Below are 144,179 nucleotides of genomic sequence, written 5' to 3'. Positions count from 1 at the left end.
TTCTCAAATTGTCCCAGGGAAAGTTCCTTCAAATTTTTCACTTTGTTCTTGTGACAAGTCTTTGTCACTTTTGAGGCAACATTTCCTTAATCTTTCATGTAAAGAGAAAACTTGTATCTTGAATTTCCCTTGCCCAGCCCAGTAAACAATCATTTCTCTGAGATCCCTGATTCCTTTGCATGGAGGTGGTATCAGAAGTCAGGTTCTAGCTGGGAAATGTGATCATTTTGCTACTGGGAGTGTCATTGCTCCCAAGGTTCTTTCAGCAGATAGAACCAGGAAATGTGTGTATTTGTCCAAATCCATGCATGCATACAATACATACATATATTCAAACATGAACACATTTTAGAAATCACAAGTTCACATCAAAATCTCCAGATATCTATTTTCTCAAGGTCTCTCCTGCCTTTAGCAGGGTAATAATAAGAGGTCAAAATATCTTTGTATGTTTCTGCAGACAACTCCATAGACTATCCTCCAGGGCAAGTGTGGAAGCAGGGAGACCAATTAGGAGCCATTGTAGCAGTTCAGGGGACGAATGATGGCGATTTGGACTAGGTTTAGGGAGGAGTAGTCAAACATATTTTTAAAAATTATTTATTTATTTATGTTTGGCTGTGCTGGGTCTTCATTGCTGTGCAGGTTTTCTCTAGTTGTCGCAAGCAGTAGCTACTCTTCGTTGCAGTACGCAGTCTTCTCAATGTGGTGGTTTCCCTTGTTGCAGAGCATGGACACACGGACTTCAGTAGTTGTGGCTCCCGGGCTTCAGATCACAGGCTCAGTAGTTGGGACATGGGCTTAGTTGTTCCACAGCATGTGGGATCTTCCCGGATCAAGGATCAAGCCTGTGTCTCCTGCATTGGCAGGAGGATTCTTTACCACTGAGCCACCAGAGAAACCCCAGACTTATTCCAAAGGTATAGGTTGTGCTGTAAGGACACACTGTAGCAGCAGAGAAATGGAAAGAAACCATGCATTACTCTGAGAGATTTAATCTCAGCTGTGGATATGATTTAATTGGCTCAGCAGCATTGATTTGACACTTAAAGAGTAGAAAAATAGCCTTTATTAGTATATCCATACAGGATGCGGAAGTGAGAACACATCTCTATGACCAAAGAAGGCCCCTCAAACCTTGAGTCTATCAGTGGGAAAATATTTTTAAAAAGCTAACATTTAAATACCTCCTTTACCCACTTCAGGGAAGTGTTTGTGATACAGGAATCCTGGAGCGGGGCGCTGTGTGGCTGAGGGAAATATGCTGATATTCCCAATATGAACAAGTTCCAGAAGCAAAGCAAGAAAACCAGCCTGCTTCCCAGGTATTCCTTCAATTTATTTTTTTTTTTTAATTAATTTTATGTGGTAGTGGTAAAGAACCCATCTGCCAGTGCAGGAGATGTAAGAGGTGGGGGTTTGATCCCTGGATTGGGAAGATCCCCTGAAGGAGGCATGGCAACCCACTCCAGTATTTTTGCTTGGAGAACCCCATGGACAGAGGACAGCACTTAACATGAGATTTACCATCTTCAGAAATTTAAGTGAACAACAACACAGTATTGTTGTGTCTTGGTATAATGTTGTACAGCAGATTGCTAAATGATTCCATAACATCAGAACACACTCAGTGTACAATCCAAAGAGATTGCAAAGAAAGCAGAAGTTGCATCGTCCACTGTTTCAACAGTTGTGTCTCCTGAGTATGACAGTCCTGTGGGACCCACTATCCTCCAAGAATATAGCTACTTTCATTTCTTGTGTTTCCCTTCAAGCCACATTGACAAACATACAGTTTCTAAAGTGAACTCATCATTGCATGCTTTATGATATGTTTAACCCCCATTTTCTGCTTTTATATTTATTGAACATTGTTATAGAGGCAGTTTAACTTTCTGAATATCCCATTTGAGACGTTTCGTGTCATCTTCTCATAATGTAGGTATTCAGTCCTGTCCCCACCCATCCTCCCAGCCCTGCCCCCACAATAACTCTCCAAAAAAAAAAAAGGTTCCCAGAATGCAGTCATTCCAACTCTTATCATCATGCTTTACCTTATTGCTTATATCCTTCCTCGCTTCAGGGTGGGAATGTGTTTCAAGTCACAGAAAGAAAAATGATTAATAATTTATCTACTGATTCATTTGATCCTCTAACTAGACGCTGAGCTGTCAAATCTAAGCCTGCTTTCTTATCTGCAGAATAAACCAAACACAGTTTGATCTGCTTCATTTAGTGTGGGCATTGCTCCCATGAATGAAATTCCACAGCAATGGCCAGATAGGCACATCCATGTCAGTTATCTATACAAACACACCACAAGCCCGGGGAGGAATCCCAGCTATCCATGTTTCCCAAGTCCTGATAGGGAGTTCCAGTGGGTGATGACATCTGAAGAACGACTTCTTGTCTGGTAGGTTTAGGACCGCCTACTCCTCTTCTCGTGCAAAATTCCAATGGTCTTTCTAAAATCCTGAGTAGTGCGGAACCTGCCTTATCTCTGAGTGCACAGGGGCCTGTGGAACCAGTACTTCCTGCACTACGGGAACAGGAAACTCAGTGCAGATGATTTATTAAAGATGCTTCATGCACAGCCTGTGCATCATTATGCCCCCTGATGTTCTGTGTGGCTGCTGATCTCCTCTGCTTCCGGAAACACTAAGGTCCAGGATGGACTCACCACAAAAACATCAAGAGAGATTCTTTGGGTGTCAAATAGATGCTGACATGTTGACCTTCCATCACTTGAGAACCCTGATTCGGGTTTACTGATATGAGGAGGAAGTTAAGGCAAAGGAAACAACACAAAACTTAAAGCCAATTGTTTTAAAACTGCAAAGTCTGTGGGAATGTGAGTTCATACTTGTTTTCCCATTATAGCCTGTTCCTTGCATGCTCCCCTCAATGCCCTTGCTCAGGAGGTGATATGTTTATATACGAGGCAAAGGATTTTAACATTTATTCTGAGAGAATTCTACCAAACAGATCAAAAATTGAACCTCTAAATCCAAGATAGCACACACGTATGGGAATAAAAAATAAATTTCTTACATTGGAAGGAAAGAGACTGCAACTTGCAACTCACAGCCACTTTTTCTTGGCATTTTGTTAAGCAATTTCCTGGTAGCAGTTCTCAGTGAGGTGTTACCTGGAATTCTGCCAAATCAGTCTTATGCAATTTGTTACAATGACTGTAGGTCACAATCTTTAACTGTTGGCAGGTGTTCTGGGCTTGCCCTCACTTGAGGAGCCCCAGTTAATCCAGTTTGGTACAATTCTTTTCTGCTTAGTTCTCAAAGATCCTCTTATATACTCTCTGAACCAGAAAAATTAGTGAGCATGAGCTCACCCAAACCAGTCCTCACAGTGCTTAGAGCATTGATTTCTAAGAGCTGAGGGAATCTTTCGAGAGCTCTTCACATATCTCTTTCTAGTCTCAAAAGAATTTTCAATGGATCTGTGAAAATAAAAGGAATGTAACAGATACCAACATATTGTCAAGAGTTACCTGACCTACTTCTGTAACTGTATATATTAGTCCATTTGTACTTGTGTGCTCAGTCGCTTCAGTCGTATCTGACTCTTTGACACCCCATGGACTGTAGCCCCCCAGGCTTCTTTGTCCCTGGGATTCTCCAAGCAAGAATACTGGAGCGGGTTGCCATTTCCTGCTCCAGGCGATCTTTCCGACCCAGGGATCAAACCTAAGTGTCCTGCTGCTCCTGCATTGCAGGTGGAAGTTTTACTGCTGAGCCACCGGGGAAGCCGTTAGTCTGCTTGGGGCGCTATAATTGAATATCATAGACTGAGTAGCTCAAACCAAAGATACTTATTTCTCATACTTCTGGAGGCTAGGAAGTCCAAGATCAAGGTTCCAACTGATTCTGTTCCTGGTGAGAACCCTCTCCTTGGCTTGCAGAGGCTGTCTTCTCACTGTGTATTTACAATACACGGTAGACAAAGATCTCTGGTGTCTCCTCCTCTTCTTACAGAAGTCACTAATCCCATCATGAGAGCCCTACCCTCATGACTTCATCTAAACCTAATTATCTCCTAAAGGATCCATTTGCACATACCATCACATTGGAGTTAGTGTTTTGTCACATGAACTTTAAGGAAAACACAAACATTCAGCCCATAACACTGTGTGAGTAGAGAAAATAAATCCTGGAAGGAGCCTGGTTGAAAGCTGGATAAAATAACTTGACAAAAGAGGACCTGTCATCTGGGAAGGTAACCACCCCATGCACTTAGGGTTTCAAGAAGTTCAAGAGCAGTGGAACATTTTGTTGCTCTTGGCTGAGAAGGTGTTGGGAGTTTCCCTGACATCCAGGATATTCCAAGACCCAGTGACAAAATACAGCTTCAACTGCAGAAGCTGTACTTGTGATTTAATGCCCTGGGGAAGCTCGGCCCATGAGGCACCTTTTAGAGCTGTGTCTGCCCATGTTTCAGGAGTGGAGGGCCAGGAGAACAGGATCCTTGTCCTCGTCATCTGGGGCTTCTGGCTCTCTCTTCTGTTCAATGGACCTGTCCACTGACATGAGTTGTTGATCAGTTGCTCAGTTGTGTCTGACTCTTTGCAACCCCATGGACTGCAGCAGGTCAGGCTTCCCTGTCCTTCACCATGTCCTAGAGTTTACTCAAACTCATGTCCTGTGATACCATCCAACCATCTCATCAGGATTCCTATAGTCTCCCTTTGCCTCACACTTTAGGGATGAGCTCAGTCTTCTGGCTGTAATGGTGCCTTTCCCTCCTGCCTCCTGAGAGGATGGCCTTCAAGCTCCAACTAGTTTCATAGTCATTACCCAGACTATAAGTGGAGATTAAGAACAGCAGGAAAAAAATTCCATTCATGAAGATTCTGCCTTTCTGATTTAAGTGAAAGTGAAAGTGTTTGTCACTCAGTCATGTCCAACTCTTTGTGACCCCATAGATTATAGCCCTCCAAGCTCCTCTGTCCATGAAATTCTCCAGCCAAGGATTCTAGAGTGGGTGCCATCTCCTTCTCCAGGGGATCTTCCCAACCCAGGGATTGAACTCTAGTCTCCTGAGTTGCATGCAGATTCTTTACTGTCTGAGCCACCAGGGAAGTTAGACGATGGTATGGTTGCACCCCAGGGAAGCTAAAGGGTGGTATGGTCATGCTGGGAAGATCAGTAGGTGGCAGGGGCAGAGAAAGAAGAAAGGCTTTCCTGACTGGGAATCAAACCTGGGCCATAGCCGTGAGAGCACTGAATTCAAACCAGTAGACCACCAGGGAGAGATTCCTGACCTAATCACCTCCCAAAGGCCTCTCCTCCAAATTCCAACACATTAGTGCTAGTTTTGAAACAGGAGGGAAAGGGGCAGGGCACAAGTTTTGAGAGAAGAACATAGCCCAAGGACACAACATAAACTGATTAGGATCAAATGGGTCCAAGATGGCAGACAAGTTGACCAGGGTCAACTAGACCCTGGTCCTCAATCAGCAAACTAAATGACACACTCAAAGGCCCCATGACAGTTAAGGCACCATCAAAAGACCAAAAAGTGAGCAGTGGCCCAACTCCTGGAAATCTCCACCCCTTCTCCCAAATAATTGGAATAATCCTCCTACTCATTAGCCTATGAAATTTCAGTTCAGTTCAGTTGCTCAGTCATGTCTGACTCTTTGTGACCCCATGGACTGTAGCTTCCCTGTCCATCACCAATCACAGAGCCCATAAAAGCTAACCAAGCCACATTTTCAAGGTTACCAGACTTGCCCTCTGCAATGGACCACACTGTCTGTGGAGTGTGCTTCTCTCAGAATCTGAATAAATCCACCTCTTATCATTTTATCTCTGAATTCTTTCTGTGATGAGACATCAAGAACCTTTGCTCCATTAGGTCCTGAAACCAGGTATGGTGGGTTTTGTCTGAGTCCGAGTCCCAGCCTGAGGTAAAAGATTTCAGTTTATGAACTTGGGAGGGGGTCGGGGACACAAACATTCAGTCTATAGCGGTGATGATGGTGATGAATATACTTATTTGGGGAATTTATGGCCTGAATTTGTCCTTCTGAGGCCATGAGCTCTGTGCAGTGCAGAAAAGGTCAGAGGTGGTCATAGAATAAGTTTCTTCCTGCCATGGCCAAGTCATCATCTGTTCTCCTTATGGAAGAGCCAGATAAAGATTTCTGAGAGCCTTGAATTACCCCAACTCATCTGGCACTCCTGGGAAGCTGAACTGTTCATATTTCCAACAGATTCCTTCTCCTCTGGGAAAAAAAGAAGAAGAAAAAAAAAAAAAAAAACCTAGTTTTCCTGCTAAAAATGAGTTTGGAGGTCCTTTTTCTACCATTATAGAACTCAATATGTTCAGTCTCTGCAGCTACAAACAGTTTATTCTGAAATCTGTTGTAGGATTATTCTCTGCAGCAAAACTCACTCCAGCCTTTGGTTTCTCTTCACTTCCAGGCTTTCACAAAGAGAGAGAGAGAGAAAAAAAAAAAAAAAAAACTACCTACCTTTAAATAGCCATATTATTGTTGCTCTTTTTGTTAATAGAAATAACAAGAACATCATGCAACAAGCAAAATATTTTTCACATTCACCTACATTGATATTCATGACAACCCTGGGAAGAAAGTAAAACAAATCCATCAGAAAACTCACTTTGTTTTCTCAGCATCTTCAAGTATTAAATCTTCGTTTCAGGTTCTTTTCAATAATGTGACATGTGGGACCATCAATGACATTTTGCTAAATCTTTCTGCTTTAGGACATTTGACCTTTGAATCTTTTTGTCTTCCCCATTCCCACTGAAATTGCCTTAATTAAAGCTGTCATGTCTTCCAAGAGTCTCCAATAGGTCTTTTTAGCTTAAATCAAAACCAATTGTCAAAAAAAAAACCAAAAAAAATAAAGAAAACCAATTGTCACTCATGGCTTTCAAAATCCAGCTCAGCCTTCAGTCGTATTCCCTCTTAGAGGTCTATCAAATTCCACCATCAGAATCAATGTCTCTGTTACTAACTCCCATTGTCCTTTACTTAAGGCTATTCTCATAATAATTTAAAACACAACTTAGTTGTCTACTTAACGGTTGGCAAGCTCTTTCAGGGCAAAGAGTTGATTTATTCAAGGGTGCAGTGCTCACCCTCTAGCCTAGACCTTCCATTTGGTAGTACTACACTGTTGAAAGAATGAAAAGATGATGGCACTAAAGTGCTTTAAGACAGTCTATGAAATTTATTAACATCAGCTACTCTTATTGTATAGTGCCCGGAACATTTTTTCAATGCTGGTTCTTCAGCAAACAGTTTTTTGTTTGTTTTGCACTAAGATAACTTTAACAGATCAAGTGACAAAAACTCTTTCTTGCTCATAATTTCACATTGGCTCCTACAGAAATCTGCTTGTAAAGTAAATATAGAATTCAAAAGTCCCTGAACTTGAAAGAGATGTTTAGAAAGAAACAAGGAAGTTGAATCTGAATTGTGGACAATTTCATTCATGAACGTCCTCAAATTAAGCAAGCTATGGTTAACTTGGAAAGTTCTCAAAGGTCATACTTAAGAATCAAGATTTGGAAACTCGAGTTAATAAGAGGATAATGTAATTCCAATTAGTCAGGATAAAGAGAAATCTGTCTTTAAAACTACACATTAGAGAGCATAGGTTATTGTTTTAAAGTTGTGTAGATGAAATTTTAAGAGGTGTTGACTTTAAAAAAGTCAGATGAAGTATTACTTGATAATTGGCAAGATATTACTTTACACTTGGTAGAGAAACTTATCAGGAAGACATCGTTAGGCTCTAATCTGTCCTCCTTATGATTGTATGTACAATTTACCTACTTGATACCTACAAGTGAATGCTTGAGAGACATCTTATATGTAGCAGGTGAAAGTGAAAGTCCCTCAGTCGTGCCCAACTCTTTGTGACCTCATGGACTATACAATCCATGGAATTCTCTAGGCCAGGATACTGGAGTGGGTAGCCTTTCCCTTCCAGGGGATCTTCCCAACCCAGGGATTGAACCCAGGTCTCCCTCATTGCAGGCTGATTCTTTACCAGCTGAGCCACAAGGGAAGCCCTATATGTAGCAAGCTCATTGCTAAATGCAAAAAAAACCACCTAAAAAAGGAGCATACACAGTGTTTTTCCTTTTGTATATGAAATAAGAGGAAAGAGTAAATCAAATAAGAATATATGAATTCTTTTATATATGCATACTTGCTCATGTTTTCAAAAAGAAAGGAAAAAATAAATCAGCAATTTAAATGGTTAACTCTAGAAGTTCAGGAGAATGAAGTAGAAGGGACTGGGATAGGAGTGAAATTTCTCTGATGATTTTGATTTTTGCACCATATAAATATTATATATTATCAAAATAAAACTGAATTAAGCATGGTGAAATAAGAGTAAACATTTAATATTACATTTTAAAAACTTACCTATATATCAAATTTTTAATGAAGTCACATAGAAAAAATTAATCCAAATAATTTTGAACACAATGCTCTGGCTGTACATCTTACTGGTAATGGTTTAAAGAAAAAAATAATTGTAAAAGAATCTCAAGTTTTATTAGTTTTGTTGTGGCAATGGTTTTGATGGAATAATTATAAAGTTTTCTTTGTGTATGCTGAGCTATTGAGTAAGTATATTAACGTTTTATGAACTGGGGTTCTGACTGTGGTAAAAGACAGATATATACATGAAGATGATATGTTCAGAGAATGCTGTTGGATTTGAATTCATGGTATCAGTATGAAGTAATAATTTTTAAAGTTATACAGATCCAAATATTATTATTCATTAATTACAAAGAAAAGGGGGGCTTCCCAGGTGGTTCAGAGGGTAAAGTGTCTGCCTGCAGTGCAGGAGACCCGGGTTTGATCCCTGGGTCGGGAAGATCCCCTGGAGAAGGAAATGGCAAGCCACTCCAGTACTCTTGCCTGGAGAATCCCATGGATGGAGGAACCTAGTAGGGTATAGGCCATGGGGTCGCAAAGAGTCAGGCATGACTGAGCGAGTACACAGATAGATAGATACAGAGAAAAGAAGTTCCTTTTAATAGAGGATTCTGGCAGAAACTACCTTAAATAAGTAATCAAATTTAGTATCGAATCCACTTGATGCTTTGCAATAAGAAGTATGCACCAACTTTGTAGTATTCTTGTCAAAAATTTTTTAATATGAACCTAATCATGAGGAAATCATGGGACAAATGCAGAATGAGGGACATTCTCCAAAATAATTGCCTTGATTTAAAAAAATGTCCATATCAGGGGAGAATGGGGAAAGGGATAGCTAGGGAGTTTGGGATGAACATGTACACACTGCTATATTTAAAATGGATAACCAATAAGGCCCTACTGTATAGCACAGGGAACTTTGCTCAGTGTTGCGTGGGAGCCTGGACGGGAGGGGAATCTGGGGGACAGTGGATACCTGTGTATGTGTAGCTGAGTCCCTTTGCTGTCCACTTGAAACTATCATGACATTGTTAATTGGTTATACCCCAATAGGAACTGTAAAGTTTTTTTTTTTTAAAGAAAGACAAGAATAAATACCATTTAAAAAAATACAGGGGAATTGTTGTATATTAAGAGACCAAAGAAATATGACAATCAAAGGCAACGTGGGAACTTTGATTGGGAAATTGAGGCTACGCAAGTATAAAAAACTTGGTCAAAGTCACAATGTAGTAAGAGGCAAAAAGAGTAGACCAAGCTGATTGTGTTCACCTCCAAAGCCTGGACACTCAACTTTCTGTCAATATTTATGGGTTTTCACAAGACCCCGACATTTAGCTTGTTCAAAGCTGGAGATGAAATAAACATCACTTTTTCAGAAGCTCCATTTTCACAATTCATCCTTCCATCTCATCAACTGGTCACAAAACAACAGGTGTCTCAAATTTCAAAAAGCATGTTTGTCTTCGACCACAGAAGTGACAGCTGATTTACTCCATCCTAATGGGAAATTACAGATCAATAGAGGCACTCTTTATACCTAAAGATAGATCTGCAATATAGAGTCTTGCTCTTGACCTCCAGGGCTCCAATCATAGGCTCCTACCTTTTAGAGGCTGGGAAGGAAGCGAGTTAAAGTGAAGCAGAGAAGATAATAGCACAAGAAGTAGAACATTTAACAGGAACAAAATGTGTCTGTAACCCCTGTCTCCACATTTAGCTCAGCTACCAACCATCATTTGCCAAGGAAAGCATGAAAAGCATCATGTTTGTGTTGAAAGGAGGAAAATGTGAGTGGCATACTTGGTAGCAAGGCTTGGAAGTGGGAGGCAGTGAGGAGCTATATATTATACCTGGAACTCAGGCATACTGGTGCCAGCTTCAAAAATGGATTTGAGAATAAGAAAGAGCTAAAATTTTAACAGAATCTGGAGCCTTTTGAAGTGTGAATGAATGAAATGAGATGTGTGAACATGCACAGACCCGTCCTTCTGTTCATCCTAGGAAGCTCCCAGTCTGCAAATCCTCAGATACCCGCAGAGGAAGAGCCCTTCCGGATGAGGACACACTGCGGGGTTCCCTGTGAGATCAGTGCGGGGCACTTAAGGGTGTGTGTCAGCTTGCTCTCTGGCCAGTTTTGGGTCTCTTAAGTGATGGGGCTTCCTTGGGTCCATGATGGAACAGCTTGTGCTGTCAGGGACATCTTTAGACCCTCACTGGCACATTCACAGAGTGGATGTATCTGTGAAACGCATTTGGCTCTCTGTCTCTTCTTGATGTTTGCCTGTCGTTCTCAGCATTACTGAGGGAGCTCTGAAAAGCTGGGCTGGCATCCTGTAAGCTTTTCCTGGGGGGGGGGGGGGGCTTAGTTTGGACTAAATTTCCCTTCAGAATTTCATTTCCCAGGGGATGCAAATTGCAAGCCAAGTTGTTAGATGCAAAATCATCCCAGTTCTCCAAGATCTAGGCATTTTGAGTACTTCTGATGAGAACAAGTGCATGGAGTAAAAGTACAGCATATGGAGAACAAAGGCTCTGTGTATTCAGGAAATGGGAACATTCAATTCTTACATATGCAGCGAGTGATCAAGATATTAATAATTGTGTTTCTTCATGAAATGCAGTATCCTCAATTCTTGTTTCACATACCTCTCCTTGAATATGACATTCATTTCTTAAGGCACTGAAGACAGTACTTTGAAATTTTGAATATGTTGTCCGGGAATTTCTCTCAAATAATTTCCTTTGTGCTCCAATTGTTTTCCTATTCAGATTTCTAACTACAGAAACACCGAGCCTTCCATTCCCATTGTGCTTTCCTTACAGCTCATTGTGGAAATGGACCTTTGCCCTTAGTCCCAAGCATGTGAGCAATGAAGCTACGACCAGACTTCCTAACTGTTGACTATTGGAAGTATTATCACACTGCCCCTTCTGCCTCAGAAGAGCTTTAATTCCCCTACTTCTCACATACACAGTACAGAGGAGGCTTTCAGGAAGCTCCTGCCAGCTAAATGAAAACAGAAGTATCCAGGAGGTTGGACAAATTTCTAGTTCTCCTACCTCGGAACTCCAGTCTCCCTCCCTAGGACAGAACTTCAGGCTGTCAGGAATCTCCTGGGGGAGTCGGACAGGAGAGGCTTACCAGAAGGCTGAGCAGTCCCAGTCTGAACTGAGTCAAGCAGCCAGGACACATTATAGAATGGGCCATTCCACTCCCACATATTTCGTTGGCTACTTAAACTCTAGATGATCATCAAGACATATCCTAGCCATTAACACATGCGACAGGCACATAAATATCGTTGCTTTCCCCTTTCTCCTTACAGTGAGATGAATGGAAAATGCATAGTTGGGTAATCAAGCAACTTCAGTAGTTCTAGTTCCAACTCCAGCTCAATAGCCCTGTGACTATGGGAGAAACTTTTCTTCTTTTTTTTTCATTATTTATTTTTAGTTGAAGGATAATTTCTTTACAGTATTATGTTGGTTTCTGCCAGACATCAATATGAATCAGTCCCTTCTTGATTTATTCATTTGTAAAACAAAGGGGGTTGAACTAAATATTTGGTTTTCAGAGCAGATATTTTTTGTAGAGTGAGAGCAACTTTTCTTCAAAAGCATGCTTACTACAAATGTCTGTATATACATCTGGCGCTGAGAAAGCTGCACCGACTATGGGGCTTTGGGGTCCTGAGGCATTTCCTCATCTCCTCCACTAACCTTGAAGGGATTTTACAAAATCCCTGGGACATAAAGAAGAAAGTCTAAAGTGTATGTACTGTGACTTCCCTAGTGGTCCAGTGGTTAAGCCTTTGTTTTTCAATGCAAGGGGTGCAGGTTCAGTCCCCGGTTGGGGAGCTAAGATCGCACAGGGCTCACAGCCAAAAGGTGTGGTCACTCAGTGGTGTCTGAGTGACTCTTTGCAACCCCGTGGACTGTAGCCAGCCAGACTCTTCTGTCCATGGGATTCTCCAGGCAAAAATACTGGAGTAGGTAGCAATTTCCTTCTCCAGAGGATCTTCCTGACCCAGGGATCAAACCAGGGTCTCCTGCATTGCAGGCAGATTCTTTACTATCTGAGCCACCAGGGAAGCCCATATGTACTAATTAGCTAAGGACTTTTCTACTGTGTCATTCTCTGAGTAATATGCACATACACGTGAACATGTACACTGTACATGTGCTCGTATATAACATGCACACAGAGTTTGATGGGTCAGACATAAGAGGCAGTAGATAGAGGTTTACAGTCAGTCTAGGAGTGATTAGGGCTTGGACATGAGACACATTCATGGGGGTGGTGGTGTCCAAGGGGGGACCCAGGCCTTGGGAGTTCACTTTGCATGCTTCTGGAGACAGCCAGGCAGTGAACTGTCTGTAGAATTTGGTTACTGTCAGGAGCTCATTGGTCTGGAGTCCCATCATGTGTGGCAGGTGGCATCCCCGTGGTGGAGACTTCATGAGTGAGAGTCTGGGAACAAGACTAGACTTGGTGGAGAAATTGATGGAGAAATTGATGAGGAAACAGGCTGAACACAGCTGGGGTTATTTAGGAGGCCCATGGTCATTCAGCTCAGTTCAGTTGCTCAGTCGTGTCCAACTCTTTGTGACCCCATGAACCTTCAGCACGCCAGGCCTCCCTGTCCATCACCAACTCCCGGAGTTCACTCAGACTCACGTCCGTCGAGTCAGTGATGCCATCCAGCCATCTCATCCTCTGTCATCCCCTTCTCCTCCTGCCCCCAATCCCTCCCAGCATCAGAGTCTTTTCCAATGAGTCAACTCTTCGCATGAGGTGGCCAAAGTACTGGAGTTTCAGCTTTGCATCAGTCCTTCCAAAGAACACCCAGGACTGAGCTCCTTCAGAATGGACTGGTTGGATCTCCTTGCAGTCCAAGGGACTCTCAAGAGTCTTCTCCAACACCACAGTTCAAAAGCATCAGTTCTTCAGTGCTCAGCTTTCTTCACAGTCCAACTCTCACACCCATATATGACCACTGGAAAAACCATAGCCTTGACTAGACAGACCTTTGTTGGCAAAGTAATGTCTCTGCTTTTGAATATGCTATCTAGGTTGGTCATAACTTTCCTTCCAAGGAGTAAGCGTCTTTTAATTTCATGGCTGCAGTCACCACCTGCAGTGATTTGGGAGCCCCAAAAAATAAAGTCTGACACTGTTTCCACTGTTTCCCCATCTATTTCCCATGAAGTGATGGGACCAGATACCATGATCTTAGTTTTCTGAATGTTGAACTTTAAGCCAACTTTTTCACTCTCCTCTTTCACTTTCATCAAGAGGCTTTTTAGTTCCTCTTCACTTTCTGCCATAAGGGTGGTGTTATCTGCATATCTAAGGTTATTGATATTTCTCCTGGCAATCTCAATTCCAGTTTGTGGTTCTTCCAGCCCAGCATTTCTCATGATGTACTCTGCATATAAGTTAAATAAGCAGAATGACAATATACAGCCTTGACGTACTCCTTTTCCTATTTGGAATGGTCATTAGATGTATTCAGTGTCCACTGAAACTACCCTAGGTCTCCTATATCCCAGATACATGCGCAATTTCCAAATAAGTGATACTGTTTTTCACTATTAGAAATGAAAAGCAGCACATCTCTTCATTTCCTTTGGTTCTCCTGGATATCTCCATAACTGACTGCTTACCTGACAGACAGCCGCTCAGCTCTCAACTGGTATATTTTTCTCAAGATTTCATAGGACTTTCTTTGCCCTAAAGAATGTGTAGTCTTAATTCAGAGGTGGTTTCTAAAAAAATAAAGACAGTATTTGGGGTTAGACGTCTATTTCCTGAAAGCAAACATACTTAACTCTAAGAAGGAAAGCTTGCTGGATCTTAGACATTAGTATTTCTGGGGACTTCCTACCTCTACATGGAGAGGTCCATAATCTCCCTTCTCCTGCCAAGAAAAGGAGAGGATTCAACTTTCCTCCTATTTCTTAACTAAAATCCAAAGTCGTCTCAGGATTATTTCTCTCAGGACCTAGATACTAATCATGCTTTGTAGTCTGCAGATGGACCATGGCATTCCTCTGATGAAACATTGATCATTGGTATCACTCAGATAAGTGAGATATTAGTCATCAGTGTCTAACATAGTGCCTGGCACCCATAAAAACAACAACTAAACAAACCAACTGGCTTCAAGCCAATGACAGTCTTGGTGGTTTGCGTCATTTAGGCCCCAGGTGAGTGAGTCGAAGTCGGTTGCCTGCCAGGGACCAACTAGGTGGTGACTTACCAGTGTAATTTGAATGGCTCTGACCTTTCAACAGCAATGCTGCCTGATTTGCCTGCTGTAGCCAGGGGTTTGGAGTGTCTGCACTGGCATAGGGGTAACAGGGTGTGTACCATTACTTTGGTATACTCTCTCTGAATCCTTGTGAAGGTAGGAGGTTCATGAATGACCTCCTACTGGGATACTGTAGCACTAGGCTTCCATCAGTCACTGTAGAAGTACTGAGTGGGATGGTATGAGTCAAGTGGGTTGAGTTGTGGAGGGGTGATGAATAAGATACATGGGCGAGTGCTGAATAAGGCAGAGGGCAAACTTAGATTATCTCCTTGCTAATTCCTGGCAATTGCTTTGGCTCTTAGTCTTCATACTACATGGAAGGAGAAGGCTGTGCTTGAAGTGTGTGTGTGTGTGTGTGTGCGCGCGCACACGCGTCCCTCAGTGGGGGAAGATACAAAAGAAAGGGCAGAGGTGACACCTAGCCTCAAATGGGGTGTTATTTAGGTGAGGAGACAGAACACACAGGAAACAGCTGGTGCATTTCTAAGCTTGCAGCCTGCACTGGTTGATCTCTTGCCTGGTGTCAATTTTGGTTTGACCGTGGTACCGGCAGAATTTTTGGTGATAGAGGGTCATAATTTTATTTTGCACTGTGAGGATTCCCTTTTGAGAGATGGGTATATGGATGTAGGTAATGAGGAAAGTCTTATTTTCTTCATGGAAAAGAAAGAATGTCGTATCCACGTGCTATTTCTTTTTAGAACAATAATGTGATGCCTTACCCGATGGCAAAACACAGGCCAGTGTGCTCCTTCACCTCACCTTTCACATAAACTCCTGAAAAAGAGAAAGGTTAGTTCTCTGTCACAGCCTCTGGGAATCTACAGATATCATCATGCAGATAATAGCTGCATAAAATGGAGTTTTAAAGTCCCTCAGCATCAGAATGACCTTGGAACTGGGAGCTGGGAGTTCACAGAAATGCAAATCATCTTCCCAATCGTCCTGTATTTGAAGGATGTTGCCCAGGAATCTGTGTTTTAAGAAAATCTTCAAAAGCCTCTTCTACAAGATGAAGGCAGAAGAAACTGTTCTAAAACAGAGACAGCTGACCAAGAATAGAACTGCCTCATTTTGTTGATCATTTCCTGCTATATAATTTTTAATCAAACCAATACTGTAAAGCAATCATCAATCAATTAAAAATAAATATAAAAAATCTAATTGCAGTTAACGGGAATATTTGTCTCTTAAAGGGAATATTTAATCCTTTTGCATTTAATATAGTAACTGATATATTTGTGTTTATATTAACTAATACCCTACTATTACTGATTTTCTATTATATATACCTACATTCCTTTTTTTCCCCTTATAATTCTTAATTTTTGGATGAATCAACTATGCTAAATAGTCCATTTTTCCTCTTCACAACATTTTTAGTTACACATTCTTTGACTCTTCATTTAGTCTTTATCCTAGAGATTACAATTTGTATCCTTGACATATCAATGTCTAACAAAAATTAATAAATTTATCACTTCTCCTATATATAAAGTTTTATAACATTGAAACTCCAGTTGCTTCCTCCTGCTGTTCTTGCTGTTATTTAGTCTCTCAGTCATGTCTGACTCTTTTGAGACACCATGTTCTGTAGCCTGCCAGGCTTCTCTCTGTTCATGGGATTTTCCAGGCAAGAATACTGGAGTAGGTTGCCATTTCCTCCTTCAGGGGATTTTCCCAACCCTGGGATCAAACTCGCATCTCTGAGTCTCTGAGTCTCCTGCATTGCAAGCAGATTCTTTACCACTGAGCCACTAGGGAAGCCCTTATTTCCTCTGACCTTTTGATTAGTGTCTGCATGTGCTTTAATTTTACGCATATTTAAAACTTTACAAGACATATTATTGTTTGTACAGCTAACATTTATTTATATTTGGCCAAATATTTGTCCTTTCCTTTGCTCATTATCCTTATTGCATTTCCTTACATCAAAGTTGCAATGTTTTCCTTCTGTGTGAGCAATTCTTTAATATTTCCGTTATACAGAACTATTGTGACAAACTTTCTTGGTTTTTGTTTTTTTCTAGAAGCTTACTTTTATTTATTTTGCATTTACTTCAGAAGTGTATCTCCACTGGTTATAGAATTTAAAATAATCACTATTTTATACTAGTACTTTGAAGTTATCAGTACATTATATTCTGATTTCATGCTTCTGTTGAGAAGTCAGCTGTTGGTCTCATTGATACTCCTTTAAAAATAATATGTTTTATCTAGCTACTTTTAAGATATGCTATTTTTTCTTTTTCTTTTGTTATGGTGACATAGGCTTTCCAGGTGGCTCAACAGTAAAGAATCCACCTGCAATGCAGGTGACCTGGGTTCTATCCTTGGGTCAGGAAGATCCTCTGGAGAAGGAAATAGCAACCCACTTCAGTCAGTATTCTTGCCTGGGAAATCCCATGGAGATATATTTGCCATTTAAGCCATATTTTTGGCCTTGCCACTGTGGGATCTTAATTCCCTGACCAGGGATAGAACCCGTGCCCTCAGCAGTGAAAGTGTAGAATCCTAACCACTGAACTGCCAGAGAATTCCCCATTTTAACCATTTTATACAATTCAGTGATATTAATTGCATTCATAATGTTGTACAGCTATCTAGTTTGAAAACTTCTCTATTACCATTGTTATAGACTGAATATTTGTTGAAAATTTGTAAGCTGAAACTCTTCTACACAATGTGATGGGATTAGAAGGTGAGGTCTTCAGAAGGTAATTTTAATCAGATGCAGGCATAAGGGTAGAATTCTCAGGGGTGGGACTAATGCCTGTGTAACCGTCTTGAGAGAGCTTGCTTCCTCTTTCGCTCTCTCCCACCTGAGGAGACAATGAGAAGCCGACAGGATGCAACCTGGAAGAAGCCTCCCACCAGAATATGCTGACGGCTCAGACAGTAAAGAATCTGCCTGCAACTGGGAGACCTGGGTTCGATCCCTGTGTTGGGAAGATCCCCTGGAGGAAAGCATGGCAACCCACTCCAGTATTCTCGCCTGGAGAATCCCAGGGACAGAGGAACCTGGCTGGCTACAATCCATCGGGTCACAAAGAGTCGGACATGACTGAGCAACTAAGCGCAGCACAGCACCAATCATAAACTACTTGCCTCCAAAACTGAGAAATCAATTTCTATTTAAAAAATTACTTTATATTGGAATATGTCCTGACCTCCGCGTGTATGCTCAGTTGTGTCGATGCTCACCTCTTGTGTCTCCTGCATTGACAGGTGGATTCTTTACCAGCAGAGCCACCAGGAAAGCCCATTTTGGAGTATAATTGATTTATAATGTTTTGGTGACATTCTGCTTTCTATAAGCCAGCAAGTCTATGATATGTTTGTTTTAGCAGCCTAAGCTGACCAAGATAACCACAAACAAAGCTCTGTACCCATCAAACAATAACTTTCCATTACACCCTCCCCCTCAGTCTCTGGTAACCTCTATGCTACTTTCTGTCTCTATGCTTTTGCCCATTCTAGATAATTCATATAGGTAGGGTCATACATTATTTATCCTTATAAGTACTTTAGTCATATAATAGCTATCCTTTCACATAGCATAATGCTTTCAAAGTTTATACATGTTGTAGCACGTGTTAGAACTTGATTTCTTTTTATGACTGAATAATACTCCATTGGATGGGTAGACCACATTTTATTGGTCTAATTATCTGCTGATGAACATGGGTTGTTTTCATTCTTTAGCTATTGTGAATAATGTTGCAATAAATATTGGTGTACATGTTTGAGTCCTGTTTTTCATTATTTTGTGTACATACCTAACAGGGAAATGGTTAAGTCATATGGTATTCTATGTTTAACTTCTTGAGAAACTGCCCGACTATTTTCCAAAATGGGTGCACTACTTTATACTCTCAGCCAGCAATATACAAGGGTTGCTGGTCTGAATTATGAGGTCATTGGTGTTTCTGTTCCTTAGCTTGTGTTCAGAAAGTGTTTTGATGGGATTTCCTTGTTTGCCAGGAGTGGTTTTTTTTTTTTTAACATTGCCTTTTTCTTAATTAAGCATTTGTTCCATTGCTGTATAACTTAAGTATTTTTCAGTTTTGAAACAGTTGGTTCTGACATTTCTGCTTGTTTTGATGTTTTTTTCAGGAATATGGGAGCTTGGAGCTACCTAATCCACTCTTTTGCTGACATCACTCCCAAGTAATACTTTTGTTTTTAACAGTGTTGCTATAATGTGTCTTGGTATGGCTTTGTATGTATTTATTCTCTTTGGTATTAAAAAAAATTATTTATGTAGTTGGCTGCACCAGGTAGTCATTGCAGTATGTGGGATCTTTGATCTTGGTTGCAGCATGTGAGATCTTCAGTTGCAACAGGCAAACTCTTAGTTACAGCATGTGGGATCTAGATCCCTGAACAGGGATTAAACCTCAGCCCTTTGCATTGGGAGCATGTAGTCTTAGCCACTGGACCAACAGGGAAGTCTCAATTCTCTTTGGTACTTATAATGTTTCTTGAATCTGTTGTCAATTCTTTTCATCAAGTTTTGAAAATACCACTTGTATTGTTGTCGTTTAGTTCCTAAGTCGTATCTGACTCTTGTGTGACCACATGGACTATAGCCCTCCAGGCTCCTCTGCTCACGGGAATTCCCGGGCAAGAATACTGGATTGGATTGCCATTTCCTTCTCCAGGGGTCTTCCTGACCCAGGGATAGAACCCATGTCTTCTGCATCACCGGTGGATTCTTTACCACTGAGCCACCAGGGAAGCCCAAGAAGCCAGTATATCTTCAAGTATTGTTTCTTTCTCATTATCACTCTCTCCTTGTCTTCTACATTTCATTAAGCTATATATTAAGCCATTTTTCCTGTGCCCACATGTCTCTCATGGTCTGTATTAGTCCAGATTCTACAGAGTGACAGAACCAATGGAATATGTATATGTACAGCGAGATACAGAGAATTGGTTAATGTGAATATGGAGCCTGGGAAGTCCAAAAGCTGCAGGGTAGGCCTGCAGGCTCAAGACTCCCAGAAAAGAGCACTGATGATACAGTTCATGTCCAAGGACCATCCACAGGCAGAATGCATTCTTGCTCAGGGGAAGGTCAATCTTTGTTGTACTGAGGCCTTCATCTGATTGAGTAATGCCCTCCCACGTTATGAGGGCAAATTGCTTTACTCAAAGTCCTCTGATTTAGATATTAATCACACACACATACACCCTCACAAAAACATCCAGGGTACTGCTTAGCCAAATATCTTGGCCTACCATAAAATTAACCATCACGTTTTCCTTTTAACATTTTCCATCCTATTTGCTCCTGTTAGCCTACGTGGATTTCCTGCTGGCCTATTTTCCATCACTAATCCACTAGCTGCTGAGTCCCAACTGCTGTTAAATCCAGCCATTTATCTACTATTTAATTTAAAATATTATATTTTTTCTGCTCTATAATTTTCACTCGATTCTTTCTAAAATGCCAATAGAGAGCCAGAGATGTAAAAAATTTTCCATCTCTGAATTATTTTTATTGACATATTTACATTTGACTTTTTCTTTCTTAATTTTGTCACATTTAATTACATCTTTCAAAATCCAAGTATTATAACTTTGATAGTTAAAATATTTGTGGGTCTGATTATATTACCTATTGTTTTTTATCTTGGTTCTTTCCTTTAATATGACCATAATTTTTGGTTGACTGATGGGTATATGGAAAATTGTGGAGGCAGCCTCTTCCTTTGAGAGGGTTACGCTATCCTTTGGTATGTGGTCAGAAAGGAGGCAGATCACTTTGATTCAATTAGTAACTAAAATGACTGGAGGCCAGATTGAAGTTTCAAAAGCCACATCTACTTCTGGTTTGTTCCTCATCGCTGATATAGTTCCCAGGAGCTCCAACCGAAAGCCTTGAGTGTTGGCTGGGGCCTCTCTTCCAAGTTAGGTTCTGAATTCCAATTTTTGTCTTTCAAACTCTGTGAGGCTCAAAATTCTGCTCCCATTTTTCTGTGACTTCCTGTTTAGCTTCTTGTCTTCTGCAGCTTAAGAATTTGGCACATACTTCTAGGAGAAAATGAGGTATCTCATTTACTGCCCTATGCTTCTCTTTTCTCCAGAATTCTGCTCCCTCAAGTCTTCGATGCTTTGGCAAACCAACCTCTCCTTCTTTCCCAATCTTTTTTTTTTCCCCTTTCCAGTCTGCAGCCTTGCAATATTTTCACAAACTTTGTTTCTCTGCTTATTAGCCAAGATCGCTAGGTGTATTCTTAGCCTCTGATTTCAGGCCCCAAACTAGCTATTACCCCAAGTGGAAATTTTGTGTTTTTCGCTTGCAGAACATCAGCTCGGAGCGCTATGGTCACTTTTTCTCTTCTTTCCCGGGTCTTGGCCCCTCAAATCCTAGTTGCCTCAGACACTTTCCAATGCTTTCAACCAGAGGGCTGTTGGGTTTTTACATTTCAGCTGATTTTTCGATTTGTTCTTACCAGAACAATTGGTTTGGTGCAAGCTACTTCACCTTATCCAGAAGTAAAGATCTAACACAGGGGTTTGAAAATATCACTCAACATATCTTTGCTTGTCTTTTGGCCTGCTACTTGAAAAAAAATACCAGCATCTTGCCTTTCTATTCTTATGGAATAATTCACTCAAGGAAATTTGTAATGTGCTTGGTAAACATTAAAAATGATGTAAAAAAAATCATTACCTTGAGATGTGCATTAGAAACACTGAGATTTGGGGAAAACAATATCACAAATAAGATTATATATGTGATTAGTGCAGGTATCAGTTATCTTTGCAATAAAGACAATGTCTATTCTGCTCTTATTTTAATACACTAAGCTTTCCTCAGATTCCCTTGGGGAAACATTTTGCATCTAGACACTTGATATTGAGTCTGGATGTGTTTCAGGTCTGACTGCACCTAGACCAGCACCTGCAAATTCAAAATTTATTTTTCATCACTCTTGTTTATAATTCCTACATTTCACTTCAGTAATTATTAAGGCAAATTATAGGTAGCTAATTTTTTTCTAATGTTGAGCTGTCATTAAACTTTTTTATTTTTGCTTGCTGGCATCATTTTCCCTGAATTTCACTCTGTGTGAGTCGGCACATTGTCCCGACATTGTCTGGTATTTTAGAAGAAAGTTTACTTCTTCTTACTTAGACCCCTGCCTGTTTCATTACTTGTATCCCCAAGAAACCCTGGGAGTACCAAATACAGAAGCAGAATGCAGGTTTTCCAACTTTTAGACCTGAACTCAAAATCAGAAAACCAAAAGGCCAGATCCCAGGTGGATTGCTTTCTCTTTTATTCCTAGCATTAGGATAACCTCAGCAAGAAGTGACCTACTTTCTTATAAGCCATTACTCTTATATTTTGACCTATCTACAAATACATTGCCCTCAGTCTCTGTGATTATTCTAAGCCTATAAATATGATCTTCCTAAAATCACCTCTCCTTTTTCTTTTACCTACTGACACAACATATGAAGAACAATTATATTATATTGATTATGTACCTGTGTAAGTGGTAAAAGCACTAAGTGCTCAGCTGTGTTGGACTCTTGGTGGCCCCATGGCTTGTAGCCCACCAGGCTCCTCTGCCCATGGAATTCTCCAGGCAAGAATACTGGAGTGGGTTGCCATATCTTCCTCCAGGGGGATATTCCAGGTAAGTGGTAAAATGTTATAGGTGTTTATCATCATACAAATGAGACAAAGTTGGCTGTTTGGTGAACGGAAATTGAAGGTAATTAATTCACTTCATTTTATGCTTGGTCATTTCTATAGCAGCCAATGAGGTCATACTGTTATTGCTAATTCTTTGCTTAATATACTTTACCCACCTGAAGGGGGCCCCAGGCGTTGTAATGTGATTTACAAGGATATCATAACATCAGGGCAACAACACGGCTAATTGGGTGAAATAAGTCTGGCCTCTGAAATCACAAAAAGGAACAGAAATAAAGCAGCTAAAGGAAACAAAGAAAGGAGAAATAGTTTAGGGATTTTTCTCCAGCAGTTAAAGCTGTAGAAAATGTCCATGAAGTGACCATTTTGATGTAAACAGTGGAGGTTGAGTTGTGAGCTGTAGATGAAGGAATAATTGAGGTCTTGTTACCTTGGGGCTTCTCTGGTGGTTCAGATGGTAAAGAATCTGCCTGCATTGCAGGAAACCTGGGTTCGATCCTTGGGCTGGGAAGATCCCCTGGAAAAGGGAATGGCAACCCACTCCTGCATTCTTGCCTGGAGAATTTCATAGATACAGGAGCCTGGCCAGCTACAATCCATGCTACCCCATGACTGGGGGTAAAAACACTAAATACTCAGTCACCTCTAGCTCTTGGTGGACATGACTGAGCAACCAATACATTACCTTGACTGAATAAGTGGATTTTGCATGTCACCAGAATACCAAATATTTCTTTGAAGAAAAGGTTTTGTGGAAGCAGCAATAAAATTAAAACAATAGAGAAAAAAGAATGGGGGCGCTGGCTTAGCAAAAACAACATTATTTTCTTACCTGATAGAAATGTTGAGTTAACTGTAACTCTCAGTTGTGACATGTAAGTTCAGGTCATGAGTTCCTACTCTTTCAAGGTTCTCAGGATGCCTCATTATAAAAGGAATTAATTACTGGCTGATGGAAGCCACACTAAAATCAAGGAGAATTTTGTCAGTTTCCTCTTTGCTCATCCTAGAGAGGGAAACCAGTGGCCCTCTCTATGTGTGTTCTGGGGAGACCCATACTTGGGATGGGGAAATCTACTGATGATCTAAAACTGGACCCACCAGTTACAAATCCATTTTATTTAACTCTTAATGTTGTCTTTGAACGTATTTCACACTCAAGAAACATGGGTAATAATGAAAGAAATCATTGAAGTCCCTGATTAAGGAGTAGGAAAGGTGCTCTGGCTTTCACCATCTCTCACCTCCGTAAGTCTGGGCAACTTATTTGAACTTCCTTAGATTTATCATCCAATGAAGAAAAATAATAATCCCTTTAAGGGATTAAATGGGATAGTGAATGTCAGATGCTTGACACATAGTAGTTGCTCACTAAATGATAGGATTTTTATTAATGTAGTTTTTTACAATTTCATAAATAAGTGTAAATACTGAGTTGGCCTGGTGGCTCAAATGGTAAACAATCTGCCCACAATGCAGGAGACCTGAGTTTGATCCCTAGGTTGGGAAGATCCCCTGGAGAAGGAAATGGCAACCCACTCTAGTATTCTTGCTTGGAAAATCCCAAAGATAGAGGAGTCTGGCAGGCCACAGTCCATGGGGTTGCAAAGAGCCAGACATGACTGAGCAACTAACACATACATACTGAGTTGGCCAAAAATTTAATTAAGGTTTTTCTGTAAGATGTTATGAGAAAACCCAAACAAACTTTTTTGCCAACCCAATAGAAAGAGGAAACATAAAATTGCTTTTCAAGATTATATTCAAGGGTAGATGGGGAGAGGAAAGAAAAATCACTTTTTCAGTATTTGAGAGGGGACATGAAATGAAACACTGATGGAAAGCATCAGTTACCATGTCACTTGCTGAAAGGCTCTTGGCCAAATCTGGCAAAGCTTCTTTTTGTATTGGAAGGGTACTAAGTCATGTTTTCTCTACTCAAAGGGTTTGGTGATTAGACTTTTCACAGTTGTCAAATGCCATGATATAGGATGCTTAAGGGTCTACAGGCAAGTTCTTTAGACTCTATAGTGAGCTGAGATAATAAAAGATGCTCTGATGCTAGACGATCTCACACATTCTCAGTATCCCCTTATGTCTTTCAGACTTTAGGAAACAAAACATATAACTCTGCAAATTACTTTATAATCAAAGAAGACATTACTTCTTTATATTTATGTTAAAGGCTAACAGTTTGCATTGAAAATGATCTCAAGGGTTATTGTAGATCAGTCTATGTCTTACTTCATTGGTAGCAATATATATCCCTACCTAGCCTGAATAAGGTTGATCCTTTACAATTTTTCTTTCTTTCTCAAAATTTCTCTTGTCCAATTTGGAGAAGACTTTGACAGTGATGTTAATTATTTTTTTATAGGTGCTTTAAGAGTTGCTTATTGATAGGTGACTGTCAGTTGAGTCATTTGCTACTATTTAGTCCAACAAAACTCTGAGAAGACAAGGACTTTGAGCCACCTGGCTCTTTTTTTCAGCCCCTGTATATTTTCTGTGACTGCCATAACAAATTACCGCAAACTATGGTTTTAAGCAGGCTTCTTAAGTAGAGATATGCAGATGACACCACCCTTATGGCAGAAAGCGAAGAAGAACTAAAGAGCCTCTTGATAAAAGTGAAAGAGGAGAGTGAAAAAGTTGGCTTAAAGCTCAACATTCAGAAAACTAACATCATGGCATTGAGTTCTGTCACTTCATGGCAAATAGATGGGGAAACAGTGGAAACAGTGTCAGACTACTTTTTGGGCTCCAAAATCACTGCAGATGGTGACTGCAGCCATGAAATTAAAAGATGCTTACTCCTTGGAAGAAAAGTTATGACCAACCTAGACAGCATATTAAAAAGCAGAGACATTATTTTGCCAACAAATGTCTGTCTAGTCAAGGCTATGGTTTTTCCATTAGTCATGTATGGATGTGAGAGTTGGACTCTAAAGAAAGCTGAGCGCCAAAGAATTGATGCTTTTGAACTGTGGTGTTGGAGAAGACTCTTGAGAGTCCCTTGGACTGCAAGGAGATCCAACCAGTCCATCCTAAAGGAGATCAGTCTTGAGTGTTCATTGGAAGGACTGATGTTGAAGCTGAAACTCCTATACTTTGGCCACCTGATGCAAAGAGCTGACTCATTTGAAAAGACCCTGATGCTGGGAAAGATTGAAGGCAGGAGGAGAAGGGGACAACATAGAATGAGATGTTTGGATGGCGTCACTGACTCGATGGACATGAGCTTGGGTAAACTCTGGGAGTTGGTGATGGACAGGGAGGCCTGGCATGCTGCGGTCCATGGGGTCACAAAGAGTCAGACACAACTGAGCAACTAAAGTGAACTGAACTGAAAGAACCCACCCTCCAATGCAGGAGACACAGGACAAGCCGGTTAAATCCCTGGATCAGGAAGATTCCTTGGAGTGGGAAGCGGCAACTTATTTCAGTATTCTTGCCTGGAAAATTCTACGAATAGAAGAACCTGGAGTGCTACAGTCCATGGGATCACAAAGAGTCTGACATGACTGAGCACTCAGGCTTGTGTTCTGAGACAGCAACCAATTAACTTTCTTACAGTTGTAAAGGTCAGAAGTCCAAAACACATCTTCCTGAGGTGAAAGTGATGTATCTTCAGGGCCACGTTTCTTCTGGAGGCTTTAGAGGAGAAGCCATTGCCTTGCCTTTTCCAGCTTGTGCAGATGGCCCAAATTCCTTGGCTAGTAGCTGCTTTCTCTGTCTTCAAAGCCAGCAATGTGTCATCTCTGTTACCCTCTCTCTGCTCACGACTGGGGAAGGTTCTCTGACTTTAAGGACCCATGTGAATAAATCAAACACGCTTGCATAATTCAGGATAACTCTCTCCACCTCAAGATCCATACCTTAATCACAACTGCAAAGTTCTCCAAGCCAGGTAAGGGCACATATTCACAGGTTTCAGGGACTAGAATGTGAACATCTGAGCAGGGAGGCAATTATTATTCTGTCTACATTGAAACAAAAAAAAATACAATTGCTATTTTGACAAAAACTGTACATGAAACTTCTAAATGTTGTCTGATCCTAGGTCCCATGTAGATCAGTCTTCCACTGGAGGAGAGTTTGGAGGTGGCCTGTTAGAATCCTATGGTAAGCAGGTCCTTGATGGAATACTGTGGGCAGAGAGAGCTTACCTTTGTGTTTCATACCTTCCTATTACCTGGCATGAAATGGGCTCTCCTTCACACTCAGGACATTATCAAGGACATAAAATCGCTCCTAACTTTCTCCTTTCCTTGGGCAAGGTCTGGAGAATGGAGTTTTACCTAGGAAGTCCCTGGACAGTCTGGGTAGGCAAGGGAGTTCAAGCTACCTCAGAAAGGACTCTCTTGAGAGACATGAATTTGCCAGAATGGATGAATATCTTGTGTCTGGCAATTGGAGCATGATGATACCAGAAACAGGACACTGTAGCTCTAATTGGATTAAAGGACTTGTAGGCAGCTGCGGAAGCTCCAGAGAGGGTTAGCGACAGAAAACACCCCCTGCCAGGCAGTGTGGCCCTGGATGGTGGTGCCAGGGTGGCTGCAGCTGTCTAGCAGAGGATGGCATCATTGATCCTTCTCCTCTGAGCTGGAGAGACCGACAGTGATCTTCTGGGCCCAGAGGTGATTGCTCTCTTCACAGAAAGTAAAATGTATGGTGTATTTTAGGATTTGTCCTGTATTTGTTTCTCCCCTCTCCCAACACACACACACACACCCCTTCTCAGGCTGCAGATGAGGAAGCAGAAGAGCAGAGACAGAGTTTGGAGTAAAGAAAGGGGATCTTGAAGGGTGATGGGCTTTCTGGAGTGGTTTAGGGCAAGTTCATGGCCCTTCTCTCTCCAGCCACTTTCTGTAACAGAGAACATTTCCAGGAGCTCGTGGAGTTCAGACAGAGCTTTGCGGGAGGGAGCAGAACCGTAATGACAATGATGAAGATGCTATGATTGAAAACAGAGCATAGTGGGGAGGGAGGGAGAACCAAGAGAGAAGGGGATGTATGGAGACTTGTAGCTGATTCACGTTGTTGTACAGCAGAAACTAGCACAACAGTGTAAAGCAACTATACTCCAATTGAAAAAAAACAACAACAAACAGAGCACGGAAAAGTGAAGCAGAAATTGCAAGCTCTCGTCTTGGAAAGTAGAGAAAGCTCCATCATCAGAGAGGGTCTTCACCGGTTGTTATTTTCTATGTTTACTGAAATTACAGGGGCTAATCATATGAAAGGAGATACGAGGAAGCTGTAGATAGGCTGTAATATGAAGAGCTGTGACTGTTAAATGAACATTTGTTAGGAACAACCCTAAGGTGTTGGATGGTGTCTGAGCCATGGGGGTCACAAAAGACCACAAGGGAATTGAAATAGAGAAGTTCATTATTTACAGATCCTGGAGGAGGTATGTGGCATGCCTCCAGGGGCCACAGAGAGACTTCAAGGCCAGGTGTGGGCAGGACCTGAGGCATATGCCTTTATTAGGGCCTAAGTGTTTTGAGGCTCCCAGGCTAAGGCCAGATTGGTCAATTCAATCTAAAAAGAACAGGGTTTTTGTTAGCATCTTGGGGCTCTTAGCTAAGAAGAAGGCCCTGGAGATGCAGGAGATGGTTTCTCACAAGGATGGTTGGGGAAGTCATGTCAGAAAGTTTCATTTATGTGTGACCCTGAAGGCTATTGTCTAGGGCATACCAGGGGGAGGGGCTATTGTCAGTTCAAGACCCCTGCAGGCCACTTGACCATACGAAATGATGCCAAGGCAGCAATACTATGAAGTAGTTTAATTAAACTCTCAACATGAAGGCTACTGAAAGGGGATTGGATCAGAAAGACCGCATCTTATGTTCTTGGGGAGATGAGTAATCACAGACATTCATTTATCATTGTCGTTGTTGCTGTCTTTACAGCAGCCACAATTCATGGAGTAGCTGCAGCACTCCAGGCCCTGTGGTGAAATCCATAGTCTTTGAATTCAAACAGCCTGGACTGAAAGTCCAGTACTGCCGCTTATTAATAGTATGATGTTTAACACTACAGATCTCACATTCCTCAACTGAGAAATGGGAATAACATAAGGTCTATCTTGTAGAATTGTTTGTCATACTTAAATGAGACCATGTGTTTAAAATGGTTGGTGCAATGTCTGGCTCTTCATACTCAAAACATTGGTCTCTATTTTTTGGTGCTATTTTGTCAGAAAATATTTTACAGATTCACTTTTATTAAGATGTTTTCAGGACTTTCTTAGTGGGTCAGTGGTTAAAACTTCGCCTTCTAATGAAGAGGCTGTGGGTTTGATACCTGGTTGGGGAATTAAGATCCCACATGCCTTAGGGCCAAAAAACAAAAAAGCATAAAACAGAAGCAATGTTATAATTCGCTTCAGTCATGTCTGACTCTTTGTGACCTTATGGACTGTAGCCCGCCAGAACCCTGTCCCTGGAATTCTCCAAACAAGAATACTGGAGTGGGTTGCCATGCCCTCCTCCAGGGGATCTTCCCAACCCAAGGATTGAACCTGCTTCTCTTATGTTTCCTGCATTGCAGCAAGGTTCTTTACCACTAGTGCCACCTGGGAAGCCCCCAGAAATTCAATAAAAACTTAAAAAATGGTCCACATCAAAAAAGAAAAGATTTATCATATCATATGTGAACATCTTGGGTAAATGGGTTTATCAGACCAGTTCTCACCCATCAGAGCTCTGATAACAAGGAATATAATAGGGAAATTTGATGAAAGGTAAGAGAATGAAGAATGAAGAAACAATGGAAGAAAGATGGAAGGAACAATGGAAACAGTGGAACAATGGAAACAATGGAAACAAATGAAGAAACTATGGAAACAGTGAGAGATTTTATTTTATTTTTGGCTCCAAAATCACTGAAGATGGTGACTGCAGCCATGAAATTAAAAGATGCTTGCTCCTTGGAAGAAAAGCTATGACAAACCTAGACAGCATATTAAAAAGCAGAGACAGAGGTCTGTCCAGTCAAAGCTGTGGTTTTTCCAGTAGTCACGTATGGATGTGAGAGTTGGACTCTAAAGACAGCTGAGCACAGAAGAATTGATGCTTTTGAACTGTGGTGTTGGAGAAGACTCTTGAGAGTCCCTTGGACTGTACGGAGATCAAACCAGTCAATCCTAAAGGAAATCAGTCCTGAATATTCATTGGAAGGACTGATGATGAAACTCCAATACTTTGGCCACCTGATGCGAAGAACTGACTCACTGGCAAAGACACTGATGCTGGAAAAGACTGAAGGCAGGAGAAGGGGACGACAGAGGATGAGATGGTTAGATGGCATCACTGACTTGACGGACATGAGTTTGAGCAAGTTTCGGGAGTTGGTGATGGACAGAGAAACCTGGCGTGCTGCAGCCCATGGGGTCACAAAGAGTCGGACATGACTGAGCAACTGAACTGAACTGAAGGGAATGAAGACACTGATCCCAAGTAGGGAGCGCTGATCAGGAGTGCCCCATGATGGGCCCTGAGCATGATGGGGGCTGTATTATGAAGTACGATACTTTGGGGTGCAGAACACAGTCCATTTTGTTTTTCTGCCTCGGTTAAGCATATTACTCATACAACAGAGACTACAGTCTATAATTTGGCAATATAACAAAGCTGTTGAATCTAATTATGTTTGCTTATGAAATTTAAAAGACAAATATCCCAATTGAGGACTTCCATTAAATAGCTCTGCAATGTCCGTCACTCCTCATCTAAATTTAAAGCACAGGTAAGAAATTTCTAACATCCCTTTTGTGTCGAACATTCCATGAGTCAAAGTGAGGACCAATGTTACCTAATTCTTTTTATAGGAATTTGCTTTGCCTTGGGAGAGCAGAACCATATGCCCCAAACAATGTGTAAGTCAGGTCAATTAAGAAGGGTGGCTCCTTCAGCCCTGAGTTTGCTTCAGCAAATCTTTAGAGTTGGCTCTTTATTTATAACTCTGTAGAGGACCAAAACAAGCCTACATCTGACTAGGGCATGGAGAAGCAAAACACAGTTCAGATGCATTCCTAAATCATGAATTTTTCTCATTGACATACATGGCATCACAGACAGTGCAGCTGCATGGCATAGATTTTCAGGGCTTGATTACAAGCAACCTCTGACAGACATCCCTGGGAGCATGATGAGCAAAGTTGTTTCTGTGACACGGTTGATCCTTCTCCTCTGCAGAACTGAGTCCAGTGATCTTAAAGGCAAATATCAGCACCAGTCTTGGCACCTAAGGAATAATATAGGTTCTTTAGAGATGGGTTGAAAATTAGGAGCATTAACCATCAATTCTCCCATATTTTGGCTCTAGTAATTTTTTCTTAAAGGCGATCCTGAGCATGCCTCATTTCTATTTGTCAAGAAATGGTAAGACTTGAGGCCAGAACTTCCGTAGCATTTTAGGCATCATTGTTTGTGTGTGTTAGTCGCTCAATCATGTCCAACTCTTTGCAACCCCATGGACTGGGGAAGCATAGACCACCATGCTCCTCTGTCTATGGAATTCTCCAGGCAAGAATACTGAAGTTGGTAGCCATTCCCTTCTGGGATCCCTGGGATCTTCCCAGGCTGGGGATCGAACCTGGGTCTCCTGCACTGCAGGCAGATTCTTTACCATCTGAGCCACTAGGCATCATTAGATCCTGTTTGTTTGAATGCTTGATGTAAGGCTGTCCCCTAACCTGGTGCTCCAATGCCCTCAGACTCTGTTCTTTCACTTCTGGAACCTTAAAAAATGGGCTCTATTCTCGGTGGGTCATATACTAACAGGTCTTAAAATTCATTCTCCTATCTTCCCACAACTCTCTCCAAATTGTAGTTGTAAAGTTCTTTGTACCCTGAGGACTAGGATATATGCTTCTAGATGGGCCTATAGTCATCTGTGCTTTTACCTTAGGAACTACTCCAGTGTGTTAGTTTCTCCCTTTATAGAATAAGCTCCTTGAGGAAAAGAATGGAAGCTGACTCTAACTGTAGAGAAACAAAATATGTTTGTGAAATGATTGAGTGATCACGTCTCATCTCCAATATCAAATAAAGCACATGGAGGGATTTCCCTGGTGGTTCAGTGCTTTCCAATGCTGTGGACGTGGGTTCTGTCCTTGGTTGGGGAACTAAGTTCCCACATGCCATGGGACAACTTAGCCTGTGAATTGCAACTAGAGAAGCCCATACATGGCAACTGAGACCTGACACAGCAAAATAAATAAATAAATAAATATTTTAAAAATGAAAAATAACTAAAAATAAAACACATGGAAATGTTCAAGCAATGGCGTGGCCCATAGTGACTCTTACACTTATCCTTATCCAGCTACTCAGTCATGGTGGCCAACATTACCATCTCCTTCAATCCTCACAAAAAATCCTCAGAGCAATCATAATTCATTGCTCTGCTTTGTATACATACTTCATGCAGCTGGTTTTTCTTTTTTAACTTCTTGCATATTATGTGCAGAATAACACATATATTTAGAAAGTCTGTAACATTCATTTACATCCTTTTGTCAAGTGGAAATGTAGAAGTAAATGATTGCAATTACTCCTCCGTAACCAAGTCATTTACCTGTTTAATGGGTGCTTAATTGTTGGTCCTTTATATTATGGTAGCCACATGATTTATATTCCAAACTGTGACTGCTTCGAGAGTGAACGAGAGCACTATTAATAATTGCACAGGTCGACAGGGGTAAGCTTGGACTCTACAGGACATAGTGGGACATATGGTCACACTATTTATAGATGAAGATGCTGCTGAACTAGCACCAACAAAGCATGCCCCTGGGACCGTCCTTCCCTAATTGTGACGTGTTCATGATGAGCCAGTTACATCTGTTTACCACGATAGCCTTGTAGCTAATAGGATAGATGTGGGCAAGGTTGATTTGTGCCTGGATTTTAATTTATAAAGGTGAATGTGTGATGATGCAGAGAGGCTAATGCTATTGAAAGAAAAGTAACTTACAGTTACTTACAGGAAGGGGCTTACAGTTTCCCAGAGAGAGTATGCCATGCCCTATAGGGCCACAGGGGGAAGCACCAGATTTTCTCAGGGGATAGATGCAAGATCCAGGGAAAAACATTTATTGCGTTTTCCATGGGAAAGGAAAGGTGGGCAGGGGCAGTGGCTTAAGACTGGCTAATTTGAATGCTGTTGGTGGGCTCTGGGTTATATGGGTGGGCTCTCTAGTTGCTTGGGTGATTTGGGGCGGGAGAAATATTGGCTTGGTGTGTCAGTTAGAAGAGGTAGTTGGGAGCTTCCCTGGTGGTCACGTGGTTAAGCATCTGCCTGCCCATGCTGGGGACAGGTTTGATCCCTGGTCCAAGAAGATTCCACATGTCTTGGGGAAACTTCTGAAGCCTGTGTGACTAGAGCCCATTCTCTGCAACAAGTAACCACATTGAGAAGCCTGTGCACCCCAACTAGAGTAGCTCTCACTCACCACAACTAGAGAAAGTTCACACACAGCAATGAAGACCCAACACAGACAAACATAAAGACATCATTTACTTTTTAAAATAGAGGTAGTTGGGGATTTGGACCCAGAATTGATTGGAGGGTTTGTGATATGACTTTTGTGCTCTTATAAAATCTGCATCACAAGGGGAGATGTACGGAACTCTGGCCATTAGTTTGGCCCTGTGATGAATGAACGCCAAATAACTAATGAATGCCTCTGAGAAACTCACTGCCCCAGTGGAGATTGAAACCTCAAACTTCATGTCATTAGTCTGAAGCTCTAATGCACACAATGCGCTGGCCCATTCTCAGTTTAGGAATAACGGCCCCGAGGTGCCTGGTTGGGTGACACAGAACAAAGGGGGCTGCATTGAGGGTAGGTTGAAGGTCTGTCTTCAAAACCAATGGTTTGAAGAGGACTTCTCTCCAGGTTTTGCATGAAGATGTAAAAATTAAACACATTCTACTGCATTTCAAGGAAAACCATAGCAGACTGGCTTTATCTGAGGAATGATGTGAAGTCCTCTTTTTTGATATCAGGGAGGGATTCACAGCTGAGGAAAGGTGACCCAGACTCAGTGTGTCCAATGGTGTGGCAAGAAAGTGGGAGTCATTCAGGGAGGCCATGAAGCCGTCACTTCTTGAGCTCTCCTGTGACCCCAACCCAGAGGTCACAGGGAAGTTCACATGTTATTGTACAGCTGAAGGCACTGAGAGGGGTTGAGGAAGTGTCCTGAGTCCTTCTGCTTAGATGCAGAACTGATAAGAGAAGGCAGGTTTGTCTGACTTCCCCAGACTCAACTGGGAACTCCCCTCTGTGGGAGAAACAGCAATACTTTGCATACAAGCCTGCTCTCTCCTGGTTTAAACCAGGGTTTAAAACCTGTGCCCTTGGAAGGGGTGGCCCTTCCTCCTGGAGATCCAGCCAGGAGCAGGATTTTGCTTATCTCCCGGTGTGTCGCCATTTATGGATTTGGGCAAAATAACAGAATTGCAAAGCTTTAGACTCCCAGACTTCTTCCCCCCACCCCTTTCCTTCCACACTGAGCTTCCTGTTTCTATGGCAATGAATAGGATGTTTTGCACCAAGAAACACTTTAAATGCCACTGGGGGAAGGTAAGAACCCCACACAGCTCTCTGCAGAGCAGAAAGGTGAAATGAGATGCTAAGAAGAGCTGAGAAGCGGAAAAGCTGGAATAGAGGTGGGAGGAGGGAGGAGGGAACTAGAGAAGCATCTGCTGGTAAAGAAAAATAAAACCAAGGCAGCAGCGTGGCAGGCAAATCGGGTCCCTCAGAGCCGCAGCCATTGGTACCCGAGCATCCATGAGTGCTCGGAAATCCATGTGGAAACTTCCTAAGAACCACAGGGGTGGGTGGGGGTGGTGGTCAGGCAGTCTTCGCTCGGAAGCAGTTGGGTGGCTGGAGCCAGGATCCAGGAGACATCCCTAGACAAGCTCATTACAAAGGACCCTCTGAAAGGTGACTTCCTGTGTAAACTGTAAGGTGTGTGTATGCACGCTCAGTTGTGTCCTACTCTTTGTAACCCCATGGACTGTAGCCCACCAGGCTCCTCTGTCCATGGAATTTTCCAGGCAAAAATACTGGAGCAGGTTGCCATTTCCTCCTCCAGGGGCTCTTCCCCACCCAGGGATTGAACCCGCATCTCCTCTGTCTCCTGCATTGGCAGGTGGATTTTTTACCACTGAGCCACCTGGGAAGCCCAGCCTGTAAGATAAAGAGGCTCAAGTATTCTACCCTGTGAATGCTCACTGGGCACACATAGGCTGACACGAGGCCACTGGAATCAAGCTCTTCCACCTACAAGGTTAGACCCAAGATTTTGGTTCTAATCAGATGCCCCAGGATGGACTCTAGAAGCTTCTGTCATCTCCTTTCTTTTATTGCCTGGAGAACGCAATGGCACCCCACTCCAGTACTCTTGCCTGGAAAATCCCATGGATGGAGGAGCCTGGTAGGCTGCAGTCCATGGGGTCGCTAAGAGTTGGGCACGACTGAGCGACTTCACTTTCACTTTTCACTTTCCACTTTCATGCATTGGAGAAGGAATGGCAACCCACTCCAGTGTTCTTGCCTGGAGAATCCCAAGGACGGGGGAGCCTGGTGGGCTGCCATCTATGGGGTCGCACAGAGTCGGACATGACTGAAGCAACTTAGCAGCAGCTGATTGTTTAATTGTTTGGGTAGGGTTGTCCCACATATGCTTATACGAAGGCAGTTATTTATAACAACACAAAATAAAAGGGATACAAAAGAGATCCTGGAAAATTAAAACAGCGGTAGGGAAAAGTTTCTTTCCCTCTTCCGCTGTTTGACTTTCCCCAATCCATACACAAAAATATATGACCAAAGCAGCATTCTAAGAAACGCTTTAGAACAATTAAAATGTTCACCTGGTAGAGCTCTAAGTGGCATATCAAGTGGTTCTCACTTTTGGTTTTACTAATTCCTCCACTTGAGCCAAGCCAAATCCAATCAAACTCCATCCAACTTGAGGTTCCTGTTATATAAGGTTTTAAGAGCTATAAGCTGGAATTAAAGGCACAGTAACAGCAAGAGCCAATCAGAGGGAGCCTCAAAATAGCCTGGTCCCCGTGGAAGGCCAAGGCAGATGTATTTGTCCAGCTGCTTGATGGAGAAGGCCCCCAGGCCTCCCACTCACTCACCAGAGGCCCGTAAAAGGCTCACCTACAGCTGCTTGTGAAATTGGTTCCTTGTAAATGAAAGTCGACCAGGAGTCATAGGAGCCTATGGCAGCTGGACAGGGAGGGCCGGGGTGCCAAACAGAGCAGGAAATGGCCAGGGGCCAGGGTAAACAACCGGGGGTGGGAACTGAGGTGAGTATCTGTCCCAGGATAGCTCAGCGAGGTCCTGCTTTCCAAGGGTTTGGCCAGAGCCACCTGGTTTATTTTCAGTGCATCCGGGTATACCCTCATTGACTATGGGAGCCTCACATTTGCATGTCTGCTTTAAGAGAGACCCTAAGAAGTACGCATAATAAAATGTTAATTTATGCCTTCTGCTAGGGTTGGGATTGAGTGTGGCTTGATGCAAACTGCAAAACAGAACAAATCTGGAAATTCTGGCAGGCAGCAGAGGAGGGTGGAGAGAGAGCGCGCTCCTCCGAGTTTGGAGGGGAGGCCGAGAGGAAGCTTCCTGGCCTCAAGCCCCCTGCAGACCCCAGCCGGGTCTTTCTCCAGCAGCTGGGCCCAGTTTCCCCAGCACAGCTGGGGACACACAGCGACAGCCTTTCTGTCTCGAGAGCCCCGGGACCCCGCAATGCGATAGTGACCAGCACTGGGCACGAGCAGGGCCTTCATAAATCCTGGGGGAATTGATGAATAACACTGGGAAAGCCCTGAAGATGAACGCTCCCTCCCATATTTTGAAAAATATCAGGTCTCACTTAGCTCTTTAAGAACTCCACACCCATCTCCACCTTAGAGGAGAAAGCCAGCACACAGAGATGTTCTGAGTTATCCTTAAAAGCAGTCCCCGGTGGATCTCCAAATGCTTCTGATCCTAGACCAGTGCCCGCTGCTTCTGGCCATCTTGTATGAACAACTCTTGCCATTCATCTGTGCCCAGACCTCCCTATCCTGGTCCCAACCCCATAGCCGACACAAATATATGTCCTAAATTGGCCCTGCCCCTAGGAATAAGACAGAAATTTCTTCTATTTATCCCTTTCCCCCATGCTTATTAACATCAAGCTGATACCGTGCTCGGTCACTCAGTCATGTCTCTTTGCAACCCTTTGGACTGTAGTCTGCCAGGCTCCTCTGTCCATGGGATTATCCAGACAAGAATACTGGAGTGGGTTGCCATTTCCTCCTCCAGGGGATCTTCCCCACCCAGGGATTGAACCCGTGTCTCCTGTGTCTCCTGCTGCCTTTCAGGCAAATTCTTTACCCGCTGAGCTATTTGGGAAACCCAAGCTGATATCAGTGCAGGATTAAAATACACCAGCAGAATTCTGGCCAATCACTGTAAACACCTTTGGAGTTCCCTCCCAGGCCTGTGACACTATGTTTCCCTGGGAAACACCCTCCTCTCCACAAAAGAGACCCTCAAGTGACTGTTCTCCAGGAGCCCTCAACTTCCATCAGAGATTGCATCAGAGTTTCAAGCTGGACAATCATATTCTTACTTTAAGTGATTTGGAATTAAAGAAAGCTAGTTAGCATGTAAGTCTGGCTCATATTTTGGAGCAACGGTGGTCATCTGTGGGGAGACTAGGAACAAGTCAGTCTTGGGAGAGGGGAAGAAAATGCAAATATACAAAGTAAAGCAGAGTCATAAGAAGCCTGCTGACATGTCCTTCTGTTGGGTCCTAAAGGTGACATTGCATCTTTATAATAAATTCCTGTTGATTGATCAGTCTAACCCTATTGCTTTCTGATATATGTTACCAAAAGACTTTAAAGACAGTGACAAGTTTCACCACAGACCTCTGTAACTCTAATTCACAGTATGTTTTAACCACATAATCTTACCCTTTTCCATCAGGTCTTGACTCTACGAATTTGACCTACTCAAAGCCATGGTGCAATTCCCATTTGCCTATGTTACCATGACAACAAAGCTTTATCTAGCTCTCCATGAACCCTCTGCCCTCCCATCCCAAATGATTTCCTCTGCCTCTGCTAGGTGTGGCTTGGCTTGAGTCTCATCATTTTTTCACACCTCTCTGAACCCACTCCTCTGGTTTCTTTCCTATTTCCACTGGGATTGCTCACTAGACTTAGAATGGGTCTCACTCTCCCCGTGGCCATACAAATGCATCTAGACTGGATACTAGATGCCTTTGTTGTTGTTTTTGTTCTTGGCAAATGCAATGGTTTCTATGTGTTGATCTATGTTATGGAAACAGAAATTATCGTGATAAAAAAATTAACTATAAATGGGGCACAGCACCTATAGGCACTTGGCTTTCATGTGCCTGGCATAGTATCTGGTCCCTGCTAATATTTGTATCTATGGTAATAAAAGAATTACCTAATTTAAAAATAGATCTAAACTCCTGAGGAAATGAATAAGCTAGATGGAATTGTTGCTTGTGTCCTGGGCTCACCCAGGGAGCCAGATTCTCCTCCAGCAGAGGAAGCCTTGAGGGGTCTCTGGCCTCAGGGAAGTTAACTGGGCAATTTCAGTGTTCTCTTAGGGGTAAATGGGAGAAGAGATTTGGGGATGAACACACAGTATATACATCATCTAACTTCTTTTTCTGTTTGATGTCAATAAAATACATCATGAAATGAAAGCCCATGTGATGGGAGGAAAGACCCATGCTGCTTAACTATCTAAAGAAAATATAACCAAGGAGCTGCTAAAGATGCCCTGTTCATTTGTTCACGGACCCATCAGCTGAGTGGAAATGCTCTCTTCACACAGAGCAAAGCTGAAGACAGAGTGTTTCAGGACCCAAGGGACTATGCCATGAGTGTGGCTCATACAATATTGCACGAGAAATTGATGATGAGGAAGCTAGTTCTGAATTTCTAAATGTATGGAAAAGAAGTGTACTCTGTGTGACAGGCATGCCTCCAGTCTACTCTTGGTGATCCATCTGCATTTACTGTGTGTCTATTGAGTGCACTGTTTAGCCTTGGGTCTTTTTTTCTTTTTATGTTTCTTGCTTCATTATACTCTTTTTCCTCTATAAGAAATGCTGCTTGGTAATATCTGCAGGAATTGGCAAAAAAAAAAAAAAAGCCCATTTTTATTGTGAGATAGAGTTGTCTCCTGCACATGCAACATAAGGGATGGGAATAATTTTTTTAATGGCCACACATATGGAAAAGGTCTCTCATCACTTTACACTCTCTACTGGATTTCTCCTCTATTCCTTCTGGCTTCCTGTTGTTCCTGCCAAAAAGATGTTTTCCTGTCATTCTTTGAAGCCATTTTAATTTTACTTTGGAGTGGGCTCTCATTTGTCAACGTGTGGGGTTGCACATGGACACAAATCATCCCAATGTTTTATGTTTGATATAGAACTCTATTAGGAGTAAATACAGTTAAATAATTGTTTCAAGGATCCCACTAGGATGAAAACTTCGAGGAGGTGGAAAACCCATGACAGTGAAAGTGCGAGTCAGTCGGTTGTGTCCAGTTGTTTGCAGCCCCATGGACTGTAGCCTCTGTCCATGGAATTCTCCAGGCCAAAATACTGGAGTGGGTAGCCATTTCCTTCTCCAGGGGATCTTCCCAATCCAGGGATCGAACCTGGTTCTCCCACAGTGCAGGCAGATTCTTTACCATCTGAGCCACAGGAGAAGCCGGGAAAACCCATATCACATTGATTATTTACAATCATTTCCAAAATGCATCTGTGAGTCTCTGGCTGCCAACATGCTGAAGGCATGGAGATTTTAAACACTGTGGCCTCAATAAATGAGCTCAACCAGAGATCTTCTAAAAGACTCCTCCAGAGAGTAATGGGTTCCACTGGAGAAAAGGGAAGGCCTCTGAAAAGAATGAAACATTAAATTTTCTAATTAGGTTTCAGGTCAAAGGTTGAGTGAGTAGAGTAGCTTAGCGGGGAACCCAGAGTCGTCCCTGGGATTCTCATCCTCACACCACTTAGATGCTTTCTCTCTGGAAGTCTCTAACATAGCTAAATAAAAGAACAGAGTAGAGCAGGAGTTTTTAAAAGATTGTGATCTTCTGAAACATTTGAAACCTGGGACTCTGAGGAGAGGAAGATGTGTGTCAGAAACCCTCAAGACTGCATAACCATATAAAACAAGAAACTCAGAAAAGAACGTAGCAGTATGTGCTATAGTCTTCTGACCTGTCCTGTGTTTAAAGCAGTGCTTCTCTTTTCTTCTGTGGGTCCCCAGCTCTGGGCAGGATGCCCCAGAAGTGCTGCACCCTGTGGGTAGGTCACGGTGTGCCTGATCTGTGGTGAGGAGGACAGAGCAACCCGGTGGAGGACACGCCTGCTTTGTGAAGTAGGGGAGGTTCCCGGTAATTCTTTTCCTTCTTCCAAGTCATGACACTGGAAAACCAGTTCTGAAGAAAGGGGGCAGTAGCTGACACAAATCACTGTGGAGAAGATGGCCGAGAAGATTCTGAATCTTAGTCTTCATGCACCCCCTAGTGTAAGAGGAAGGGTAGTTCCTTGATTATTGAGTTGAAGCTGAAAATCCATCAAGCCATTACCTCCTTTGATGAACAGGAGACGTTGAGGAGAAATAAATGAGAAATAGATTAAAGATTAGTAATGAATTAAATTCACAACTGTGACAATTGCAGGCTAAAAATTAACAACCTGTTAAAAAATTAAGTAGCTTTGATATACTCAGGACTCAATGTGAAGAAAGTAGGCAGAGTCTCCATTGTTTAGATCAGCTTCTCAAATGTGTGTGTGTATATGTTAGTCATTCAGTCATGTCTGACTCTTTGTGATCCCATGGATTGTAGCCCACCAGGCTCCTCTGTCCATGGAATTTTCCAGGCAGGGATACTGGAGTGGGTTGCCATTCCCTTCTCCAGGGGATCTTCCCAACCCAGGGATTGAACCTGGATCTGTTACATTGCAGGCAGTTTCTTTACTGTCTGAGCCACCAGGGAAGCCCTCTCACACGTTAATGTGCACACAGATCAGCCAAGGATCTTGTTAAAATACACAGTTTTGATTCAGTAGCTCTGAATGGAGCTCTCAATTCTGCATCTTTAACGAGCTTCAAGTGGTGCAGAGGATGCTGGTCCACAGACCACACTTTGATAGCACTTCAAGAAGCAGGCAGGGCTGGTTTGTGCCCTGGGATTGGCTTGTTTGTTGTACAGTATTCTGAAGTTCCTAAAGCTTCCATCTCTACCAACCCTGTGATCAAACCTGTTGGAACATGGCAATGATTCCCTCATTCATTTGCTGGCACTGTAAATTTGTCAGTTCAGTGATAATTATTTTTTATTTTCTGAAATTAAAAGAGTATTTAACAGACAGATTTTATTTTGGGGGCTCCAAAATCACTGTGGACAGTGAATGCAGTCATGAAATTAAAAGATGTTTGCTCCTTGGAAGGAAGGAAGGAAGTTCAGGTGCTCAGTCATGCCCGACTCTTTGCAACCCCTTGGACTGAAGCACACCAGACTTCCCTGTCCATCACCGCTCCCAGAGCTTGTTCAAACTCATGTCCATCAAGTCAGTGATGCCATCCAACCAACCCATGCTCAGCTGTCCCCTTCTCCTCCTGCCTTCAGTCTTTCCCAGCATCAGTCTTTTCTAGTGAGTCAATTCTTCACATCAGGTGGCCAAAGTATTGAGCTTCAGCTTCAGCATCAGTTCAGTTCAGTTCAGTTCATTCTCTCAGTCATGTCCGACTCTTTGCGACCCCATGAATTGCATCATGCCAGGCCTCCCTGTCCATCACCAACTCCCAGAGTTTACTCAAACTCATGTTGATCGAGTTGGTGATGCCATCCAGCCATATCATCCTCTGTCATCCCCTTCTCCTCCTGCCCCCAATCCCTCCCAGCATCAGGGTCTTTTCCAATGAGTCAACTCTTCGCATGAGGTGGCCAAAGTACTGGAGTTTCAGCTTTAGCATCAGTCCTTCCAATGAATACCCAGGACTGATCTCCTTTAGAATGGACTGGTTGGAACTCCTTGCAGTCCAAGGGACTCTCAAGAGTCTTCTCCAACACCACACTTCAAAAGCATCTATTCTTTGGCGCTCAGCCTTCTTCACAGTCTAACTCTCACATCCATACATGACCACTGGAAAAACCATAGCCTTGACTAGACAGACCTTTGTTGGCAAAGTAATGTCTCTGCTTTTGAATATGCTATTGAAAGGTTGTTGTTGAATCACGTGAAGACACCGGGATTCTTGGCCCCCAGAGGAGAAGAATTCAATCTGGGGCCAGAGACGAGGCTTGATCGCTCAAAGCTTTTGTGTAACAAAGTTTTATTAAAGTATAAAGGAGATAGAGAAAGCTTCTGACATAGGCATCAGAAGGGGGCAGAAAGAGTACCCGCTTGCTAGTGTTAGCAATGAAGTTATATACTCCAAAGAATGGAGGTTGTAAAGACCTCATCAGACCTACTCCCATAATTTACATTTTAAGATAACAGAATTAGCCAGAAGGTTTAATCCAAAGACTGTCCTCAGGCAGGATACATTTTTGTTATATAATCCTAAGGAATGTGGAGAAAGAAAAAAAGTTTGTCCTTTCTTCCTCCTTGAGAATTCCAGACCCCTCTCTCCTTGGGGACCCCTAGACTCCCTATCAACCTGCCTAGGAAATTACTCTCTCACTATCTAGGTTGGTTATAACTTTCCTTCCAAGGAGTAAGCATCTTTTAATTTCATGGCTGCAATCACCATCTGCAGTGATTTTGGAGCCCCCCAAAGATAAAGTCTGACACTGTTTCCACTGTTTCCCCATCTATTTCCCATGAAGTGATGGGACCGGAGGCCATGATCTTAATTTTCTGAATGTTGAGCTTTAAGTCAACTTTTCACACTCCTCTTTCACTTTCATCAAGAGGCTTTTTAGTTCCTCTTCACTTTCTGCCATAAGGGTGGTGTCATCTGCATATCTGAGGTTATTGATATTTCTCCCAGCAATCTTGGTTCCAGCTTTTGCTTCTTCCAGCCCAGCGTTTCTCATGATGTACTCTGCATGTAAGTTAAATAAGCAGGGTGACAATATACAGCCTTGACGTACTCCCTTTCCTATTTGGAACCAGTCTGTTGTCCCATGTCCAGTTTTAACTGTTGCTTCCTGACCTGCATATAGGTTTCTCAAGAGCATCAGTCTCCCAGTGAATATTCAGGACTGATTTCCTTTAGGATTTGCTGGTTTGATAATTGTTGATATTCAAGGGACTCTCAAGAGTCTTCTCTAACATCACAGTTCAAAAGCATCAATTCTTTGGTGCTCAGCCTTCTTTATGGTCCAGTTCTCACATCCACACATGACTACTGGAAAAACCACAACTCTGACTTTGTGGACCTTTGTCAGCAATGAAATGTCTCTGCTTTTTAATATGCTGTCTAGGTTTGTCATAGCTTTTCTTCCAAGAAGCAAGCATCTTTTAATTTCATGGCTTCAGTCACCATCTACAGTGATTTTGGAGCCCCCCAAACATAAAGTCTCTCACCGTTTCCATTTTTCTCCATCTATCTGCCATGAAGTGATGGGATCAGATGCTATGGTCTTAGTTTTCTGAATGTTGAGTTTTAAGCCAGCTTTTTCACTCTGCTCTTTCACTTTCATCAATATGCTCCTTGGAAGGAAAGTTATGACAAATCTAGACAGAGTATAGTGAAAGACAGGGAAGCCTAGCTTTCTGCAGTCCATGGGGTCACAAACAGACATGACTTAGCAACTGAACAACAACAAATCTGCATTTAACAATTTGTGATGCTGGATTGTTAATGACATATTACCTTGTGATCTCCTGATTCATGAGTTTTCCCCAAGTAAGTTGTCTGCTCCTAGGAATAAGAACTGTCTTATATCGTTTTGTTTCTTCCATGCATAGTGACAAACTAGAAGAGACAATGACAAAATTAGTGGATGTCTACTGTTATCTTTGATTTGAAAAGATTTCAGATCTCTTTCCTAAGAGTGGATTTTGATTCTGAGGTCCAGAGAGAGAAAGGGTTGAAAAGATATTAGGTCCCTGTAAGAAGTGAACAGAAGATGCTAGGGAAAATTTGGACCTCTTCTTGCAATCAGATAAATATATACTAGTCCTCAAAACTTTACCTACGGCTTTCCTTAGAGTTAGATGTCTTGTTTTGATTTCTATTTAGGTTTGTACTTAAGATGACTCTATATAAAAATGTTCAGACATCCTGAGCAGAGGAAATAAAAAGTAGATTTGATAATAGTACACATGACATGATTAAGGAAAAATATATGTGCTTTGAAGAAATATAGGATGAAATTTTCAAGACAGGAAGAAGATAATGTATGAACAAGGTAAGTACTCTTTTCTAGTTTCATTGTGAAAGATCACAGAAAGTTTATAATACTGCAGGCTTGAGTGCAAGCCATATTCTCATGCTTGAGAAATGAATAGATTAGGTGACTTCATACACCTTTGGACTGAATGTTGTCAAGACAGAAATGTCTCACACCTTCTAGAGTAGACCATGCTGAAATGGACAACAAGAAAAGATGTGAGTTCCTGCCGATCACTTACCTGCACTTTTTGCCTGGAAGTTTTTTAATACCTCCTGGATGGGCTAGAAAAGATGACTTTTGAGTTCTCTGACAAACTGAGAGTTTGTGATTTTTAAAAATAATTAATACCTATTACTGATAACTCTATAGTATATATTAATAATTATAATAATTATTTATAAACATTTTGTATAATAGACTTTCAGAATGCAAAGGCACTCTAGAAGTTGATAGAGACAATAGATATCTTCTTTTTTTATCAGAGGAGCTCTGCTTCCACACCCTGGAGACTTACAACATTTATAGGTTCTGCTCAAACACTTCCAGCTAAAACAAACTGTGTGTGAAGACAACCATTTTTGTGGGATAGTATTTTTCTGTCACTAGAAAAATAGCTCATCTTTACCATAATAATTTTATAAAACAGCAAAAAGCACAAAATAAAAATTAAAAATATCTATAATATTCAATACTAACACTCAGAGATAACCACTATTAACCTTTTGATGTATATGCCCAGGTGTGTGTGTGTGTATGTGTGTGTGTGTGTGTGTGCATATGTATAGTTTTATTTTGAAAAAAAAATCAGACTACCCATATTTTAGAACCAGCTTTAACCATCCTTTGTCATTAGTATTTTTCCATAACATCACTTTCAAAGGCTGAATAACCACATTAAGGGTTTTAAAATAGCTATAATTACTAAAGTTTTTTTCTTCTATCAAGTCAAAACATACCTTTATAATTTACATGCACTTGTCCTTTCTCTGCCCTCCAGACCTACGTGCAATAAATAGTGTCATTCTACTCTTTCAGGCCAACACTTGATATATGTGAAGACTGCCTGCAGATCACCCTGAGTCTTATTTTTGGGTTTTAATCAGCCTCAGGTTTTCAAGCCTCTTTCATGGCTCTCAGGTTCCACTATCATGAAAGCTTTCCTCTGGGTTCATTTCAGTTTGTCATTTTCCCCCCAAAATTGGATAAAATATTTCAGGGAAGTTTAGAAGAGAACCATCACCTCTTTTGTGGTGGAATTTGGAATTTATTTATGTAGCCAGTATCCTGTATAATTTCTGCAGTCTTGCCTCACTGTTGACCTGCTGAGACTTCCATGTCTTGCTCTTACACCTGCTGTTCTTGAGTTCCCACCATCTCCACCACCACCCTGCTACATCTCCTAATCCTGCACTCAGATGGCTGTGAACCTGAATGCATGACCTTTTGTATATTCTTTCATTAATCCAGCACATATTCACTGAACACTTGCTATGTGCCAGGAACGGCTGGGGGCACCAGGGATATGACGGTGTTCTTTGCTTGTCAACAGACTTAACAATCTGTGATAAAGAAAGGGACAGAGCAAGATGCTATGGAAGCTCACAGCAATCCTTATGTGGTTAAGGCTTGGGTAAGACCTTGCTGAAGAAATGTGATTTAGGTGAAGACCTGAAGGAATTCTTGTGAGAGTCGGTCCATTGTCCCAGCCCCCTGAAATAATTCTGGGTCTCTATTTTTTTTCTTTCAGTGAATGATAGAAATGGCACCTACACTATCATGTGAATTGTCAAGAAATGGTGAACACAACAGAGCCCAGGACAGGTCTTTGTCACACTATATACCTTTCCCCAAACTTTTCCAAATCCACCTAGTTGTGTTTTGCATAAAGAAATGTTTTCCTATATGGGAAAAGAATGTAAAAATAAAAAAGAGTGGATATCTGTACATGTAAAACTGATTCACTTGGCTGTACCTGAAACTAACACAACACTGTGAACCAACTATACTTCAACAAAGATTTTAAAAATATAATATATGGAATCTAGAAAAATGGTATCAGTTCAGTTCAGTTCAGTTGCTCATTCGTGTCCGACTCTTTGCGACCCCAAGAATCGCAGCACGCCAGGCCTCCCTGTCCATCACTAACACCCGGAGTTCACCCAAACTCATGTCCATCGAGTCAGTGATGCCATCCAGCCATCTCATCCTCTGTCGTCCCCTTCTCCTCCTGCCCCCAATCCCTCCCAGCATCAGAGTCTTTTCCAATGAGTCAACTCTTTGCATGAGGTGGCCAAAGTATTGGAGTTTCAGCCTTAGCATCATTCCTTCCAAAGAAATCCCAGGGCTGATCTCCTTCAGAATGGACTGGTTGGATCTCCTTGCAGTCCAAGGGACTCTCAAGAGTCTTCTCCAACACCACAGTTCAAAACCATCAATTCTTCGGCGCTCAGCCTTCTTCACAGTCCAACTCTCACATCCATACATGACCACAGGAAAAACCATAGCCTTGACTAGATGGACCTTTGTTGGCAAAGTAATGTCTCTGCTTTTCAATATGCTATCTAGGTTGGTCATAACTTTTCTTCCAAGGAGTAGGCATCTTTTAATTTCATGGCTGCAATCACCATCTGCAGTGATTTTGGAGCCCCCCAAAAATAAAGTCTGACACTGTTTCCACTGTTTCCCCATCTATTTCCCATGAAGTGATGGGACCAGATGCCATGATCTTAGTTTTCTGAATGTTGAGCTTTAAGCCAACTTGTTCACTCTCCACTTTCATTTTCATCAACAGTCTTTTTAGTTCCTCTTCACTTTCTGCCATAAGGGTGGTGTCATCTGCATATCTGAGGTTATTGATATTTCTCCTGGCAATCTTGATTCCAGCTTGTGCTTCTTCCAACCCAGCCTTTCTCATGATGTACTCTGCATGTAAGTTAAATAAGCAGGGTGACAATATACAGCCTTGACGTACTCCTTTTCCTATTTAGATATACTTATTTGCAAAGCAGAAAGAGAGACACAAACAGAGAGAGCAGGAAGATAGCAAGGTGAAAGGGAGGGTGTAATGAATTGGGATATTGGGATTGACATACATACACTATGCTGGGCTGTGCTTAATCTCTCAGTTGTGTCTGACTCTTTGCAAAATCATGGGCCACAGCATGCCAGGCTCCTCTGTCCATGGGGAGTCTCCAGGCAAGAATGCTGGAGTGGGTTGCCATGCTCTCCTCCAGGGGATCTTCCCAACCCAGAGATCAAACCAGGTCTCCTGCTTTGCAGGCTGATTCTTTACCAACTGAACCACCAGGGAAGTCCAAGAATATGGAAGTGGGTAGCCTGTCCCTTCTCCAGGGGATCTTCCTGACCCAGGAATTGAACTGGAGTCTCCTGCATTGCAGGCAGATTTTTCACCAGCTGAGCTATCAGGGAAGCCCTATGTATAAAATGGGCTTCTCAGGTGGTGGTAGTGGTTAAAGAATCCACCTGCCAATGCAGGAGACATCAGAGGAGCCTGGCGGCTACAGTCCATGAGGTTGCAAGGATTTAGACATGACTGAGAGACTGAGCACACCTGTATAAAATAAACTAATGAGACCCTACCGTATGGCACAGGGAATTACTACTTAAAGCTCTGCGATGACCTAAACAGGAGGGAAATCCAAAAGAGAAGAAGGATATAAAAAGAGGATATATAAAAAAAGAAGGGATATTTCTAAACATCTGATAGAGCTGATTTCCTTTGCTATACAGCAGAAACTAACACAATATTGCAAAGCAATAAAATAAAATAAAGATCAATTAAAAAAATAAAATTTTCTCCATAAATCTATTTGCAGTGGATAAAGAATATGGTTAATATGAATTTACTCTTCATGTTAGAATTCCTTGCTTTAATCGATTATGTGCTTAAAGCCTCCAAAGTCTTGTCCTGGATGGAGTGTGGGCATGACACTTCACACCAGCTCCTGATGCTCTGGAAGTGGGCTATTGATCATGTGCTCTGGCTTGTGAAGCTAATGTGTGCCATTAAAGTGTCTTGGCTCTCTGGGTGGCGTTCTTAGAAATTGCTCTTTGTTGGATGATGAGTGTGTTAAAGCATGTTTTCCTTCACATACTGAAGCTTCTTTCCATGATTCTTGTCCACGTTTCCCTGCTCCCTTTTACTCTTTTAAATGATCATGGACTCATCATTCTTTCAAGTCCTACTCTGGCTCTGTAATATCCAAAGGGACCCATTTGTTTTCCAAAGAGCCAAGTTTTGTTTACACCCCACATCAAACTGAGGTCTTCTGCATTGCAGGCAGATTCTTTACCAACTGAGGTATGAAGGAAGCTGTTTACACCCCACATACAAACAACTGAAAAACAATCTTTCATTTGCCAACCTATTTTGACATTGCAGAGACACATATTAATCTTCCTTATTTTCACCCACCTTGAACAACTACCTGGATGGAAAAAAAGTAAAGCATTGTTTTCTAATAGCAACATAGATATTTCTCTTCCTGAATTGTTGCCTCATTTTATCATGTTGATGTGCGTCTGACACATTGATGGGAAGCTCCCAGAAAGAGGGAGTGGCTTGCTGTAAAATGTAGTGAGTGTCTGGGTACCAAGTGCAACCCAGGGGCTGTGGTGACTATTAGCAACCATCTCAACCCCTGTGGTGGGCCAGGGACACAAGAAGGACTCTCGTCTTGTGTGCAAAGTAAACTGCTGTTGAAAAGTATATGGCTGACACATTTCTTTATGTGGAACAATAATTCTTTTTGAAATTACTTCCAAGCTTGGTTTAAGTACAGCCTTGCTAAAAAATGCCAGACCGTCCTTCTCTGTTCATAACTCTGTGACTTCATTCAGTTAAAGAAGGCATTTTTCAGGGACCATCTCCTCTGTTTTGCTGGAGATGTTATTTGATATTATCTAATGTTCTTCCATGAACTTACTGGAAAATCAGGCCATTTTCTTTTTGGATTTATGTTGTAATGCCATCATTTATACAAATTCATTGCAGGCCTGTTTTGAGAGTTTTTTATTCTTAATTTTAGCAATAATATGTTAACTGAATTTCTGGGCAGAGAATACTTTTTTTTTTTTTTTCTGTCTGGCAATGAGTCACAGTTTTAATACCTTGAAAGGCTTGCCACAGGCTCCTTTCTCACATGTGGGTTGCACTTTGAAATAACAGTGGGTTGAACTGGCTGATGTGATTTTTAGGTTAGCTCGTTGGCAGAGAGCTTAGAGAGCAGAGGTACAAGGGTATTATGTTGGAGGTCTCAGGCAAGGTGAAAGTCCACCTCGATCTCCCCTGCCGACTTTGATGATATATAGAAAGTGTTTCTCCCAGATACCAGGCATGAGGCAGACCCTCAGTGTGAGACAGGGCAGACTGTCAGGTTTTCACATTTAGCAAGAAATTTTTTTTTATGATACTTTGATGTCATTCTTGGAGCTATCAGACACGCAGGGATCACTGAATATTTCTGCACTTCTCTAAGCCTGTGATGTATAAACTAGCAACTATTTTCAGGTCACATTTCTTAGCATAGGGTGCTACATTTAATTTGCATCTTAGCAATGACTGAGTTCCTCTTGCACATTATTGAATGTTTTACTCATTTAGGTACATAACTCTGGCCAGTCAAAAATATAAGATTCATTCAACTGTTCAAGTGTGCTATTTATTGATTCTCTAATATTTAACAAGTGCTCGGTTAAGACATGAAAGCATTATGAGCAATTAATAAATTCTTGATAAAGTTTATTTATCCTTACATTATAAATCAGATGATCATTGAAAAGTTGTTCTGTACCATACATCAAAGCTGTAACGATGAATAAGACATTGATTTGCCTTCAGTGAGTTCACAGTCCACTGGCACATCCAGGAATGTCAGGAGAAAATTACATTCAGCGTGAAAACTATCCTTCTAGAGGGGCGAAGAGGGTGATAGGGGATCACAGAAAGGGTTCATTTTAGTGTTTTAGGGAGGAGACAGAAGACCAGGTAAGACTCCAAGAACTAGCTACAGGTACACAGACTTGAGGAAAATGCCCATGTAATTGGTGAGACTACAGCACCCCAAACAGAGCAGCAGGCATCAATTTGACACTAGATCTGATTAAGCACTAACCTTGGGACACAGGGCATCGGTCTGTGGGACGGCAGAGAAGGTGGTGATAAGTGAAGTGGGAGTCACGAAAGCGTCCACACAGGAGCTTGTGTTGAGCATGAAAGATGGTTAGTGCTTTGACAGGCCTTTCGCTTGTATATCTTAGGTAAGGCAATCCAGGACAAGAATCTGACTTACTGTAGGAGATGAAGGCTGCCACATATGTTTCCTGGAGATTATCGAGTCTGTGGCACAAAGCTGTTTTTTCTTAGGTGATAAACCCTCAGGTAAGGTTGGGGGGGGGCTTCCCAGGTAGCTCAGTGGCAAAGAATCCTCTTGCCAATGCAGGAGATGCGGGCTTAGTCCCTGGGAGGAGAAGGGGGGACACCGGGAGGAGGAAATGGCAATCCACTCCAGTATTGGTGCACCTGTCTGTGCACGCACCCCACCCTGCTACGCCCCAACCACAACTCACCCAGGTGTCCATATCTGGCTCCAAGGGGAACTGCAGTGGCAGAGGGGAAAGAGAGAACCAAGGCCTTCCCCCTCCTAACCAGCTGCCAGGCAGAGCCCTGGCCAAACACCAGGACAGGAGTTTCTGGAGGAGGAAATGGCGACCCACTCCAGTATTCTTGCCTGGGAAATCCCATGGACACAGGAGCCTGGTGGGCTACAGTCTATGGGGTCACAAAGAATCAGATACGACTGAGTGACTGAGCACACACATGCAAAATTAGGGGGAGTCTATATGCCGCACAAACAGATGCCTCCTGAGGTTGAAACGGAACAGTGAATGTACCAGAAATGGTAAGAATAATGAACTACAGTCACATATTTTGAAGGGAATGAACACGGAATTGCAAGTTGTGAGGAAGTGCTGAGAATGGATCAGTTTCTCAACGGAAATAAGAAGTAGCCTTTCACAGTTGCACAATCATTTATATATTTTTGTTGATCACATGCAAAGCACAGATGGAAATTCAGGAATGCTGAGATGATATATAACTTTCCAAAAAGGGAATTTAAGGATCTCTAGTGCATGGAAGGGGTCAAGGGATATGGTAAAAGAGAAAGGGAACACGGACTGCAGTACTCACAGACGGTACATCTGCGCCACAGGTAGTGAACAGATGAAACGAATTAAAATCATCTGTTTCTACTACTCATTTCAACCCACTTGCATCATGCTGGGCCAACTTTTGAAAGCCAACTTAGCTGAGCTTCCTCTTCTGTAATTCCCGATAAATGGCAATACATCGGATACATACAGGTAACAATGAGTTCTGAAGACATGAGCCAAGGAAGACAAACTCCTGACAACCAAAATGGTATCCTGTGGAATAAGTCAGGTTTAAGCAATTAAACAAGAAAACCCCTGTGACCAGAAAGTTCATGGCTTTACTCACAGCTGTTATCTTTTGGGGGCCATTGGCTGGTGGGATTCAGGAAGTACCTTGGGGTAGTGGCTTCTGCTTAGTGGGGAAGAATTCTTTAGGCAGCACTCACTCGTTCAGATGTTGTTTTCTCTCCAAAAGTCAGGGTGGTCTGTCCAAGTCCTTCCATGGCTGGGGGACAAAGAAGAGAAGGTATTCTGGAGCAGGCAATTGACAGCCCCTCCCAAGTTGTAGAGTGGGCCCTGGAGACAAGCCAGGCTTTCCACAGTTCTCGCATTTGCGTGAGTCTGTGCATTCACAAGTAGGAATCGAAATAGCTAGAGTTATATAAAGACAACTGATGCAGATTCTGAACTTTAATGTGTGAATGTTGTGAAATCATAGAAGATACTAAGAATTCTCCAAATCAGTCTATAAAGAAGGTCACGTACAGGCTGGTATAGAATACAGAAGGACCTGTTCTGAACAAGGCTTACAAAAAGAAGGCAAGGACAGGGTGATGATAGAAATACTTGCCTTCCTTGTATCTGTCTAAAGGGTTTTATCGATACTTTAGGGAGAAAAGATTGGGGGTATTACAACAAACTACATTGAAGCTGTATATTAGTTGTTATAACTCTGGATTTTTAAGTGTAGTATTAATAAATGATACATTTTATGTTTATAACATCAGTTCAGGATCTGTCAGTCATCTATCTAATCTAATCTAAATAAAAAGTAATGCTATCTGACTTGCTACAGATGACATCCTAACTACATGGGTCCAGTTGGTAGTGGCAAAGACAATAAGCTAAACTTCACTAAATGGTGCCTGAACAAGGCAAATTCCTCTTTGGGTGTGCCAGATGAACATCCACAAGCTCATGCTTGTTACATAGATCGGTGGAATGCTGGAGAGCCAGAACAGACGTCAAGTGCTTTGCCCTTCATCACACAGGGCAATAATGAAGATGCTGCAGGCCAAGGGGACTTCTTGAGGAATGGACTTTCACCCCTAGAACTTGAACTCTGGGCCTTAGCTCCCAGTTGGATACTTTTTCAAGTACACCCAACAGTCTTGGGGGGAAAAGGGATGTGGATGTCCAGTAGGAGGATGTATCATATAAGCACTTCAATCTTCCTCAAGGAATTACATTTCTCGGTTTGATGAACATATCGTGAATATTGGGTTTCTCTGGAGGCTCAGACATTAAAGAATCTGCCTGCAGTACAACCATGACAGAGAAGCCAGCAGAGACTCATTTAGAAGTTCTTGCTCCTTGGTTTTATTTTTTATTTTTTACTCTGGCTGCCAGAGAGTGTATATCTCTTCGATCACTCCTCTTTTCTTTCCTAAGCATGGCTGTTCATGCTACATGCATGCTAAATCGGTTCAGTCGTGTCTGACTCTTTGTAACCCCATGGTCTGTAGCCGGCCAGGCTCCTCTGTCCCTGGGGATTCCCCAGGCAAGAATGCTGGAGTGGGTTGCCATGCCCTCCTCCAGGGGATCTTTCTAATGCAGGGATCAAACCTGCATCTCTTGTATCTCCTGCATTGGCAGGCAGGTTCTTTACCACTAGTGCCACCTGGGAAACAACAAATTTGAGATGGCTGATGGTGAGAGAGCTGGGGGAAGTGGGTGGTGGCAGTGATGTGTCCCATGGTACAGATGGGCACAGCTGTGGCCTGACCGAGATCAGCTCTCGGGAGCAGTTGGAGGGCCTCCTGCCTGTCTTTCTAGTCAGAAGCGAATCCTACTAGACTGTACAAGGTCTCATCATTAAACAGGGGGAAGTCTGCTTTATTTATTATGAGAAGAAAAATACCACTTTTCTTCTGAGCAAATATGAGCATTTCTGAAGACACATCGACAACTCCTTTTAGAAGAGTTTTGAGCTTTTAGGGATGGAAATACCTAGGATGAAAATCTCTTCCTGGGAAGTGAGTTTATGAGATGCCACCTCTTCTGTTGTTGTTATTTAGTCACTAACTAAAGGAGGGACTTTCCCAGTGGTCCAGTGGTGAAGACTCTGCCTTCCAATGCAGAGGATGCAGGTTCGATTTTTGGTTGGGGATCTATGATCCCACGTGCCTCACAGCCAAAAAGCCAAAACACAAAACAGAAGCAATATTGTAACAAATTCAATGAAAACTTTTAAAATAATACACATAAAAAAAAATCTTAAAAAAATTAAGAGCTTAAGGAAATGTCTTGGGAATTCCAAGATGTCAAACATCCCAGGAAGGGGAGTGAAACTTAGAAGGGAAGATGAGGGGAGACGTCGGAGAATTCGTGGGTGACCACACTGCCACTAACCAGGTTCCCTCAAGCCTGCAGAGACTTCCAGTTCCCTCTAGAATTCAACACCATTCCTTTCAGGAAATCTTCAAGTCGAGAGATACTCAGATTTACCGTCATCGTGTACCGTCATGTAGGGGGAACAGACCCAGGGCAGGAGATGAACATCCGAGGCGTTACAGGATTCAGGCTGGAAAATCAGCATCCAGGCAGATGTCTGTGCTGGCCTAGTGTTAGAAGATTCTGGAGCTCAGCAAGCATTTCTGGCCTCCATGCATTTGCATCCGTTCCCTCTCCTGGGAATGCTCTTTCCCTAGCTATTTACAGAGAGACCCCTCTGGCCAAATCATTCTTGCTTCCTACATTCCCATTCTTCTTTTAAAGGACGCCATTCACTTCTTTCCTAGCATGAATCACAATCTGCCCTTTGATTTTATTTCAGTCATGTAACTAATACTTGTGAGCACCTATTCTGTTCAGGCACATTCTAAGCAGAAAGAACCCGATGGAACAAGGAAAAGGCCCCTGCCCTCTGCTCCCCTTCTGAGGTGGCGGGTACCAACAGTGCACACTTCGGTAAGGCTGCCCTGCTCTCAGCTCTGATATGGCAATTCATTTATGCCACACTGAATCTCCAGTGTTGGAAGTGGGGACTTTTAATACCCACCCTCCTTAAACAGACCCGGAACTGTGGAATTCCCAGGTGGCTCAGGGGTAAAGAATCTACCTGCAATACAGGAGACCTGGGTTCGATCCCTGGGTTGGGAAGAACCCTTGGAGTAGGAAATGGCAACCCACTCCACAGACAGAGGAGCCTAGTGGGCTACAGTCCATGATGTCAGAGTCGGATATGACTGAGCACACAAACATCAGCAACAGCAACTCCTTCCCACAGAAGAGGAAGTGGTGATATAGGAAGGTTAAGACACTCACCCTGGGTCAGTTTGTTCATCATCTCTTGGTTTAAGGACAGACCCTTGCTTATGATTTGTCTTTTCCAGCGGAATATAAGCTCTATGAAGTTAGGAACCATCCGTGTCTCATTCCCTGGTATACCCTCAACATCTGGTACATAAGAGATGTTTATAAATATTTGCAGAACGATTGAAAGAAAAAAAGAGTACTTACAAATACCCATTAGGACCATCTGGGCTATTTTAATAAAAAGGCTGCACATTTAAGAAAATGCTCTTTCCATCCCTGTTGGCTGTGTGATGGCAGAATCAGGCCATCTTGATCTTGCCTTTTACCACATAAAAATGCATTTATTGTACAGCCATATTAAACTACTGCATGCTTGTCGGTGAATATTGAAGCTGAAGTTTAAATTCTTCTTTCATTACTGCCTCCTGTCTCCCCTATTTATTGATGCTGCTGTGTTTAGTCTCCAGGAAGCAGAGCTGAGTTCCTGAAATGAAAACCACCTCCCCTCGACTTGGCTTTGGGCTGCATGACTCAGGGGCTGGCCCTAACACCCTGGCAGCAGAATTCAACAGCCAGAAGTTTGGAGGAGACTTTATTTTGGTATCTAAGTAAGAAGGAAATACCTGGTGCAGCTTGTCAGCCTTGAAGAGGAAAAAAGACAGTCATCATCATAATAAAAGTGGTATCCTGGGTGAAGGTGAGACTGTTTACAAGCAAGTGTCTTGTGTACACTTGGCTTTGTGCCACGGTGCAGGATGTTCACTGTGGCTCCATGGAAGCTGCTCTCTGTTGTTTGTGAACATTGGTACGTTGGAGTCTCTTTGGAGAGACTGATAATTATCAGGTTTCCAAATTAATGGGATTTACAAATGATCGAACATAATCAAGAACAGGCTAAAATTGTTCAAGGCTAAAACCAATGAAATCACAAGGAAAAGTCTCCATAACGGATGTATTTATGGAAAGGTTTCTTAGCAAGTGGGCAAAGATGCTAATGACCATGATAATAGATGTGCTGCTGGATTGTAGGACACTGGGCTAAAACTTTTATGTCACCTCATTTCTTTTTATGGTAATTCTTGTTGTAAAGAGGATTATCCCTGTCTCACACTTCAATAGGCTCACTGAGCTCATTGAGATGAAGTTGGGATCCAAACTCGATACCCACCAATTTCAAGATTTAGGAGTTTAACCACTCTGGTGTGTATTTTCCAGGATCCTCTTCAGGGCCTCAGGGAGAGGAGAGGGGGTGGGAACGGTGACCTCTGATTTTAGGCATCTCCTTCTTCACCTGCCTGATCTGACATATGGAGCTTCGTAAGACACTGGGCTGGAGAGGAGGGTCTTCTCAGATTTTTAGGATGTTCCTCTGGTGTTTTTTGTCATTTCCTGCCCTTCTGCTTTCATCCTAGAGAGTAATTTGGTACATTTGAGAGAAGAGTCCACAGAGAGGAGACTCATTCACTCCTCAAAAGTATTTTGCAAGAAGGTGTTATCATCCCATTTTATGGAGAGAACACTAAGATGTGAGGTAGAGGTTAATTTGCACAATGTCACATAGCTTCCCCATGGTAGAATTCCTATGTGAGCCCCAATTTTTCCCAGTCAAAAGCTTTGTTCCTTCCAAGACCAGATGACATCCCTTTCCCACGGAGGCTCTCTTCTCGTGTTGGGGTGACTGGTGTGGGTACCCCTTCCTCAGGGCAGGGACGTGAGGTGAAGCCAGAGCCCCCATTGCCCCGTGGTTTCTGCCACTTCCACTCCTCAGAGATGCCTCTCATTCCACATCCGGTTCTTTGTGGAGGGATCATTCAGTGAGTTGTTGATGGTTATTTTGCTCTTGTGGCCAGGTCTCTGTGTTCCCTTACCTCGGAAAGATGTGTGATACAGGGAAGAAAGCAGGAGTTAGGAGGCAGAGAAGGCAATTCTTCTTCTTTGATGCTTAGTACTCCGTTGTGAAAACTCAGGCTGGTGACACTGGATGCTCGGGGAAGAGGAGTGGGCAGATGAATTGTACTGCTTGGAGTTCAAGAGGAAGAACTGATGGGGCTCAAAGGAGGAAAGGAAGCTGGGGAATGTGCCAGACACTTCTTTCTATTGCACACTTATCCACAGAGCCCCCCAAAAGAGATTTCTCTGGGATGTGGGGGTGGGATGGGAGGATGTAACACCCGAGCTCCTGGGAGCCTAGGCTTGGCTTGAAGCTGAGGAATTCCCCACCTCTGGGGGACATCTTGGGGTTGGGAAACAAGCACAGCAGTAATGAGCACGTGGGACAGAAGACCAGGGCCTTCTCCTAACACTGTCAAATCCAGATGATGACAGGGAATTTTGCATGACTGGGGAGGTGTAACTAAAAACCCAAGGCTGACAAGGATTGGATTTCTCGTCATCTCAGAGAAAAGTGAACTCGGAGCCAATGAAGACAAGAAATAAATGTGATATTTCTTGCACTGTAGTTTTGCAGACCAAATTTTAGATCCACTACAGATCCATTCCTTTGGCTGACGAAAATTTTTTCCTGTAGTTACATGAACAGATATTCCTGGAAGAAGTTGTATAATCTAGCATCCTCAGCCTTGCTCAGGATAAAAATCTCATCCTCAACTGTGACAACAGTGATTCTTCCCAAACCTTGGCTTTAAGGAAGGCATGCTGAGCTGACAAAATTCCATATGGCAGGAGGGATTCTTCTGTGGTCTCTTCACTGTGTGGGGAATCTGAAAGCACAAGGGAGCAATAGCAACAGCCTTTAAAGAAAGTAGGTAAAGTAAAATTTTCTTTAAAGGAAAAAAGGTAAATACTCATCTAATGATCCTTTGATGAGGGACTCAACTTTCTCATCTGCTGACCACTGATGGATATATGGACTGTATCCTTCCCTCTTTTCCTCTCTCCTATCCCTTTCTTCTTTCCTCTCATTTCATCATTCTTCTGTCTTCTGCCATTTTTTTTTTCACTCTTTCTGTGAATCTCCCAGCCTCATTCGGAATTTCAGCCAGCCAACATGATAAACGTATTGCTTGATCGACTAATGCATGACTGAGAAAGGGGAGACATGCAAGGAGGAGTTAGAATAAGGTTAGCACATCACAGTCCTGCCAAGGAGTCCTCTGGCTCTCTAGAGGGGACTTCGGGTCAGTGCTGAGATCTCTCACAGCCTCGGCAAAGCAGGAAGCAAGAAGCAGGACTCTGTGATGTGACTCAGTGTCCCTAAGATGAGAAGAAATGGGTGCTTTGGGAGAATAGCATCTAGTGTGGGCGCTGAGACCAGGGAGAAATTGCATTTTGGACTTCACAGCATTGAGTGTGTTCCAGGAAAACTTTGTTGGCTTTTGAAAGAAAACAATTATGACATTGACTTCTTAATAGAAGGGACAGAATTCTTACTCTCAAGTCGCAGTGTTTCCTGAGTTCTCCTGGCATGGAGATGAATGCAAAGTCACTTGTGGGTTTCCGAGCTGAGGCACAATAGACCATGTGTGCATGCTTAGTTGCTCAGTCCTCTCTGACTTTTTGTGACCCCATGGACTGTAGCCTGCCAGACTACTCTGTGCTAGGGTTTTTCAGGAAAGAATACTGGAGTGGGTTGCTGTTTCCTTCACCAGGGGATCTTCCCAACCCAGGGACTAAACCTGAGTCCTTCTTTGGCAGGCAGATTCCTTACCACAGAACCACTTGGGAAGCCCACAATAGACCAGAGCAGTCTGCTAAATTCCACAAGGGCTCTTTGCTTTTTCATGGCAGTTGAAAGTTCATTTAATGCCAGGACTTATTTGGATATGAAATAGTCATTTTGAAAATGTTCAGGTGAAGAAATAATGCCCTGACTCTCAACATGTGACTTCATGCTTTGAGAAAGGTAATATTAACTTGCAGCATGTGATTCCAAGCAGAGCCGAGCCATGGAGTGTCTGCTGGTTTCCTAGCCATTCTTAAATTAAGGCGCTGCAATCTGTTACATAAATCTCTATTTTCTTATTTTAGGTTCAGCCAGCATTTTGCTAGTGAATAAATCAGACAGCCCAGATGTCATTTCTCCCTGGCTAGATATAAATCACAACCAAAATGCTTGCTAGGTTTGCCAAAATTGCTTCATATGTCAACAAAATCTATCGTTACTGCCCCAGGATTCTCTCTTCTCCCTAAAGGAATAAAGAGATCATTTGCCATCAATACAGTATCAGAGAATAAGACATTCCTGTGTTGAATAATGAAGTCCTCCCCCTGAAGTTTTACAGTGTATAAATGGATAGGATGCACCCCTTTACCATGGATGTGGAGAACTTTCTAGAGGTGTTCCTTTTCTCCTTAGAGATGACCTAACAGAGTCTTGATGAGGATCCACCACTTCACAGGACTAGAAGAAGGCATGGAGTCCATCACCAATGCATTTCTTTAGGTGCTGTATTAGTCAGCGTACTGTATTACTGTAAGAGATAACTGAGTATCTCAGTGTGTTAACCCAGAGAAGATGTATTTCTTACTCACATCACACATTCAATATGGATGCTCTGCTGCCCTCGCTCCCTCAAGTGACTCCATCATCACCTAACTCGCCCTGTGAGAGCTTCCCTAATTCTCTGCAGCTGGCAGGCTTAACAGAAAAGAGAAGGGGAATGTGCAGTCTTACTTGGGGAGTTTTGTGGGTCAAGCCTGAAGGGAGAATGCCACTTCCCCATCTCATTCCATCCCCTTAGAATGTAGTCTGTTGTTCAATTCCAAATGCAAGGGAGATGGCAAGTGTGGGATACTTCTGAACCGAGCAAGAGAAATGAGATTGTGAATATGTGGTCAGCTCCACCACAGATGCCAGACTTCTTTCTGGTCCTTCCCTTCACCTCCTCATCCCTCTCTTCCTTCCTGAATCTCTGGAGTTCTTGCTGCTCTGGTGAGACGTTTCCATGTTCTATCCCTCCTTGATGGTACCTTCGTGGTCTGGGTACCACTTCTGTACTGGGAAACCTAATTTAGTGTTGGGTGGGTGGTCTGGAAGGAAATTCAGAAACAATTGCTTTAAAATGTTTTAATCATTAAGATGGAAAAGGGTAAAAATGAATAAAATATGATTGACACATATATATCTTTAATATATTATTTTCCACAGAAAGGCTGCAAAATTCCTGACATGGCCTGACATCATAGAAGTGCAATATTTCCAAAATGAATTGAGCCCATATATTTTATATATGGAGGAAGCTATATCTAGTCTAAATCAATATTTAGCAATTGTTATAATGAATAATAAGCAGTAACATTTTAAGTTCAATTTTTCTACTTTAAAAATAATTTTTCAAGTTAGTGAAGGATGGGTTTCTACTCTCCATCTTGACCTATTGCTTGTGATAAAAGGTAGTTGCCAGATAGTGATTCAATTATAACAACTTAGAAATTTAAATTTTAGAAACAAAAAAACATTCATCTCATTCATAGCTAAACTTCAGCTTATTCCAAGGTGGGGTGGGGGTGGGGAGGTAGGGGAAGGGGTAGGGCTGGAGAGTCATGGAGAGGAAGATAAGGACAGTTAAACTTTACATTAAAGGTATTTTATTCACCAGATTATATAAGACATAGTACTTTTAAAAAATTGGGCAACTTGTCAGTATTTTTCTCCTCATAAGAATTTTAGTGAAGAAATTAATGCATTGGTAAAGATTGCTAAAAGAGACAGAAGGAATTAATAACAGATAGCACATGGCACTCCACTCCAGTACTCTTGCCTGGAAAATCCCATGGACAGAGGGGCCTGGTGGGAGGCAGTCCATGGGGTCGCTAGGAGTCAGACAGGACTGAGCAACTTCACTTTCACTTTTCACTTTCATGCATTGGAGAAGGAAATGGCAACCCACTCCAGTGTTCTTGCCTGGAGAATCCCAGGGACAGGGGAGCCTGGTGGGCTGCCATCTACGGGGTCACACAGAGTCGGACACAGCTGAAGTGACTTAGCAGCAGCAGCAGCAGCACATAAAGAAACATGGGCTTACAGCACAGAATAAAACTTTAGGCAAAGCATAGTTATTTCTTTCTGAAAATTAAATATTTTTATTTTAGTTTATTTTTTAAATGTCTCCCTTATTGATGAACAGATAAGGTAAAAGAGAATTGTGATAACTTTTCATTTCTGCTTTTCAAGGGGTAATAACAGGTAGACCTGGCATGCTGCGACTCATGGGGTCGCAAAGAGTCGGACACGACCGAGCGACTGAACTGAACTGAACTGAAATTTTGCTTTATTCACTTGTGAGGCTGAAACCATTTTACTGTTGATTTTATAAAGCTTGAGTAAACACGTCCTGTTTACCAGTAAGCCCAAGTTGACATGGTTGTAATCTTTCTTCCTCCCTGGATGATTCATTTACTATAGAGAAATTCTTTCCTCAGCATTTTCTCCCTAGAATGTAAGCTTCGTTAGAACAAATTCTTAGCTTCATCACTGTATTCCCAGCATCTAAAAGAATATCTGACAATAAAGAATCCGCCTGTCAATGCAGGAGACAACGGTTTGATGCCTGGGTTGGGAAGAGCCCCTGGAGAAGGAAATGGCAATCCACTCCAGTATTCTTGCCTGGGAAATCCCATAGACAGAAGAGCCCGGTGGGCTACAGTCCATGAGCTGGACACAACCGAGCGACTAAGCAACAAAAAGTGCAAGCAAGGGTCATTTCATTCCTCTTTCACTGGGTCATAATGTCCTGGATCTTAACCTGAAAATGAATTAGATCATTTTGTCAACTCTATGAACAACATATAGAAAGTTTATTCCTTTAGTCTTTAACTCATTCAGTCATTGATGTACTTTGTGTCTATAGCAATAAGCTGGGAATTGAGGACCACAAGAATTCATAAGATGTAGCCCCTAAGAAGTACTAAATTCACTGAAGATTAAAAAGTCTATTCAAACGCCAATGATATGATGACAAGAACAAGGAATTTGAATAGGCCAAGGCAGTGTAACCTTTCTTCAGTTCAGTACAATTGCTCAGTCCTATATCCGACTCTTTGCTACCCCATGGACTGCAGCATGCCAGGCTTCCCTCTCCATCACCAACTCCCGGAGGTTACTCAAACTCATGTCCATAGAGTCAGTGATGCCATCCAACCATCTCATTCTCTGTCGGGCCCTTTTCCTCCTGCCTTCAATCTTTCCCAGCATCAGGGCCTTTTCCAATGAGTCACTTCTTCACATCAGGTGGCCAAAGTATTGGAGTTTCAGCTTCAGCATCAGTCCTTCCAATGAATATTCAGGACTGGTTTCCTTTAGGATGGAATAGTTGGATCTCTTTTCAGTCCAAGGGACTCTCAAGAGTCTTCTCCAACATCACAGTTCAAAAACATCAGTTCTTCGGCACTCAGCTTTCTTCACAGTCCAACTCTCACATCCATATATGACTACTGGAAAAACCATAGCTTTGATTAGACTGGACCTTTGATGGCAAAGTAATGTCTCTGCTTTTTAATATGCTGTCTAGTTTGTTCATATCTTTTTTCCTAAGGAGCAAGCATCTTTAAATTTCATGGCTGCAATCACCATCTGCAGTGATTTTGGAGCCCAAGAAAATAAAGTCTCTCACTGTTTCCATTGTTTCCCCATCTATTTGCCATGAAGTGATGGGACAGGATATCATGATCTTAGTTTTCTTAATGTTGAGTTTTAAGCCTTTCTTAGGGACAATCTTTTATGAGTTAGTACCTGGGGGCCATGACTTTGTTCTCCTAAAAGCTTCTAGGGAAAAGCTAGGGACTCCCACAAGTTTCTGAAACTGGTTTGATAGCTCCTTAGGGGCAGAAATAATATCTTTACTTGTATCACCTATGACGGGCAGAGACTTTCTTCTAGTTTGTTGTTCTTCAGTTGCTCAGTCATGTCTGACTCTTTGTGACCCCATGGACTGCAGTATGCCAGGTTTCCCTGTCCTTCCCCATCTCCCAGTGTTTGCCCAAACTCATGTCCATTGAATCGGTGATGCCATCCAACCATTTCATCCTCTGTTGCCCCTTTCTTCTGCCTTCTTTTCCAGTATCAGGATCTTTTCAATGAGTTGGCTCTTTGCATCAGGTGGCCAAAGTATTGGAGCTTCAGCTCCAGTGTCTTCTAGTTGGAAATCAATTCTTCTAGTTGGAAATCAATTCTTCTAGCTGGAAATCAATTCTTCTAGCTGGAAATCAATACATATATGTTGGTGATGAGTTATACTACTAATAACACATTAACCTGCTGAAGTCATTTAAAGTGGTAACAATGATAATAACTTGTCTTCCATATAGAACAGAGATGGCCATATCTTGCCTTATGATGACTGACTCTATTGGGTATCCCTAAGATCTTTATAGGAAGGGGTATGTTACAGAGACTCCTATAGTCCTAAAGTGACGAAGTGTAGATGTTTCCATGAAACTTTCCTCAGGATACATACAAATTTATTTCCCGGGATTTGTATATAAATACAACGTGTCCAAGATGCATTGAGAAACCCACTATACAGGACATTCACCTACAGATAAAAGATGTGAGGAAGACATTTTCCAAATGGATTGGATCTCTATTGTTTGTCTCGTGCTATCTGAAGAAAGCAATACCTTCCCTCCTCCTTTTGATACATGACATGGAGTTTGACAGGAGGTGGGAAATGATAGCCCAATTTTATTTAACCTTCTACCTTTCCATTGGTAAAATTCTAATTAAAAAAGTAGATCTAAGTAGACTAAATCAAGAGATAGAATAAAAAAAGACCCTTGGAATAACTTAATGAGAAAAGTATTTTTAAATCGAATTAACACTGTTTGAAAAATGAGGCAAACTTGATTCTGTCAAATGTAGGGCTCTCAAGAGGTGAAATTTTGTACACACAGCACAGATGTGTTCTGACAGATATTCAGCAAAAAAGGAAGATCATGCAGTGGAAAAACTGACATGAATTGGTCACGTAAATCTTTGGAAAAATCATACATGAGTCATGGCAAATTCTTACAAAGAATGAATTTTAATAAAAAATGTATGATTTATCCAAGGTGTCTCATTTTTAAAAATTGTACCTATTAGCAAGAAAGAGAGAGAGGTGATGAGAATTCAGTTTTTCTTAAACCAAAAGGGAAGTGAAGGGGGGGAAATGAGTCAGTCTCAGCTGATGTCTTTTCAGTGGAATCTGGAAATACAAATTCACCATTTTTTTCACTTTAGGGTCTCTCAAAATCCTAAGTTCTTGGGGGACTAACACTGATTTTCTATACAGATATCCTTGTTTCTAAGAAAGATAAGTCATAATAGAGAGAAGAGTTGGCTTGTTGTGCTTATTTAAATGTGGGTGGCTTGCTCTAAGAATTCATCAGGGCCCATGTTCATTCTGTTTTTTCGCTCTATTATCCTCACCATGTGGCTTCCATCTTGTGCTGTGCTCATCCTTCAAGCCAGCACAGTGGAGAGAATATCTACTATTCTTTTTGATTTTTAATTTTTTTCCTTATTTTTTTCTTTTTGCTGTGCTGTGTGCAGTCAGGCCCAGCAGTGAAAGCACCAATTTCTAGCTACTGAACCACCAGGGAAATTCCATATATCTTCTTTTTTAATGCAATGTTTTAGAAATTGTACACACCGATTTAGCTCAGCTCCCATTGGCAGTACTCTTAGTCACGTGACCACATTTAGTTGCAAGGAAAGCTGGTAAATGTAGTCTTTAGCTGGATGGCTATAAGCAATTATAAAAAAAAAAAGAAAAAAAAAGGTAATTTGAGGGAGTTTGACATATTAACTGTGACTAAGTTGCTTTATGCCTACATGTTGACTTTACAACCTAAACAAAAATATAAGAAGTTACTCCATTTTATGGATTTCCCTTTTGGTTCAGTGGTAAAGAAACTGCCTGCAGTGCTGGAGCTGCAGGAGATGTAGGTTCGATTCCTGGGTCAGGAAGATCCCCTGGAGGAGGGCACAGAAACCTACTCCAGTATTCTTACATGGAGATTCCCATGGACAGAGGATCTTGGAGGGCTACAGTCCACAGGGTCACAAAAGAGTCAGACACAACTGAAGCGACTGAGCATGCATGCATGCCCATGCTTGGGAAGTAGCTGGCTTTCTCATTACCTGGCACCTGTTGGTGGCCCTGTAAAAGTCCTTTATCTAGGCCTGGTATTCTCTGCCAACAAAAATGCATAGAATTTCATGATTCCAGGAGTATGATTAGCTGCCATTTTCTGTGATTCACTTTACCCTCCTGAAGCCCCATCTCATCTCATTAGGGCTCTGCCATCTTGGGAAATCACAAAGCCTTCAGTGCAGATCCTAGATAAGAGTCTGGTGACACACCTGCCTTTTCACTGAGATTTCTGCATCCAGATCTCTACTCTGGAGGGAAAAGGTGGGGATTTTGCAGGCTGAGGCAATTTGTGAAGTGAATTTTTAAAAATCAGAGATACCTTCTTTTGTACACCTTAAATCACATTGTGTTAAGAGGTTGCTAAATCCACCCATGGGAATGGCAGACTGATAGATAAATTGAAATGTATTAGTGAACAGAGAGAATCTATATTCTAATGCTGAAAAGTTTATGGTATGATTCTCCCCTCACTTTTTCCTTTCTGTGTGTTTTTTACCTTAAGATGTTTTGACAATAATTATTAAATTTATAAAGGAGAAGTGAAGAATTATGAAAACCTACTGCAACAGCTTGCAACTGAGTTTCATGAAATTACAGATTATGTAGAAGATGTGCTAAGTCACTTTAGTCATATCCAGCTCTCTGAAACCCTGTGGACTATGGCCCACTGGCTCCTCTATGTGATTCTCCAGGCAAGGTGGGTTGCCATGCCCACCTCCAAGGGATCTTCCCAAACCAGGGATCAAACCTGAGTCTCCTGCATTGCAGATGGATTCTTTACCACTGAGCCACCAGGGAAGCCTATTATGTAGAAGATACTAGGCTTGTTTGAAAAAGACATGTCGAAAGTTTGGAGAAATGAAAGTTCAGGGCTGCTGACATGAGTGTATTTCTTTTGGAAAAAATTCACCATAACAACTTCAGTGGCAATAACCAATTTATCCTTCATTTCTGGGTTTTAACGCAGATCTGATTGCAACGAAGTACATTGTCCAAGTTTCTAAAATTGGTCAGCTTAACAAACTGAAGTAATTGCAATCAGATGTAGCATAGGATAAGGTCAGCAAGTTATCTGAATGAGGGGAAAAATCTGTGTAGGATTTTAAAAGGCAATCCCAATGTGCTTGAGCTTATTCCTTTACTTCACACCCCTTCCTTCCTTCCCTCTCTCTAAACCCGAGCATTTCTCCACAAAAGCCCATTATTTGGGTCTAAATCATAAAACAGTTTATTAAATTGAAAAACAATGAAAAGAACAATGAAAATCTGCGCTGGAAACATAAGGACACAACAGGAAATACAGAACCTCATCTAGGAGCAGAAAGTGATAAAATGACAAAGAAAATTCAAAGATTTGAAAATGACCTTTGAAACTCTAGAAAAAACTCACAGATCTTCCATCAATATGTTCATGCACAAAAATGAAAATTATACAAAATGTTTTAGGAAGCAGATGTTATCCAAGCATACTGTAATTATCAGCTCCAAGCCATCTTGCCTTTTTTTCTTTTCATTTACTACATAACATTAAAATGTTAGATGCATTGATCTTGGTGTTTAATTTGCAAGTCCCTTTGCAAGATTACAAAAATGATAACATTTAGTAGATTTGAAAGCAAATATGATACTCTTTTGCATTTGCAGAGTAACTGTGAAAAGAGGGTCAATGAGTGGGCAGTGCACAGACAAGGAGCAATATTTCAGAGAGATGGCACAGAGAACCAGAGAGTCCTTGGAGAGGAAGAAGTTGGGTAAGAAAGTAAATAATGGTCGCTCAGTCATTTCTGACTCTTATGACCCCATGAACTGTAGCCTGCCAGGCTCCTCTGTCCATGGGATTTCCCAGGCAAGAATATTGGAGTCGGCTGCCATTACCTTCTTCAGGGGATATTCCCGACCCAGGGTTTGAATGTGGGTCTCCCACATTGCAAGTAGACTCTTTACCACTGAGCTACCAGGGCATATATAGAAGTTGGGTGGTCTGGTCCAAATTCTGTCCCTCATCTCTGTGAACTTGGAGAAGAACATTTCCTAGTCAAGGAAACTTCTTTTTGACTATTATTTTATCCATAAACTAAGTAGAAAGGGCTTCATAAATGATTTTCCAACATGCTCCAGAGAGCTCTGAGGGATCAGAGGAGGTTCTTAGGGATCACAGAAGTCTAAAGGTCAAGGTGGGAAGGCAAGCAGGAGTCCTGGTATTCCCCACCTGATTCAATCTTAACATCTCTTACAGGCTTGTGTTACTTCTTCATGTTTCCAGTTAATAGTGCTTTTGAACAAATACTTCTGTGGTAAAAATAAAAATTGAAAAACTTATAATGAAAGTGTATCCATCCTGGGAACCCCTTTCCTACCCTGTTGTTCAGTTGCTGAGTCGTGTCAGACTCTTTGTGACTCCATGGACTACAGCCAGGCTTCCCTATCCTCCACTATCTTCCTGAATTTGCTCAGACTCACATCCATTGAATCAGTGATGCCATCCAACCATCTCATCCTCTATCGCCCCCTTCTCCTCCTGACCTAAATTTTCCCAGCATCAGGGTCTTTTCCATGGAGCTGGCTCTTTGCATCAGGTGGCCAAAGTATTGGAGCTTCAGCTTCAGCATCAGTCTTTCCAGTGAATATTCAGGATTGATTTCCTTTAGGATTGACTGGTTTGATTGCCTTGGTGTCCAAGGGGCCCTCAAGAGTCTGTGAAAGTCTTCCAAAAACTTTACTAAGCTCTTTGAGGACAGGAATTACAAAATCATACATTTATGGTCTTTTACAACTTCAAGAAGACTGAGATTTTATTCATCTCAGTCTTGAGATGAGAAAATTAAATCCTGGAAAGGTTTAGATTTATTAATATCATATAACAGATCTTATTAATGATTGAATGTCTCATGTCACCTAGTATAGTTCTTGCATGTTGTAGATGTACAATATACACTTCTAAAATGACTCTTGGATTTTGCACATTAAAGCTGAAAACTGGGGAAATCTCTATTCACTAGGCAACTATCTGTCTTTCTGTATAGTGTGTCACTTCTATTTTACTACTTTCCTGAATGAGTATATTTTCTGAAATCCATATCTCTTGTGTTTCTTCGCTGTCCTCTTCTGGCTCATAGAGAATTTATCCAAAGACTGAAGAGTTTTTACAACAAAAGAAAACATTAACTGCCCCTGGCTTGTGCTTCTACTTTGTTATTGTTGTTCAGTCATTCAGTCATGTCCGGCTCTTTGTGACCCCATGGACTGCAGCAAGCCAGGCTTCCCAGTCCTTCACCAACTCCAGGAAGCTTGCTCAAACTCATGTCCATTGAGTCGGTGATGTCATCCAACCATCTCATCCTCTGTTGTCCCCTTCTCCTCCTGCCCTAAATCTTTCCAGCATCAGAATATTTTCTGATGAGTTGGCTCTTGACATCAGGTGGCCAAAGTATTTGAGCTTTAGCTTCAGCCCTTCCAATGAATATTCAGGATTGATTTCCTTTAGGATTGACTGGTTTGATCTTCTTGCAGTCCAAGGGACTCTCAAGAGTTCTTCTCCAACACCACAGTTCAAAAGCATCAATTCTTTGTTGCTCAGCCTTCTTTATGATCCAATTCTCACATCCATACATGACTACTGGAAAAATCATAGCTTTGACTATACAGACCTTTGTTGACAAAGTAATGTCTCTACTTTTTAATATGCTGTCTAGGTTGGTTATAGCCTTTCTTCCAAGGAGCAAGCATCTTTTAATTTCATGGTGCAGTCACCATCTACAGTGGTTTTGGAGCCTAAGAAAATAAAGTCTGTCACTGTTTCCTCATCTATTTGCCATGAAATGATGGGACTGGATGCCATGATCTTAGTTTTTTGAATGTTGAGTTTTAAGCAAGCTTTTACACTCTCCTCTTTCACCTTCATCCACAGGCTCTTTAATTCCTCTTTGCTTTCTGCCATTAGGGTGGTGTCATCTGCATATCTTAGGTTATTGGTATTTCTTCTGGCAATCTTGATTCCAGCTTGTGCTTCATCTAGCCTGGCATTCCTCATGTTGTACTTCAAATATAAATTAAATAAGCAGGGTGACAATATACAGCCTTGACATATTCCTCTCCTAATTTTGAATCAGTCCGTTTCCATGTCTGCTTCTGTTTATTCTTGACTTGTATACAGGTTTTGCAGGAGGCAGGGAGGGTGGTCTAGCATTCCCATCTCTTGAAGAATTTTCCAGTTTGTTGTGATCCACACAAAGATTTTAGCATAGTCAGTGAAGCAGAAGTAGATGTTTCTCTGGAATTCTCTTGCTTTTACTATGATCCAAAGGATGTTGGCAATTTGTGCTTCTATAAATTCTCAATATTTAACCTAAGTGGTTTCCTAATTAACGGAAAGCCCTAGATTTGTGTTCACCAGTGCCTTGTAGCACATGTCAACTCACTGCCACAGATTTTCTATGATCTAGAAAATGAAATCTTTTCCAGTTGGCATGGTCCTGCAAATTGAGATATTCTTTCCATTTGTAACTTGTTGTTATAGTCTAATTCGTAAGGTAGTGATGTGAAGGCCAGGGAAATTCCGCTATTTTTCACTTCCTGGTTGAAGTCCATCCTAAAAACAAATACCTCTCATGGAGCTATTAAGAAAAAAAAATGTCAAATATATGAAAATTAAGGTAAAAGAAGGCTGTCATTCAGAGAAGTATCTAACTAAAAATTACCTAGTCCTCTAGAGGCATATATCTTTGACGAGCTATTTATTTTGATTAGGACCTACCCAGCCACACTGCTTTTGGTTCCCAGAGTGAATTCTAAGTGACCTTAAAACCTTTACTTATTTGAATCTTTTCCCCCCCCATGTTTTGCCTTTTTCCCTTTTGTTTTTTCTTTCTTTCTTTCTTTCTTTTTTTGCTTGTTTGTTTCCAAATCTTGGCTATGTGAGTTGGTCAGTGATGTTTGTCTATATCAGGGTTAGGACTATATCTTTCTATGGTGGGATCAAGGATTAACAGTTATCAGACCAACTGGTTGTGACTGTATAAACAGTAGGGCAACTTGTACGTACAATTTATTGTTTGGGTATTGTGTCTTTCTACATCCAGGCCTGGAGTCTAGAGGTTAATGGACCATTAGGCTAGACTCAACTACATAGTCCACATATCTTTCTGTGTGTGGCAATATATCTTGTGCACAGCCAATAAATCATTCCCTATTGGAGATAGTGATAATTGGAAATCTTTGGAATGTTTTATTTTTTTCTTAATTAGCTCAGCATCACTGAATGAGTTTCATGAGTAAAGTTGTTAAATAAGGAAGCTTTCTGTATGCTAATTTTGTACAAAAATATTAATATAAATATGTTTAACTGGTTATACACTTTATAAGATGTGCTGAGAAGCTCTAGAAACATGTCAGCCTGTATTATGTTCTAATCCTTAATGGAAACATGAATCTATCCCTTTAAAAAGGATAGGTATCTTATTGACTTCAATGGAGAATTTTACTCTTCTTCATGATATTGTTGATAACAGTAATGTGGTGCTCATAGTAAAGAACCTTTCTGCCAATGCAGGACACCTAGAAGACAGGGGCTTGTTCCCTGGGTCAGGAAGATCCCCTGGAGGAGGGCCTAGCAGCCTACTTCAGTATTCTTGCCTGGAGAATCCCATGGACAGAGGAGACTGGCAATTTATAGTCCTCAGGGTCACAAGGAGTTGGACATGACTGAAGCTACTTCATACACATGCACAATGAATTAGCAGCTATTCAGTCTTAACATCAGCAACCTGCTTCTACTTTCCTTTCAGGCTTACCAGAAGTTATGAATTTGATAGTTAACAAAGGACAACCTGAGGATTTCCTGGAAAAGACTAATCCAGATATACTTAAAATTATGGACAAATTCGGAGAAGGCAATGGCAACCCACTCCAGTTTTCTTGCTTGGCAAATCCCATGGATGGAGGAGCTTGGTAGGCTGCAGTCCATGGGGTCGTTAAGAGTCGGACACGACTGAGCGACTTCACTTTCACTTTTCACTTTTATGCTTTGGAGAAGGAAATGGCAACCCACTCCAGTGTTCTTGCCTGGAGAATCCCAGGGACGGAGGAGCCTGATAGGCTGCTGTCTATGGGGTTGCACAGAGTCGGACACGACTGAAGTGAAATTGTATTTCCCCAAATTCATATGTTGAAATCCTCTCCAGTACTTCAAAATGTAACTGTATTTGGAGATAGGTTCTTCACAGAGATAATTAAGGTAAACTGAGGCCACGTAGGGGGCTTCCCACCTGGCGCTAGTGGTAAAGAACCCACTTGCCAATGCTAAAGACATAAGAGACGTGAGTTTGATCCCTGGGTTGGGAAGATCCCCTGGAGTGAGGCATGGCAACACACTCCAGTAGTCTTCCTTGGAGAATTCCATGGACAAAGGAGCCTGGAGGGATACAGTCCATAGGGTCATAAAGAGTCAGACATGACTGAAGCGACTTAGCATGCACACACACGTAAGGCCATGTAGGTGGGCCCTAATTCAGTATGACTGGTGTCCTTCTAAGAAGACAAGGTTAAGACAGAGACACATAGAGGAAAGGCCATTTAAAGACAAAGGGAGAAATGGCCATCTATGAGCCAAGGAGAGTGGCCTCAGAAGGAAACAAGTCCCACTGATACATATATCTTGAATGTCAAACCTCCAGAACCATAAAGAAATAAATTTCTAGTATTTAAACCACCCACTCTGTGGTACTTTGTTCTGGTATCCTAGCAAACCAATATATTTAATGTGGTATTTTTAAAGTGTAGACTTCAAATTGCCTTCAGTTGACAACTCTGACTGTATTTGGGGAGTAAGTGAGGATTCCTATGAATTCTTTCTCAATCCAGAATGAGATGGTTTCATGAAAGCAACTGCTGATCCATGGTCCAGTGGAAAAAGATGAACTAGGATTGATGAATAAAGATGCAGAATTTGGTTGTTTAGGTTGAAATATTATTGATACTGTCATTAATGTTCTGTATTTTACTGGGTTTTCCAGAAAGCCTTTTCTCCTCTTTCTTCATTTCTCTGAATGACTCAACTTAAAGAAGATACTTCTGCAGTTTGAAATAAAATGTTCTTTAAATGTTACCTCTTTCTTTCTGATCTCCCAGAATATAGAATTAGATATTTTTACTATGTCTTTCTTTTTTATGGTAATATAATTGTTTGCATAGGTTCAATAAGAATCAGATATCAATAAGAATAAATAAGGTCAGTTTTCATTCCAATCCCAAAGAAAAGCAATGCCAAAGAATGTTCAAACTACCACACAGTTGCACTCATCTCACATGCCAACAAAGTAATGCTCAAAATTCTTCAAGCAAGGCTTCAATGTATGTGAACCATGAACTTCCAGGTGTTTAAGCTGGATTTAGAAAAGGCAAAGTTACCAGAGGTCAAATTGCCAACATCTGTTGGATAATCAAAAAAGGAAGAGAGTTCCAGAAAAACATCTACTTCTGCTTTATTGACAACGCCAAAGCCTTTGACTGTGTGGATCACAACAAACTGTGGAAAATTCTTCAAGAGATGGAAATACCAGACCACCTGACCTGCCTTCTGAGAAATCTGTATGAATGTCAAGAAGCAACAGTTAGAACTGGACATGAAACAACAGATTGGTTCCAAATCGGTAAAGGAGTTTGTCAAGGCTGTATATTGTCACCCTGCTTATTTGTCACTCTGCTTATATGCAGAGTACATTATGCAAAATGCTGGGCTGAATGAAGCACAAGCTGGAATCAAGATTGCTGGGAGAAATATCAATAACCTCAGATATGCAGATGACACTACCCTTATGGAAGAAAGAGAAGAACTAAAGAGCCTCTTGATGAAAGTGAAAGAGGAGAGTGAAAAAGTTGGCTTAAAACTCAACATTCAGAAAACTAAGATCATGGCATCCAGTCCCATCACTTCATGGCAAATAAATGGGGAAACAGTGAGACTTTATTTTGGGGGGCTCCAAAATCACTGTAAATGGTGACTACAACCATGAAATTAAAAGACGTTTTCCCCTTTGAAGAAAAGATATGACCAACCTAGACAGCATATTAAAAAGCAGAAACATTACTTTGCCAACAAAGGTCCATGTAGTCAATGCTATGGTTTTTCCAGTAGTCATGTATGGTTGTGAGAGTTGGACTATAAAGAAAGCTGAGTGCCAAAGAATTGATGCTTTTGAACTGTGATGTTGGAGAAGACTCTTGAGCGTCCTTTGAACTGCAGAGATCCAACCAGTCAATCCCAAAGGAAATCAGTCCTAAATATTCATTGGAAGGACTGATGCTGAAGCTGAAGCTCCAATACTTTGGCCACCTGATGTGAAGAAGTGACTCACTGGAAAAGGCCCTGATGCTGGGAAAGATTGAAGGCAGGAGAAGAAGGGGCTAACAGAGGGTGAGATGGTTGGATGGCATCACCGACTCTATGGACATGAGTTTGAGTAACCTCCAGGAATTGGTGATGGACAGGGAGGTCTGGCGTGCTGCAGTCCATGGGGCTGCAAAGTGCTGGACACGACTGAGTGATTGAACTGAACTGAGTAAGAATATGGCCTCTTTTTTTTACTAGGATATAATTAGATGAATTGATTGTGTAATCAAAGACATCCTTGGACTGTCAAGTTTGAGAATTCATCTTATTTAATGCACTTGTGATAATATAACTAAAGAGCAAGGGTTTTAATTCATGTGGAACATATACCTATAAAGCTCTTCCAGGAAACTGGTCTGATACCTGTTGTGGACAAGGAGAGTCCTTGTATTACAGGTAGGAAGAAAAATCATTTCTTTACAGGTCAGGTGCTTGAGCAGATATCAGAGATCTTGAAGAGAGAGAAGTTCACCCATATTTATTAATAGTGCAAGTGAAACCTAGCAGAGAGAATTTCTTGGGCTTGGTTTCCTAGCTTGCAGATAGAAGATCAAATGATGGACTTTCAAAATGTATTCACAGGATTCTTTATGAAATTTAAAGACTAAAATTAATTTTATGACCTTAGTAACTACCTCTGCATTTATCATCATAAAGAAGTCTATATAGTTAAATAATACCTCTTGTTTAACATCTATAAAGTAATTGGGTAGACACATTATGAAAGCAGCTTTTTGTGTATAATTTTTAGAGATTATTTAGGGAGGACTACTAAGAAAGCACAACCAAAACATGGAAAGAAGGGAAAAGAATGGCTACAGGTCCTTTCAATATCATATTTGTCCAACCCAATTAATATTTAATTATATAACAATATGCAACTTTGACCTGCTGTAGACTACTGAATAGAGCAGACTCTGTAAAGTTACATGTCAGTTTCTGACTTTTGTCCAGCCTAGTTGTATGTAAATAATTTATGTCTGGTAGGAAAGATCATCTCAAAGGTTATGAGTCTATTGTCTAGAGATCATTTTCCAGTTTTGTCTGTAACTTAGCAAACTCATTTTGGCTTATCTTTGCTGAGTATGATACCAACTTCTGTTCCTCAGATGCTCTTGGAATAAGTTTTACCATTCTGCAAGTTCTCTCATGAATTAAGTAAATTAATCTCTGATAGATGTTCACTATCAGTATCAAGTTTTTGTCATTTGAAAATTATGCTTGGACATGGCACAAATACTGATGTCATACTGTTCCATCTGTAAAATTATGAAGTATTCACCTTGATCATAGTAACCTATATGCTATGGACTGTGTCCCCTTCAAATTCATATGTTGAAGTCCTAACTCCTTATTTCCTCAGAATGTGAATGTATTTAGAGAGCGCCATTGCAGAGGTGATTAGTTAAAATAACTTTATTAGGGTGGGACCTAACCCAGCATGAATAGTATCTTTATGAAAAGCAGACCTTGGGACACAGGTGCACACACACAAAAACACCCTGTGAAGATGAAGGCAGAGACCAGGGAGGTGTTTCTATAAGCCCAGGAAAACAAAATACCAGAGGCAAGGTGAGAGGCATGGATTAGATTCTTTCAGGGACCTCGGAAGGAACTAACCCAGCAAACACTTCATCTTGGACTTCTAGTTTGCAGAATTGTGAGAAAATGAATTTCATATTTTCACCCATCTAACTGGTGGCCATTCCTCTGGCAGCCCCAGAATACTAGTACACCATGTCTGTCACCAATGAACTACTTTACGTCTGATATTGTGTGGGTAAGACAAAGGAAAATGCTTGACTCTGTAAGTGATATAAAGTTTGAAAATGCTCTTAGCACTGAAAGTCTTACAATTGATGTGGTGAGAAACAATATGGTCTTGAAAAATTAACAAAATTTTAGAGAGGTTGGGGTGAGGAGTTGTTCACAAATTGTTTCAAGGTATTGATCCAACAGCTGGATGGATCCAGCTCCAAAAGAGAAAATTACCTAACACAGTCCAGGAAGTGATATGTATGGTGGAAGTATTGATGAAAACACAGCTTGTTAGAGCATTGATGTGAACATGCTTATCTGCAGGTGAGCGGAATGGGTTGAATCTTTCACACCCAGGGCAGGAACAAATCCATAGCCATAAGGGAAGTAAGGAAGGACAAGAAGAAGGTAAGAGAAGATGAACAAAGCATGAGCAAAAGGGGGGAAAAGAAAGGAAATTAACATACACGGATTACTTATTGGCTAGAAATTGTTCTATATTTTTCGAAAAACATTTTCTCTTATTGAATCCTCAAGGCAGCCAGGTTAAATCTTAGCAGTTAATATATTGGGCTTCCCAGGTGGCTCAGTGGTAAAGAGTCCACCTGACAATGTGGAAGATGCAGGTTTGATCCCTGGGTTAGGAAGATCCTCTGGAGAAGGAAATGGCAACCCACTCTTGTCTTCTTGCCTGGGAAATCCCATGGGCAGAGGAGCCTGGCAGGGCTACAGCCCATGGAGTCACAAAGAGTTGGACATGGTTTAGCAACTAAAAATCAACAACAATAATTGAAGTTCAGAGAGGTCAAGTATATTGGCCCTGTCAATTTGAAGAACCTAGGCTTTTCTGACTCCAAAATACATGCTCATATTAATGCCTTCCAGTTTCTCTTGTAATATTATAATAATATGGCATAAATATAATACAAATGGCTTAACATTAGCTATAGATATGGTAGTTATTGTTGCTGTTCATTAGTTTATCACTTCCTAGCACATGGGAAGAAGTAACTCCTTTCTTTCTGGCTCCTTTAGTTGGGCAGGTCACAGATTGGTTCTAGCTAATGGTTCTGGGTTGTTCAGTTCAGTTCAGTCACTCAGTCATGTCCGACCCTTTGCAACCCCATGGACTGCAACATGCCAGGCTTCCCTGTCCATCACCAACACTCAGAGTTTGCTCAAACTCATGCCCATAGAGTTGGTGATGCCATCCAACCATCTCATCCACTGTTGTCCCTTTCTCCTTCTGCCTTCAATCTTTCCCAGCATCAGGGCCTTTTCCAATGAGTCACTTCTTCACATAAGGTGGCCAAAGTATTGGAGCTTCAGCTTCAGTCCTTCCAATGAATATTCAGGACTGATTTCCTTCAGGATTGACTGCTTGGATCTCCTTGCAGTCCAAGGGACTCTCAAGAGTCTTCTCCAACACCAGAGTTCAAAAACATCAATTCTTCTGTGCTCAGTTTTCTTTATAGTTCAACTCTCACATCCATACAAGACTACTGGAAAAGTCATAGCTTTGACTATATGGACCTTTGTTGGCAAAATAATGTCTGCTTTTGAATATGTTGCCTAGGTTGGTCATATCACCATCTGCAGTGATTTTTGGAGCCCCCCAAAATAAAGTCTTTCACTGTTTCTATTGTTTTCCCATCTATTTGCCATGAAGTGATGGGACCGGATGCCATGATCTTCATTTTTTGAATGTTGTTTTAAGCCAGCTTCTTCACTCTCCTCTCACTTTCATCAAGAGGCTCTTTAGTTCTTCTTCACTTTCTGCCATAAGGGTGATGTTATCTGAATATCTGAGGTTTTTATATTTCTCCTGGCAATCTTGATTCCAGCTTGTGTTTCATCCAGCACCAGCATTTCACATGATGCACATAAGTTAAATAAGCAGGGTGATAATATACAGCCTTGACATACTCCTTTCCCGATTTGGAACCAATCTGTTGTTTCATGTCTGGTTCTAACTGTTGCTTTTTGACCTGCATGCAGATTTCTCAGGAGGAAAGTAAGGTGGTCTGTTATTCCCATCTCTTGAAGAATTTTCCACAGTTTGTTGTGATCCACATAGTCAAAGGCTTTGGCATTGTCAATAAAGCAGAAGTAGATATTTTTCTGGAACTCTCTTCTTTTTTGATTATCCAACAGATGTTGGCAATTTGGTCTCTGGTAACTTTGCCTTTTCTAAATCCAGCTTGAACATTTGGAAGTTCATGATTCACATACTGTTGAACCTTGGCTTGGAGAATTTTGAGCATTACTTTACTAGCATGTGAGATGAGTGCAATTGTGCAGTAGTTTGAACATTCTTTGGCATTGTCTTTCTTAGAGATTGGAATAAAAACTGACCTTTTCCAGTCCTGTGGCCACTGCTGAGTTTTCTAAATTTGCTGGCATATTGACTGCAGCACTTTCACAGTATCATCTTTAAGGATTTCAAATAGCTCAGCTGGAATTCCATCACCTCCATTAGCTGTGTTCGTAGTGATGCTTCCTAAGGCTACTTCACATTCCAGGATGTCTGGCTCTAGGTGAATGATCACACTATTGTGGTTATCTGGGTCCTGAAGATCTTTTTAGTATAGTTCTTCTGTATATTCTTGTCACCTCTTCTTAATATATTCTACTTCTGTTAGGTCCATACTATTTCTGGCCAGAAATGGCTTGTTCAGGGGGAAGCAACAGATATCATTTCTGAGCTAGAATTTGGAGTCATTAGGAAAAGACTCTCCAGAACATTGATTTCTTTGCCTCATAGTAGAAATGTGTACTGAAATGGAGACTCAATTAACCAACGTTTCTGCAAAACTACAATGAACAAAACTTCTATACTGACTCATGCTGGATACAAAATATGAGTGAAAAATAAACTCTTAGTTTAAAATTATATTCACTGATAAAATAATATACAGAAAATTTTTTTTTGTAAAATTAAAGATATAGGAAGTAAAGTTCCTTCCTGTGTAAAATCTTATGATTCTAGGCAGATTTTGTCACTATAAGTGCAATAAAAAAAACAATTTGCCATCACTTTGCAATTATAACAGAAATCTGTAACTGTAAGCTGAGTGATTAAATTATCATTGAAAATGAGTTTTGACATCAGTTTTTTGTTTCTAATCATCAGATGTGTGATGGTGATTAAAAATCTGTTGTTTGCATGCAAGGTGTTGGCTGGCCACTTGTAGGCTTCACTCTTACACCCACAGTGGTGATAAGCAGGATGGAGTACAGCAATGAGAACCTCTTGTTTGGCCCCAAACAGTAACAGCATGATATTTGAAAGGGCAGTGAATCCAGTGGAAAGTTTCACAGACTCACAGAGTGCCACAGCTATTTTTGATCACCTGGCAGAGGCCATACATGCTATGGCTTTGTAGGATGAGAAATCACTTTGGGCTGGTATGCCTAGAGATGTTTCATCAGAAAGATAAGATTTGAACAGAAACTTCATGAATTGGAAAAGAGACTGGATGGCTTGTAGGCAAGAGGGTGTTGGGCAGATAAACACAAAAGTGGTGAACACAAGGGGTATGTGTATTGGTGGTGGTGGGGAAATCAATGAAATACTGTGCCTGCACATAAGAATTAAAATTTTTATTTCTAGGGACTTCCCTGGCTGTCCAGGGGCTAAAACTTAGCCTTCAAATGCAGGGAATGTGGGTTCGATCACTGGTCGGGAAGCTAAGATCCCACATGCCTTGCAGCCAAAAAAATAAAACATAAAACGAAGTAACACTGTAGCAAATCCAATAAAGACATTAAAAATGGTCCACATCAAAAATGAAAGAGTTTTATTTCCAGACCAAAGACAGAACCCCAGGATGTGCAGCGTTAAACATAGTCACAATGAGATAGTATGTACAACAGCAATCCCAGCAGGCGCTGGAGTCTAGAGTGGGCATGGCAGTCAGGGCTATGATGATGCTCAATGTGAGATTCATATAAGGGAGGAGAGGCTTTGAGTGACGAGAGGTTGCAATTCTGAGGGAACAGTGGGAAACAGGGACCTTGCTGACCCAGCTGGCCAAACGTGGGGCACAGGATTGTAATGGTTCTACCTGGAGAAACTTTCTCGGGTCTTGGGGTGGGCAATTCTCAGGGTACTTTGGCCACCTGATGCAAAGAGCCAACATATTGGAAAAGACCCTCATGCTGGGAAAGACTGAAGGCAGGAAGAGAGCGGGGGTGACAGAGGATCAGGTGGTTGGATGGCATCATTGACTCAATGGACATGAATTTGAGCAAACTCTGGGAGATAGCAAAGGACAGGGAAGCCCGGTATGCTGCCGTCCATGGGGTCACAAAGGGTTGGACATGACTGAGTGAACAACAATTCTCAGGGCAGAGTAAGTTTTCAGTGAAGGCTAAGAGGGGAAAGGGAAAAATAGTGGAGTTGAGAGAATTGGCCTGCTGTGGACCTGTACTTGCAGGAAGCATGGAAGAAATGTTAGAAAGAGAAGAACACTGTAGAAATCTGCATGAGAAAAGAGGCAGCTCAGAGCAGTATGAAGATAAAATATTGAAAGAGAGATGATTAGAAGCCAAGGGGCAGGGAGCTGAGCAGGATGGTTTAGCTGGCTGTGACTTGCCAAGGTCAGACCTAGGGATGTCCTGGTGGTTCACAGGTTGTGGTCCCTAGACCTATCTAGAGTCAGCCTAGGGACACTGCCCTTCCCAGAAAGAGAGAATCTCCAGGGGATGGGCAGGTGGATGCATGCTAAGTCGCTTCAGTCGTGTCTGATTTGCAACCCTATGACTGTAGCCTGCCAGGCTCCTCTGTCCATGGGATTCTCCTGGCAAGAATACTGCAGTGGGTTGCCATGCCCTCCTCCAAGGGATCTTCCTGACTCAGGGATCAAACCCACATCTCTTTCATCCCCTGCATTGGCAGGTGAATTCTTTACCACTAGTGCCACCTGGGAGTGGCGCTGTCCTGTCTTTTCAGAAAGAGTCATCGGAGGCTGGATTAGACTGCTCCTAGCAAGGATGAGCTAGTGCTCCTGGAGATTTTTCACATCTCCGCAAGTGGGATAAGAATCTCTACACTGTTCTGAACAGGACTCCTTATCCAGTACCTGCCGCTCACCACTATCGCCAAGAAGCAAAGAAGAAATGAAAATCTTTTGCTGGAAATATTGCAAAAAAAAAAAAAAAAAAACCCACCTCTGAGACCTTCTTGGTAATCTCAAAGACCTCCTCTTCAAGTACCATCATCTGGAGAAATAACTGTAGCTCTTGGGAATACCAAATCAGTGATGCTGCACTAGGAACAGAAATCAGTCAGGCTTAAAATGATTTTGGTGGCTATTTTAAGTTCACTTCCTCTTTTGCTATATCAGGAAATGGCTGCCTTCTCAACATGGTTAAATTGTAGGAAAAAGCAGTGACTTAGGAGAGCTGTTTCTTCCACTATTTATCCCATAACCATCATTGCAGAAAAATCCTACTGAATGCTGCCCAGCTCTCATTTGCACTGTAGGCTAAGTGAAGCCGAGGCAGTGCTCCCATCGGGGCTCTTTCTTCCACCACTGATAACAACACTGGGGTCTCATTGAAACGTGTAGAACCAAGCTCCAAGCTTAACACAACGAATGTATTTTGAGAGGTCTTTATCACAGTCTCCCAGAAGCAGAGTTAGTAGCTCAGGTGCCGTACAGTGTTCACTAAGGCTGAGATGAGAGATGCTTTACTCATCTGTTACTGCCACACATTTTCTTTGAGTTCACTGCTGAAATTATTTAAAATCTTTCTCTGCTCTCTTTCATATGGCCCATGATTCAATTATCCAACTTAAGCAGCCAAAAGCAATCAAAAACGATGGAAATAAAGACAAGAAATGGTTTTATTTACAATGCAAATGATCTGGTTCCCTCTCAAATAAGAGAACAAATCAAATTAGCTGCTCTTCACATGGAGAGGGAGGCACTGTACATACCCACTGGCACTTATCGGAGCTGGGTTCTCCAGCGGCTCTTGGCTCTGCGGAGGGTTTCAGTCGCATTTCACCATAGCAAGGGTTTGATTCACTGCATGTAATTGGAATGAAAAAATATTGAAGGCAGTGGAAATGTACTCCATTACAACCTGACGAAATGCGACTGCCAAGTGGCTGTCAGAATGTCTCAGTGTACAAATGACAAATACCCGGGGGAAGTGATGCAAAGTTACAGGGACAGCATTTATTAGCATTTCTACAACTTTGGAGGCTCAAAGAACGGCTGTTTTACCTAATTCAGTGTTTTCCCCTCCAGTGGGAAGATGGGCCCAGCAAGACTTGCTCATAGGAAGAAGGTTGAGGTGAGAGGTTAGGTGAAGGATAGAAATATGCTCTACCACTTGGTTATTTTTCCACCTCAGTGCCAACTGTTTTTCTCCTTGGAATTTCTCAGAAATGCTGACCAACACTCAGTGCTTCATGTTGCTTATAATAAACTCTCAGTATGTTCTTTTCAGTTTAGTTCAGTTCAGTCACTCAATCGTGTCCCACTCTTTGTGACTCCCTGGACTGCAGCACACCAGGCTTCACTCCCACCACCACCATTTCTTTTATAGCTTAGCAACATGACTTGCTCCTTACAGAACATCGCCCCTCACCACCCCCAAGGGAGCGGATAAATTCATCAAAGAATAATATGTGAAGAGCAGATAGAGGTCCAATTTTTTAAGGAAAGCATTTCAAAGTTAAATATTTCCCTAAAGAAAAGCAATTCTCTTTTTAAAAATCTTTTTATTTTATATTGGAGCATAGTCAATTAACAAGCTTCCCTGGTGGCTCAGTGGTAAAGAATCTTCCTGCCAAGGCCTCAATCGCTGGGTTGTGAAGATCCCTTGGAGAAGGAAATGGCAACCTACTTCAGTATTCCTGCCTGGGATATCCCATGGACAGAAGCCTGGCAGGCTATAGTCCATGGGGTTGCAAATAGTTGGACACAACTTAGCAACTAAACAACAACAACAACAAAGCCAGTTGACAATGTTGTGATAGTTTCAGGTGCTCAGCAAAGTGACTCAGCCATACATATACATGTATCCATTCTCTCCCAACTCCCCTCCCATCCAGGCTGCGACATAAGCAGAGTTCCCTGTGCTATACAGTAGGTCCTTGTTATTCATTTTAAAAACAGCAGTGTGAACATGTCAGTCCAAAACTCCCAAACTATCACTTCTTCCCTTCCTTCCCCCTTGGTAGCTACAAGTTCATTCCCTATGCCAAACTGTGGTCTTTCGCAACCTAGAGATGTTCTCTGGTTGACTGAAACCTCTATTCCTCTCCTAGAGAAGTAGCAAGCACAGCAGTGTAAGGTGCTGTGGTTTTCTATGAAGCAGTAGGGTTCCTACCTCGGCTCATGGGGTAGGAATCACATTTCAGAAGGTGGTGAGCACCCACCATCCGCTGCAACTGAGCTCCCTGAACAGCTTGCAGGTGGTGGTCCTGATTGGAACTCAGCCTTCGGGAATTACGGCAAAGTGATAACTCTCAGCAATAATTTTGCTTTGATATCTCCCCCTCTTTCTAGTGCTGAGTCCAGTGTCAGGCATACAGTAGGTGTTTGTAGTGTGTTTAATGAAAGAAGAGAGAGAGATGGTGAGGAGCCTAAAACCCTGAATCCTCCACCACTTGCCTACCATCTTTGCAGGTCCTCAGGGAAGCAAGCGGATGGGACCCTCCAGGAACATTAACACTCTATTCCTAGCTGAAGTTTTGGCTCTAAACTTTTATGTAGCTTGCTATTGAGATAATGGTTCTCACTGTGCATTATCCATGAGGTATTTGCTACCCATACTAGACTTTGGAGAGCAGAGTCACTGACAGTTTCCCTACCCTTAACCTCTTCTTGAAGCTTCATTCACAAGTCAGCAGCTGGGAGGTCACTTCCTCCCAAGAGACTGACACCACCATTTTCCTATTGCAAGACTAAAAGGAAAATTCCCTAAAGTGGGATTCCTCCAAAGCAAAAACATTTTTAGTAACTTTAATCCTTTCTGCAAATACTCCAATCTCTAGTTAAACTTGCTTAATTTTTAAATCTTTGAGACTTGGTCCAGATTTTTCTGAGTGTAGAGTAGGCAGTTAGACAAAAGGTCTACCTTGAGCTCTTTGTTTGTGGAAGATGGAATATTCATCTCACATTATTTGCATGAATCAAAGAAAAAAAATCAGAAACTCTGCCTCTGCACATCTTGTATTAGATCTCAAGACTGTATCTGTGCTGACAGAGAATCTCCAAGGAACTGTCAATACACTATCCAGGATAACCAAGCTGCTGTCATCCTTCCTATAGTTACACTAGGTGCTGGTAATCCACAGAATGGTTTAGATCATTCAAACTATAGTGACTGACCAATTTACTTCAGTCCTGATTGTATTTGGGGATTCCTAATATGAATTACTTTTGATCAAGACTTTTATTAACATTATTTTTAAGAACCACTTTATAGTACATTTGAATCATCTCATTATTATAAAATGGGGGTCTCTCTTGGTGGTGTGAAATATGTTTTATGTCAGATTCAGTCACCCCCAGCTTTGCATGAGAACACTGGAGGAGATGTAGTTCATTTTAAAGATGATAAAAATGCAGTCAATTTAAAAGATGAGAAAGCCCAGGCAAAAATCCTATTTCAAAAACAACAACACAGCACAGGCAATTTTATGAGAAGCAGGAACAACTGAAGATGTGGCTAGAATAAAGAAAAACAGTGATGGAATCCTTAGGAAGTAGAGAGAAACTTATTGATAAATGCATATGAGAAACCCTAGGGGGAATTCACAGTAGTTGGGAAATTTTTGAATAGTAGATGCAACGCTTGAAAAACTAATTTTGGTTATTTTTCTAGGGACCCTAGGTAGTCTAGAAAGAGAAGGTAAGAATGAATCACACCACAGAAAGGAAATGTTAAGGTCACCAAGTTCAGTCTTCTCATGTGAAAATGGGCAAACTGGGAATTTTTAGAGAAGGAAAGTCTCTTAAAGGATCGTCTGATCTGATGCCCCCACCCATCTTACAAATAAGGAAACTGAAGCAGAAAAAGGTGAAGTAACGTGCTGGATGTTACGTGGTTTTATTTGGAAGCGTTACCTCCAGCTCTGGAAGAAATTATGTCTACTTACGGGGATTCAAAAATTGACAGCTGCAGTGTCCTGTCAGAGCAAAAGAATAAGAGTTTTCAGAAAAATATATTTTCATTCTGACTTCAACTAATATCTAGTAACTTCAGGACAATTTTTTGTTTTACTAAACTGACATGTCTAAATGCTAAAATTTAAAAAAATGCTAAAATGAAAACCCTTTTCCTTGGATTCAACAAATTAATGTATAAACCATATGGCAGTATTCTATAGTGTATGCATATTCATTCAACACACATTCAAGAAGCATTTTACGAGAGAACATTTTGCTTCCTGCCCTCCAGACACTATTATCTTAATTAGAATGATCAGATTTGAGCAAAAAACCAGACTACAGTGTAGGGCAATAAGTGACAAACTCTACGTGAGGCATATAACAGAAGTGGCAAGGATCGGAGATTATGGAAATTCACTGCTCGTTTCTGGGATTGGAGAAGTCACTGTGGAGAACACAGACTTGAGAAAAGACATTGGCTAAGAGATGCAATTTTGTTACCAAACCCAACTTGGGTTTGCTTACCCAGAGCAAAGCAAAGCTAATCTACTGACCTTGGGTTGTGGTAAAGGAAAGGACATTTATTTGCAGGGCACCAGTCAAAGAGAATGTGCAGCTTATGCTCAAAAAAACCCAGACTCCTTGATGGATTTTTGTTCATGCTAAGTCACTTCTGTCTTATATGACTCTTTACAACCCTATGGATGGTAGCCTGCCAGTCCATGATAACTCCTCTGTCCATGGAATTCTCCAGGCAAGAATACTAGAGTGGGTTGCCATGCCAAGAACCCGCGGGATCTTCCTGACCCAGGGTTTGAACTCGCATCTCTTGCATTGGCAGCTGGGTTCTTTACCACTAATGCCACCTGGGAAACCCTTGATGGATTTTAGGGAAAGGTTTTTAAAAGCAGCATCAGGGTGCGGGTTGCAGAGTGCCTGATCAGCTTGTGGGCATTCTTCTGATTGGTTAGTGGTGAGGTTACAAAGTGGTATTTCGGAATCAGTATCAGTATCTTCTGGGTCCAACTGGCCTATTATCCACATGGTTGTGTCAACTCCTTCCATCTGGTGGGAGTTTTAGTATCTGCAAAACAGCTCAAAGATATGGCTCAGAATATTATCTATAGCCGTTCTGGAGGAACTAAGCATTCTTGACTCTGACTTGAAATTAGTATTATTTTGTCTTGCTTGACTGCTTTCCTATGTTTCTGCATTTTGTCACTTCTCCAATTAAATTTTCTCTTCAGAACTCAGAGAAAGCCTAGGAGGCTGAAGCTTTTCTACAGGCAAGAGGCGTGGGGCGCAGAGGTCTGTCCCTGAGAAGGCTGACAGAGTCGGCTTGGTTTCAGTTTCAGTGGATGAAAATATAAGAAATAGGAGAGATTTTGGGGGGGCGGGGGCAGAACAAATTAATTAAAAGAGGAAAAGAATACTAATATCAGTAAAAGTAAATTGCCATTTATTGAATGCCTACTATGTTATATATGTTAGTTCAATAATTCCTCCTGACAATCTTCAGAAGAACTTACTATTATTCCAATTTAACAAAAGAGGAAACTGAAGTTCAGGGAGGCAAAATAAGTTGCTCAAATATGTACAGTTAGTAAGTAGTTCAACTTTGACTCTGGTTCTAAAACCTCAGGTATTACCTCCAAAGACCTCTAACAAAATAGGAAAACCACAACTAGCACCCAGGAGTCCTCCAAAAATCAGAATGACTCTAGTTAGGTGTCAGCACTGGTGAGTTAATGGGAACATAGAGAAAAATTCAATTTGGTTAACTCCATGACGGATAGTGAAATTTCAGGTTTCCTGACCACTGGGCAAAGGTTCTGTCTATTAAATATTCTTCAGCTATTAAAATCCAGGAGAGTTAGGAAAAGGCAAAAGGTCAATGCATAATACATTTCCTTTAATAAACATGCATTTAGAATTGTTAAGTTTTTTTAAAAAAAGTACTTGAATCATAACATTATGAATTTAAGCCAACATGGATGTGTGGAAAAGCTTAATACTATTTAAATGTTTTTTTTTTTTAATTAAATATGTGCGAAAGCTGGCTTCTGTTTCCCAATGGCCTCCCACAGAATTCATCCAAAAAATATTGGAAGCAATTTTATTTGCCTTATTCCTGTGTAATGAGCTGCATTTGCCATACTTGTGCTCAAGGGATCCGGGAGCAGCACTCAACATCCTGTAAGTGAAAAATGTGTGTTTGCAGTCCACCTTTGGAGACGAGGCCTTGGTTCTCCCTGATAGAGCTTCGTCTCTGAAGCCATCCAAATGCTAAGCTGAAGTGCCCAGAGGTGCTACCTCTTCCATTTTCAATCTCTTAAATTTGTCCCTGACATTTCCTTTTCTTTGAGATGAAAGACCAGATTGCCATCTGGAGCCCCTGTGTTAAGGTTAACAACCATTCTTTCTATTTTTACCACTGGTGCCATTTGGGGGGAAAACTTCCTGATTGACCACAATGAATCTCCAAGAGGATAAGTGGTGTTTCCCTATCTGAGTGTTAAGAAAAAGACAGCCAACAATCTTTCTGGTTTGATTAAAGAGCAGCACTTCCCAGAGGCCAGAGATCCCCTCACCTCAGGATCGAGAGACTCCTCCCAGGCCTGTGAACAGTCCAAGAGTGGTGTCTGATGAGTCAAAGTGTTGTTGCTGCAGGTTGCCTTGCTCTTCCTTGCCAAGCAAGGGCAGCATTAGCTAAGGGCAGGAAAGCACCCGGAAATTATGTGTACAGATTTCTGCATGGCAGGGAAGCTGTTTATGCCAACAACTGGACACGGGTGATATTGGTGTTTGAGAGGAACCTGGATTTCTGTCTTACATAAATGCTGCTGCTTAGACTCACTCTCTATCAGGGTGAGCTGTCAGTTTGTTCCAGAATGTTTTGGCTTCTGTGGAACAGTGTAGTGAGCACTTCAGAGACAAAAGGACAGGCTGACTTTTATAGAATGACCTCAGGAAAGACCAATGTGCCTGGAACTCATTTTCAAATGAACAGTTGACACAGAATACCTAGACCACTGAGTAATTTGGTGGATTAAATGTACGTGGCACTGTTTGCAAAGCACCCGACACCTAGCAGGCGTTTATTCTCCTGCCCCTTGGTTTAATTGAATGTTGCTCACCCTTAGACCCATTTGCAGAGGCATATGGATAATTCCTATGTCTTTCGTCTTTTTCCCCAAAATGAAATATTTTACCCCAGTGCTCTCTTGACTGGGGGCCGTAGTTTAGTAGTCCCTCATGTGGGGCAGGAGCTTCCTATCTCTGACTTTGGCTTCTTTAGCATCATCATTGCTGTCCCTATCAACATCATTGCCACAAAGATAACTGCGAGAAAACTAGCAAAACCACTTTAGCATACAGCACTTATTGAATTTGCTTTGAGGTAACGCTGTTAGGTTCTGAGGATTTACATGTAAGGGGAATAGCCATTTCCTTCAAGAGACTCACAGTCCAGGTAAAGAGCCAGATTTTCCTTTTACTCCGCCAATCCTCAGAGGATCCTCATGCTCAGCACAGCTCAGATCCACTCTCTGTTCAGTCCCAAACTCTAGCATCTCAGGCTCTGGTTGCTTCCTCAGTCCGTTGGGTATTGGCACCGAGGTTAAATTGGAAGAAAATTTATATATATATATATACACACACACATATATATAATCCTAGGCAGGCTGTTTGAGAGATGGGCAAACATTAAAAAATAAGAGGAAAAAATGAATAAAAAAGAGACTTCTCAAGAGGATGTTGTCACAATGTTACATGTATATGTGTGTGTATGAGTGTTATGTGTATGTGTGTATATGTGTATGTGTATGAGTGTATATGTGTGTGAGTGTATTGTGCGTGTATGTGTATGCATGTGTAGATGTGTATGTGTGTTTATGTGTATAAGTACATATACGTGTGAGTATATTGTGTGTGTATGTTTATGTGTATGAGTGTATATGTGTGTATTTGTGTGTAAGTGTATTGTGTGTGTATGGGTGAATGTGTGTGTATGGGTGTGTCTCTGTGTGTACACGTGTGCATATGTGTGTGTGTTTGTATACCTGGGGAGGGCAAAGCTGATGGCTTCCAGATCCCATTACCTCCATCCTATTTTCCAGCCTTGTTCCCTCTCTCCTTTCTCAGACAGCTGGGTCTAGTGTTAAGATGCCACCCTTCACATGAATTTCTCTGCTTCTCATGTAGGTGCACAGCATAGATACTTGGGCTTTTTCCCCACTAAGAACAGGCTTAAAGCCTAGCTAGGAATCATGGCCTGAAAGAGCTTCAGAACCATTTAGATAAACACCTCATAAAGGTTAAAAAACATGCTAGACCCTAGGTATACTTATGTTGCCTTCCCCTATATTTTTTCATTAATTTCTATTATAAGTCTGGCTTTCAAGAATGATGAATGAAATTATAATGATTAAACATTGATATTCCAAACATCAGTTGCTAGGGGAAGTATTAAAGTATTAATTTTATTACAGAGGAATGTTACTGCATGTATCTTTATGCACAACAAACTCTCTTGCTAAGCAAGAAATCACTCTTTGTGCCAGAAGGTGAGACCTGGGTCATGCTTTCTTCACCTGAGAAGGACTGAGAACTTCCTTTACAACTCTGAGCAATTACTGAGCAACATAAGAACTGTCTACTGTCAGTCATTAAGGCTCCCAAACAAGAAGCAGAGGTCCCAGGACAGGTAAGCACTTAAAAAGGATTAAGATCTTCCTGCTGAAAGAGATCTGAAAATACTCAAAAGAGACCTGATGCTGGAGACAAACTTGTCCACTGCTGGCAAGAAATGTGGGTGGCCTTTAAGAGCTGAGTGAACCCCAGAAGACATCCAACAAAGAAATAGGGACATCAGTCCTATAACTACAAGGAACTGAATTTTGCCAGCAGCCTAAATGAGGGTGGAAGCAAATGCCTACTCTGTCGTGTTTTGTAATGCAGCACTAACTAATACAAACTTGGTGTAACCCAGTCCCAGGACTTGTGGCCTACAGAACTGCGAAACAGTAAATGGACGTCTTAAACCTCTGAGTTTGTGATATTTGCTATATAGCAAGAGGATTCCCAAGGTCATGCTCTTATTTAAGAATTTCTTTTTTTTAAGAGTGTATGAAGCAGTGGTGACTGGTTAAAAATAATTTTCCTAGCTTTTTTAAAAAAAATTTCCCACAGTAAGTGCATATATAATGCACTCCATTCAAATCTTATGAATGACAATGATCTCACCAAATAAGCCAAATAACCCATGCTCCTTAATCCAGGCTCTAGTACATGCAGGTCCTCAGAGCCCCATCAAGGCCAGCTTTGCACAGATACTTCAGGTTTTGTGTTCAGTTTCACATCACCCTTCACCTGTCATCTAATCTTTCTCAGTGTAAAGCACTTATTTTTATAAAATCATATCTGAGAAGCGTGTCTGTGTGTGTGTGTGTGTGTGTGTGTGTGGTGAGGAAAGGGGTTCAACCTCAGTTTATAGATGATATTAAATTTCTTGAAATTAAATAAAAATATTTACTTAAAAATATATATAATGTATTCTGACTGGAACCAAGACCTTTCCGTGAAAAGCCAAAGCTGTCTTCTTTACCTCCCCCACAAACCACTTACTTGCAGGAAGAAAAGAAAAATAAAGAAAGCCTTTTTATTTTAGAATGTTTTAGATGAAGTAGCAAAAATTATTATTAAATGTTGATTATTGAGTACATGTAGTTCTAAATACCTAATGTAACAAAATGGAAGTGTATATAAAGTAACTCTGCTGCTGCTGCTGCTAAGTCGAGTCAGTTGTGTCTGACTCTGTGCGACCCCATAGACGGAAGCCCACCAGGCTCCCCCGTCCCTGGGATTCTCCAGGCAAGAACACTGGAGTGGGTTGCCATTTCCTTCTCCAATGCATGAAAGTGAAAAGTGAAAGTGAAGTTGCTCAGTCGCTTCGGACTCTTAGCGACCCCATGGACTGCAGTCTTCCAGGCTCCTCCGCCCATGGGATTTTCCAGGCAAAAGTACTGGAGTGGGGTGCCATCGCCTTCTCCGATAAAGTAATTCTGCTAGATACCAAAGTATAGAGAATGCTTGTGTGGTGGTGTCCATTGGAAGCCCAGTTAGCTGCTTTTTTCATGGATGCCATTTTTTTTATTGAAAGAACAACTGACTGTCTAGCTATGGTTATTCAGATTTGGGTACTTGGCAGACATTTCTTTGAAAAGTAATAAAATCAGTTAGTTCAAGGGAAATATCACTCTTGCTTGCTAATGCTACAATTAAAGCTTCCCAGCAAAAAATAGAATTTTTGAAAACTTGTATCTGCCACTTTTAGCAAGACAATTTTCCAATATTTTGAAAGTTTCTGATGAAATCAGTAATGGTATTAATGAATGTGACTGTTTTTAACATTGATTGATAAATATGTCAATGTTTGGAAGATATGCTAACTAAGGGAACCAATATGAGTTTTTATGGATAAAACATCCATTTAACGTGAAGTTAGACTCATGAATTTTAAAGTAATGGAGCATGAAATCTCACTGATATTGTTTCTGAATCTACAATTACAATTAGTCTTTAAGAAAATACTACTTGTCAACTTTGACTATTGTATCAAAGAAGAATATTCACAATTGTCTAAAAAGATCATTAAAATATTCTTCCTATGCCCAAAAGCATATTTGAAGCTGGAATTTCTTCATATACTTAACTGAAACAACATATTGCAACACATTGAATGCTGAAGAAATAATAATCTAGTAGGCTTTTATTGAGTCAGATATTAAAGTTATTTGCTAAAATATTTTAAAACCCCACGCTTCTCATTATTTTTTTTTGTTTAGAAAAATATGACAAACTAACCAAATGGTATCACTTATGTTCCTGTGTTATGCACTTATTGTTATTTTTAAATGAATTAATAAATATTTTCGAATTCTCAGTTTTTATTTTTGACTGTAATATTCATAAATATATTGAGAGATAGCATTGAAATACATACCCATTATCATGTGTAAAAAAGATAGCTAGTGAAGTTGATATATAACACAGGATCTCAGCCTGATGCTCTGTGCTGACCAAGAGGGGTGGGATGAAGGGTGGGAGGGAGGCTCTAGAGGGATGCAATATGTGCATACTTACAGCTGATTCATGTTGTTGTACAGCTGAAATCAACACAACATAGTCAAACCATTATACTCCAATTAAACTTTTTCAGTTATTTGCAGTGCTTAATAATTTTAAATAGTTTAAAGGGAAACTTAGGCCAATATGTTTGTGAACCACTTTTACAGAGCTTACTCCATTTAAAAAATTACATAAAACTACCTACAGAAAAGTGCAAAACATATAGATATACTATTTAAAAATGTTAGTCTCTCAGTCATGCCTGACTCTTTGGGACCCCACGAGCTGTATGTAGCCCACCAAGCTCCTCTATCCATGGAATTCTCCAGGTAAGAATACTGGAGTGGGTAGCGATTCTCTTCTTCAGGGGACCTTCCCAATCCAGGGATAGAAACTGTATCTTCTGCGGCTCTTGCATTGCAGGTGATTCTTTACCAACTGAGCCACCAGGGAAGCTCCATACAATTTAAAATATGCTTTCAAATGACTTCTTCCATATAATCTCCCTGTGATCAAGAACAGTGATTCAAGTGCCCCCTATCAAAGCCCCTGTCTGCCCTCTTCAATCATACACCTTCCCTCCTGTCTTTAATTGGTTTATTCTCAAATAAATTTTAAATTTTATTTACACTTATAAATAGCTTACTATGTGCCAGACACAGCCATAAGTGCTTTAATTTATTTAACCCTTATGTCAACCCTGTGAGGCACTCTTATCATCTCAATATATTGTTGAGAAAATAATGGCACAGTGAGCTTAAGAGCCTGGCCCAAGGTCAAGTGATAAGTCAGTGTTTAGGCTGTGGCATCCAGCTAGAGGAAGACTCAGTTATTGTATTGTCTCTCTCTAAAACTTCAGACTCTTGGCTTGAGTTTCAGGGACCATTCAGGTGATGTGATTCTGTGCAGCAAATCAAGAGCAGCTTGTGGACAGAACTACTGGAAGTAGAGATGATGGACCTTCTCAGCTCTGATTAACCCCAACTCTCAGACTGTAACCCTTGTGGAGTGCTGGTGGTTTAGTCACTAAGTCATGTCCGACTCTTGGCGACCTCATGGACTGTAGCCCACCAGGCTTCTTGGTCCATGGGATTTTCCAGGCAAGAATACTGGAGTGGGTTGCCAATTTCTTCTACAGGGGAACTTCCCCACTCGGAGATTGAACCTGGGTCTCCTGCATTGCAGGCGGATTACAAACTGAACTACAAGGGAAGTAGCTCCCTTGTGGAGAGAGGGGCTCTTCTTAGACTGCCCATCCTGAGCTGGTTTTGGGCTTTGACATCTGACCTCAACACCCCCTCCCCATAGAATCATCAAAACTAGGACTCAAACTTGCAGAGACTGACAAATACTTTCAGGGCAAAACATCTTGCTTGTTTTTCAGGGCTTTTTAGAAATATTTTAAAATATGCTTTTAGGAAGTTTTAGACATTTTTAGTACAGTATGGGGTCTGATTACTTAGCTTGCTATATTATATGTTAACACAGAACTCCATATTGTATTAAACTGAATCTCTATAAACATAATAAATGTTAATAGGTGTGCTTGGGGTTTGAAAGTTTTGATAATATTCAAAACTCTGGGCTTTCATTTATATTTTGAGGGGAGCTCCATGTGCTCCTCATTAATTTGGTATTTTCAGTGCTCCAAAGGGTTGAAAGCCATTGACGTTCCACGGCACTTGCTTGTTATGTGAGATTAGTGAGAGCACTGATCTTTTCCATAATTTAAAATCCTTCATCCATTGGGGGTGCTCATTTATTTCTACCCTACACATTTCTCTGTTCTTGATATATCAACTTCTAGTCACCAGATAATGGCTGAAACAGTCACATTATGACTCAATTTTCATGATGGTTTATGAGCAAACTATTTTTTTAAAAAAAGTTATTGAGCAAACTTTTTTGAGGGTTTTTGAGTTCCCGTTTATCTAGAAATTGATTGACCTAAATGTGTTAGGAAACTATGTTCCTTTTCCCTCCATAGATAAGGTTTTAGTAAGTATTCCTTTGTTTTCTCATTTGTTATAGATTCCTTTAAAACAGAAAATAATAATTTGTTGCTTCAAGTGCCTAATGGGCTCCAAAGTGGAAAAGAAGGTAACTGAGACTGAAGCTGGGTCATTGAAAACCCAGTATGTCTCTCCAACCACCTAAGGTCACCAGATACCTCGTTTGTTTATTGTGGTTCTCTTCTAGCTGCATCTAAATAGCATCATGAAGTCACTGGGTTACCTGCACTCTGACTATTTTTTACTTTTTCTGAAAGGAAAGTAGTTTGATCAACATTTTGTGTTTGTTGGTTTCTACATCAATCTGGTAGAAACAGGCAGAGGTCAAGAATCAGAGTTATCCAGTGACCTTTTGAAAAAGGCTGGCATCAAATTGTTCCCTTAAATGACACAAGTGCAGCTGACCTCTCCAGAGTCAGAGGCCCCAGATTAAACCGTCTCTTGGAGCTTACCCTTCTCTGGACAGGGTCAGGCCCAGGCAGGGTCCAGTGATTTCAGGTCTCATTCCCTCATCATGGCACACACCTACAGTTGGAAGTCATTAAATGACTCTTTAAACAAAAGTATTTTGTACTGTAGATTTTTTGTCCAGGTCTGGGTCTTGAGAATGCCAGCCTCAATCTTCATGGCAGGAGAAGATGCTTTTTTGTAAACTCAGTGTTAGAACACTCACTGAGCAGGACAGATCATCCACTGATCAGTATTTTTACAAACATCTTATTTTTCTCAAAGTAAAAGATAACAGGATTATCCCTTTCTCTGTTAAAGTGGTAATTGGAAAAAGTAAAGGCTTGCTCTGAGTGGGCAGAATTGTGTGCAGAGGATAGGAAAAAATACACCTCTGCACACAATAGTAACTCATGAATGTCTGTTGGAGGAATCCAAGAGATAATAAAAAGTGATCCTCTCAACACATCTGGGCAATTTTTGGAAATAAATGGAAAGTACATGTGATCGTTAATTTTATGTGTCAGCCTGACCAGATCACGAGGAGCCCAGGCATTTGGTGCTGTATTATTCTGGGTGTATCTGTGAAGGTGTTTCTGGGAGAGATTAATGTTTGAATCAGTAGGCTGAGAAGAGGAGACTGCTCTTCTTTAGAGGGGTGGGCTGCTCCTCCAATCAACTGAGGACTTGAATAAAACAAAGAGTTTGATGCTCCCTCAAGTAAGAGGGAACTCCTTTGAGACTGTCTTTAAAAAAATATATTTTTTTAATTCAAGGATAATTGCTTTACAATATTGTGTTGGTTTCTGCCATACATATCCATGAATCAGCCATAAGTGTTAGTCACTCAGTCATGTCCAACTCTGCAACCCACCAGGCTCTTCTGTCCAAGGGATTCTCTTAGTAAAAATACTGGAGTGGGTTGCCATTTCCTTCTCCAGGGGAATCTTTCTAACCCAGGGATTGAACCTGGGTCTCCTGCATTGCAGGCAGATTCTTTGGTCTGAGCCCCTGTGAGTGCTAGATACATATGTTCCCTCCCACTTGAATCTCCTTCCCACCTCCCACTCCACCCCCACCCCTCTAGACTGTCACAGAGCACAGGGTTTGAGCTCCCTGCATCATACAGCAAGTTTTCACCAGCTACCTATTTTACATATGGTAATATATATGTTTCCATGCTAGTCTCTCAGTTCATACCACCTTCCCAGAGACTGTCTTGAGCTGGGATACCATTTCTTCCGAGTTTTGGATTATAACGGAAGCATCGGCACTTTCTCGCGCTTGAGCCTGCCAGCGTTTGGGTGGAAACTAACCTTTTGCTCTCCCAGGTCTCTCTAGCTTGCGATCTGCATTTCTGGGCTTCTCAGGCTCTATAACCGCATGAGCCAATTCCTTATAATAAGTAAGTTACTTGGCTGTGTTTCTTGGGAGAACTCTTCTTTGGAAAAGAAGAGAAAAAGACGCCAGAGTCTTCCCTTTCAGCCACGTGAGGACACAGTGACAAGGTCCCATCTGCAAGCCAGGAAGAGAGCCTCACAAGAAACTGGTAAAATATCAGCTGGTACCTTGATTTTGGACTTCTCGGTCTCCAGAATTGTGAGAAATAGATTTCTGTGTTTGCAGCCACCCCACCTGTGGTATTTTGTTACAGCAGCTTGAGCAGATTGGGACAATACCCACTGAATTTCTTCAGAGAATCTCTAAACAGTCCAGAGGAAACAGGAGAGCAAAGCCCGTGATCACTCGTCACTCAGTGTGCCTCGAAAGACTGCATTCCGTAGTCAAAGTTGGCCATGTCAGTGGAAGTGATCCGCACATGGCCTTGAAAGTGGAGAGCGCTTCGCTGTCACTCTACTATACAATCCTTACTTCAGAACGCTCAGCAGACAACACACAACTACCTCAGAAGGTGAGCTGTCCTTTTGGTGGCTCTGAGGAAAAGAAAAAAATTTGCTTTTCAAGGGCTCTTCAAAGATAGTTTATATCATAACCGTAGCTTAAGTTATTCAAGAAAAGCTCTTACAGCCACACAAGGACTCTGTGAAGACAAAGTGATCAGGTGACTTGCAGGGCTGACAAGTAAGCTGAGGGCTCATCACTTTCTTTCCAGAATCCTGCTTATAAAGCATTCACACCGAATAAAATAGGCAAGGTCCACAGCAAAAGTGGCCTTTGCGAATTCTCCATTTGCTAAGTTCATCCAATGTCCTCTATCCAAATTTTAGTTTTAAAGCCTAGGAAATATGAAGAGAATTTTCCAAAATTTTAGAAGATGGAAGGAGAAAAATGGATCAAAGGGCTGGAAAATTAATGAAGAAGAGGGACAGTTATAGAAATATAATCAGCTAAGAAAATTTGTGCAGCAGTAAAATGTCTTTATTTATCCAAAGTCCTATTTTTAGCAAGGCGCTGGACAGTCTGTTCCTTATTCTACCTGAATAAAGAAAATGGAATTTTTGAAGTTGAGATTTAGACTAGAGGAAATTATCTCACTAGAAATGGCAATATCTGCTCATAAGACGGAGGCAGGATCATCTAAGTTTCCACAAAAAGAATACTGGTCTTTGGGCTTCTTATGACCTCAGCTCAGTCCATCTGGCCTGGGGAGCCAGAGCTACCATGGAGGTCTGAGGAGTCAGTCAAAAGGACATTGGTCAAATGCAGAAATAGCCCCCGTCAATGCTAAGTCCAGAATTATAACTATTTTCTCGTCATTCCTCCAAATCCCATTTTGTTTAAATTTTCAAGAAGTCAAAATTAGCTGTTCAGTCATGTCCAATTCTTTGTGACCCCATGGATTGTAGCCTGCCATGCTCCTCTGTCCATGGGATTTCCCAGGCAAGAATACTGGAGTGGGTTGCCATTCCCTTCTCCAGGGGATCTTCCTGACCCAGGGATGGAACCTAGGCCTCCTGCATTACAGGTGGATTCTTTACCTCCTGAGCCACCAGGAAAGTGGAAATAGTAGATACACTGGTCTGACTTCTTTACATTATTTCAATTATTTCAATTTTCCAATTGACTGGATACAGAAACTGAGTCCAATCTAGTGTTAAATGATGCAAAGCTGACTCATAAGTCAGCGTGAGGGTGTTTTACACAGTGAGCTGGTTGAACTTTGGTCTACAAGGATGTAGACAAAGCCCAGCAGAGGTCAAAGACTGGAATAAATGACTTCTGCCATTCCTACCAACCTCACCATTCCATAGTTTATGTAGTGGTTTACAAGACGAATAATAAGCAATAGTTTTCTGTAGGGAGCCAGTTAAAAAGAGAAGTTTATCCTCTACAACAGTGGGTGTTAAGAAATGCTGTTTTCCCATCTCTTTTCATCATAAACAAATAGCAGAGACTTTACATAAGGGAAATATTAAAGACACAAGAGATTTAGAAGAATTAATATTCAAGACTATGTTGCTGCTAAGTCGCTTCAGTCGTGTCCAACTCTGTGTGACCCCATAGACGGCAGCCCACCAGGCTCCCCCGTCCCTGGGATTCTCCAGGCAAGAACACTGAGTGGGTTGCCATTTCCTTCTCCAATGCATGAAAGTGAAAAGTGAAAGTGAAGTCTCAGTCGTGTCTGACTCTTAGGGACCCCATGGACTTCAGCCCACCAGGCTCCTCCATCCATGGGATTTTCCAGGCAAAAGTACTGGAGTGGGGTGCCATTGCCTTCTTCAAAGACTATGTTATTCACTTTAAAAGAATGCTTTAAAATGAGTTGTGGTGGCTTTGTAAGGTGTCGGCTTGACTAGGTTGAACTACATTTTCCAGCATTCCTTTTCTTGTTGGTTTCCTGCTGGCGAGCCCCAAGGGATACCCTTGGAGATTTAGAGAGCAGAAAGGAAGCAGCAAGCATTTTATACTTTGGACTCACCAAAGTGCTGACTCAGCCTTGTTGGTTTAAAGCTGCATCTACCTCTGCACTGGCTTTACATTTCCCTGGATGCTTCTCCGCCTTCTCTGACTCCTGGGCCAGATATAGGCATTTACCTTCATGGTTTCTGCTGTATACCCATACCAGTAACGCCAGAAACAATAGGAAAAAACAACTTTCAGTCTTTCCTTCTTCGAGCCAGATCTAGCTCTGTGAGCCAGAGCTCCAGCTGGGCCTTGCTCTCTCTGACTTTATGACCCCTTTCTTTCCCGACACCCTGCCCTCTGGAATTTGAACGTATCAGACATGAAGACAATAGCTTTGCTCAAACTGCTTAACCCGTTCCCACAATTGTGACGTCCCTTAAAACATACATGTATAAATTTCTTAATGGTTCTGCCTCTCTGGTTGAACCTTGGAAGGTATACACTACAAAACTCTTCCAAGAGGGCTGGACACCAGGTGAACTTCTAATTTAATCGAAATGAGTAAATGCGTCCACTAAGATTAGAAATATGCAGTCAATAGAATCTCAGCTTCTTCTATAATCAGATCACTTCCTTAAACTTCATTGGAGCCAAACCAAAAGAGATGAGCTGATAGAGAAAACTATTTAAATATACTCAAGGTCTTTTTGTACCTGCTTTTAAATACTGATGGAGAAATACTCCGATCTCATACATAGGGAAAACAGAAGTTCAAAAGCTTAAATAAACCTGGGCCCCTGGCTGTGCTAGAAGGTAGTTCAAGGTTGAGCTTTTATAATACCCATCTGGTTCCATTTAGAGTTGGATGAATGGAGGAAAACTGTGATGGTTATCAGGCTGACTTCCTAGACTCAGATAGAAGGAAATTGTATACATGGTGTGGGCTAGCTTCTTGCTGATTTCACACTCTGCCACAGGCAGCAGTAACTTGCCACAGAATGTATAATGGAAAAACAAACAGAATAATGTCAAATGTAAGTCAGTGTTTGTGTATACGCACAAGCATATACACACTTATTATAGCCTCTGATACCTCACTTGTAACAGTGGTTGTGAAGCTTTGTAAAGTTGACTTTCAGTTCTTAATAATTTGTCTACAAATTCCTTTTTCATTCCTGTCTTTCTCCTCTCTCTTATATGTTATGTTCCTTATGTTTCAGCAAAACCTTTTTCTTAGTTATTTTTTAATATTTATTACTTTTTAGTTTTGGTTGCACTGGTCTTTGTTGCTGTGCAGGGGCTCTGTCTACTTGTGGAGAGGGGGGCTTCTCTTCATTGCTGTGTGCAGGCTTCTCACTGTGGTGGCTTCTCTTGTTGCAGAGCATAGGCTCCAGCTGCTTGGGTTTTGGTAGTTGCAGCATGTGGACTCAGCAGCTGTGGCCCGTGAGCTCTAGAGCATGGGCTCAAATGTTGTGGCATAGTTATCATTTCTTTGTTTTATCACAGCAAAGAGAAAACTTGAGCAATTCAGATAATGAAGCTAAGTCAAATGACTTCCCTAACTTCCTAAATCTCACCTAATCCTTTCTTCCCTTTGCATTGCTTGCAATGTCACTGTTTCCTGGGATGTCTCACTCTATCCCAGTCTCGTCTACCCTGTGCTGCTGAATTTCTAGAAGATCTACCCATTTCATTTTTACAGTTCAAGTAGCACCCCCTTCAGGATATATTCCTTTCTCCGAAAACAATCTTTCCCTCTATGGATCACAGCTTGTTGTTCTTTAGTCACTAAGTAGAGTCACATTAGAGTTTGGGGCAATGCGCTTTCACTTCCTTGATGATACTGTGAAATTCACCCAATCATTCCCTTGCTCTGAGAATCTCATAGACCCCAGGCAACATCTTTGTAGATCAAGCATGGCTTTTGGAATTCTGGTTCTCTTGGCAGTTATAGTTTTCACTGCGAATTACTAGATTGGATATAGGACAACATCACCCACTTGGGAGATCTTCGTGCTTTATCTCTTTTCTCCCAAACTCCTTACTGTTGTTTAGTCGTTTGGTCATGTCAGACTCTTTTCTGACCCTCTGGACTGTAGCCTGCCAGGCTTTGCTCTCCATGGAATTTCCTAGGAAAGAATACTGGAGTGGGTCACCATTCCCTTCTCTAGGGTATCTTCTGGGCCCAGGAATTGAACCCATGTCTCCTGCATTGGCAGGTGGATTTTTACCACTGAGTCAGGTTAGCCCACTTGTACAGTGATTTATAAACTTGTTTTATTTTCATGTTAACAGATGGTATTTCGACCTACATCAAAATGTTAGCCACAGTGAAACAACCATCTTAGCACACTGGTACTGTACTCTCTGTCTGTAGTTGCTCACTGCCTCTGCTCTCCCACCACGGAGATAAATTAAAAGTGACATTGAGTACTCTGCAGTGAAACCACTTCTCACTGAGGTCTTGGGGATGGATGTAACCACTGCAGAAGCCGGTTAGTTTTTATTTATACTGTGGACACAGCCTTCTTGCCTTCTCTGTGCAAGTGCTTTGGGTATTCCCAGATGATAACCCCTGCTGTGGCTCGCCAAGCATTTTATTAGTATCTCTACAGCACTCTTTATCACATTCTGATAGTCCCCTGAGTACACCACCCTCCTCCAATAAAGAATGGCTTCCCTGACACTAGAAACATTTTATTCATCTCCACATGATTCCAGGAACAAGATATTGTATATAAGAGATGCTCACTGATTTTATTTTTAACGTTTAAAATCAGCTATCTTCATTTCCAATCTCCCAATTCATCCCATCCCTAGGTAACTCACATGCACCTACTGTATAGCACAGGGAACTCGACTCAATGCTCTGTGGTGACAAACAGGGGATGTATGTGTACATGTGGCAGATTCACTTAGGTGAACAGCAGAAACTAACACAACATGGTGAAGCAACTAAACTCCAATAAAAAAAAAGATACTGTCTTCAGGTTTAATTTACTTAGAACAAAATACACCAATTTTAAGTGTACAGTGTGATGAGTTTTGATAAATGTATACATTCATCCCCTAGTCAACATTTTCATCATACACTGGCTTACCAAGAGAGGAGGAGGATGGTGATAAAAGCTTGGTGGTAACTGATGGTGTTTAGAATAGCCAATATATAATGATAAAAAAACATCCAACTTAATTTTTTGGTACATTTTATTCCTGTTTTTAAATATCTGCAGACAATATATCCACTTTATTGCCAGTAACCAGGGTAGATCATGCCCACTGCTTGCTCTTGGCATACCACTGCCCTCTCTCTGGAGGCTCTGCAGGTCCTCCTTCCATCATGCCCCAAGGAAATTACCTGCCTTCTTTCTGCAATAATGCTATGCTATGGGAAGTCGCTTCAGTGATGCCCAACTCTTTGGGACCCTATGGACTTAGCCCACCAGTCCGTGGGATTCTCCAGGCAAGAATACTGGAGTGGGTTGCCATGCCCTTCTCCAGGGGACCTTCCCGACTCAGGGATCGAAACTGCGTCTCTTACGTCTCCTGCATTGCAGGTGGATTCTTTACCACTAGCACCATCTGAGAAGCCCTCTTCAATAATAGATGGTTGCTTTTCTGCTCTGGAGCCACATATGAATGAAATCATACAAAAGATATTTTTTTGTGCTGTCTTCTCTTATTCAGCATGTTTTTGAGATTCATCCACATTCTTGTGTATTAATGGTCTGCTCCTTTTTATCTCTGAGTAATAATTCCATTGTATAAATACATGCAAATTTCTAACATTCTCTTGTTGATGTACTTTTGGTTTGTTTCCATTTTTGGCTTTTAAAAATAAAACTTCTAGGAACATTCTTGTATAAGTCTCTTTGTAAATTTTTCTTGCACATTTTGACAATAAGAAATGGCCAAACAGCTTTTCTAAGAGATTTGCAATTTTTTTTAACTTCCACAAGAATTGTATGAGAATTCCAATTGTTCTGTATTCTTATCAATGTTTGGAGTTCATGCTTTAAAAAATTTTAGGCATTCTAGGGGATATAAACTGATATCTCATTTTGATTTAGTGAACTGACAATGAAGTAGATTATTTTTCACTTGCTTAATGGTCACTCATTTATGTTTTTTCATGAGTTGTCTAACTATGTTGCTAAATTTTAAAAATTGGATTGTGTTTCTTCTTACTACTGCATTTTAAGATTTCTTTATATATTTGGTGTATGGATCCTTTGCATTTGTATATATATTATAAACGTTGGATACTAGTTCATGATTTACATGGACATTTTCTTAATGATATCTTTAAAAGAGCAAACTTTTTCAGTTTAATGAATTCAAATTTTTATATTTTTTTCTTCGAATTTACTACTTTTTGTGTATTGTCTAAAAAATGTTTGCCTCGCCAGTATTGAAAAGATTTTTCACCTGTATTTTCATTGAGTAGTTTTATAGTTTTACTGTTTCAGTTCAGTTCAGTCACTCAGTCATGTCCGACTCTTTGCTACCCCATGAATCGCAGCACGCCAGGCTTCCCTGTCCATCACCAACTCCTGGAGTCCACCCAAACTCATGTGCATCGAGCCAGTGATGCCATCCAACCATCTCATCCTCTGTCGTCCCCTTCTCCTCCTGCCCTCAATCTTTCCCAGCATCAGGATCTTTTCCAATGAGTCAGCTCTTCGCATGAGGTGGCCAAAGTATTGGAGTTTCAGCTTTAGCATCAGTCCTTCCAATGAACACCCAGGACTGATCTCCTTTAGAATGGACTGGTTGGATCTCCTTGCAGTCTAAGGGACTCTTAAGAGTCTTCTCCATAATCACAGTTCAAAAGCATCAACTCTTCAGTGCTTAGCTTTCTTTAGAGTTCAACTCTCACATCCATACATGACTACTGGAAAAACCATAACCTTGACTAGACAGACCTTTGTTGGCAAAGCAATGTCTCTGCTTTTGAATATGCTATCTAGGTTGGTCATAACTTTCCTTCCAAGGAGTAAGCGTCTTTTAATTTCATGGCTGCAATCACCATCTGCAGTGATTTTGGAGCCCATAAAAATAAAGTCAGCCACTGTCTCCGCTGTTTCCCCATCTATTTTCCATGAAGTGATGGGATCAGATGCCATGATCTTAGTTTTCTGAATGTTGAGCTTTAAGCCAACTTTTTCACTCTCCTCTTTCACTTTCATCAAGAGGCTCTTTAGTTCTTCACTTTCTGCCATAAGGGTGGTATCATCTGCATATCTGAGGTTATTGATATTTCTTCTGGAAATCTTGATTCCAGCTTGTGCTCCGTCCAGCCTAGCGTTTCTCATGATGTACTCTGCATATAAGTTAAATAAGCAGGGTGACAATATACAGCCTTGATGTACTCCTTTTGCTATTTGGAACCAGTCTGTTGTTCCATGTCCAGTTCTAACTGTTGCTTCCTGACCTGCATACAGGTTTCTCAAGAGGCAGGTCAGGTTGTCTGGTATGCCCATCTCTTTCAGAATTTTCCACAGTTCATTGTGATCCACACAATCAAAGGTTTAAATGTTGTCTTTGCCACAAATGTCTTAGCAATAGCATTTGTATATGGTATTAAGTAAGAGTAAAAGTTAATTTTTGCCTTCTAAATTTCTGCACTATATGTTGAAACTACAGTCTTTCCATCCATTGAATTTCCTTGGCACCTGTGTCAAAAATCATTTGACATATGTGTGGGTCTGTTCATAGACTTCTTTGAACTGTATGTCTATTCTTATGATATATTATCTTGATTCATATAACTTTTTAGTGAGTCAAAGTCTAGTAATGTATACTTTCTAGGCTAAATCTTATTTTTTCAAAATTGCTTTTTATATCAAGTTCATTTGCAACTCCATATAAAATTTCAAATTAACCTGACAATTTGTACCAAAAAAAAAAAGACCGTTGGGATTTTGATTGACACTGTTTTGAATCTGTAAGAGTGTGGAGAGAACTGACATCTAAATATCGAGTCATATGATGTGTGAACATGATACAGTTCTCCATTTATTTAGGCCTTTCATTTCTATAATCTGTATTTGCAATTCCTAGCTTACAGCTCTTGCATATAATTTTTAAGCTTTATATTTATGCATTTAATGGTTTTAATTGCTGTCATATATTGTATTTTAAATTTTGACTTCCAAGGGTTCATGGCTAGTATCTAGGAATATATTTGATTTGTGAATATTGGTTTTATAACCTGAGACTTTGCTAAACTCCCTACTAGGTCATGGAAATTTTTGCAGAATCTTTGGAATTTTTTATGTAGATAATTTCTTTGTTTGATGGGTAAAAACATTTTATTTGCAATCTCTGTGCCTTTTATTTCTGGCTCTTGACTTATTGCACTGGTGATCACCCATAGAAAGATATTAAGTAGAAGCTGTAACAGTACACTTCTTTCTATATCTTGTTTCTGATCCTGGGAGCAAAGTAATCAATTTTTCATCATTAAGTATGACGGTATATGTAGTTTTTTCATAGATGTTTTTTCTTCAAGTTAAAATTCCCTTCTATTCTTAGTTTGCTGGGAATTCATTTTTGATCAGGAATAAATGTTCAATTATGACAAAGGCATTTTCTGCTTCTAACGAAGCAAGCAAATACTTTATATTTTTTCAGTATGTTGATAGGGTGAATAACATTGATTTTTGAATGTTGAACCAACTTAACATTCCCAGGCAATTGTGGCATATTTTAAAATACATTTTTAGATTTGATTAGCAACATTTTGTGGAGGATTTGTGGGTCTCTATTCATAGGATATTGGTCTGTAGTTTACTTTTTTGGTACTGTCTTGATCTGGTTTTGGTATGTGGGTAATGCTAGCATCATAAAATGACTTGGGGAGCTTTACTGTTCTACTTTCTGGAAGAGTTTGGATAGAATTGGCTTTCAACAATACTATATCTGAATTCTTTTTAGCAGTTTGTGTGGTTTCTAGCATCTCTTCCTCTTGTGCTCTGTCTCAAGGAAGCAGTGCTTGCATCCATCTCTACTTACGGTGACTGTCTTTCCCAGGTTTTAGGTTAACTAGTAAATCTGTGACCTCAGTTCTGTGATAACTTCAAGAAAAGTATGATTGCAGCGATTATCTTTGTTGTTGCTTAGTTGCTCTGTCGTGTCCGACTCTTTGCAACCCCATGGACCACAGCAAGCCAGGCTTCCCTGTTCTTCACCATCTCCCGGAGTTTGCTCAAACTCATGTGCATTGAGTCGCTGATGCCACCCAACCACCTCATCCTCTGTTGTCACTGTCTCCTCTTGCCTTCAGTCTTTCCAAGCGTGAGGGTGTTTTCTAGTGAGTCGGCTCTTTGCATCAGGTGGCTAAAGTGTTGGAGCTTCAGCTTCAGCATCAGTCCTTCCAATGAATATTCAGGATTGATTTCCTTTAGGATTGACAGTTCAAAGGAATCAATTCTTCAGTGCTCAGCCTTTTTTACTGTCCAGCTGTCAAGTCAGTACATGACTACTGGAAAAGCTGTAGCTTTAACTGTACGGGCTTTTGTAGGCAAAGTCAAGTCTCTGCTTTTTAATATGCTGCCTAGGTTTATCATTGCTTTTCTTCCAAGGAGGCTCATAGTTTAATTATCAATTATCTGGACTTTTCTATTAAGTGAGAGCAGTGTTTACTTTCTCACTTTCTACCTCTATTATCTGTCTGTATACAGCGAGAAGAAAAGACTGGTTCCAGTTATTCTATTGTGACTTAAAGTGGAGTCCAGTAATTTTTCTATAAATTATAAATACACCAGTAATCAAAATAAGACTAAGTGTGGATGGACTGGAATAAAACTACTGTGACTAAAGCTTTATATCTGTAAGGTGGGGGGGCGGGGGGCGGGGAAAGGGACATTTCAGTGTGTATGGCTTAGTTTTTATTTTTCTAGGTTCTTGGTAGGATTGTGATAATTTTCATGTTTTTAAAAACTTTTCCTTGATATACATCATCAAAAGACCCTGATACACAGCTTTGTAAGGCACATCTGTGGATTTCTATAGATAGTTCAACCACAATGGTAAGTTTCATTTCATTTCAGATCAACTGTACATCCACATGATGAAAATTTACTGGCATACATTTTCCTCTCAGTCCAGCCTTCCCAAGGGATTGATGAAAAATGAAATAAATCCAATCAATACTTTTTTACAATTCTTATAGCAAAATCCATTACACTTTTAAAGAAAATAGGAAGTATATTATAGTGGTCAAAGGACCAGAAGAGATAGAGATACCTCGAGAACTTCAGATATCCCAGGGCACAAATGTTCTGAATGCAAAGCTTTTCTAGGCATTTTTATAGTCTAATTCTTAGCTACCACAAGGGAGTTTCCTAGCAATGGGGCCAAATGTATTATTTACAAGTTAAGGTTCTGAAAGGAAATCATGTGTCCTTGAAAATCTGGAACCACTTGCGAATTTCACTCCTACTTTCCACGGTAGTCTTGATGTATGGAAAAGACTATCAACTTTGAGCAATCAGGAGGTGCCCAAAACATGCTTGTTAAATAGATCACTGCAAACACTGAAGGCGATGGCACCCCACTCCAGTACTTTTGCCTGGAAAATCCCATGGACGGAGGAGCCTGGTGGGCTGCAGTCCATGGGGTCGCACAGAGTCGGACATGACTGAAGTGACTTAGCAGCAGCAGCAGCAGCAAACACTGAATGCAGAGCTTTGATGGTTTCTTCCAGTCTAGTGCTTTGCCCCTCAGGCTGTGTTTTCTCTCTCACCAAACAAGTACAGAGGCCTTTTGTGGCAGGGTCATTTCCTGGGAAAATACCTAAAAATCAAGTGTGAAATTGATGCTGTATTTTGCAATTTCATAGGACCAATGTTCTTTATCTTCCAAAGTCAAACTGTTTCTGTACACAGTTGGCCCTTGGTATCTATGGATTTCATGTCCAGGATTCAATCAACCTCAACCGTGGTTTGAAGATCTTCAGGTTACCATGGATACACAGGGCCAACTGTATTACACCCTTTTATATCACGGACTTGAACATCTGCAGATTTTGGTACCTGCGAGGGATACAGGAATCAAAGCTAGTTGGAGACCAAGAGAGGACTGTGTTCTGTGAGTCTGAGCAAGTTCCAGGAAATAGTGAAGGATAGGGAAGCATGGTGTACTGCCATTTATCGGGTTGCAAAGAGTGGGACACGAACAACAAGAAAAATGAAGAACAACCATAATATGTACTGTGCAGCATCTAGCACATGCTTTCCAATTCGCTGCAGGTACATGAAAGGTACACATGTAAGCAGTTTAGGTGCACAAGTCAGAACTACCAGGTCTTCTGGCATTACTCAAAGGTGAGGGGGGCAGGGAACCACTTGGTTACAAAACACTCCAGAACTCCTGGGAGATATCAATAAAATGAGACATGCCATATATAAAATATAATTATAAGCTCCCAGTAGTGCTGTTTTGAAAAGACAATAACCCATCTCATATTTTGAAATGGCTTGCCCAGACAGCATTCTTTGGAACATCCTGCACTTTTCTTGACCTCAGTCTCTAAGGTCTTCCAGCTTTTAAAAAAATTCTATAATTCTTTGGACTTCCTGAGGAAAACAGAAAAGATTTCTCATTGTTGAAATGGGATTTGCTCAGAATTTTATCCTGCTTAATCAATTAAAATGGATGAAACTTATTCTCCACTGGTCACTTCTTCCTCTTCCACCTTTTTCTTATACTATGTCATAATCAAAGTATGGTAGTTTTGAATCCAATTAAAGGGGCTACTTCTTACCCTGTATCTTTTTCCTTGGAAATGAAGAAATATGCTACTGTTACTAATGACCTTCTTTGACAAACATTTTGAAAGTACTGGACACATGCTTATAAATCATTTGAGAAACAGGAATTAAATTAACTAGCGTGTGTGTTAACATAGAATACAGTCTTAGTCACAAGTCAAACCCCTGGAATTAGTAGCTTTTTAATCAGGGAATATGTTTCCTTAAATTATCCAACTGTCGTTTCTTCATTTATGTAATGGGCAGAATATTTTGTGGGCTTAACAGAAAGATTAAATAAGATCCTATCTATCTATCTATTATCTATCTGTCCATCATCTATCTTTATCTCTCGTACCCACATTAGCTCGGAAACAGTTTCAAATTCTTCCAGAAATTTTATACAAGCAATTTTATACAAATGATGTATTGATAGTAAAGTGGACAAAGAGTAATAATACTAGTAATGAATAACAACCATTTCAGTGACACCTCCATTGTAGTCTGTGGGTACAGTATCTCATCTCACACCTGTCCTATTGAGGAAACTGAAGCTCAGGGATGCCATTGACCCGGTCACACAGCCAGGAAGCCCAACAAAGAGAAAGTTCCTGTTCTGTATGTCACTGTGTGTGTCTCTCTCTCTCTGGCTGGCGGAGTCAAAGGCACAATAAAGGAAATACAGAAAACAAGTGATACGCTTAGATTTTAAAGTAACCCAGTAATAAAACCCTACATGATTAGGTGATGTGGAAAGGATTTCTCACCCAGATTGCTGAAGGGCTTATTGTAGGTGATTTATAATCTTAAACATCTGGGATGTATGGATCTGATATGCAGTCATGGAGACTTTTCAGAGCCTAAGCACTCTCTATATTAGGACAAGCTGGATGGGGAAAAGCTGACGAGATGAAAGTATTCCTACTCTTTCTTAAGATTGCCTCCCAGCAAGGAAGCAGGCTGAGTTTGAATGCCCTCTCTAGAAGAGTTTGTCCTTACAGCCCTTGGGCTAAGTAAGAGTCCCCAGACTTTGGAGGAAAGTTAAAAGAATTACTCTCCCAAGAGCACCAGAGTACTCCAACTCTTCACACAAACAAGTCAGCAAGTAAAAATTTTATGCAGACCATAGCAAGTGTTGAATTTGCTTGTGACAGGGATTTAACCTCAGTGGCACCCCTAGAATAAATAAGATGGCATCAGTAGATGGTCTCATTAAATGAGAACTTTTAAGCTAATAGTCAAGAAAAAACTTAATGAAGTTTTTGATTATTTTATTTAAGAAGAAACTAAGTGTGAAGCGTGAAATTGTATAAGTGCCCACAGGCTGGCATGAGCTTTAGAATAATATTCATAAAGATCAGACTCTATGTTAGCTTTCAAATTACTTTTTCCATGTAAATTTAATTTTATATGGAGATGCAATTACTGCTGCTTACTAGTGCAGCTTGAAAAAGATAGAATTTTAAAGTGGTTTCCAAGGAGAATGGTAAAATCCTCAAGATGAGGGATTTGGCATAAGCACGTTCTTAGGACTAATATTGGTTTTCTTGTCCACTGGAAAGCATGTTTCGAAACATTTTGCTTTGTTTGGTCTGATTTTTAACATCTTATTAGAGAATAATGTAGGGTCTTGAGCTGTAAGAATATATAGATTGCTGCTATCAAAAGAAAACTGCATTTTTTATTGACAATAATCTTTCTGATTCCAATACATACTTGGAAAAATTAATAGTCATAAATATGACCCCACTCTCTTTTTCTCATTCTATCTCTCTATCTATCTATCTTTCTATCTGATCTATCTACTTATCTATACACTCAGGTAGAACTTGACCTGACTATGGGTTGCTGCTGCTAAGTCGCTTCAGTCGTGTCCGACTCTGTGCAACCCCATAGATGGCAGCCCACCAGGCTCCTCTGTCCCTGGGATTCTCCAGGCAAGAACACTGGAGTGGGTTGCCATTTGCTTCTTTAATGAATGAAAGTGAAAAGTGAAAGTGAAATCACTCAGTCGTGTCCGACTCTTAGAGACCCCATGGACTGCAGCCTACCAGGCTCCTCCGTCCGTGGGATTTTCCAGGCAAGAGTGCTGGAGTGGGGTGCCACTGACTATGGGTAGAGCATTAAAAAACTCTGGCCAGAGTTTTAAAAAATGAAGCTGTTTTAGAGAAGGAGTAGCTCATTGGTTTACAATGTTGCTAATGAGGGGAGAATCTCCCTCCCGGACCACATCCCCCCCTCCTAGGTCATTGCAGAGCAGAGCTGAGCTCCCATGTGCTTTGTAGCAGGTCCTCACTAGCTATCTATCTTACACATAGTAATGTGTATGTCAACCCTAATCTCCCAACTCATCCCATTCCTCCTTCTCTCCCTATGTCCACACGTCTGCATCTCTATTCCTGCCCTGGAAATAGGTTCATCTGTACCATTTTTCTAGAGTCCAAATATGCGTTAATAGATGATTTTTCTCTTTCTGACTTACTTCACTCTATATGACAGACTCTATGTCTTATCCACATCTTTACAAATGACCTGGGTTTTCTTCTTTTCATGACTTTCTCCTTTTTATGAATGGACTTTGGTAAAAGACTCACTTTTATTCATGCCATTGGGCAGGGCCTGATTCGATGGTGCTCGTTAGAACTCTGGCCCTAAGAGAAAAGCCAAAAAAAAAAAAAAAAAATGCTCAGTAGCCTTGTAGCATGAGGAAACTGTCAATCACTAAGATCATCTACTTTATTTCTCTCTGGATGGCTGAGGTGGGGACTCAGCAGGTGGCATTCATAAGCCAAGTTAGCCTTATAGAGCAGTGACAAACTTGAGAGCACCTTGGATAAGTAGTTCTATTTTTTTAGATTGAAAAACACTGGAATTCCCTATTATGATGTGAAATCTTCTAAATTTAAGATCTTGGCTATACATTTGTATTAAGTTCATAGATCATCAAAACAATATTATTAGGCTAGTATTGGCCTTTGGCTTTAGTGTAGCATGTCTCTAAAATGCTTGAGACTAGGTCTTTCTATATAGATAGAGTGAGGAAAACTGAGCACCTTGGGAGGTGTGTGTTTATTATTCCTTCACATCTTGCACCAGGCCCTGAAAATTAAGTTGCTGGCCCTGCTAAACCTAGGTTAGAATCTTTTCTCCTGAATTCTAACTCACAATGCCTCACTATTCTTTGGTTTGGTGTTCCATATTTTAGTGGTAATGATTATAAGCCTAGAGCAAGGAAACAAAGGAGACTTGTTTAAATAGCTTTCACTTTACATAAGAGTGATCATAATCATGATTTTATAGTAAATACTCATGCATCTGAACTTGTCCATCTTTGGTCTGATCTGGGCTTTTCATTCATTACTGCCCTGGTTCCTGGGACAAAATGAGGTAGTGTAAAATGACAAGCAGCACATACACTAATTTACGTTAATCACCACTTTCTAGGTTAGATCGTTGATATGTGATTATCTGACATGGAAATAAAAGAGAGTCGTTCTTGTCTCTGCTGGAAACAAATGATGAGAATGTAGGGTGCACTTTTCCAAAGAGAAGGGCTTTTTAAACAGCACACTGTCTTCATTTGGGGAGAATCATTCTAAAGAAATAATATTTGCTCTATTTTTCTTTTCATTCTCAAGGCTCTTAACACACAAATTTGAAAAGCTTTCAAGAAGCATTTACATTTCTTAGGAGGTTGCATATGAACCTGGACATAATTCAGTACTTTGAACAGTGTAGAGCATTAGCCCTACATCTTTGTTTGCTGCCGTGATAATATATCATAACCAAGTGGCTTAAACAACAGCAACGTGTTGTCTCACAGTTCCAGAAACTAGGAGTCCAAGGGCAAGATGTCATCAGAGTTGGTTCCTCCTGAGAGCCATGCGGAAGAATCTGTTTTACGCCTCTTCCAAAGTTTTTGGTGGCTTGCTCACAATGCTTGGCATTCGTTTGCCTCAGTTTCTCCATCACTGCCTTCCTCTTCATTAGTGTTCTCCCTGTGTGTGTGTGTGTGTATCTGTCTCCAAATTTCCCCTCTTAATAAGAATGCCAGTCATACTGGAATAGAACCAACCCTCATGACTTTATGTTAGTTTGATTACCTCCGTAAAGAGCCTAAATCCAAATAAGGGCAATTCTGAGATACTGTAGGTTAGGACCTCAAGGGCTTCCCTGGTGGCTCAGACAGTAAAGAACTTGTCTGCATTGTGGGAGACCTGGGTTCGATCCCTGGTTTGGCAAGATCCCCCGGAGGAGGGCATGGCAACCCACTCCAGGATTCTTGCCTGGAGAATTCCATGGACAGAGGAGCCTGGTGGGCTACAGTTCATGGAGTCATAAAGAGTCAGACACGACTGAGTGACAAAGCACACAGCACATGTGAATTTAGGGGAATACAACTCAATCCAGGAAATCCTGACATCCTTGCAAATAATTAACTTGGTCAGGACAAAGAACCAAAGACTTCTGTGTCTAGTCTCCATCTGGCTCCTGCTTCATATTTAACTCTTCAGTGCAGACTGAGTCATAGTGGAGCTGACATCAAGGCGAGGGACAGCAGCAGAGGCTGTGTCCCCTGTATCCCAAGGCATCTGTTGTCTGAGAAGAAGGACACATCCCCTCACCTTCCGCATGCCAGGGAAAAGTCACAGACAAGAAGAATGGTAAAAATGAGGCCTTTGTAGAATCAGCGATTACACATATGCTTTTTTTCCTTCGGCACATAATAAAGGCTTAGCCTCTGATGACTTTATTTTTCAAGGTTTGATTGAACATCTGATTGTCTTGCTTCTGTTAAGTCTCCAGTGGTCCATGCTCTCATGTGTATGCGAGAGAGTATATTTTAAAGGAGTCAGAAAGACATGAAAACATTAGAGAGATGTACCCTCCAGAAGACAGTAGAGTTGATGGGTAAGTGAACATCGCCCCTACCATGAGCCATGGTTTGGATATCTGACGATGCCTGAAACATGGTGGACGTGCAGGAATTTTTGTTGATGAAAATACTAAAACTAATGAATGGGGGCTATGTTTCTTACATGCTTTTTCCAACTTCTCACTTCCTGATCTTTTTCTCTGGAGCCTGGATCATAAGATTGGAGGAAGGAGACCCTTCCATATAGAGGAAGGGATATTTTTGTATGATTTGTTCATGGTCCATTGTCATCCCTGACTATGCTCACCCACAGCTCACCCACTTTAATAAAGAAGGCTGCTTTCTGCAGTGCACAGCCAAGTGTTCTGGATGTGGACTGCTCACTTTCCCCTACTCTCAGGAATTTCTTTGACTTAGAGCCAACCATTATGCAGATGTGTATTTGTGATCAGCTGTGATCAGGACAGATGACCTCTTTTCCATCCCACCAGTTGTTGCCTCAGTCTTCTTTGCTGAGTTTGTCTAGTAGAGCAGGTTCTTTGCCAAAACCACTTTTGGACATCTATTTCAAACTGAAGACAGAAGTCATAATTCTATTTTTCAATTTAGTTTGACTTTGTGGATAGGGAATAGTCATGATATTAAATGAGATTACCAGGGAGAGAGTGAAGAAAGAAAGGCTGAGAAAAGAGCCAGGAGAGAAATCATTCTGTGTTGCTTAAAGAAACAAAATTCTTCTTTCGGTCGATCCCTGATTTGGGACTTAGATGTCCGTTTCTGAAATACAAACAAATTTGATTCAGCTGAAGTAAAATCTTGCTCATATCTTCTGTATATTTGTCAATCTATGAGAAACTTCTGCTTTCCATGACTGACATTCTCATGACCCTTAGTTGGTTATGTTGAGTGCCTGGACTGAAAATAATGACTTAAATTTATGGAGCACTTTCTCCGTTACAGCCGTTATACTGAATAATATTTACATGTATTCCAGGAAATAGTGAAGCACAGAGAAGCCTGGTGCATTGCCGTCTATGGGGTCACAAAGAGTTGGACATGACTTAGCGACTAGGCAACAGAATCTCATTTAATCCTCAAAATAATGCTGTGAAGTGAATACCAGAGCTATCTCCATTTTACACACAAATCAACTGAGGAATGGTGAGGTTAAGTATTGTGTCTAACATCCACTGACTAAATCATGGCAGAGTAGGGATTCACCCTTGAAAATATGATGTGAAAACCCTTGTCTGTATCCTTCTGGATGGGAAGGCTGAGTCTCATTCACTTTTCTAATCTCCTATCTCATACATTATGGAAACTAGAGTATATCATTCAATAACTATTACCCAGAGCCCTGTATTTTAATTTTAATTGGTTCAAGTAAGCATGGACCTTTGAGAAAAACAGCATTCAGGCTTTGAGAAAGAATAGGTTAAGTAATCTATTAAGTTAATAGACTAGATTTTTTTTTAATTTGATTTTATTTTTAAACTTTACAATATTGTATTAGTTTTGCCAAATATTGAAATGAATCCACCACAGGTATACCCGTGTTCCCCATCCTGAACCCTCCTCCCTCCTCCCTCCCCTCCCCTCCCTCTGGGTCGTCCCAGTGCACCAGCCCCAAGCATCCAGTACCGTGCATCGAACCTGGACTGGCAACTCGTTTCATACATGATATTATACATGTTTCAATGCCATTCTCCCAAATCTTCCCACCCTTTCCCTCTCCCATAGAGTCCATAAGACTTTTCTATACATCAGTCTCTTTTGCTGTCTCGTACACAGGGTTATTGTTACTATCTTTCTAAATTCCATATATATGCATTAGTATACTGTATTGGTGTTTTTCTTTCTGGCTTACTTCACTCTGTATAATAGGTTCCAGTTTCATCCATCTCATTAGAACTGATTCAAATGTATTCTTTTTAATGGCTGAGTAATACTCCATTGTGTATATGTGCCACAGCTTTCTTATCCATTCATCTGCTGATGGGCATCTAGGTTGCTTCCATGTCCTGGCTATTATAAACAGTGCTGTGATGAACATTGGGGTACACGTGTCTCTTTCCCTTCTGGTTTCCTCAGTGTGTATGCCCAGCAGTGGAATTGCTGGATCATAAGGCAGTTCTATTTCCAGTTTTTTAAGGAATCTCCACACTGTTCTCCATAGTGGCTGTACTAGTTTGCATTCCCACCAACAGTGTAAGAGGGTTCCCTTTTCTCCACACCCTCTCCAGCATTTATTGCTTGTAGACTTATGGATTGCAGCCGTTCTGACTGGCGTGAAATGGTACCTCATAGTGGTTTTGATTTGCATTTCTCTGATAATGAGTGATGTTGAGCATCTTTTCATGTGTTTGTTAGCCATCTGTATGTCTTCTTTGGAGAAACGTCTGTTGAGTTCTTTGGCCCATTTTTTGATTGGGTCATTTATTTTTCTGGAGTTGAGCTGTAGGAGTTGTTTGTATATTTTTGAGATTAGTTGTTTGTCCGTTGCTTCATTTGCTATTATTTTCTCCCATTCTGAAGGCTGCCTTTTCACCTTGCTAATATTTTCCTTTGTTGTGCAGAATAGACTAGATTTTTACAATGTGCTCACATTATCTTTTTTCTTCCCATACTAACAGTGGCTATCCCAGACCTTTTCTTATCAAAGTTCCCAACTTCATCCATGGCCGCATCACTCTGACTGTTCATCTATAGATCCTCTTACATAGCAGGCTCCCAGTATAATAAAGGTTTCCACTTCCTTTCGGAGAAGGCAATGGCACCCCACTCCAGTACTCTTGGCTGGAAAATCCTACAGACAGAGGGGCCTGGTAGGCTGCAGTCTATGGGGTCGATAGGAGTTGGACACGACTGAGCGACTTCACTTTGACTTTTCACTTTCATACACTGGAGAAGGAAATGGCAACCCACTCCAGTATTCTTGCCTGGAGAATCCCAGGGCCGGAGGAGCCTGGTGGGCTGCTGTTTATGGGATCTCACAGAGTCGGACACGACTGAAATGACTTAGCAGCAGCAGCAGCAGCCACTTCCTTTGTATCCATGTTAGGATTTATTTAGAGGGTTACCCATCCTTCTGACTTTCCTACATTTTTAAAGGAGGAATTGTACTTACCCAATTCCAAGGCCAGAATAAAAATTGCATATAAGCTTATGATTCCTTTTTAAACTAAGATGATAAAAGCAATCATAAAGTGTCAGTTGAATGGAAGTTCAAAAAGAGAGTCAGTGACTTTGTTGAAGGTGTGATATTCATATTTGCACCTTCACGACAGGGTCTGGCATACAGTAAATATCAGTGTGTACTTTCTCAAACAAATTAAAGTAGGATGGAGGATGACTTTCTAGCTCAGGCTACTGCCTACAAAGGAAAGGCTACTTATCACAGCCAGAGTTCTAGCCAGTACAAAGAATTCTGGAGACTCCAGAGCTGTAAAGGGGGAGGAGAGAGAAAAATGTATTATATATCAGTGCTTCTCTCTTTAAGTTCAGTCTGGATCTAGGGTGTTTCTCTGCATGAATGCTGATGACTAGCCTCTGTTTTTATTCAGATTTATTTGAAGGTGTCCTTAGAGACTCTAAGATGCTATCATTCTCACAGTAAAAGGAAAGGTGAAAAGATAATTAATGCGTCTTAATCATTTCAAGAATCTTATAAGAGTGCTTCAATTTTCAAACTTGCATAAATATTTAGTACTTTTGCCATATATTTTAGCACTTAGCATATTTTGCACATATTGGGAAAGTACTGAGCAATGATTATTTGTTAAATGAACTCAAGAAAAAGTGTCTCAGAGACATCTAAGGGACAAACTGAGATCAGAAACCATTATTCTGTTGTACCACCAACCAGCTGAGTATGCACTTCGATTGTCTCAGCACCTAGGGTGTCGATACAAGAAACAAACAGATGGCTCAATTGACCCAGGAGAAAGGATTTGCTAGACTTGGTGGATTGAGCCACATGAGACTTCTGGTAAGAATGCAGAAGAAGTTTGTCCCTGGAGAACAGGGCATCAAGCAAACCAGGAGAGGCACTGTGGAAGGACCAGGGGGCTAAAATATGACACTATCAAAGAGAAGATTTGATAAGCAAAGTGAGTGTACTGAGCACTAGGGTTAGAAAATCATGCCCTCAGAATTAAAAGAAGTGGAAAAGTTCACAAAATGAATAAAGGGCCAGTGTAGCCATGCATTGTTGTGTGAAATGAACAAAGCCACTTGTAAGATTTATTTGAACTCTCCTTGTGATTTCTTGCTGCGCTATGGCTGAAGGGTTCAAGTTGCCTGTGGAGGCACATTTCTCTGTCTCCAGTGCCTCTGAAGTCATTCCAAACAAGATGCCAAAGAGGAATGAGGAAGAGAGGCTGTCTTAGGCACAGACCTCATATTCTCAAGGAATCTCTTATAGGAATATGCCCCTTTGTGTTGGGCTCTGGACGAACTCCTTCTATCTAGTCCATCCTTCCTGTCAATCCTGGTCTATTCTCTTTGGACTATGATCTTGGAAGATGCCAACTGGCCTGTCCTCCTAGAATCTGGGACATCCTTAGATCTTTTCTTACTCTTAAATGTTAAACCTAATCTCATTTAGAGACTACTTATCTATTCTCCCCACTCATATTTTGGCCTTAACTCATCTCTCTGAACTTTGGGTATTTTTGTTCCCTTCCCCATGGCAGACAACCTCAGATCTGTGGTTTCCTACTCTAACAGAACATTCAGTTCAGTTCAGTTCAATCCATTTCAGTTGCTCAGTCATGTCCAACTCTTTGTGACCCCATGAATTACAGCACGCCAGGCCTCCCTGTCCATCACCTACTCCCGGAGTTCTCTCAGACTCACGTCCATCGAGTCGGTGATGCCATCCATCCATCTCATCCTCTGTCGTCCCCTTCTTCTCCTGCCCCCAATCCCTCCCAGCATCAGAGTCTTTTCCAATGAGTCAACTCTTCTCATGAGGTGGCCAAAGTACTGGAGTTTCAGCTTTAGCATCATTCCTTCCAAAGAAATCCCAAGACTGATCTCCTTTAGAATGGACTGGTTGGATCTCCTTGCAGTCCAAGGGACTCTCAAGAGTCTTCTCCAACACCACAGTTCAAAAGCATCAATTCTTTGGCGCTCAGCTTTCTTCACAGTCCAACTCTCACATCCATACATGACTACTGGAAAAACCATAGAACGTTAATGGCTGTCAAACTATTTTGCTGTAGCTAGATGTTAGGCTCTCTTTTCTTTGAGTCTAGTCCATTTAGTTGCCTTTCCAGACATTAGTTAACATCTCTCAAGGGACCGTTTCCAAAAATATCTTCTCTTTCACTCTTAGTTGGAAAAAGAAATGAGTCTACACTTAGAATATTTTATCTCATCTTTTATTTTACCTAATTTTTAAAAAAATTATGGCAACAATGACACCACTTAAACAAGTGAGCTAAATTTTTTTAAGGCATAAAGATCTTTCTGTGTCCTCAAATCATAATAGCTGGAACTCTAAGGGTAAGGAAGAAAGCCAGCATTTCCTCTCCTTCAGCTATTTCATAGCAAGACTAGACGGGCCTAGACAAAGAATTCATCTGGCAGGTACTATTCCTTACTCAGCACAGTAGTTCAAATGTTTGATAAGGATGTTCACAGGTGATTTCTCTCCCTTGAAAATTGCTGTTTAATCTCACTGACCTTTCTCGGAACACTTAGAAGAAATGTGTCCAGGGGACTTCTCTGGAAGTCCAGTGGCTTAATCTTGCACATCCTCTGTGGAGGGCATGAGTTCCATCCCTGGTCAGGGAACTAAGACCCTGCATTCTGCTTGCCATGCAGCGTGGCCTAAATAAGTAAATAAATAATAAAAATGGCCAGAATTAACATTAAAAAGAAGAAGAAGAAGACTGATCTTAAAAAAATATATATATCCAGCAGTGAAGTCCCTACAGTTATTTTAATGTGTGCTCTCCTCTATCGGATGCTTCTGTGCATCAAAATTGGGAACAAGGGGATTGTACTCTCCGATAGGGAGGCTGACTTGGAACAATGCCTGGGACACAAACACCCTCCCTTCAGCGCCCCACCCCCCGCCCAGCAGGCACTCGAGATCCCAGAGTTAGCAGCTCTCATCCATGCCTTAAGAGACAGCTGGGTTAGGGAAGTGAGAAGTATTTTGTTCTCTAAGCAAAAAGCTTCAGGGCATGGAGCTTTGGGAATCTGTGAATTTATTTTGCATATTCAGAATTTGTTGTTTTCACTTTCACAGGAATTAATTTTTTATTCTGTCATTGTGTATTTGTTTTGAAGATTTTGTCTTTTTTTTTAAGCCTTTCTATTTTTTTCAGTTGTTGTTATTGTTAAGTACTGATTTAAAATTGTTTTTATTCCTAACCAAGTCAAAATCTTTGTTTCTTCAACTTTTTCTATGCCACTGGGGGTAGGGGGGGAACTGTTTCAGATTTATGAACATTTGGCCAAACACTACACCAGTGTTTCTTCATATAGACATATCTAGCAGTGACAAGTTTCAAAGGATGAGCCTCAACTCTCTGGCCCATGCACCAGAAAAATGCCATGTCCTCTGGTGTGGAGCACACACCAAGGTAGCCTACCCAGAGAGTGTCAGAAATGAGGCTGCTCCAGCCCTCAGTCATATGTCCACCTCCACATATTCTTCATGACACAGAATCTTCAGCTTGACATAAGTCTCAGCACTTAAACAGATAACATTATTTCTCTGGACTACCTGTAATCAAAATGTCTTTGAAAAAATGCTCACCTCTACAGATACTCCAAAGTAAAATATTCTCCACAAGTTTAGCTTGAGAAGCATAGCTGGGAAATTAATTCTTGGCAAAATTGTTAATAGTATGGAAAAGAATGTTTTTTCTTGGGGAAATTCACAATATATATTAATAAGTTAAAGCCTCTGAAAAGTCCTACAGCAATGTTTCACATGTTTAGTCCAGTGTCTCTCAAACTTATTTAAAGATGTATTCCCACTTTCTTTTCTTTTGCATAGCACCTATTCTTCTCGGGTCAAACCCGGTCACGACAGCCTATGGGGCCTTTGTAGAATTGAGTTGACAGAGCAGTTCTTGGCTTTAGTCCATCTGCCCACACCGAGGTGCATGCTGGGATGTCATCCAGGAAGCTCCTTATTAAACCAATTGAAAGGCTGCTGTTTATTTTCACGACTGTCCAGCTTTCTCTTCATGAAAACTCAAGCAGATTTTTCTTCCTATTTCAGTATCAGAAAAATCATATTTTGGGGTAACAAACATGATTTTGTATTTTGCCTTCTTTGCATTGATATTAGTAGATTAAAAGGTCAAAATTTGAGCCACTTAAACCAAGACTCCTAACATGCAGTTTATTACTAACCTATTTCCTTGCTGAATTTAATTTTTCCTTACTTTTTTTGCTTCACATTCTTGCTTATTTGGTTATTATAAGGTTACCCTATTCTAGTATATGCATTTTATAAATTAATGTGCATTCCCATTGTAATAGGGAGGGGTATAAAACATCTTTAACATTTCCATTAAGGATTTAAATGAGTGAGTGAGATACTTAGACTGATCATCTTTAATATAACTATATTAGGCAATATACCACCTGCTTTGAAGACCATCAAATTCAGGAAAATATCTATCCTAGAAGCTTTACAGTTTTAGCTTTTATATTTAAGACTGTGATCCATTTCAAATTAATTTTTGCATATAGTGGGAGACAGAGATAAGCCATTTTTTCCATATAGATATTCAGTTGTTCCAGTACAATTTCATTGAAAATTTTCCATTAAATTACACTGGCACCTGTCATAGGATGAATGGTGACCCCCCCCATCCCAGCAATACCAGATTCTAATCCATGAAACATGTGCACCTTAACCTTCTGTGGCAAAGATTTTACAGATGTGATTAGTTAAAGCTCTTGAGATGACGAGATTATCCTGCATTATTTGGGTGGATCCTAAGTGCTGTAAGTGTCCTGCTAAGAGAGAGGCAGAGGAAGAATGCACACACTCAGAAGGCAAAGGGAGATGTGATGATGGGAGCAGAGAGCAATTTGAAGCTGGCTTTGAATGTGGAGGAAGGAATCTGAGGCAAGGGATGTGGTTTCAGAACATGGAAGAGGCAAAGAATGGATTCCCTCAGGTACAGCTGTGGGAGTGGCCCTGCCAACACCTTGATGGCATCCCGGGGATACTGATATTGGACTTCTTGTTTCTATAAATGTGAAAGGACCTAAAGAAAGCAAAAGTCCTTGGAGATGGTATAAGTCACAGAGCAGAAAAAAAATGAAGCCTAGCACAAAGGAAGTCTCCTCTCCCACTTCACGGGGTTGGAAGGTTGAAAACTAAAGACTGTCTGGAGTTGGAGGAAGCATTTGAGGAGAGAATTTAAGAAGACTCAAAGTGGAGATGCTGCACAAGATCTCTGGGGACCAGCATCTCTCATTCCCTGGGCCTGCCTAGGATGGAGAGAGGTGAAGCAATACAAACCTCAGACAGTGTGAGGTGAGAATCTGAAAGCAGACAAGGCTGTGCTCCACTTTCTTTTCTGGAATATGAGTGCTCCAGAAGCCAGCAGAGTGTAGGCTTTGTCAGGTAGGCATCCTCCAGGAAGATTTCCAGGCAAGTGGGCTCAAGAGAAGATTCAAGGGAGTTTCATGGAAAGCAACTGATAGTTCCTGAGGACCTAAGGAGTGTGTGGGGAAGTGCAGAGGTAACTGGGTGACTAAAGCTTGAGTTTGAGATAAAGATGCTGAAAAGGCCTTGTGGTCCAGTGGGCTAAGATTCTGTGCTCCCAATGCAGGGAGCCTGGGCTTGATCCTTAATCAGGGAACTAGATCCCACATACCATAACTAAAAGATCCTGTATGCTGCAACTAAGAGATGCAACAGCCAAATAAATATAAATAAATATGTCTTTAAAATATTTAAAAAGTTGCTGAAGAAGGTGGCAAACTCTCATCTGGAGTCAATGACTATATTGGTTGTCTTTTGGGATGGATGTTGGCACAGGGCCCAAAAGACCAACTTCAATGGGTATCAGCTGAGGATGCCCAGTGAGATGGTGGGCTCATGGCCAGATCATGGGGTTGAGATATGACCAGCCAATGACCAGGGGCATTGTTTAACCCTTTCTTGGTGCCAAGACAGTGCAACATAGGAACCTCCTCCAGTGAAGTGAAGTGAAAGTCGCTCAGTCATGTCCGACTCTTTGTGACCCCGTGGACTATACAGTCCATGTAATTCTCCAGGCCAGAATAGTGGAGTGGGTTGCCTTTCCCTTCTCCAGGGGATCTTTCCAACCCAGGGATTGAACCCAGGTCTCCCGCATTGCAGGCAGATTCTTCATCAGCTGAGCCACAAGGGAAGCCCAAGAATACTAGAGTGCCTAGCCGTTCCCTTCTCCAGGGGATCTTCCCAACCCATGAATTGAACCAGGGTCTCCTGCATTGCAGGTCAAATTTGGACTTAATAATAATGAAGAGGACAGGAAAGAAACATCCGAGACAGGATATGTGTCCCAAAGTGTCTAAGTGTTAGAAAGGGACTGAGATGAGAATTTGATTTAAAAGATCACCGGGTTAACTCTAGATTTGTTAGAATCAGAAAATAATTTTTCCGTTCTGTGGAGATTGGGAGCTTTAGAATAAAATTGAATTTTGATATAGTAAATAGATAATAAAGTCATATTTAAGCAATTTAAATATTAATGTGTAAATTTAAATAAAACAGTAAGTATCTCCATTTTATAATTAGTAAATGGTAGGCTCAATCAGTCAATTAAATTGTCAAATATAATTTAAGAAGATAGAATTCAAATCTTGGCTCATTTAACTTCAAACTTGTGTCCTTTTCTTTGCTGACACAAGGGAGAAATCACCATCAAAAACCTAGTACTATAGAGAGCTGATTTCACTCTCTTATCAGTTTCTCCATCTTGAAAATGAAGACCCTCATAGACACAGAAATTTATAATTCCACTATATGTTGTGGCAGAAGGAACTCAGTAATTAATTTCCCTGTAGGATACCTTGAGAGTTGCCATCTTGATTATGGTAAAGTTGAAATATTAAAAAGTAAAGAAATTGTACAGAGGTCAGGGGAAATCTTATCAAATAACATTCTCGTTTTCCTTACTTGTTGGCACACCTGTATTTGCTTTTAGGCGTGGGAACAGGCAGGCAGAAAAGCCTTGACTAGTCACCAGCATTAGCCAACTTTAAGGGAGATGAGCTAGGGGCTTCCCAGGTAGCACTAGTGGTAAAGGACTCGTGGACACGGCAGACCGCTCCAGTGTTCCTGTCTGGAGAACCCCCCGGACTGAGGAGCCTGAGGGGCTACATAGTCCATTGGGTTGCAAAGAGTCAGACACAACTGAAGTGACTTTACATGAAAAGGAGCTAAAGTAGTTGAATCTTTTTTTTAAAAGGAGGGGCTCTGCAATGGTTATTTGGCTCAGAGTGAGTGGCAGGAGCTAACGTTTTCTATATAAAAAGTTATCAGACTTCTGACGAATATAAAAATTTCTTCTCAACTAATCTTTTATTATAGAGTTTGAGTTGAAAATTCTTACCACTTTCTTCAATTGTGGTAAGAATCAGTATGGGAGAGAGAAAACAGAGCTTGCAAATAATTTCCTTTGTTCTTCCATAAGCATTGAGAAATGGTGTATTTTTCAAATAATACAACTAAGCTGCAAAGATATATATTCTTTATAGCCCCATCAGGATTCCCCTCCCATTTATCCATCTTTAAAAACCTTTCAATGATAATTTACTCAAAACTTCTCTAATACCCACCATAAGCAATTAGACAAATTCTAACATTCTAGTAACTAGCATATTAGAAAATAACAGATATTTAATCTGTAACTTAGAAAATCAAATACATAGGGAAAAACAATCATATTTTAAAGTAAGAGTATAAGAATAGGAGTTGCTAAGAAACTACTACCACTGAAGTTTTTCCTTGGAAAGATCCTATTTTAAACTTACAGTTAAGACAAACAAGATGGGGGGAGTATCAATTCAGTTCAGTTCAGTTCAGTCACTCAGTCATGTCCGACTCTCTGCGACCCCATGAACTGCAGCACGCCAGGCCTCCCTGTCCATCACCAACTCCTGGAGTTCACTCAAACTCACGTCCATTGAGTCAGTGATGCCATCCAGCCATCTCATCCTCTGTCGTCCCCTTTTCCTCCTGCCCCCAATCCCTTCCAGCATCAGAGTCTTTTCCAATGAGTCAACTCTTCGCATGAGGTGGTTAAAGTACTGGAGTTTCAGCTTTAGCATCATTCCTTCCAAAGAACACCCAGGGCTGATCTCCTTTAGAATGGACTGGTTGGATCTCCTTGCAGTCCAAGCAGTATATACAACTACAAAACAAATGCAGTGACGAGTTAAAGCACAAAAAGGACTGCATTTTGTAATCCACAAGACTAGATTTGTGGATGTAAGCAATCCTCGGTAAATATTTGTGTGTTCTTCCTATTATTGTCTGTTCTTCCTATTCTGCTAACTTTAAATTTTAAACTACATTATAGCAATTTCACTTTAGTAAAATTTAGTGGTTTAGTCACTAAGTCATGTCTGACTCTTGCGACCAGGCTTGCCAGGCTCCTTTGTCCATGAGATTCTCCAGACAAGAATACTTGAGTGGGTTCCCATTTCCTTCTCCAGGGGATCTTCCTGACCCAGGACAAACCCGGGGCTCCTACATCGCAGGCAGATTCTTTATCGATTGAGCTTCGGGGGATTAAAATTTGACAAAAGCAAATTAGAATTCCAAAATTAGTCTCCTTTACTGGGTAAGAGTTACCTCAATGGTTTGAAATCAACCCACTTCCCCATCCTAGAGCCAAAAGAATGTGGATATTGGCCTATTTTAATATTTTTCTAGTTCAGATAGAAGTCTATTACCCCCTAGTTCTCCCACAGATAAGCTGAGTCATTTGTAAGATTCGTTTTGATGATTTGTTCTCTCTTGGGAATTATCTGCCCAGACTGATACCTAATATGTGAAAACCATTGTTTCATGTATTTTGTTTTTTTTGTTTCAGATTTTTTGGTCATGAAAGTAAATCTGATTCCTGTTACTCTATCCTGGCTGGGAGAGAAGGCAATTTAATTTTATTTAATCTCATCTTTTCCTCTAGCTCATGAACTTCTGGCTTTTGCCTTAGCATAAACAAGTTAGAGTCAGTAACGTTTAAATTAGGTTTGGTAGCATCTCCTTGACCACTGCTCTTAAGTTCCAGAAATACTACATTCTGTTTTATTATTAGGCATTTCCACTGTATCACTTTGGCCCTGCCCTTCATGATATGACACCACTTCTCACATAGACCATTGAGTACTTGCAGTGTGGCTAATCCAAATTGACATGGCTATCAGTATAACATACACACTGGCTTTCAAAGATTTATTACAAAAAAGTAAAATATCTCTTTAATAATTTCTTATATTCATTACAGTTTGAAATAAATATATTTTACATACTATTTCATGCGCTTCTTCTTACTTTAAAAAAAAAAAATTTATTTATTTAAGTATTTGGCTGCGTTGGGTCTCAGTTGAGACACATGGATCTTCATTGGACCACAAGGGATCTTTCCTTGTGGATTACATATTCTCTAGTTGAGGCATGTCGGCTCAGTTGTTGCGGAGCATGGGCTTTTACTTGCTCCAGAGCATGTAGGATCTTATTTCCCTGACCAGGGGTCAAACCTGCATCCCCTGCATTGCAAGGCAGATTCTTAACCACTAGACCACAAGTGAAGTCCCCTCCACCTTGCTAAAAAAAATGTTTTAAATGAGTGCACTAGAAAATTTAGTCATGTGTGGGGCTTCCATTCTGTGCTATTAGTGCTTTCTAAACTACTTTCACAAGTTGGAATCAAGATTGCCAGGAGAAATATCAATAACCTCAAATATGAAGATGATACCACCCTTATGGCAGAAAGTGAAGAACTAAAGGGCCTCTTGATGAAAGTGAAAGAAGAGAGTGAAAAAGTTGGCTTAAAGCTCAACATTCAGAAAACTAAGATCATGGCATCCGGTTCCATCACTTCATGGCAAATAGATGGGGAAACAGTGGAAACAGTGGCTGACTTTATTTTTCTGGGCTCCAAAATCACTGCAGATGGTGACTGCAGCCACGAAATTAAAAGATGCTTACTCCTTGGAAGGAAAGTTATGACCAACCTAGACAGCATATTAAAAAGCAGAGACATTACTTTGTCAACAAAGGTCCGTCTAGTCAAGGCTATGGTTTTTCCAGTGGTCATGTATGGATGTAAGAGTTGGACTATAAAGAAAGCTGAGCACCGAAGAATTGATGCTTTTGAACTGTGGTGTTGGAGAAGACTCTTGAGAGTCCCTTGGACTGCAAGGAGACCCAACCAGTCCATCCTAAAGGAGATCAGTCCTGGGTGTTCACTGGAAGGACTGATGTTGAAGCTGAAACTAAAATACTTTGGCTACCTGAAGCGAAGAGCTGACTCATTTGAAAAGACCCTGATGCTGGGAAAGATTGAGAGTAGGAGGAGAAGGGGACAACAGAAGATGATATGGTTGGATGGCATCACCGACTCATTGGACATGGGTTTGGATGGACTCCGGGAGTTGGTGATGGACAGGGAGGCCTAGCGTGCTGCGGTTCATGGAGTCGCAAAGAGTCGGACACAACTGAGCAAGTGAACTTAACTGAAATAAACTGAAACCACTTTCAAACTTATTGGTAAATATCTGCTCTTAATCCTAGAACCATCACTATGTCATTGGCATTTAAAGGTCATAAAATGTGTCACAATGAAAATGGAGAGAAACCTAAAGAGATGCCATGAGGTAGAATTCCAGTTTTCTAGGAAGAGGCTCACAGTGACTTCTGCAAAACCTTTGCCACTTCCCCCTAGGGTCTGATTGGCTTTTTGTTTGCCAGTTTCTGCAGGTAATCTTTTCCTTGTCCTGAATTTTCCTCTGTCTATTTCAACTTAATACTTCCAGTATAGCGGGTTTCAAACTTTGGGCTTTGCTGCAGTAGTAACGGAGTTACCTGGAAATTTGTTGAAATACAAATTATGATGCATTAGTGATTAAAAAACTCATCAGGTTGAGCCCAGCTGCAGATTTACTATGATCTAGAAAATGAATTCTTTTTCAGTTTGCTTGGTGCTGCATCTTGAGACAGTCTTTCCATCTTCAAGTTTTTGTTATATTCCAATTCATCATGTGATAACGGGAAGGCAAGGGGAACTTCTGCTATTTTCATTTTCTGGTTGAAGTCCATGCTAAAAAAGATAAAAAGATATACGTATCTTCTTCTTTTGATCACTGCTCTGTTTCAAGTACCTTGAATTAGAATTGTTTGTTGAATGAATGAATTCATTATTGTTGTTGCTCCGTCACGAAGTCCTAACTCTTTGCGATACCATGAACTGCAGCACACCAGGCCTCCCTGTCCTTCACCATTTCCCGGAGCTTGTTCAAACTCATGTCCATTAAGTCAGTGATGCCATCCAACCATCTCATCCTCTGTTGTCCCCTTCTCCCCCTGCCTTCAATCTTTCCCAGCATCAGGGTCTTTTCCAATGAGTTGGCTCTTTGCATCAGGTGGCCAAAGTATTGGAGCTTCAGCATCAGTTCTTCTGGTGAATATTCAGGACTGATTGCCTTTAGAATTGACTACTTTGATCTCCTTGCTGTCAAAGGGACTCTCAAGAGTCTTCTCCAACACCACAGTTCAAAAGCATCAATTCTTTGGCTCTCAGCATTCTTTATGGTCCAACTCTCACATTAGAACATGACTATTGGAAAAAGCATAGCTTTGACTAGATGGATCTTTGTCAGCAAAGTAATCTCTCTGCTTTTTAATATGCTGTCTAGGATTGTCATCTTTTCTTCCAAGGAGCAAGCGTCTGTATGAATTTAATTTCTGAGCTTCACTCACTACATTTGTAATGGTTATACAATTATATTAATTCTTACTTATAAGATATTTGGGAGAATAAATGAAGTGACAGAAACACATCCTATAATTACACCTGGCACATGGTCACACATAGTAACTGATTATTATTATCACTACTTTATTATTTCATCAGTACATACTGTTTGAGTTCTTGCTTTTTTGCCCTTATACTGTAAGTTCTCTGTGTTCAGTGACTTTGGATAATTAGTCTTTGCACATCAGAAAGAAGTATTCAGTAAATAATTGCTGAATAAATGACCTTAGCACAATGTCTGGATTGCAGTTTCTTCACTTGTAAAGCAAGAGAATAAAAATCACCCGAGTCTTTTCAGACAGTGCCTTTCACTAAACAACTTGCTAAAAAAAAAAAAAAAAAAAAAAAAAAAACCTCACAGTCTGATAGTTTGAGGGCAGAGTTTAGAGAGTTTACAGACTGCTTCTTTTAGAGATATTTTCTTCAAATCTTGACAGTATCCTCAGTGAGAAACAGACATATGACTCTTGGATTTCATATTCACCAAAGCCGCTAAAATGAAAGTGTTTGTTGCTCAGTTGTTTCTGACTCTTTGTGACCCCATGGACTGTAGCCTGCCAGGATCTTCCGTCCATGGAATTCTCCAGGTAAGAATACTGGAATGAGTTGCCATGCCCTCCTCCAGGGATCTTCCTGACCCAGAGATTGAACCCAGATCTCCTGCATTGCTGGCAGATTCTTTACCATCTGAGCCACCAGGGAAGCAGGGAATGGCTATCCACTCCAGCATTCTTGTCTGAAGAATTCCATGGACAGAGGAGCCTGGTGGGCTACAGTCCCTAGGCTCACAGAATCAGACAGGACTGAAGCAACTTAGCACACACGCACATCCTGTATTTGAGTGGGAAACAGTCCATGAAGTTGCAAAGAACTGGACACGACTGAGCAACTAACACTTTCACTTTCAAAACCCTTCAATATCCTCTTGAGCTTCCCAGGTGGTGCAGTGGTAAAGCAGTAAAAAAAAAAATTTGGAAAAAAAATCTGCCTGCCGATGGAGGAGACACAAGAGAGGCAGGTTCGATCCCTGGGTAAGGAAGATCCCCTGGAGAAAGAAATCACAACCCACTCCAGTATTCTTGCCTGGGAAATTCCATGGACAGAGGAGCCTGGTGGGCTACAGTCCCTGTGGTCGCAAAAGAATCAGACATGACTGAACAACTGAGCACACAAAAACATCCTCTTTTCTTTTCTGTATAAACACACACACACATATTTCTTCTCCATTCCCTCTTGATTGCATTCAGTTCTATTTCTGCCTTTCTGGATCTCACCCCTAATGTATTCTTATGATCAGTCAACCAATTTTTTATAAACTGCTGAAATTTGGGTGTCATTTGGTGTGGATTGTGGTGTACAGGGTTTCTGAGAAGTTATGTGATGACTGAAGCTCGTTACAGCATTCTAAATTAGGTATCATGAGGGTGAGAACACAAACAGTGGTTCACACAACCCGGCTAAAATTCTGTCTTTACCCGGTCAAAATTTCTGCACATCTCTTTAAGCAAGCATGTACTCCTCTCTGCTGTAATTTCAGTGAACTTTCTACCAGTTTCTGCAGATCCTACATTCTGTCTGGCTGACTAATGATATATTCCCTTTTTTCTTGAGCCATCCTATGATTTCACCACATAAATAGTAGCTTGGTTTCTTTCCTTGAATACTTGGAATGCTACCTTTTATTTGGATTGCCTCAGACTTCAGTAGAATGAGATCTGAGTCATGATTTATTTGACTTGTTTGAGGGCAGAAAAGCAAAGGCACATTTCTGATGAGAAGAGGTTTGCTTCTGAGAAAATAAGTTACTCATTCCAAAACCAACTACAAACTTTGTCATTGCTTCAGAATGACACAAACGGTCAGTGCAGCCACCCCGAATGGCTATACGCACCTAAAGCCACAGCCAGGCCTGGCTTTGGACAATAATCGCCATGCTGAACCATAAGGACTCGGTTTTGCCAACACTTTTGATTTTTCAAGAGAAAGTATAAACCCAGATTTGAATGTGAACTTTTATGATTTCAAAGATTGACAATGAATTAAGTTGGAAAGAACAATGTTCAAGTGCTAAACAAAGTATGTCTGTGACCAAAGACTTTTAGTTTTTAATCTCTGGTTGGTACATCCCACAGGTTTGGCATTTTTTAAATGAAATTATCTAACAGAGCACTACCACTTTCTCTTAAGTGTTCGTAGAGAAATACATATCTCAGAACAATATTATGATAGAATGTTCTCTAAATATCTTTCCTGTTCCTTGAGATCTAAAAAAGCAATAAAACTTGCATCGGTTTTCTGCTATGTCAATGACAAAGTGGGAGATACAAAGCCGTCTAAGGCATCATCTTTCCCTTTCCCCAAGGAAGTAATTATTTAGTTTGGAGAAACAGTATACATTCCCTCCCATAAAGTGCCATTCCTCTAAAACATGACACATGTAAACACCAGGAAATAGTTCTATAAATGCTAATAATTTTTAAGAATTCAAAGGAGGCTGTGGAAGATAAATGTGAAGCTATGTTGATCAGAGCAGACGTTATGAAGTGGAAAAAAATGGACCAGACATGAAAAAAAGGATAGAATTATACATGACATTATTTGTGAGTAAATGAGAAAACTAGTCCTTTGAGAACTAAGGGTTTATGTTAAAGAGTAAGGAGTGGATATGTGTATTCTAAGTCTGGCAAAAATAAACCAAAACCAACACAAACAGCTTTTGAAAACTTATGAAGGTGGATACCTTAGCCTATCTTGGGCTATTCTTATCTAATACTTTAATGTGAGTTAATTCTTTTTATTTGGATTCTGTGCTTGACAAGCAGTCCTTCAATTCTCACTTGACATTCCTGTAAACTTATAAGATTGACCCTAAGAGCTAATAGCTACATCACAGGTATTTATGCCTATATTAACAGTGAATATACATATATTCACTATTGTATACATATGTATTGTATGTCTGCTCAGTCACGTCTGACTCTTTGTGACCTTATGGACTATAGCCCCCCAGGATCCTCTGTCCATGGAATTTTCCAAGCAAGAATACTGGAGTGGGTTGCCATTTTCTACTCTAGGCCATCTTCCCAACCCAGGGATCAAACTCATGTCTCTTGCGACTCCTACATTGGCAAGTGGATTCTTTACCACTGGGCCACCTGGGAAGTCCATCTTAATCATATACATATCATCTACAGTATGTGTGTACAGATATATACATACATAGTTAATGATATATATTTGTGTGTATATACAGATTTAATACTGTTTATATATACATTTAGAGTAAGATACAACTAAGCAACTAAACAACAGCAATGATAAATTTCTGCCAAATATTTTTCAGATAAAAATTTATTAAGCTAACAGCTTACTTTTATTTTGCTCTAAAGAACAGTCAATTTTGAATTTCCTGTTTCCATTTTTATCTTACTAAAATTATTTCCAGTGGGATCAATTAATTTTACTATGGATTTGATTTGATCACCTTTGAAATCCACATTGTTTTATTCAGACTAAGTTCCTCCACTTAGAATTTTCTCTTTTATGATTATCATTTCTCCTTTCCTGAGGTCAAAATTACTGCTATAACTTTTACTACAATGTCTCATTTTTCTATAAATACTTAGACAATACCAAAATTTATAGGCCAGCCTAGCTATTTATATTTTTATTTATGTTTGTTCATTAAATCTATTTTTGGATTCAATAATATTCATTATGAGTTGGATAAGAGACTATTACTTTATTTCTTAGTAAGTCTATGAGATGATGATGAGTAGTTTTTTTTACAGACATTTCATGATTTAGTTTTTTTTTTTAGGATTTTAAAACTGTTATTAATCAGTTTATTCCATGAGCTTCTGATCACATTGTATGCTGTGTATTCACTGTTCTTGACATTGGTGGAACAAAAAACAAACAATGGGGTTAACATAATGGCATTGAAAGGTACCCCTTGATGTGCTGTCTTAGACTTTCTGATGACTTTCTAGATTTATATGATTGTCTTTTGAGTTTGGATTTATTTATTCTGCAAGTTGGAGAAGGCAATGGCATCCCATTCCAGTACTTTTGCCTGGAAAATCCCATGGACGGAGGAGCCTGGTAGGCTGCAGTCCATAGGGTCGCTAAGAGTTGGACACGACTGAGTGACTTCCCTTTCACTTTTCGCTTTCATGCATTGGAGAAGGAAATGGCAACCCACTCCAGTGTTCTTGCCTGGAGAGTCCCAGGGACAGGGGAGCCTGGTGGGCTGCCATCTCTGGGGTCACACAGAGTCGGACACAACTGAAGTGACTTAGCAGTAGCAGTATTCTGCAAGTGCTTACTAAGACTTGACCATGTGTCAGACATACCACTATGTGATTCTACAAAGACTCTACAAAGGATATTGAAACATGAACAGAAATGGGAAGACATTCAGGAGAGAGAGAGGCCAGGGAAAGCAAAGAATGATGAAAGTGTCAAATTCTGCTGGAAGCTCAAGGAAGATGGAGGTCTGAAAATGTTCTCAGGAGTTAATAACATGTTGCCAATGGATTTAGATGGGTCAGGAAACCAGATTGAAGGGTAAATGGGAAATGAGGAGGTGAAAACAATGAATTCAACAAGTTTGTGTGCAAAGAAGAAAGAAATAGAACCACAGCTGGAAAGAATGAGCAGAGGAAAAGATGTTTGTTATTGAAAGAGACATGAAGGTATTTAATTGATGATGTAAGGAAGTCTTTTCAGATAGAGAGGATGAAGTTAGTTAAGAGAATAAAGAGATGGGGAGATAGGAGTCTGTGAAGCAGAAGCACTGAGAATGAGGGCTCAGTGTTGAGGTGACCCTTACATTTCAAAGAAACAGATGTAAATAAGTAAATCCATATCATTTTTCATGGACCCCTGAAATCCAGCTTGGCATATTTCTTGACCTCTGTGCTCAGAAATCCCTACACCTGTCTCTCTTCTATTTTGGAGATGCTGCATTCTAATGGAAACCTCTGCTCTTCCCTTGCATTCGTCATTCTCTATCTTAAATTCTTCCTCTTTCCCCCCTGTGAATCCATAAAGATGTCACATCTCTATGCTTTTTAATAAAAGAGAAGATAGATGGTGGAGTCAGATAGCAGTGGATTCAACACTGACTCCATCACTCATTTTTGTAGTTTCACTTTCGACAATAACCTAAACTCTCTGAGACCTACTTTCTTATCCATAAAAGTGGATATACCATTCTTAAAATTAAATGAGAGAAAACACTGTAGGCTCTTAGAGTGTATTCCTTTTCCTTCTTTTCCCTTATAAAGAGTTCTCCCCTTCAGTTGGCAATCATCTTTGTGATTTACAAAAGCATTGCCACGTTTCTCATTCAGCCTCATCTCGCTTATATTTCGTCTGAATGCTGCTTTCCTCCTCATCTTCAGTCATCCTAAAAGTCCCAAGCACTTTAGGCCATCTGGTGTCATTCTTTAAATCAAACTTTTTGTGATAGGAGAAAAGAAAGACTGGGAGTTGGGTAGGAGAGAGGAGTTGGAGCGAAGTCACTTCTAAACTTCAATTGATATCTTATAATATAGCAAAGAATCAGAAAATATCATGGGTTAGATAGAAGCAGAAACTCTCAATCCTGGTTTCAATACCAGAGGGCATTACTGACTATCTTAAATGATATTGTTCCATTCTTCCATTAAAATTTTTTTTATAAAACAAACACTGCAGACCTTTTGCAAGGACTGGGGAGACTAGTGAATTTTTTAAAAATCAAATTTATAAAATAATAACCCTAAACCCAAGGTAACTTTGCTTCTGTGCAAATATGTTGATTTCTGAGACAGACAGTAAAACTTGGGAGCAGCCAAAGATATCTTAGCATGAACAAATGGCTCAGAGACAGATATTGGTTTTTTAACAGATCTAAATCAAATCTTGTTTTCAATGAGAGTTCTGTCTTGTCATAGGAATTTTGTACATAATGGTGAGACATGAGATATTAATAGCTGTCTGTAAATTCATCACTGAACATTATTTGACAGGGGGATTTCCCTGACAGTCCAGTGGTTGAGACTTTACCTTTGCATACAGGGATTACAGGTTCTATCCCTAGTCAGAGAGCTAAGATCCCACATGCCTCACAGTCAAAAAACCAAAACATAAAACAGAAGGAATATTGTAACAAATTCAATGAAGACTTAAAAAAAGTGGTCCACATCAACAAAAGTCCTTAGAAATGTATTTGATGGGAACAAAATTAACCTCTTCATTTTAAAAATTCAGGTTCATTTTTGGATGAATCAGATCATATGTCAATACTCATCTAACAGTATGATTCTTTTTGGTCCTTAAACCATATTTCTAAGCAATTTTAAAAGGTGATTTTCAACAGGCGCATATGTAATATTTCACCTCCTGGACTGTGGGATGGGTACTTGGCTATTCATTAGGAAGTCTAGTGACATTAAAGCAAAGTACAACAAAGCCTAAACTATTTCTCTAACCCTTGAGGTGCTTGCACTATGAATACATTTAAGGGGAGTAACTGCTCTGACTCAAGATAAATACAGAGTTGAAGACAAGGGAGAAATTAAATACTGAGAAATCAGAAAAGGAAATATAGGAAAAGGCGCTATCGTACATGACACTAGAGAGTTTTTCAAGCTGTTTTTATGTAAAATAAAATAACATGCAAAATGCAACTTATTTTTTTTTAAATATGTAGGTGTTGGGAAGCATTTCCTTTTTGGGGTGGGGGCAGTTGGCTTGTGTTCACTCCCTCTAGAGCTGTGAACTCTCGCTAACTTGGAGGCTAGTCTCCTCTCACTACATCTCATTTCCAAACTTCATGAAAAACGAGGTGTCAGACACCAAAGCAATTTCAATTTGGCTAACAGTTCAAGAAACTAAACTACTGATTGCTTTGTAAAAGCCTCTGTCCTGAACAGAGTAATTGAACACTACACAGCTATTTCAGAGTAGAAAATTCAACTGATGGCTTTAAAAGTAATTGGAAAATCCTTAAATTGGCCAAAGTCATTGCCTGTTACCCTTCATGCTGTCCTGCACATGCTGCCCTGTGAGATTATTTCAGAAGAGCCAAGCTCTATTTCCCATTTCAGTTCTGAATTAGTACTTGGAAACACGTGCTCTCTCTTCCTCCTTGATTTTCTCCACACCTATTTGCTCAAAGAGCTATTTCAGATTCAAATAAAGGAAAGGTAATTTTGGTAAGACAAAGATACTCCAAAAAGAATGAGAGAATTTGAAATGCTACTGAAAACAGGTATCTTAAAAAAAAAAAAAGTTTTTCTGAGAAGAGGGTAGACTTGTAGTCCATACATCAACCTGGGGTTTTCAGGACTTAAGATCTGGGAGGTTTGCCTCAAATGACTGCCCAAGAGTCCTATGAATTTCTGAGAGGGTGTTTGTACCATTGCATGATGACCTCTGATTTGGACTTTTGCCTCTACTGAATTATTGTTTTCAACTTTGCATCGACAATTCCCATAGATGGCTCCCAGCAATGAGTGAGGTCACTAGTCTTGATTTTTAGAACAAATCTATTCACAAAGTCTTTCTCATGCACTGAAGGCTTTGCTGAAAGTTAGAGGTTTATATTTCAGGAGCAGAAAAAATTTACATAGACTGTAAAATTTTTATGCCAAACAAAGATGTTAAACATCTTTTGTTATTAAAGATCCTATTGCTGATCTCCTGTGTTTCTTGCCCATCTTTGGTCCCTTCTTGCCATCCTAACATTTCCTTTGGACTCTACTGTTCTATCTCTCTAAGGAAAAAACTCAATCCTCCTGTTTTACAAGTTTCCAGGTTTCATTGTTTTTGCATATCTAACTATCCAACTAAAATTTTGAAATTTCCAATCAGTTTTTCAATAAGGTATCATCCTTTTCCAAGTACTTTTGTGAAAAGCAGGATGGGAAATAGGCTTGGGAGAGTGGGGATCTACACCTCTTCCTGTAGCCTAGTATTATAATATTGTGTTCATGGTGACATGGGGCTTCCCTGGTAGCTCAGCTGGTAAAGAATCCACCTGCAGTGCAGGAGACCCCAGTTCGATTCCCGGGTTGGGAAGTTTCCCAGGAGAAGGGATAGGCTACCCACACCAGTATTCTTGGGCTCCCCTTGTGGCTCAGATGGTAAAGAATCCACCGGCAATGACGGAGACCTGGGTTCGATTTTTGCCAGTGCAAGAGACATAAGAAATGCCCATTTGATCCCTGGGTTGGGAAGAGCCCCTGGAGGAGGGCATGGCAACCAATCCAGTATTCTTGCCTGGAGAATCCCCATGGACAGAGGATCCCAGCAGGCTACAGTCCACGGGGCCGCAAAGAATCGGACATGCCTAAGCACAGCACAGAGGGGACATACTCGCAGTGTTTGCCTTTTAATCATGGGCTTTTGTCAGACTTCTCCATACTCTCTGAACACTGGCCACATTGGCTTTCTTGATGTTCCTTAAACTCACTACAGTAGGCAGATGTGTACATGCATGCTAAGTTGCTTCAGTCCTGTCCAAATCTGTGTGACCCTATGGACTATAACTCACCAGGCTCCTCTGTCCATGGAGTTCTTCAGGCAAGAATACTGGAGTGGGTTGCCATGCCCTCCTCCAGGGGCTCTTCCCAAACCAGGGATCAAATGGGCATTTCTTATGTCTCTTGCACTGGCAAAAAACAATGCCCCCCAAATAATGCCCACCTCTTAATCCCTGGCATCTGTGACTATGTTAGGTTACAAGGCAAAAGGGAATGATGGTTGCAGATGGAATTAATCTTTCTAATCAGTTGACTTTAGGAAGATTATCTTGGATTATCCAGGTGGGCTCAATGTAATCACAAGGATATTTAAATGGGGAGGAGGGAGGCAGAACAGGTCACTGTGATGCAGTGTGATAAGGTTTGATCTGCCATTTCTGACTTGCAAGATGGATAAAGAAAACCTTGAGCCAAAAAAGGGGAGCAGCCTCTAGAAACTGGAAAATGCAAGGAAAGGAATTCTCCCCTAGAGCTTCTAGGAAGGAAAACAGTGGTGCTAATACCTCAATTTTAGCCTGATGAGACCCAGTGTAGTTATCTGACCTCAAGGCTGCTGCTGCTGCTGTCATCTCAGTCGTGTCTAACTCTGTGTGACCCCATAGATGGCAGCCCACCAAGCTCCCCCGTCCCTGGGATTCTCCAGGCAAGAATACTGGAGTGGGTTGCCATTTCCTTCTCTAATGCATGAAAGTGAAAAGTGAAAATGAAGTCGCTCAGTTGTGTCTGACTCTTAGTGACCCCATGGACTGTATCCCACCAGGCTCCTCCGTCCATGGGGTTTTCCAGGCAAGAGTACTGGAGTGGGGTGCCATTGCCTTCTCCGATTTGACCTCAAGGACCATAAGATAAAAATCTGTGTGGCATCTTTTCATTTATTCTGCCTCTTCTCTTGCCTTTTTTTGGGGGGGAATAATTATATTTTGTGGAATTCTGCTTTATTTTCCCTGTTGGTTTTTAGGATACTTCTTTGCGCTTACATATTTAGACAGGCTGTTGCAAGGATCATAATGTACATTCCTAACTTAACATACACAGTTGCTATTTCATATGATATACAAGAACTCTATAATAATGTAGTTTATTTTACCCCCATTATTGGTGTGAGTTTTTCACATACATTTTGCTGTAAATGGTCATATACTTTTTAAAGAAAGTGAGAAAAGTTACAGTCTTTTATATTTACCCACATATTTGCTAAGACTTTTCATTCTTTCCTGTAGATGAAGTTTCCATCTGATGATATTTTCCCTTCCACTGAAAAACTTCCTTTTGTATTTCTTGTAAGTTCTGGCAGCAATGAAATCTCTTATTTTTTGTTACATACAATAGTCTTTATTTTGCATTCATGTTTGAAGAATATTTTCTTTGAATGTAGACTTCTGGGTTAACAATTTTTTCCTTAGGCACTTTGAAGATGACATTTAATTGTCTTCTGGCCTCCATTATGGCTCATGAGATACAAACCAGGACTCATATGCTGGTTCCTAATGTGCAATATGCCTTTTTTTTTTTTCTGACTTCCTTCAAAATTGTTTTATTTTTTGTTTTCAGCAGTTTGACTATGATGTGCCAAGGTGTGTGCGTGTGTATACATGTGTGTGTGTACATTTGTGTTTATCTTGCTTCAAGTTCACTGAGATTTTTTGATCTAATTCAATTTTTGACCAAATTTAGAAAAGTTTTTGATAAATGTTTCTTTAAATTTTTCTCCAGTCTCTCCTTTTATTCTCTCCTTGTGGGGCTCTAGTTACTTATAAATTAGACTTTTTATACTGCATTTTGTTGCTGTAGTTGATGATCCTTTATTCTATTTTCTTGAGATTGAATAATTTTTATTGTTCTATCTTCAAGTTCACTTTCAGTTTCTTCTACCATCTCACCTCTGCTTTTAAGTCAAATTTTCATTTGACATATTTTCTAGTTCTAGAACTTCCATTGTGTTCTTTATATTTTCAACTTTATTGATGAGATCAGCTGTAAGTTCATTTACTATGGCCCAATTTGTCTTGAATAATTTGTAATACACTAAGGTCTTTAGATATTTGTAATTGTTTCCCTAAGGTTCTCATCAGTTATCCAAGAGTTTATTTTATTGACTTCCCTTTCCTCTCTCCTGAGGGTCATGTTTTATTTCTTTAAATGTCTCATAATTTTTATTGAATAATTTTTGCATTAGTTTGCTACGACTGCCATGACAAAACACCACAAATTTGGTAGCTTAAACAAGAGAGGTTCATTTTCTTACAATTCTGGAGGCTAGAAGTCCAAGTTCAAGATTTTAGTAAGTTTGAGATTTTCTGACATCTGTCTTGCTAGCTTGCAGATGGTCACCTTCTTTCTGGGTCTTCACATGGTCTTCCTTCTACCTAATCTCCTCTTCTTATAATAACACCAGTCTTACTGGATTAGGGCCCACCCTAATCAACCAATTTTAAGTTGATTTCCCCTTTAAAGGTCCTATTTCCAAATATAATTGTATTCTGAGGTACATCTGAATTTGGAGCATCCCATAACAATGGATACTTCTCCTTCAGACTCCCTCCCCAGGACAGGTCTCCATCCCTAACTCTTTTGTCTCTCTCTTTGTCTTTTATATTTTGTCCTACCTGCTTTTGAAAAGAATGGGCTGCCTTTCTGGGTGCCTGGTATCCTCTGGGTACCTGGTGCCAGTGTTCAGAAGTTGTTTTGTGGAAGTTGCTCAGCATTCAAATGATCTTTTGATGAATTTGTGGGGGAGAAAGTGGTCTCCCCTTCCTATTCCTCCACCATCTTGAAACTTTCCAATGGAAACAGTGAGAGACTTTATTTTTGGGGGCTCCAAAATCACTGCACATGGTGACTGCACCCATGAAATTTAAAGATGCTTGCTCATTGGAAAAAAAGCTATGACCAACCTAGACAGCATATTAAAAAGCAGAGACATTACTTTACCAACAAATGTCCATCTAGTCAAAGCTATGGTTTTTCCAGGAGTCATGTATGGATGTGAGATTTGGACTATAAAGAAAGCCGAGCGCAGAAGAATTGATGCTTTTGAACTGTGTTGTTGGAGGAGACTCTTGAGAATCCCTTGGACTGCAAGGAGATCCAATCCGTCTATTCTAAAGGAAATCAGTCCTGAATATTCATTGGAAGGACTGATGCTGAAGCTGAAACTCCAATACTTTGGCCATCTGATGCAAAGAACCGACTCATTGGAAAAGACCCTGATGCTGGGAAAGATTGAAGGCAGGAGGAAAAGGCGATGACAGAGGATGAGATGATTGGATGGCATCACTGATGCAATGGACACAAGTTTGAGTAAGCTCCAGGAGTTGGTGATGGACAGGGAAGCCTGGCATGCTGCAGTCCACGGGGTTGCAAAGAGTCGGACACGATTGAGAGACTGAACTGAACTGATAACAATGAGTAACATGAAAAATACATCTTAGAACTCTTGATTCTGTTATATCTAATTCTTAAAAATAATGTCAATTTTTATTTGTTTTAAAAAGCAATAATCTCGACTAGAAAAAAATCCATACTCTCTCTCTCTTAAAGGGAGCAGCAGCTGAGGGTTTCTCTCAGCTTGTTGTTGTTTTGTCTTCCGGCTGTTGCTTTGTGCTGAACTCCTTGAAGTCTCCCTTACACATGCTTAAGAGTAAGGGTTCAGGCACAGAACTGAAGGGTGTTTGTGCTCAGAGTTTGGAGTTCTCTCTCCTGTCATTTTCTTCTTTCTGGAATTATCCTCAAATTTTTCACCTGCTTTGGCATCCCTGAACCCTGCACTTGACCCTTTAAACCATCAAAATCAAGGCTTTCGGCTCTAATTTCTAATATCCCTGTGCTGTGTAGACTGGAGCCTTTCCTCAGGTGAAAAGCCACACAAAGAGAAATCTTATCCAGTTCAATTTCCTTCTTTCATGGTTCAACTTTCTTCCAGTTTCCATCTAATTTTATTTGTTCCATAGTACCTTCAATCGTTTGTTGCTTTAATGTTCTATCCAGAGCATATAATTTTTTTCTTTGAGAAGGTTGATCTGATGTAAGTTGTTAGCTACCACCAGAATTTTTAAATTCTTGAGTTTAATTTTTAATTTCTTGAGTTGTTTGTACAGATTTTTGATACAGAGATGACACAAGGTAAGCACACTGGATTTAAAATCCCAAGTTAATCTATATGCCATGTTAGAAATACTGCATTGAAGTGATAGACACTCAGTGTTTTCAGACAGAAACAAGAGTACATGGTAACTATGATAAAAAAGGAAGGAACAATAAAGAAAAAATGAATTAAGGTTAAAAATGAGACCCAGGCAAATGTGCAAATACAGGAGGTTCAGATAAGATAAGGAATGCAAGGAAAGCCCAAATGCAGTGGCAACACCAAAGTTTACCCATTCGGGAATTCTGCAAAAGGAATCAGTAGTTGCTATGGTCTGAATGTATTCTCTCAAAGTTCATAGGTTGAATCCTACCCGCCAAATTCACGGTATCAGGAGATGAGGCCTTTGGGAGGTAGGTAGGTTATAATGGGAGAACCGTCATGAATGGGAATAGTACGTTTATTAAAGAGAGATCCCTCACCCCTTCTGCCATGTGAGGATACAACAAAAACTCTGCAACCCGGAAAAGGCCTTCACTCAACCCTGACAGCCCCCTGATCTCAGACTTCTAGCCTCTAGAAATGTGAGCAATAAATTTCTGTTGTTTATAAGCCTCTTAGCCTGTAGTATTTTGTTATAGCAGCTTGAGCAGACTAAGACAGTAACGTAATTTAGAGGATCAGTTTGAAACATTTCCAGATGGTCAACGATGCTGAAAATAGTGAGAGGAGATTATAATCGCAAGGGAAAGAGAATAGTGGTCCATAGTTAGAATTCTATTTGTTCTAAAGGAAGAAAGGTAGATGATTGAAATAAAAGCAATAATTAAATCTACAAGAGAAAGTGCATAGAATAAGAACTGGGGTCTGCAGATTAGAGTTTTTCATTTACATGTAGCACTATTACAGGCTCAGGGGATACAGTAGTGAACCATACAGGGAGGGTCCCTGCAGTGACAGATATTCTGTTTTCACAGAGGTGAACATACAATAATCAACAACTTAGTTCACAGTGCATATAATTTAAGATATTGATAACTGTCTTAAAGAAACATATGTTTTCAAAAGTAGGATTATGCTTCAGGGAAGTACCTCCCAGTTTTTATAACACACTAGAAAGGGAACTATTTCTATGACACAGTTGGGTAAATTTGAGGGAATATAAGAGTAATTATATATGTTTATTTATATTCATAAACACATAAGAGCTTCCCAGGTGGCTCAGCGGTAAAGTATCTGCCTGCCAAGCAGGAGACAAAGGTTCAATCCCTGGGTCAGGAAGATTCCCTGGAGAAGGAAATGGCACCAGTATTCTTGCCTGGGAAATCCCATGGACAGGGAAGCCTGGTGGGCTGCAGTCCGTGGGGTGTAAACAACTACAACATAAACATATATATACACACATGTACGTGTGCGTATATATAGTTTTGATAAGCAAATATCTATAGAATGCCAAGATTATAAAACAAAATAAGTAATGACTTGGCAAAATACTTCTAAACTTAGAATATTCCCCAAACATTTTTAATGAACGTGACTTACTATTTTTAGTGACTTACTTCTATGAACATAATTTTTTATTCTCTCGTTAAATGTATCTACAACTAGCTGCAACTTTTTAAGGATAATTTCATTAGATTGTTTATCATTATCATTGACAATAAACTTTGTTTACCCAAATAGATAATAACAAATTAAAATTTTTAAAATTAGCCACCTCAAATATTATAACAATTAAAATGATATTTAAAGAAATGAAGTTATTTTTTATCTCCTTGACAAATGCATTCTTGAAATAAATTGTGATAAAGCAAGTGGGTTTATACGTAATTAAAGTTTTTATGTCAATATTTAAAAATAACAAAGAAACTCTAATTTGCAGTTTATGAATGCCTCACTAGACAGCCATTCTGCTGCTGACTTGAAAGTCATGTTAAAGACAAAGGCGTGGGAATGTCCAAAATATGTGATAGCAGAGATTTAAGGTTGCTGCCTGGGCAAGTTCTTGCAAGTCTCCCCTAACTTTCAGCCTCCATCTTAGCTAAACAACCTGCTCCTTGACCATCACTACATGAACTCCTAAGCAGCTACAAGGCCTTTTGTCTATGACAGGCAGCAGATCACTCTTCAGGTGACTGATGAATCAAATGCCTAAGTGATTGAGTTTCTCTGACCAGGCTCCCTGTACTGTGGTACAGAGAAAAGGTGTTGCTATTGAATTCTCTGTTGCCAGGGTCATGTTGTCAGACTCTTGCTCAGCCTACTCCCCAAGCAGTCTCAGAAAAAGCTACTCAAGATTAGAGGTGGTCAATCTGAAGTTTCTAGCGACCTCAAGCTCCATGAATGACTGAAAGCTTAGGAGATTGGAGGATGTAAGAGTGCTTATTGGTTGGGAAACTGTTTTAAAGTACAGAAGTCAACAGATGGTTATTTCCTCAATATACCAGTAGCTAAAACTTATGTTTGGTTTTGTTAATCATTCTTTGGTTGTCTAACATTTTTGCTTTCTGTATTTTGATGTTCTGTTTGCATGACTGCATGACTCAGTCCTGTGTGATTCTTTGAGACTCCATGGACTGAAGCCACCAGGCTCCTCTTCCATAGGATTTTTGCAGGCAAGAATATTGGAATGGGTTGCCATTTCCTCCTCCAGGGGATCTTCCTGACCTGGGGATCAAACCTGTGTCTCCTGCATTGCGGGTGGATCCTTTACCACTGAACCACCCTGGAAGCCATATGCTATGTCTGAAAGTGAAGTGAACGTGTCAGTCACTCAGTTGCATCGGACTCTTTGTGACCCCATGGACTGTAGCCCACCAGGCTCCTCTGTCTGTGGACTTCTCCAAGCAAGAGTACTGGAGTGGGTAGCCATGCCCTTTTCCAGGGTATCTTCCTGATCCAGGGTTTGAACCCAGGCTTTCTGCATTGCAGGTGGATTCTTTACCATCCGAGCTACCAGAGAGCCCCATGTTATGTTTGGGGACATTTAAATGTCCTTGATTGCTTTCCTTTTGTTATTGATTGTAACTTTTACTAATTTATGAAAATATCCCCTTCCTCACTGCACTTTCATGCATTGGAGAAGGAAATGGCAACCCACTCCAGTGTTCTTGCCTGGAGAATCCCGGGGACGGGGAGGCCTGGTCCCCGTGGGCTGCCATCTGTGGGGTCACACAGAGTTGGACACGACTGAGGTGACCTAACAGTAGCAGTCACTGCAATTATAACCTTACTTCATCTGGATAGAAATATCTTAACCCTGATGTCTTTTATGTTTGCCTAATAATTTGTATTCTTTTATATTTAATATTCCTTTGTCATTTTGATGTATATTTTAGGAGCCTTGGGCTTCCCTGGTGGTTCAGATGGTAAAGAACCTGTGTGCAATGCAGGAGACCTGGGTTCAATCCCTGGGTCAGGAAGATCCCCTGGAGAAGGAATGGCTACCCATTCTAGTATTCTTGCCTGGAGAATTCCGTGGACAGAGGAGTTTGGTGGGCAACAGGCCATAGGGCCACAAAGAGTTAAACACAACTGAGCGACTAATACTCACTTTCACAGTTTGGGTAGTTTTATGTTTCTTCAGGGTGTTTGTCCTTTAGAAAGGGATTTTTTCTTGCTTATTAATACTTTTTTATTTTCTAAATTAACTTGCTTGCTTTTTCTTCTGTTATTTTGCCTTATGCTTCTTCTTTTTGATCTTTCTTGGTATTTATTGCATTTTATTAAATCTTTTATTTCTGTTTTATTCCTGTTAGCCACGTAGCTTTCTCTAGAACATCTGTAATTTTATTATTCTCTTTCTATGGATATTTATGTTGATCATAAATTGTCTTCACTCTAAATATTTTAAACTCACTTATTTTTTAGTTGAAACTCTGGGAGACACATAAGTTGATATTTCACAAGACTAATTTATTTTCTGCATTGTTAAGTGTATTCATTAATTAATGCCTCCAATTCAGATATTAATTTTGGTCTGTGTTAGAAGATTTTTTTTATTTCAGAGTGCTTTCTTTTTAATCTCTGTCTTCATCTTAATGAGTTTTCTTGGTAATTTCCTATTCCTCTTTCATAGTTGCCATGTAGTCTGGCTTCTTTTAATGAAATTAAGAAAATACCATCCATATTTTTTTTTCTTTCTGACTTGAAGTTATTTTCCAATGACAAGCTTTTTCACTGAAACTTTGAAAACTGTGTTTATATATTCTTATAATCCAGTGTCATTTCTCTAAGGATCTGTTTATATATTCTTGAGTGTGAAGAGATTTAGTTAAATCTAGAATTTTCTCACAGTCATGACAGTGGATATGTTAAGTCCCATTCAGTGCTCAACTGAAGGTTGACTGTTTATCCATTTTATCCAACCTGAAAGGCATGTCTTCTCTAAAAAAATTTGAAAACACATAGAAAGGCATTAAAGACACTTGCTCCTTGGAAGGAAAATTATTACCAACCTAGACAGCACATTCGGAGAAGGCAATGGCACCCCACTCTAGTTCTCTTGCTCGGAAAATCCCATGGATGGCAAAGCCTGGTAGGCTGCAGTCCATGGGGTTGCTAAGA

General features: G+C 40.8%; 1 non-coding gene across 1 annotated transcript; it reads right to left on the bottom strand.

The window, feature by feature from the left end:
- Window positions 1–24,087: 24,087 nt before the first annotated feature.
- Window positions 24,088–24,168, bottom strand: MIR2284AA-4 (microRNA mir-2284aa-4). Its single transcript, NR_107816.1, has one exon. It is a non-coding gene; the product is annotated as a microRNA mir-2284aa-4 (primary transcript).
- Window positions 24,169–144,179: the final 120,011 nt, after the last annotated feature.

Source organism: Bos taurus, chromosome 9 (genome assembly GCF_002263795.3).
Source record: "Bos taurus isolate L1 Dominette 01449 registration number 42190680 breed Hereford chromosome 9, ARS-UCD2.0, whole genome shotgun sequence".
Classification (NCBI taxonomy): Eukaryota; Metazoa; Chordata; class Mammalia; order Artiodactyla; family Bovidae; genus Bos; species Bos taurus.
This window is presented reverse-complemented; position numbering and strand designations above follow the sequence as displayed.